Source organism: Battus philenor, unplaced genomic scaffold (assembly GCF_028537555.1).
Source record: "Battus philenor isolate CCGP_79_NKW_IND1 unplaced genomic scaffold, ilBatPhil1.0.hap1 SCAF_7, whole genome shotgun sequence".
NCBI classification, from domain to species: domain Eukaryota; kingdom Metazoa; phylum Arthropoda; class Insecta; order Lepidoptera; family Papilionidae; genus Battus; species Battus philenor.
Window position 1 is genome coordinate 16,050,461 of NW_027181737.1, and position 144,179 is coordinate 16,194,639.

Here is a 144,179-nt window from a genome sequence, read left to right on the forward strand (position 1 = left end):
TGTAGTTAGGCAGTATATTTTATATCAAAGAACTTATGATTCCCAAGGATTGTATTACTATCTTAAAATTTTGTTAATTCTAAATTCTTGTTAACTCAATTTTGAATTTCGAATTATTCGAGCTAAAAAAACTTAAAATTCTCCTCGCAACTAAAGTTGTACAATGCAGAAGTAATATATAAGAGTAATTTTTCGATTAGATTTCTCGAATGAAACTTAGCAATAATAAATACGTAGATGACCTTTTGAAAGCGTTGATTCTTGATTGAATGATGACATTCCTATGTTGAAACTTTGGTATTGACGGCAACGATGTCAGTTTTTTAATAAAATACTTAAAAATAAATAAAATACTTCATAATCATACCTCTTTTCAATAAATTAGCATAAAGTAAAATTTAAAATTTAATTTCACTAGATAAAAACAGCATCGAAAGAAAATAACAAACCGTTACATAGTTAAAAAGGGAAAGTTATAAAAATCATCAAGAAATTTAGTCAATTGACCGTCTGACACAATTGAATTTGATCTGCTGGGATCGACAGAAGCCAAGCGACTTCCGGTCACAGCGACCGCGGCCCGGAAGTGGACAGGTGGCGATTTGCTACCATGTTTTTTTATCTTACCACAGATAGTTGAATATTAATAACTTGTGGTGCAATTTATAAAATTTTAGTTAATAAATTATTAATTACATAGGTACAAATATTGTACACCATACATATATGTATTTTAATATACTTTCTCATCGTGTCTACTGAACAAACTAGATGTACTTTATACAGGATTTATTAGATATAGAAGCTTTTATGTGGGAATATATAGCCTAGAAGTCACCAAAAAGCTTTTTAGCTTTTAAACCAATTTTCAATGATCCTGATTAAAATGATCACTCTGAAAAATGTTACGTTAATTTATTTATATGAACGCGACAGGCCTACAGCTTCTAGCATTACAAAGTCTACAAGAACTGATAATAAAAAAAATTGAATTTAATACATAGTAATCCTTATTTGGTTCTTGGTGTACTGACGACATAGTTAAAGTCATCGTAGCGATCTTCGGGGGGAGGTCTGTACCTTGCAGTGGGCGGCTGAAAAAAAGAATCCTAAATTTGAATAAGCTTTTTCCTATTACGAGTATATCATCATTACGTTATATATTATTTCTATACCAATTGATTTTAGATTAAGTATACCATACATTATTTGACAGTAATTGAGCAACGTGTTCATCCATTTAAAACTTTTACACCTATAAACTATCATCTATATAAATATTTATCTTTATATATTTATCTACATAAATATTTAGCTATACCTAAATTCGCAAAGTTCAGCTCTCTCGAGCACCTACGACTTTGATATCTAACTTACCTGTACCCGGTCATTCTTTTGAGCTCAACTGTGTAACTATTGCTATTTCCTCTGGATAGTCGCCACATAACTATAGTGTTTTTTTTATGACCCCCGCTGTTGGGGGCCTTTCGTACCCCTATTTATGGTGGAACAGGGACTTTATTTGCAATTTAATTTTTCACATGATTTTTTATTTTCTCTGTCTTCTTTCATATTTTACTTTCTCTGTCGGTCTATTATCTATCTTTCATGCTACATTTCTACTTTCTTACCCTTTTGCTCTGTTCATCTATCATTCTTTCCTCTTTTCTTTTTACATTTTTTCATTTTACATTTTTATTTTTAACTGTAGTGTTACAGAAACCGCTAATCGCGCTTTAGTAAAACAAGTCCCGGTGAGAGCCAAAGACATAAAAGTAGGAGCAGTGCTGCCGCGAGCATTGACTGCAGACTGATGGAAAGGAAAGGTCGATACATCTTACGTGTCGCCACGCAAGGCCCAGACGCGGAATGGAAGTTTTGGTAGCAATATAAGAGCCTAATTGGCCTTCCAATCGATTGAGGACCCCTAAGTAGCACACGAGATCAGGGACTGTTTAAAAATATAAGTTAATCGTGTTTAATACTCTTCATTTCAAACTCAGTGGAGTTATAAATACCAATGGACAAACAGAAATTACAATAAAAATTAACAAATTAATTTTAAATCTAAATTAAAGATTAGACTTGTTATTCATATATACATATGTGTACATCATAGTAAGAATGCCCAAATAGCACAATTTGTTGGAAACTATTACCATATTGACCTTCTCAGTAAGGAAGAGAAATTTCTCAGAAGTTATTTACCGATGCCAGTTTCAAACGTGATCTGCTATGAGAGAGCTCACGACTACATCAGACAATTTTCTATTGGTGATTATTTTTGAAAACAACCTTAATACAGTAGAAGATATATTCGCTGACCTTTTTTAAAATATTTTAAATTAATTACAGATAAATTACACATTGCATTGTAAAACCACAATTGGACCGACTGTGTTTTCAATTGAATTAGTATAAGAAATCGTAAATAAAATCAACACGCTTTCTTTCTATGTCTTGCGCCGGCATTCCAGGTCTGTAAGTCCGAACTTTCAATCGCTTTAGGCAACTAAACTCTATTTTTTGCTACGTCGAGTAAAGTGGGTTTAAAATCTTGTCAATTTTTATATAGATAAAATTATCTATCATTTTATGGCTATTTTTACTACCTTTGTACCATGTTTTAGTGTTAAATATGATACAAGATTCCTATTTCTTGACATGGCCTCTGTCATAGATTTTCAAAACAACTGGTGACCAGCGGCCTGCGTTCAGTGTCTTTCAATGACTTCAACAAGATCGTATATCTACCTTGTGCAGTGTAATCCTAATTTATATCATCCTTCTATATAAGACTAATGAAAATATAAGTTAAATTTCTTTATAAAATGTAAATTATTTATTTATTCCACCAAATCAGTTTCATCTCCCTCATAGTACCCATCCGATCTGCACTTTCGCCAATACTTTTTTCATTCCTCTAAACAGTGGGAATAATAATTTTCCGGCATAGCCTCCAAGACCTCAATTGTGTCAAAACAGCATCCCTACATTGGGATTTTGAATTTTCTGAGTAGTCAGAAGCAAAATAGGCGAATGAGGTTGTTGCGGAACGATAGGAGAAGAGTTTTTGGCAGAAACATCGCGATAAGGCTCCCCCTACGTGCATCGACAACACAGTTATAGTCGCAGGAAGTTGCAAGATGCGGGCAGCTTAAGACCGGTCATCGTGGCAATCTTTGGGAGAGACTTGCAGTGAGAGTGACAGAGACAGAGAGACAAAGTAAGAGAGGCAGATTTGCAGTGAGCGTTCGTCGGTTGAGATAAAAAAGAACATGCGATATTTTTTGTTTCATTACATACTAACATAAATCTTTTTACTTTTATTTACGTCAAATGTTTGATATATAAACTTTTGTTATGCGGCTTGTAAAAGAAAATTAGAGTTGTTTTTACTACTCATTTGCAAATAAACCGGGAGCATTCATCATGTTAATATTAAAAAACAAATTAGCTTCATCAAGCCTCTCTCGGCTTCTGTTGTTATTGTGTTAGTAACATTACTCGATTTGTTTTTATTCATTATTGTCAATTTATTATAAACACCTTTGCAGATTTCAATTCGTGTTTAAGTTGCGCAGTAAAGGAAATCTCTCGGTGTCTCATTAGCGAAATTTTTCCGATGCTTTTTAAGAGCACGGAAAACAAAGAGGTACGAAACATTAATGCATGTGTTCACACGCCCGATTCTCTTGGATGCGGCGTCTATTTAGCTGATGACGCACGTGCTCTATTTAGCGGTAGTACCTACTAGCTGCTATTGTTGATACTAAATGAGGATGGGATGGGTAGGCACGTGTTTACGGTTAGCTTTCTGCTACCGGCACCTTCTGTTTCCAACGGCTGGGAAACACGAGGTAACTTTTCTTATTAGCGAGAACATTTCAAAGTTTAATTTACGTGCATAAAGCCTCCTTGCATATATCTGTTTTATTAAACTTCTCATTAATTAGTGTACTGAAATACTGGCTATACACGAATATAATAAAAAATTAGGCGAAATTTTGTATATACGTTTTTCTAAATATTTCAATTATATCGAAGGTATAGTCATAATCATTCCAGCGATAAGACGTCCACCGCTGGACCTGGACCTAGCCTTCACCGTACATTTCTAAAAGAAGCAATTTAAAGCAGTCTACAATCAGCGTCTTCCACGGACATTAGCAGAGTTGTTTGTCAACTTTACTAAATTGAATTCGAATGTACAATAAAAATATAAACCAAAAAAATATTTTGAAAGTAGTGGTAAATAAAATGTTAATTAAAAAAAAAACTTATGACTTTGACCCAAACTCAATAGCAGCGACTATATCACTTACATCCAAATTCAAATTAGCGTTCGAATTTGAATTAAATAAACAATAATTTGGACAGTGATAGCCCTGAGTTAGAGTACTGAGACTTGCGATCGTTGGTCGCCGGGTCGATTCCCTGGGGTACAATCTTATATAATTCACAGCTTGTGCATAATTATACATGAACACCTCTGTTTATAAACAAGTTATCAGATAATGGGCAGCAACATCTTCTGCATACCATAATAACACACTGCAATCGCCAACTCGCCTGCCAAGCATGGCGATTATAGTATATCCCAACATAGATATCTTTAGGGAAAAGCTTCCGCCTTGCAGTAGACGTCAAAATATTTTATACTTCAAGTATATGTTAGGTGTGTGGTGTGTAATCATATCTCTCACTGTCTTAGAACAAAAACTTATCACACTAAGTACTGCTTAACGTGCGCTAGGTGAAAATAGTATCAGGTTATTTTCAGTCTCCTATAAATTGATTCTGATATTACGTATTTAGATAAAATAATCAATAACAAGGAATAATGGCCTCGTAGCGTCAACACTAAGAAATCCCGGCGCTGCTTGGGGATCGAACTTTTAATTACACGCCTTTGATATCCAAGAGATCTTAATAATTTACTTTCATTTGCTTTTCTCTTTACAGCTTGTGTCATGTCGGTGGAATTTTATATTAATGACTTTTCAAAAGAAAATTTCTTCTTGAAGTCTCGATATAATGTTCTACAAGTAAGGATTCCTTTACCCATAAAATTACTTATTTTACTACTATTAAATTTTAATTATGTTATTGTATAGCTGTGATATAATTGATTTTTCTTAATTAAAAGTAAAATAAAAGATTAAAGTCGGATCCGGTTTTTCCATAATAAAAATATCTATATCTTCTATCTCTTTTACGCCCCCCCCCCCCTTTTTGATGCCCCCTGCCACGTTACTCCTTTCATCCTTTACAATCCCTTTTATTACAATTTCCATCTTTCCTTCTATTCGATAATCTTTATCTCTCTTCAAATTTAAATACTGTCTCATACACCACCTACTTCCTATCTCCTATTGTAGTGATCTTGTGTCTCCAATATTAACACCCTAGCTAGAATACAACGAAACATCGTATAATCTTTTAAATACAAGGGATATATTTAGAAGATTATATATTGTCTACACATCATCATCATCATATCAGCCGATAGACGCCTACTCCGAGGCATACGCCTCCCCCAAAGATCTTCACAATGACCGGTGTCGCACTGTCCACATACAGCTACTCCTCCCGATCTCAACTATGTCAACGTTATACTTAGGGGAAGCCTACCGCCTCGTGGTCACTATTCAAGGACCTTCACTCGTTTTTCTCGATCTTTCAAGCCGAGCTCCTCGCAATTTTGAAAGCCTGCTCGTGGGCCAGTTCAACACACCCGAACACATACACAATTATTCACACGGACTCACAATCGGCCATCGCCGCAATACAGTATAGAAGCAACACCCACCCCATCGTCACACAAATTTACACTCTGATACAGGCATTCGCATCAGCTATGTTACACATTACCTGGGTCAAAAGCCACACAGGCGGCGTCGGTAACGAGGCAGCCGACTTGGCAGCAAAGAGCGCTGCCGCAATGCACTCTCCACCGGCTTATGTCTACTTCCCAATGAGTTTCGTGAAGAGCGCATTCCGCGCTGAACACAACCGCATTTGGCAGGCTAGATACGAGAGCTCGGCTCCGGGTCGACGTACCATAGGACTCCTTTTGAAACTCACCGATATAAACAAACTGCGAAAACTCATCAAGACATCTTTCCATCTGACACAACTACTAAGCGGGCAAGGGTACTGCAAGTAGTACCTGCACTGTTTTAAAATAATCGATAATGAGACTTGCCCATGTGACGACTCCACAGTACAGATTTTTCATCACTTACTCGGACACTGCTTCCGATTCGAATCCAAAAGACGTAACCTCGTGACCTTATGTGAAAACCTTAATATTCCTTCGTTCAACTTACCGGAGTTTTTCAAGAAAAAATCTACTGCAGACATTTAATGGTCTGTAGCGCTTGGACAGCGACTTGAAATAAAATAATGTACCAACTAATATATTATTAAGTAAAACTTCCAAATTGTATTGTTAATATGTATAAAATGTAGCTGTATTTACGCATAAGAAAAAATTGTGTGACAAAAATTCTATAAAATCATAAAACACTGTCGTGTCTGACGTATTATATTGGCTAATTGTTAATAACTAATTGGTAAAAACTCCATACTCTAAAGACACACATATATATATACACATTATTACATAAATTTTGCTTTGTTTTTTAAAATTTCAAAGTGCATAATTTGATAGTGTATAAAGTCAGATGGAGCGGGTTACAATCATACCATTATCAAATTAGGCAAAATGTTATGTTTATTTAAATTTAATTGTAAGATTTTTTAACTGTGAGATTATTTCGTTGATCTGAAATGGCCGTTCTCACATATTTAACATAGATGATATTAGCTATATCTAAATATTACTGTATATAACATGTCAAATAACTGTACGAGTAGACGGTATTGATTGGGAGACTGCAGTGGACCGATTTAGCTTGGTAGGTAGACGCTTTACCCTCACTAGAGCTGCATGTTACTTGCCTCCGAACACACGATATCTTAAGCAACGTTCCCATGCGATAAATTTCACACGGATTGATTTCCGAACTCGTGAATTTAGAATATCTTATCTATTTACTGTACATTACGAGACAGGAATAGTAAACGAATAATTTAAAATAGAATAGAATTATTACGAACAAAAGATAAGATAGAATTGTTAAATAAGAAAAATAAATCTTAGTCAAGTGATACAAGTCAGTAGATATCTCTTGTGTGTATGTCTTGTGTGAGATTCTTTAATTGTTCAATCAGAAATATTTATGAAAGAAAAGGACCAATATTTAGCCACTTCCGCACATGCAGTGTTAGTCGTGCAATGAAATGCACCGCCCGCCAGCCCGCTGATAAATGCTAGCTGAAAAACTGATAAGCATTTATCAGTATACAGTACAGTATACCACTGCATGTGCGGAAGTGGCTAAATATTGGTCCTTTTCTTACTTAGGATGGACTTCCGCGAGGTGACACCTGATTCCATTAAATAAAAAAGAAATATTTATAGATGTCTATTTGTAATTTAATCATCGTCGTCATTATTTCAGCCACAGGACATCTGATGGCTGGTATGATAATGCTGGAGATAAGACTTTCTTCTAAATTTCCAATATGACCGGTTCCAAGGTCGTCTGACTGAACACCTTTAGAGCTTCATCTTCGACCAGGCGAGTTGGTGGTCAAAGGTGGACTAAATAAAAAATATAAATCTACATAAGATAATTACGATATAGATATTATATAAAACGATAATTATTGTATAATTTTGTAACTTTTATTTTATTTGTCTAACACATTTATATATCTGTTAAGTTCGCCTTTGAAATTGGAAATCCAATGTACATTTCTAGTAAAATACGGGGTAATTTTAATATACACATCTTATTAACTACTACATACAATATATATATATATATATATATATATATATATATATATATATATATACATGTATGTTTATATTACGATCAACCGTTATTAGTGACCTCACTAATAATTCTCCTTTGTTACAGATACATTGACATGACAGTGCCGGTGAATTCGTTTACCCAGCTGCGAAGGAAAAGCGTTTGATGATAGGATGTAGAGGACTGGTGCCAAGGAGCTGATGTGACCATGAGCTTTCGACGGGGGTCGTACAAGAGCTTCACTATCAGCATCATACAGATTGTTACTATCATCTGTCAAGGTAAGAGCAAGTCATCGATTCCGCCCATAAAAGCCTACTGCGAGGCATATGCCTTTCCCAAAGACGTCTACGGCGGAATATACCATAATCATACATTTGACTAGCCGGTTGGCGATCTCAGTATTTTAATATGGTATGCAGAGAACTCTGCTGCCCATACTCTGAAAACTTGTTTACTTGCAGCAAGAATTTTTTTTAATCAATGCAGTGTTATTTATTTAACATCGAACCGCGACCTATAGTCACAAGACTATGTTCTCTACTGCTTGTTGATCGAAAGTAATGAAAGAAAAAACTATAAAGTCGTAAATTTAACTTGAATAATTCATTGTATCCATGACAGATTTTTAATTTTAATTTAAAGAATTCGCGCTGAAAGTAACATTTTCAAATTAAGAACTCTCTTGGTGTCTAAAATCGCAAGCCAGATGCTTCCTCTTACGTGTGATCACGTTTATCTTCAATCCTTTTTTTTAGAGATTCGATGTGGTCTGATCGTTCTACAATGTTGTATAAAGTAAACTTCTAATGTCGTGTCACCTATGAAGGAACACTAACAGAACCACTATTTCTACGGTTATATTTGAATGTACTTTTAACTTATGTGTGTACTGCTGGTGTATCTAAATAAATAAAACGTACCATATATTTCTTTATTAAATCTTTATGTACGCAATTTAAACTTTGAGGGTAGAAGGAAAATTCGTAAGGGTATTACGTCTATCCGCTGTTCTCGTTACAGACGAAACATTGATTTCTCATCAGGCTACGAAGCGATGAACATCACAAATAAAACTGTTTATGGGCTAACTAACTTTTCGAAATTACAAGAAAACTTTTCAAATAAAACGAGCCTCAAAGGGGAGAAGGCTTAATGAAGACAATATTTTGAAGGTTTTCGAACTTAGCGTAATGAAATTTCGCTTCACACATCTCGCGGCGTTCGAACAACCTCCGTCTGTCGTTCGCGGTGGAAGTCGATTCAAAGTGTAGCTTAAGCAGAGTGCTTTAACTTAAAGTAATTCCATTTTTAAGTTTTGATTACTCTAGATTAATATACAATGAAAACAATTGATTTCTCGTTCAATAGTCTTGAATTACATCGAAGTAAGTCAAAGATCGATTAACAATATAAAAAAATAAACATTCTAAATATTTAAAAAAGTGGCTTTATAAACACCGCAGTAGCATAAAAGGTTAAAGCAAATTAATATAGCCTATAAAGAGAATAAAGTCCACCTAGTGGGAAAAATGTATAGCTTATTTGTTTTCAATTAATGTCAGGTACATCGTAACAAAAAAAAAATTATCGGTACTTATAAATGACATAATAATAATACTTAAATTATTGCTTACTATCTGTGCCTGTAAGGTGGGGGGGGGGTCAGGGTACGATCTTGGTGGGAATGGCTATACGTGTGAATAGCATTACCTATAAAATGCCAAGAAATCATCTGCCTTGTTAGTGGCGGAACACTTAGTTTAAAGCAGAGCCCTGGCCAGTTCGAGTCACCTCAGGTCCTCGTCGTCTTTCCTGGGAACTGCTGCACCACCGCCGCCACCTTGAGGTGCAGCTGAGCTAAGAATGCAGGACAAGAGACGAATCTTCTGCGCCTTAAAACAGAAATAACTCACTAGTGAGGCAACCCGATATAAAACCGAGCATGCCCACAGGCCCCAAGGTGGCATCCCCACCAGCAGACCAGGGTATAGTAGGTTTATCACTCGCTTACCCGAAACCAAACGATTGAAGAAACTGAAATAGTACATAACCAGACCGATCCCTCGAGATGGCGACGTACTGTGGACGCCCTATGCCCTATCTTGGGGACATAGAAATAAATGAATGATATGTTCATCTAGACATTGTACTGCCAGATGTCATTGGCCTGACGACTAGAAAAAAAAATTCAAAAATTTCAGAGAGTTTACTTCATTTACAGTGATTGCAAATAGGTAAAAAGCTTTGAAGCCTGTTACAGGCAAATGAACTTTACATTTAAAAGCTTTTAGACTTGTGAACTATAATGCTTTATATTTACGAGTGTAAATATGTTCATTATATTATTTTATCATCACTTATTTACGTCATTACCGCTTTTGTAGTGTTATTAAAAAAGATTTAACATTTTGATTTAAAAATAATATGAACATGTTTTCGAACTGTTGCAATAACTCATGTAGCAATATGTTTTATTCTTTAAATTCAGTCATTAATAATTTCATTCAGCATCAATAAATAAGCAGAACTAAATGCAATTAGAGCCAAGCGTACGCATGGAATAATATGATGGATACAAAATAAATATCGTATTAATTTCGGCGCAGAATGCCCGCGAGTCGATGTCACAGAAAAGCTCGGTTTCGCAGCGTTTAAATAACCTTCATATTTACTTTTCGCATAAAATTGTTCCGCCACGAAAATGGCTCACTTTTGATCAGCCAGTTTGTAACCGTGCTTAACAATATAAATGTTACTTTGTGTTTTAAAGTAAAAACATGTATTTTTTATATAAATTAATGGAACTGATTTCTCGTTTGTTCTTGATTTACACGTCAATTTGAACATGTGACAACGTCAAGAATTATGACTTTAACAAGGAAAATCGTTCACCTTGTGCTACTTTGTGTTTGCCAATTCAGAAGCTGACGGTTCCAGCAGTCATCTGTTTGGCAATATGTGGCTTGTCCATTGTCACTGCAACTTTTCAATCCGCTGGGTTTTGACTGTTAGTTTCGTCTGTAAAATCTGGAGCATAGCTTTCTCAATAGCTTGTGGTATCCCCTTTAAAATTAGTGTCAAGTTTAGTTTCATCAAGTGGCCGAGGCGCAAGCGGTTTCTGGCGCGAACTAAGAATGACATCACGTCGCCTGACCGCTGCGCTGTGAGTTACATGTCCAGTACTGGACATAGATCTCCCACAGGAACTTCCAATTTCTATTGGAAGTAGTCTGTATAAACCGTGACACGACCAACGCACCAACTTGTAAGTGAATGAGAGGAAGTCATATGTTTCTTTAGTTTGAATCTGATCTTAATGCTGCCGCAAATCGTTAAATTATTTAAAGTTAGTTATTATTTAAAGTGAAAATAAATGGGACAATCTTGAGGGAACGATAGTAAATAAAAAATAAATTACATCATTTATGAATATTGTAATTATTATGTAAAATATCTAATACAAGTTTCTCTTCGGTTGTTTTTTATTTCAATCTTTCATTTCACGGCTCATTAGTCATTAAAAATTGTAAATAGGATCTCAGAACTCCGAAATAACTTTGGGCGATATCAATTCACCGCGAAGCAACAATGGTCGGTGTACTTTGAATGGTTCTTTGGAGAAATTTCTTCGTCGATTTACCGAAAAAAATGAAGTCGGACATTAAAAAATATGAACAACATTTTAATACAAACTTCGCGTTGTAGCCGCGGGCGGCTTTGAAATGAATCACGGAGTAATTAATTCGTTTTCACGTAATTTGTTTGTACATAATAATGATCCGATTTTTATATTTTTGTAGCAAATCACAAAAGCAGTATTAACCAATATATACTGTCCTTGAGATGTTAGCAAAGAAATATTCGTCTATTTTTCCTTCTGCAATCTTTTAAAGGTTATACCATTGATATCAATACAATTTTTGTTGTACAGAAAACTGTTTATTTATGCTTTTTTAAATAATAAAAAAGAAAAAAATTATAAAGAGGTACAAGAGGCGGTCTTATCGCTCGAGGTGATCTCTACCAGACAAAGGAGAGAGCAGTTCAAGGTATACATACATATATTTCTATACATACATATATACAAAAATACTTACATATATATATACATATATACACATAAACATATATATATATTTACGTGGAAAAGACATTACATAAATACGAATAAATAACAAATGCTACACAATATTCTATTTTAGAGACCAAGGAAGTGCTCTTTTACCATTTTTTAAATGCTGGCAGCGATTTAGCGAATCTTATTGGTCTTAATTTATTAAAAAGAACTTTTAACAGGACTTTTTTTGATCGTCAACTTTTTTTACACTATTTTAATTTTGACACTACACTGCTTCGCAATGTTAAGCTTGTGGAGAAGAAACAAGAAGTAACTCCGCAAAAAATATTTTAAAGGTTTAACAACACACGCACATATATACTTTACTAAATATAAATGAAATCAAAATAATCAAGCGACATGATTGCTAAGGAATATTTAACCCTGAACCCAGTGGATGATGAGCGTTTTTAAACCCGCATCTGCCTATATACCGTAACCTTGATTTATGAGAAATTCTTTGGTACAGGGTGCTTCTCTGTTTCGAGATATTCTCCACAGAGTAAGGACGCCTGCTGAGAGTGTGCACCACCTCCTTGGACCAATATTTTTCCTTTAAATACATTCTTGAATTTAATTATTTTTAATATATTACAAATTGGAATAACTTTATTATGAAGTCGACGTAACTCCGGTTAGATAACAATTACCGTCCTGTTATACGTTTCGAAAAAAAAGTTGAAGTCAGACGTCTGGTATCATTAACAAAGGTATCCTTTACAAAGCGGCCCATTACTTAGCGACTTAATCCCGACTTCGCGAACTTGCTTAATAAAGCTCGCCCGCCCGACCGCCCGCCCGCCCAAAGCCGCGAACACTCGCTAACTTTCGATTTGACGCTCGATTTGAGATATTAATCTGCGTCTTGAGCGCGAGACACGACGTCTTTGTCTGAGTCGCGGCGTGCGCTGAGCGCCTGCTCCTTTAGCTCTCCCCCGCTCTGCTCCTCGGAGTAAACACTTTGCGATCGACAGCTTCCAAACCTAGGTGTAATGTGTCTGAGAATTCTATGTACCTCTTAACATAATACATAGGAAAGAGTGACCGCGTTGTGTTCCGACGACATATTTACTGTGATCAAAAAGTAAGACGACTTTCTTTATAAAATGTAAATTCTATATTATTTTTCAATTCCATCCCCTTCAAAATAACCATTCCGATCCGATAAAACATACTTTTTCCAATGCTTTTTACAGTTTTCAAAACAGTATTTTTCCAGTATAGCCTTCGAGACCTTCAAATCGGTCTTTATCTCCTCAACCGAGTCAAAACGGCGTCCCCGTATTAGCCTTTTGAATTTTCTGAACAGCCAGAAGTTGCACGGATCCAAATTAAGCGATACAGCGATTTGCGATACGACATAGCTCGAGCTTTTGAGTGATTTTGTAACTTGACGTATTTGAGACAAAAAACATCTTTAGAAACAGTTGGTCTGAGACAAATGATATTCCAACTTTAGATAAATGAACACTTGGGAAATGTCATAGACACCATACCACACCTACCAACCTGGGTAAAAATACTTTTTTCTAATGCCTAGGATTTTAAATGATAGTTTCACTACTTTTTGGTCATAAAGTAGTCAAGACAACGTAAAACTTGCAATAGTGATTTTTTTTATGGAAGACCTATGCCTTGCAGTGGGAGTCTATGGATGTTGATGACCACATTGTAAAATCGCTTCCTCGTCATCACCTTTTCAGTCGTTGGGAGCAGCCTGAATCCAGCATCTTTCGAAGACGTAATAACATAGTCCCTTATACACGCGCAAATCTGTAGTCTCTACTCTAGAACCTTAAGAGTTAAGCTTACCCAGTATTACTTCCACTTGCCCATCTGGAACTCCGGGTTCGATGTCAAAGTAAAATCCCAAGCACAACCTTCTATATGCCCTGTTGAGCGCCTTCAAGCTGACTTTCAACTGAAAGAAAAACAACAACAATCCAGATTGTCTGTCTAAAAAGAACGAATATTTCGTTGAATAAATAAACCTTTTGCAAGTTGAGGACCTTTTACTGGTATTTTATAACAGACCAATAGGTCTCTCTTCGAATTTCAGTGTATTTAAATAAGAAATGGAAATATCTCGAACAAAAACCTTACTGGCCGGTTCTGTGATAACAATAACTTTATTGAAGAGAAAACGAAAAAAATATACCGCTCTTTAGTTTCAGATGTTTAATGAATAAATGTTAATATTTTAATTAAATCGTTGTTCTTAATTCGAACAATCATTTAATGGTCTTCGGAAAATAATTTATTAACTTTCCTATCTTAAAATTTATTTCCTTATTTTCCTCCCCTATGTATTGTATTCCTCACTACTGAAAATCATGACTATTTTTGGAAAATTTGTCACGTACAATTTTATGTCACCTGGACCAGTCTACAACAGTGCGTTACTTCAGCTTATGTGGTATTGAGGTTGAAGCGTGGTATCATATCATGGTTTAGATCTGATCCGAGCCGTGCATGCGTCTGTGACCATGTGGCCTCGTTCCATGAACTTTTCCTGTGACCAGAAGTTATTCCAATTTATTTCTTTCTTTTTATCAACTATATGAAAAGCGTTTGACTTCTATCGTACCTCGTGTTAAGCGATTTGACGGTTGATGCTTGCCTAGAAGATACCTATTCACTCTTGACTGAAGACTCCCAAGTTATAGCTAGCTTGTTACGTACCTTGGCTGTTGCATTATAAAAGCAGTATCAAAATACTTATTGCACATATTAAGGGATGTCGTAAAGCCAAACACAGAGTCAAACTCTGTGTTTGGCACTAATCGGTATAACATAACTCCTGAAGATGCCCCGTGGAGGGACGAAACACGTCTTTAGTGATTAAACGGTGGTGGTGGTGGGTAATTCGCATTGTTTGCCGCATGCGCAATTATCAGCGGGCTGGCGGGCGGTGCACTTTGTTGCATGACTACCACTGCATGTGCGGAAGTGGCTAAATATTGGTCCTTTTCTTACTCATGTAACGCCGAAGCACACTCTCCAAAATGAAGTTTGTAGAATACCAATAAACTGGCAACTTTTCGCCGATGTTCTAAACTCTGAAGCTTAGCGTTCACCAAACCATCGTTACCAATAAGCCCCTGGGCTCGTCTCTGTATGGAGCCCAAAGACTTAGAGATGGCACTTCACTGATCCGTCCCACAAATAGTTACTGTATTGTTCACATGATCGAACTAGTGCAGCATACATGAGCTATCCTGGTGGAAAATACCGCTCAATCTTCTCCAGAATGCCCATTTTGAAAGCTAATTTTGCTTTGGAGAAAACTATCCAAAAATTCGTACACATCGAAATAATGTTAATGACGTCACAGTGCTGACGTCACTATTTTTAGACTCTCTATCTGACTCTATTTCTATGACATTTAAAATTATTTATTACATCGTAATCTACATCATACAATTTACATGTCGACTACGCGCTACTTGTCTTTCTTCTCTCTCCATACGACGTTTGCCTGTAAGTAATTGCTATGCTATTGCGAATGATAACACCGTCTGTATTTGATTTATGTTATTATAATTGATTTTCTTTCTCATATATTTATATGTGAAATAAATATTATTAAATAGATTTAATAATGTAATACAAAATTAAACCTTAAAATATTACATTAAAACATTACACGAATGTGCTCTGAGATAAGATATACGTTTGAACTAGTTCAACCAGTTGTAAATGCACGAAATGTAGCTTCATCACCAAAATTATTCGAAGCCTACCGTGACTATATTGCTGTCTGAAAAAAAATATTCCACAAAAATTGTTATTTCCACATGAAATCATTATTAACACGTTCCAAGCCACGGAAATTTTTGAAAATTTTTGAAAATATTCCATTCAAGCCGCATAAGGGCGTATACGAATCACACTTTAAAAAATAAAAAGTAATTTAAGACGTTTGCTTTACACTTTATCAATACTGCAAAACTATAATCAGCGAGAAAAAGTAAGTTATAAATTTTAATATTAGTTATCTATATTCGACCCTACAATTCATTTGTTTAAAATCCTTTGTTTTTCAATGACAACTGCAAATGGCCTGAACTGAAAAGTGCAGCGGGGGTTTTATACGCCCCACATGGCAAGGAATGTTTTAAGGAGTTCTGTACTCTAATTATAAATTTAATTTTTAAATTTCATTTTTGAACTGGCCACTTCTAAAAAAAATAATATCGGATTATAAAAAAACAACCTCATTAGATATAAAATAAAATGAAAAAACAGTTGATTTGACATTAGAAATTTTCGATTTATAAATAATGATTTCTGAATTACTTTCAATAAACACTATTTGCCTGTTCGTTGCATTATACCTACTGTGATTCCCCTAGAACTAATTGTAAGAAGCGTATAACTTTTGACCAAGTTAATGGTGTAAGCATATTTTGACAACAACGTCCGCACCGAGCGTTTCTTAAGATATTGTTAAGCTATATTATATTGCGACACCAGTAGAGACCAAAATAACGCAAGTCATGTTGCCAACGATAGCGTCACTCTCCCACTAAGACGGTATGAGCCAATACCTTTATCTTACAATGCTCCATAGTTAATATTCTAAATAATTCGACATAAGACTTGAACAAAGAAATTTGGACTCTCTAGTGGAAAGATTAACGTTGTTTTTTCTTCACCTCTAATTGTTCAATTGTTTTCAGTACTGACGGAAGAGCCACGATTCGCTGAGCCAATACCCAACGTAACGGTGGCGCTGGGCAGAGATGCCAGCCTGCCCTGCGTCGTCGAACACCTGGGCACTTATAAGGTAAGCCAACTTCTGCCAGAGGACTTCGATACGACTTCGAAAGCTAGTTAAGTAAAAAGATAAGGGAGGAACCAATCGCCTCACTAATGGGAGTCTGTAATAGGATAGTGAGGGATGTCACAAAAATAAATAAAACAAAAACAGTTCGGGTGAATGACCAATTAACATGAGGTAGATTAGAATTAAATTGTTATCTCTGCTAAATAGTAATAAATAGCGTATTATAAAGAGGACGAAAATATAAAATATCATAAACAGATGCACTAATATAATAATTCTGTGATATTTGAGGAACGAGGCGAATGAATGAACGGAAATTAGTATGAAAAAGAATGAAACAAAAATTGTGGATATAAATAAGAGGAAAGAATGATCTTGATAGGAATGACAGAAGAGCATAAGAATAAAAAGATGTGAAAAAAAAATAAAAGGTGAATAAAAACTCTGTCCCAAATAAGATAGGAGTACGAGAGGTCTCTAATAGCGTGGACCATTATATAAAAAAGGCAACTTGTGCTGACTGCAAATAAGGCATAGGTCTTCCCCAACCATAACCACGATTAAATGTGTTATGCTGCCTGTATTCAGCAATTACTCTTGACTATGTCGTCGATAATGGGGGGCATGTCTACGCGACCTCTATCGGCGCGTGGTCGCGACAGCTGTCGGTTGGGACAAACGTGTTCTTCCAGCTACGTCTTTGATCCTGATTTCAATAAGGATCTTATCATTTCTGATTAAATCTCGCAATGAGGCTCCGAACACAGCTCTCTTCACTACTCTCTTCACATGTTGATTAAATAAAACTGACCTCTAAGCTAATTTGTTATACATTTGTGACACTGAGAGTCTTATATCAAAGCTAAAATTAAAAATAGCTTACAATTCAAAAAAAGAACTCTGTAATAATCTTTTCTAGTATTCATTTTTCTGTTTTTTTTTTTAATTATTTTCAGAGAATGGCAGCGACTTTAAAATTATGTGTCAACGTCATTACGTCGCGTAAATAAGTTTATTATTAGATTTATTTTCCTATTCAAAAAACTTTCAATGTCACCTCTCTTATAAGCCGTGATATAAAACTAAATTTTAACGGATTATATCCTATGTAGTCCTGTCCTTAGCTATGTGAGATGTAAAACATTGGAAATTTTGAAAACATAAAAATAAAAAATAAACAAGAATTTTTTTTGTGTAAAAGTCACATAATTATTATCTATTTATGCGGTTAGTACATTTCCATCTATTATTAATTTGCCTACAATTGTATTTAGACCCATATGGAATGAATTACCAGAACCAATAAGATGCGCTTAATCGCTGTCAGCATTTAAAAAGATGGTAAAAGAGCATTTCCTTGGCTTCTTAAATAAGATACTGTGTAGCATTTGTTGTTTATTCGTATTTAGATTAAACATTTTTCACGTATATATGTATATATATGTGTGTGTATACTCTCCTTCATATCTCTCGCCTCCATCCAAAGGTTGTCTGGTAGAGATCGCATTGAGCGATAAGATCGCCTCTTGTACCTCTATATAAAATATATACACTGTAATAAAATCGATGACTGCACCGACCGACGATCGAAGGCGGGCAATATCCACGAATGGCGTAGAACCTCAATCTAAAAGAAGAGTATATGAACTTGTTAATGCTTATAATGCTGTCAGAAAGCACTAGGTACAAGCTGCTTCTTTTACAAGCTCTTCTTAGCTTTTTCTTCTTATTTGAAATCCAAAGGAGGGGTCCTAATACCAGCAATGGACATCCGACGACTAAAATAAGTTGATATTAAATGCCGAGAGATGTTGCTCTGCCCTAGCTATGTTGTATTTATGATTTTCGCAACAATCTTCTCCAACTCCACATATCTAATGCATGTATAACTTTTTGTTCTCCTTCTAGTACCATTCAATCCGAATATTCGAGAACAAAAAAGGAATCGGTCGTCAAAAAATATGTGAACACTTCCTTATCCCCGCTCCAAAGCTACGTGTGATATTTTCGGATATTTACGAGTTTTTTTTTCTCCGCTTTTATACGTAGGTCGCAGTGCGAACTATTTATCGTCGATGGATGTGTCGCGACAAATTATATCGCCTTTTACGGTTTCGTTTATGTTATCTTACGTTATTCTCTATATCGGTTATTCGATACGAAAATTTTCGTATTAAATAATACATTTCATTGTTGTAATATTGTAATACTAATATATTAAATATCAGAGTAACAGACTGAGTAATGTATTTTTATATATATAACATCAGTTTATCGATATCACGAATATATTTAATGGAATCAGGCGTTACCTCGCGGAAGTCCATCCTAAGTAAGAAAATGACCAATATTTAGCCACTTCCGCACATGCAGTGGTAGTCGTGCAATAAAATGCACCGCCCTCCAGCCCGCTGATAAATGCGTATGCGGCAAACAATGCGAATCACACAACCGCCACCGCCAAATTACTCAACACGTGTTTCACCCCTCCACGGGGCATCTTCAGGAGATATGTCACACCGATTAGTGCCAAACACAGAGTCAATCTCAGCGCATTTATCAGCGGGCTGGCGAGCAGTGCACTTTGTTGCACGACTACCACTGCATGTGCGGAAGTGGCTAAATATTGGTCCTTTTCTTACTTAATCACGGATATAATTTTGTTAGATAACCTTCCAATACCAGTTTCAATAATAATTTCTCCAAGATCCAAACGAATATTTTCAAAATCTTTTCAATCGCTTCAAAGGTTGTATATAAGAAAGCACGGAATACGATAGGACCGATAATTGTACATCTCTTTCTATTTTATTAGTCAATGCACAACAGTATTGTAGCTGTTACACTTGAAGCTGCATATGTCATCGCCCATACACTAATCCGCTAGCTGTAGGTGCTGCCATCTAGGATATACATACCCTGTGAGACCGAAATACATACTCGATTTTCCGGACAACGCGACGATAGTGACAAGCCACGTGCATTGCACACCGTCGTCGTCGCCATTCGATAATCTAACAGTGAAAGTGATCCCGGCTCATAAATCATAAGAGACGCAAACCCTCGATCATAATAGATAGCATATCAGAAGTAGCTATATATTAGTCCCTTTCATAGTTACGATGATATCTAGGTCACGGACCCTTCCGCTCCGTGAACTCAGTACCGATGAAGCTGTAAAAGCCTTAGGGCTAACAGCATTAACATCTTCAGAAACAATAGAATAGACAATAGTTACGATGGACTTCCGCGAGGTAGCACTTGATTCTATTAGATATACTAGATAGAAGCATAGCTAGAGTTTTTCTGGTTCTTCTCCCAGCGCTAACGCTTTCGGACATGGTGGTACTAATACTAGTAAGCAATAGCAACGGGTCAGCCATTTCAGCCTTATTGGAAATCATCGTGTTATCGACGAGTTATAACCAAAGCCAAGGTCCACTCGTCGTCTTTGGGCCAAGACGGTAAAATAGTACTATCTACCGCAAACGACCCAGTCGAGGTACCCTCGTAAAGGCTCTTGTGTTTAATCACTCTATGTAACATATAAGAGCTCTACGGCCTTTCAATCCGACGAAATTTTAGTAAATCGAGCCAAGGCTCATCTGGAATCCGTCGAATTTCGCTACCTTAAAAGATGTCTTAGCTAGGTACCCTCTGCCTTCTGCCACCTCAAACACACAGAATCTGCAAAATCCATTTCAGCGGCAGTTATAGTTCGATCCAGGAAAGACTGACCCACGAGTCCCGATGATGCAGTTTACACAAAGAAACAATGAACGTCTTGTTGACAGACAAAGTATTTCAAGTAACGCCTAAAGTGCACCACGTTGAAAAACGTCACAGTAAGCTAGATATATGGCGTACACGACTATCGAAATAATTATGGCCATTTAATTCTGGTAATAGACAATTTATGGTGTTCCATATGGAACAGATATGTGGTTAACACCATAACTTCACTTCTTTCATTTCAGTTAGGATAGTAAATCCTCTCTTCTTCTAAAAATCTTTATATCTAAAATTAAAACTGAATATTGATGAATGTTTTTCTTTATCTCTACAGTAGAGTTTACATCGCATCTAGACGAATTAGGAATAGCGATAACAATTCAGCGGCAAGTTCTCGAGTGGGAGATATAATACAATTTTCTTATCTGCGAACACTCCTCTAATTCTCTCAGAACGCGCGAGTTGTTCAAAGCAATAAAAACAATTGTAAGACTAATAGAGTATACCTCCGAATTAACTCGAGATGGCTCTCGTGTTATTATATTCTCACTGAATTGAACGCGCGGAGCGATTTGGGAAAATAATTGTTTCTCCGAAATCCTCTCGACTGGGTCTCGTCTCAAGTGTTTTCTTTGTTCGAAGCGTGCCTTACACAGACAAGTCGACTTCAATGGTTTATACAAAACTATACGCTATATCGTATTACTGCCTCGTGGAAGAATGCGACAGCATTCCAGTAGTGACAGAAATAGTGAATAGTGATAATTTTTTCCATTGATAAATTTTAAAGTTCATAACAAACAGACAAATGCGTTAAAATTCGACAACTTTCAACACGACTTTTATTTTCAAAATATCTTTTTTCATAACTTTAAGTAAAAGAACTAAGCGATCTGGATTGATGACAACAGAACGGCAAACACAACGTAGGAGGTCCACCGAAAAGGTAAAGAAGAAGGTCAAAAGACGCTATATAAGCATTTTCCAGTTGGTCCTTCAGGAAATATATTAGGGAAGCCTATTTGTATTAATTGCTGAAAATACTACTGTACTGGATGCTTTTCGCTTCCGAAAATAATCTACAGGCAGTCCTATGTCCTGTAATGGACATTCTACGTCTAAAATAATGGTGATGATGATTAAATATATACATATAAAAACTTTGTGAACTGTGTAACAAAAATATTCAAATTTTTATTATATTGTAAAGCATTTGAATTGGCAATTATAAAATGAAAATGACATACGACAGATGTCATTTATGACCACGTGGATAAATAATGATTCTTTTATAATAATTGGTAATCACGTTTCATCCGCATGACCGATCTGTTTTGTTAATAACATTACGAATATGTTTTATGGCTGAAATTTATGTCATTTCGAATTAGCTGTGCATTAACATTCTTCTTCGATGGTAGACGTAAGGCATATTCTACCCCCAAAGATCGATGACCGGTCTGCCCGCTTTAAGCGACTTTCGGCGACCTTAACTATGTTGTTAACTTAGATGGGCATTCTCACGCTGCATCTACCGTTTCTTGGTCGTCGACAAGAAACCTTTCAGCCCCAACAGTTGCACGAGCTATGTGGGACGCAAACTGTCATTCAATACGAGCAAGAAAAGGACCAATATTTAGTTACTTCCGCACATACAGTGGTAGTCGTGCAACAAAATGCACCGCCCGCCAGCTGACAAATGCGCATGCGGCAAACAATGCAAATCACACCACCGCCACCGCCAAATTACTCAACACGTGTTTCACCCCTCCACGGGGCATCTTCAGGAGTTATGTTACACTGATTAGTGCCAAACACAGAGTCTCTGTGCATGTGCGGAAGTGGCTAAATATTGGTCCTTTTCTTACTTAGGATGGACTTCCGCGAGGTAACGCCTTATTCCATTAAATTAATACGAGCAATTATTCTCATCCCTAACCTTCTACGGATCTGTTCATTTCTGATCCAATCTCGCAGCTAAACTCCAAACATGGTTCTTTCAGTGCACTTTGGGTGACCTTGAGCCTTTTTATAAAGCCCACTAAAAGCGACCACGTATCGGATCCGCAAGTCATCACCGGCAATATAAACTGATCGAAGACAGTAGACGCCCATTGCAAATCCGAAACTACTAAATAAAAAATAAAGTTAATTATGTAAGATTGTATCTCGGGTAAGAAAAGGACCAATATTTAGCCACTTCCGCACATGCAGTGGTAGTCGTGCAACAAAGTGCACCGCCCGCCAGCCCACTGAGAAATGCGTTTGCGGCAAACAGTGCGAATCACACAACTACCACCGTTAAATCAAATCATGCATGTGCGGAAGTGGATAAATATTGGTCCTTTTCTTACTTAGGTTGGACTTCCGCAAGGTGGCGCCTGATTCCATTGTATCTCGGGAACGGAACCCGCGACATACGATTGCAAATTTCAGTCCTCTACCGCTAGACTACCACTGCTTCACATTTTCTCATAATAATAATATACTCGTATTACACATAACAAAATACTTTTGAATCGAATTTGGTATTCAACTTTATTCTATAAATATCGATCTTTTATTCGAACAAAAAGTATTGAGTTATTACTGGTTAAAAAGATTCCTGCGCCGCCCACGCGCCACGCAAGTAATGGCTCATCAAGAAAAGAGGGTCACCGGGGTCTTCTATACAATATAAAAATAAAAACTATTTTCTATTGTTATTATTAGCTATGATAGTAAAAGAATTTATTTTTACACGTCTATACGTTTTATTGTAGAAACCAATCTGCTATGTGTTGCCGATGATAAATTATGGATTTCATGGTACTTTGCAATGAGCACTGTAAGGAGATTTATGATCACCCAGAGAGCAGTTCAGAAGGCTATGCTCGGAAAACAAACATCCTTGGGGTGTACAACAGTGTCTACCAAGCGGTGGTAGCAATATCACATCACACGAACTCGTGCGTGTATTGCACGGACGAGACTCAAGATGCGATCGCAATGTTCATCGATGTTGCGAATACGGCAACCGCCGCACAGATACTAGCGCACAACCTGAGTATACCAATATGGAGTCGGGATTAGGAAGTGGTCACACTAACCGTATTTTTAAAAACTGAACATTGTTAGGGACTCGTTAAAATAGAGAGGATACCAAAGAAAAAATAGTAGACTTCAATTTCGTTTTAAATAATTCGCGATTTAAGTTAGAATTTAAGTTATTTATGTAAAATCGTGATCCAAAAAAATTTCGAAAACGTTAAATGTGATTTTAAAAACAAAGGCACTGACGCTAATGTCTGTGGAATATAGATTCTTAGAAAAGGCTACGCTCGGAGCGTAGCTGCGAGACCGAATCTAAAATGAAGAGATTCTTAGAAGAATCAAGGCCACCGACGTAGCTAGAACAATTTCTCGAGCAACCAACGGTGTTGGGGCAAAAACATCAAGAGTGGCGACCAAGAGAAGTTAGACTCGGCAAGAGTATACCTAGGAGATTTACCTTAGATAAACAGATTACTTAGTCAACTTTAGATTAAGTCTAAGCCAAGAAGAACTAAGGCGTTTCGGCACTATTGCCGCAATGCTGTACTTATATTAACAACCGAAATCATCTTGAAGTACCTGTCCAGTTACTCCATTGAGCGTCTTCTAATGCAACTTAAAACTTTGGTGGCTTGTAAGTCCTAGAAAAATAAAAGCAAAAGTTCAAGTCAAGGCTTCTAAAAGATACTTTGATATTAGTACCAGTAAAGTGGTTTAAACTAAGTGCATTCAACGCTTTTTACCATAAGCATGGTAAAGCGTCAATGACAAAACTTGATATAAAAACTTAGAGAATTCTTTCCGAATTTCAAGATTTCAGTTAAAATCAGATAAGTATATTGTATTTTCTGACGTCTGGACATAGGTTAGTATTCTGAGATATACTAATAAATCTGACAATTTTGATTTTATTCATATTCATTATTTTTTCTGAATCCTAACTTAGCTCCGAGTATTTAGTTATTATAATTAAAACACATCATTTTTGTTGTATCCACAAAAGTATTGTTAGGAAGAAATATATTTTTATGTATTTAATGGAATCAGGCGTTACCTTGCGGAAGGCCATCCTAAGTAAGAAAAGGACCAATATTTAGCCACTTCCACATGCAGCGGTAGTCGTGCAACAAAGTGCACCGCCCGCCAGCCCGCTGAACAATGCGAATTACACAACTGCCACCGTCAAATCACTTATTTTTAGATTTTTGATATTTTTATTTTAAATTAATTGTCACATAATAATTCATAATAATTTAAGGATATAAATAGAATAACAGGAGCAATGTCAATTTTAGTCTAACAGATATAGAGTTTTGTTCTGCACGTTTGTTTAGCGATCGTTAAAAAAAGCAGATCCGCACCTGGCCGCACACTATTGCAAGTCCGACTCGCCCCACGTACCGCGAACTTTATCTATTCTTAGCTGCTACGAGTCACAGTCTATTTGGTGTTTATTGTAAAACCGATATCTCAATGTATTTCTTCACATCGTCGAGTTTCTTTTAGTTAAAGCAACCGTGAGCAACAACATTTCAACATGTTGAAAACAACATTTCTCAAACTTTGTTCTCTTTCCGTAACTGTTAAAGTTACAATATCAAGGACCTATTTATATGTCCGAAATACTTCAGAATAAATATAAGATAACTTAGAATCATGATCAATTCTCATAGCATTTCTTAAAAGAATCAAGGAAAATGAGTTTATTATTTGTTCTCTTGTATATTTTTTTCTTTCATTTACAATGCTTTCATATATCGCTTCTTTTCCTGCGATGCATTCTTTTAGTATCACAATTTAATTCAATCTTAAAATTTTTAGCGTAATTTCTATTGGGACCTTACATTTAATTTTTTATTTTGTTTTGTTTTTATCTAGTACTTTCTTAATTATTTTTTAAAAATGTTTTAAAAATTGTTACAACTGCTACTTTTTATTCTTACCTCCAGGTCTACTTCACATTTTCATTTTTCCATTTGCAAATACGGACATTTCGTAATAATGTTCACCAAGGTATGGTCCACCACTGGGTCACAGACACAAGAGGGACACTACTAGAGTTTAAACCTATCAGATATTCTATGAAACCTCGTGCCCTGTGAACATTTGGGCCAGAACCGTGTCCAGTGAAGGAAAATGTTACGCACAGCAAAGACAGACTTACTAAGAAGTCTGAAGTAGTAGAAGTTAGTTATTTGGCAATACCTCTTGCAAACAAACGAATAACTTCGTAGAATAAAGACCACGTGAACGATCGCCTACTCTCTGGTCTGATGAAACCAAGTCAATAAGGCTCCAAGGGTAATCTATATTCCACAGACATTAGCGTGCCTTTGTTTTTACTATTCAAATTGAATTCGTCTATTATTATTTAACTCATTGGTATCTTGTACATTCTTTATGATCCCCAACGATGTCCTGTTCTTGGAATTACTGTTCGTGTGATCACTCCGTATCCCTACTCCATATTGCCATCTCCAGGATGTACCAGAATCTGTTTCAAATAAATCATATAATAGGATTTCACTAAAACAGCTCGTCATCATTTTGTTAAGGCCTTTGCAAGAGGGACACAGCGATTTAGTAAGATGCAGTCTTCTATTGTCATATGTTTTATTGCAACATTTTCAATCCATGATGCAATCTTATAAGATACATCACCATTATCACCACCACAATCACCACCACGATCATCATGGTCCTCATTTCAGCCATAGTACTTTCACTATTGGATACAGTTCTCCCCCATAGGCTAGTTGCAATTATGGCGTCCATCTTGTGTCACTCTAAATTGCACTTTATTGCAATATAAATTTTAGTTTCACCTGTGCCAATACTACTAATTCACAGATATAAAGAATGGCTCATATTTTTATGAAGCGAAAATTGCCACATGCCGACCGTTTTCCCGCGTCTTTACCAATTGCTCCGTGACGCTTTCAACCAACAGGACTCCCGGGGGAAATCTGCCCGGGCATCTCGTCTGTTACTAGATCCCCTATTGACGCCGGAATGTGGGCGTATTCGGTTAAAGACAAGTCTATTACGTTTGCACGTAGACTGGATGTCTAGTCAAGAGATTTCATTTTGTAATCAAAAATTGAAAAGAAATTTTCCAATTTTTTTTTTACCTGGTGTATAAAATTTTATATTTTTCTTTATTTTATATTAAAAACAATTATTGCAGAGATAAATTAAAGATAAATTAACCTGGCAGGCATTGTTATTATTTCTTCTTATCATGTAATGTTTTGAATAAATTTAGTTTCTAATGTCTCAAAACTTCTCTCGTTCAGCAGAGTAAGATATTTACTCGACTAATCTGATTTTTGTTTATTCCCGAATATTACTTTTCTATAATTTTTATACATAGACATCTTTAAAGCAGGTCTATGTCTAGCAGTTGGGGTCTATGGGCTGAAAGGACCTTGTATGCGTTTATCAGCATTGTCATCATCATATTCATAGCAGACATTCCTGCACGTCACAGGCCTCCTCCAAGGATCGCCTCGATTGCAACTTTTACGCTACCAGCATCCAAAAAATTCTGAGTAAGAAAAGGACCAATATTTAGCCACTTTCGCACTTGCAGTGGTAGTCGTGCAATAAAGTGCACCGCCCGCCAGCCCGCACTCACAGAGTGCACACAGAGTGCACTTGTCGGTTGGCACTAATCGGTGTAACATAACTCCTGAAGATGCCCCGTGGAGGGATGAAACACGTGTTGAGTAATTTGGCGGTGGCGGTTGTGTGATTCGCATTGTTTGCCGCATACACATTTATCAGCGGGCTGGCGGGCGGTGCACTTTATTGCACGATTACCACTGCATGTGCGAAAGTGGCTAAATATTGGTCCTTTTCTTAGTTAGGATGGACTTCCGCGAGGTAATGCCTGATTCCATTAAATACCAAAGAATTCTCGCGACCTACGTCAACACACACACAATTTACAATAAATTCATTGTTTCATGTTTTCAGTAGCATCACCTTGTATACAATAGTCTTGAAAAACTCTCAGAGGAGTAGGTTTAATTATAATAATGAAAGTCTTTATTAAAACACACATTACAATAGGTGACGAAACTATGTAGTTTCGGATGGCGTCAATAGATGGCGTTAGCTGTTTACCGCACAAATGTACAAAAAGGACACCGCGCGGTAAAATCGACATGAACAAAGACGAATCGACAACGACACAATATATATAATAAAAACAGTTGAAGTCCCTAAATGGTAAATGTAAAGTTATATTTACATGTCTTCAGGTGCGTTATCTAAATAACACAGCTATTTGTATAGCTAGCGTTTAGTTTACTCTAGTTAAAGATGGTAGATCTGCAAGGTGACCTTCGGACTGAGAGATAACAAACTGATTATTCCCGCTGTAACTTTTATTGAGTCGGGATCCCAGTTAAGTTATTCATGAGCGGGGCGTGTGTCGCTTAGAAGATAATTAGAGATCGGGAGATTAGCCCGCCGTTATAACGCCGGATAACTTGCCGCGCCGGCCTTTGTGTCCCGGCGCATTCAACCGCTCCGTCGCAATGTATTAATATCATTTTTGCAACTATACCAACGGGAACGTAAATTCCCTTGTTTATTCGAACAATAGTTCTATATAGAGCTGCGAAATTAACTGCCAGCCCCGGCGCCGTTACTGTAGCAATATGTTTACATTTTATGTTTATCAATTTTTGGGGATTTATTTATAACTAGTGTTACAAGATTTGATATGAATTTTATTATTTAATATATTTCGTAGACTTATTGGCGAAATGTTACACTATTTATTTTTCTACCTCTCTTTATATATCTCCTCTTTTCTCATACTCTTTCTCACCTACTTTCTATTTATTTTCTTTTCTCTGTCAATCAATGTTATACTCTTCCTTCTAAATTTTCTTTTTTTCCGTGGAATTATGATTACTACATGACAACTGGTACATGGTAATGCTTTTTGTGTATCATGTTCATTTTGCTTAATCTAACGCATTATCTAGAGATATTGCAAATTCAAATTGCAGAAAGCAATAAATGGGGCTGTGCCCGGAGTTTAGTTGAAAGATCGAATCAGAAATGAGGACTGCAGAACAACCAACGTCACAGGCGTAGGTAAGAGAACTGCTTGTCGGAGTCACATTTCACGTACAACTGATGGCCGTTGGAGACGAAAGATTTCCAAGGTGAACTGTTCCATTAGATGAACCGGCGGCATAATAGTTAAGATAAATCTGACATTGATAAAAAATGACAGGTCTAGGTCAATGTAGCGATCTTTGGGAGAGGCCTATATTTTGCACTGAGCGTCTATCAGCTGAAACGAACAGAAGAAGAAGATTGCAAACACATGTACGTATTTTTTTTTCAACCATCGATTGATGATAGTTGGACTGCTGAGGTTTTGTGTAGATGTAATTCAAGATTTTGTTGCACGAACACGAGGTCTTCGTTTCAGCTTCTAAGGAATGGAAAAGAGTTTAATAACGACATATGTTTTAATATAAAACAATTAAAAATGATACATTATTTATAATCAAATAAATTGTTCCATTTACTGTGAAGTTAGCGATATATTTTAAAAAGTTTGGAGTAATTTCATCCACGATCAGGCATGTTATGATTAAGCAATTGTGCTTGTAATGTGTTTGGGATACAGTGAGAAACAAAGAATATAAGTTTCGAAGAACTAAACGAAAACTCTTAATCCCAATAACTCGACACTGTTCAAGAAATTTTCCATACGTTGCCACACAGTTACGAATTATACAAGCCCGCTCCACAACGGCTGGTTAACTTAACGATTAAGTTCCGGCGCGCAATGAATAACGTAGTGTCAGAATTCAACCCTCAGTAATTAAACAGAGGCGAAGGCGTGTCGGCCTGCACGGTTAGAAATAACTTATTCATGAATTTACTGGCGCTACTAATTATTTATTTTATTTTACGACACCTATTACCTCGTCACTGGCCTCGTAAATACTTGAGCGGGAACAGAGTGCCTCCGAATTTTAAAGCAATTGGAAGGAAGGGTTGTTAATCTGCCTCATTTGTAATACTTACGCGGATTTTTATATACCTCTCAAGTTATTAAAGTAAGTGCCCAGTCAGGAGTCCAGCTGTGTGATGGACTACATTATTAATGGGCAACAAACGTAATAATGTCTCTAGACGAAACTAAAAAAGTAGTAATGTTAATTTTTTTTTTAATTCTAAGTAAAGACATTTATTTTCGTATTTATTTATTTTATTTACATTAATAATTGCGATTGTTCATAAAAATATTATAATAAAATAACCTATGTAAATGTTTTTAAATTAATATCTATTTACATTGGCCATATTGTCTTTTAAGTTATATCTTAAGAAAGACTAAATGACTTCATCCTCTCATTTTCAAAAGAAATACAAGTTAAAGATAAATATAAAATGTATTTATTCAATATTGGAACTTTTTACAGAACCCTTATTTATCGACAACTTTTTTTAATCTGTTTTATTTTTTAATCTACTTAAGGTTTTTAGTTGTGAAGGAGAATCAGAAGAAACTCCACAACAACACATATTTTAATCAAGTTTAACAATACAGATTTATACATAAATACTTTATGAGATATAGCCTAAACGGATTCAAATTAATCAATTAATATATTCGCCAAGGATTCTTGTAGTTAAAATATCCTTTTATTTAATAATAAGCCTTTTACATCAATATACTTTTAATATGCGTTAATACTAATTTGAAGAATATTATAGTATAAAATTGTGCAGAAACTTGTAAAATTTCAAAAAATATCACAATAAATGAAACATTCGACAATTATTTTACATCTCCCTTTGAACTTTGTCCATTTGTCAGTTCATGCGTTTTATGTAATTTTATATTGTCATTTAACAGCGAGATCGGTCAGTATTCAGTGATAACAATGTGATTTATTTTATCTAAGGTAATTAGCAGTACTTTATTCTATCTTTAATATGGTAAACAGATAGAATAATTGTAAATCATTTTATGTATCCTTAGATAAACACTTACGCTATAAAATAAAAATTTCAAAATAAGTTTAATATAAAAGTTTTTAATTGTTTATAAAGTAGAACTTAAACTAAAAGTTTATCAATTAAGTCAATGGACAAACTATTAATAGATCGAGCAGGAATATGATTTACTGTCCGTTCTCAAGTTTCATTATCACTTAAAAAGAGTTCGTTGTTTCAGCCCATAAATGTCCAATATAAGGCATCGCCTCCCCCTCCTAAGTTATCTCAATTTTAGTTTATATAATGCCGAAGCAAATACAAGTTGATACAAACTTACCTTACGTTTTACTTCTGAAAGGATCGCTTTTAAATGTACAATCCAAAGGAAATTATGTAGAGTAAGTAACTGAACATTCTTCACTAGTTTACACGTACGGCCCGTAGCCATCGCCGCATCCCTTTCGAGTATAAAAAGGATACACTTAAGTCATATAAAATTAAATTTTTACGAGCGTAGCGCACGGAAGGAGGTATTCAATAAGTGAGTTTTATTTCATAGAAATAAAAAAGCTGTTACTTTATTAAAACGATATTAGATAGAATCTCTACCCTAAAAGGGCATCATTGGAAATCGATTTGATAAAAAGAGGCAAATAAAAATGGCGATATGAGCACCCTGAGGGAATGCTTCGGGGGCTGTTGGCGGGTCCCTAATCAAATATACCTTAACTTCCATCGAATCGATTGAGATTTACAATTTCGGGACTGAGTGGGCGTTTTGAATATTATTGTTTAGTTTACGTGAAGGAAATGTAAATATATTCATGTGTACACACTCGGAATTCTCCTCCAGCTACTTTGAGAACCAACGGAACCATTATTAAAATGAGTTACCTATATTTGCCATTCGAGCGAATACAGTTTATTACTTCTTTTTGCATACAGTTGCAAAGATTAAATTAACGAAATTATAGACCCTTTTAACTATAGCGCATTTAATGAAAGTTCTTATGACCTAGGTACATTTTTAATGGAATCAGGCGTTACCTTGCGGAAGTCCATCCTAAGTAAGAAAAGGACCAATATTTAGACACTTCCGGACATGCAGTAGTAGTCGTGTAATGTAATTAGTGCCAAACACAGAGTGAGTGTATTTCTCGCTCACTCACTCTGTGTTTGACACTAATGTCATACACAGAATATATATAATGGTTTAGCATAACTCCTGAAGATGCCCCGTGGAGGGGTGAAACACGTGTTGAGTGATTTGGCGGTGGCAGTTGTGTGATTCGCATTGTTTGCCGCATACGCATTTATCAGCGGGCTGGCGGGCGATGCACTTTGTTGGACGACTACTACTGCATGCGCGGAAGTGGCTAAATATTGGTCCTTTTCTTACCTAGGTACATTGCCCAAAAAAAAAATATGACATTTACAAATCTACACTATTTTAACAGCGCAGTTAAACTGGCAATAGGGGAGTCCAAGGAATGAACAGCCGGTGAGGTCTTAATGGTCAGAAGTAGAGACTACGGTCCAGTAAGCGCAAAGTAAGTCGTTCCGTTAGGTGGACATATATATATACGTTAGGTGGATAAGATTATTAGGCTCGTCGATATATGCTGAATATAGGTCGCTTCAAATAGCATCTACTGAAAATGAACGAGGGGAGAGCTGTTCAGCCGCGTACATGGTACAGTTGAAGCGACGACGATTATGTCAAAATCATAGGATTTTAATGTAATTGTTAAAATCTTTAGTTTGGATGTCTTTTTTATGTAAATGTTTATTTTGTATTTACATTTTTTATATATTACCAAACCGTATATATTTCTAAAAGGTTTTTTAAACTGGTTTTAACAGTATTTTGTAGGGGATTCACGTAGAATGAAAAAAATATATCTTATACATTCTAAATTTAAGTTTTCTATTTAAAAACCAAAAATTTGTCGTTATCAATTTGTTGTTTTCATGAGCAGCAAAATATGATTTTATATATATACCATGTCTCCTAGAGCTACGGTTTTTTTTTTCAAATTAAAGCATAAATTTATAAGAGATGAAGTTTGCACTAGAACTAGCTGGAATTAAAAACAGTGTATAAAAAAATATGTATTGTAAATGTACAAAATATTATCATAAATATATTGTGAGACCACTGTAACAATATTGACCTCTTTAAAGTCGATCTTCAGCTGTAAATATCCCGAAAGAATATTTTTAAAAGTGAGAATAACAAAACAATTTCTGACAAGTTCTTCGATCATGATGCTTTTGGAACTCTATAGTTTCATTGTAAGTTGAAACATGCAATTATATGGAGCTCGATTTGTTACACGCTATTATCAAATTTAGCACTTGACATACACGGGTGTTTACTGTGATTCCAATTGTATTGAATATATTAATAGGTACCATGTTACTCAAAGTGAGTTTGTAAATGATACTACCGTATGTTTTGTATTCCGTCGCTATTATTCTAGCTATCTACTAATCCGGTAGCTTAACATAAAAAGAGATGTATATAAAAGTCGCGGTAACTTGATAAAAAGTCTAAAGAGCGCATCGCCGAAGTTACGGAGGCGCGCGTGGGTAAACATCGCGAGTTAAAGCAATAGGAGAGATAACCGGCCGCGCTACTTTGAATTACCGTTAAGTATGTGGGAGGGAATAAAAAGGAATGGAGGGGACATGGGGGGGAAGGCTTACCGAGGCTTTGAGTCCGCGAGAGGTAAGTTTTGCGGGGACTTCCCGCGCTGTTTGTTCGCGTAACGACTGCGAACTGATTAGGTATGGGATACCGGCGGGGAAGTTTCGATGGCTTCTTTCTGAATTCGAATACAGTTATTTGTCGATGTGTTTCGAAGTGGTTTTGGTGACTTATAACTTTTTATAAACAAGGTGATTTATAGCGGTGAATCTGCAGCACACTTGTTAGCAAAAAGCTTTAAGGATTTCACTTCAAATTCCTATTTAATGTTATTATTCTGAAATACATTACATTGATTTATTATCTCTATTAGAATACGTCAGGCCAATAACGTTTAGTTGAACTAAGTCAGGGACAAATAGTGAATAATAATCAATTTTTGTTTATTGTAATCTGAATTTCTTGTTCTTGTTATATTTTCATAAAGTTTTATATAAGGTGGTATATATACCTTCCCCTATTTAAAACTTTTACTATTTTTCGCTTTTAAACAAAAAATTTAACAACACCTGTTCTTGTTTTATTCTCATAAAGTTATATTTCGGGTGGTGTATATACCTTCACCCATTTAAAACATTTTTCGCTTTTAAACAAAAATCTTCCTAAATTCTTTTGTTTAATAGGATTCTAATAATGTCTGCAATTATGGCGAACAAATATAATATTACATTTTTATAGTAACTGTAACTTACATTTAAATATATTTTCGTTTTTCCAATAGAGTACATGTTCAAATTAAAATAAATGAAAATGTTATTTATGCTATATTTCGTTGGATCCTAAAGTTTCACGAGACCGACAATATACTCAAGGTCGTCTGAAGATGCAGGCTGGGAAAGCTCGGTAATCATGGCGAACTTTAAGTGAAGATTCTGCCTTGCAGTGAACGTTTATCGACTCACATAATAAGAAATAAAACAATTTTAATCATATTATATTTATGTATTAGTAAATAATGTAATGATCTTGATTGCTTAATGTGGAGTATGCGCAAACCAATCATTCGTGCACAGTCGCGAAGCAACAATACACAGTGAATTTGCATACTGCGTTTCGGTCGTTCGGAACTGCGCAAATGTAGATTTGCCTCTTTAACCAAACATTGGAGCCCAAAGCGAGCTTTGAGCGGACCCACCCACAGACGCTTTCGCAGTAATTGCTTTAAGCTCCGCAACTCGAGTGTTGCATACGAAATATTAGTAACGATACGTCGGCAAACATTACCGGCGTCGTGCGGTACGTTTTCCTGTAATTATAGTTTCATTCATTTTAATTAGATTGTCCTACTTGTGAGAGAAAGAGATAAATGCTATTTGCATAGTTTACATTTTTAGTCTTTTACAATAATCACAAGTGTACATATCATCATGAAAGAAAAACACCATTCGACATTCAACCCTGTTTTATATAAACTGCAGTTGAATTGAGCTCTCCCATGTTAACAACTTTCAACTAAAAATAAACATATAAGAGACACAAATAACCTCCAAGAGGAGCATGAAACAAATTTTGTTTGTTATCAATATATATATCAGAGTCACAATAGTTAATTAGTTAATAATTTTAACTACCATTCATCATCGTCATCATCATATGCTGATGACGCCCGTTGAAAAGCATAGGCTTCATCCAAAGGTCACCACGATGTCCAGTCTTGCTCTGCCTGCATCGAGCGACTTTCCACAGTTTTCTCTATGTCAAAGGTCGTCATAATTGAAGGTCTACCCAAGTAACATCTTCCAACTTGTATGTACCAATTAATATCATTTTACCTGCCACTTCAGACGAGTAATTCCTCATCACCTCATTGATGAAGAAAACCTTGGTTCTCCCACAGATCTTATTGGCTACCATTTCCCAGTTATACTTAAATGAAACCTTTCGATAGCGTTTTGTTTAATACATTCACTAACTTAAACGTCTTTCTAGTCGAAACTCTTTTGTTGTTGTAAAAATTAGAAAGACGACAATTGAACGTATCCTTCACACGAGCATTACACAGTATTATAATAGAATACGGATCGATTATATCAATGTTTATAAGCGAGTAATTTATTTGTTGAGACGAACATTAGACTAGGCCAGAGATTCTCAACCTACGTGTAATCTAGGAAGGACGCAAGCTTTTATTGGAATATGTGAAAATTATATTTGTAATAGCAGAAATATGAGGATTTTAATACGATTAGCCTGTTTTTTTAATTTTTAAAACAACAATTTTTTTTGCAATCGTGAAACAAACAACTTTTAAGATTGTAACTTACTTGACATATAGATGAAATTGTTATAATTTGTGTTTGTGGATGGATTTATACTTTAACTTTTGTTAACATCAAAGTTGAATAAAAGTAACAGACATTGCCCAGCGTATTGAAGTTGAACTGGCAGTGAGCACACTTCACAGCGTGCGTGACAGGTGACTATTGGAGACTTAAGGTCCTGAACAGGAGGCCATAGGCCGACATGCACAGGTTTGTGGTCTGATGGCAGAGGGTAGACAGACAGATGAACTCGTCGTCACTAAAAGACACTGGATAGACCTCTTTCAACTAGTCCTAGATGGAATATTTATAGAAGGCGTATGTCTTACAATATACGTCTTTCGGATATTTTAACGGTGTTATGTTTAGCCTTTTGATATCGTATCCATAGGGACTTCTACAGTGACTAGCAAGATAGCATAAATCTCTTAAAACATTAGTTTTAAGGTTAAGAGAAACAGGAATGACTTTAAGATGGAGTTTTGAAATTTAAATAAAACAAATGAAAAGTTTTATTAAGATGTACAAGAACAAAAAAGGTTGGGAACCACTGGAGTTACCCAATGCCGGCACAAATTCGTTGACGGAACGTAAAGAATCACTTTCATAAATTTCGCTAATAAAGAGCAAAATGAAGTCAAGTGATATTAATAGATCGGTAATCGGCGAAGACAATAGTATTAATGGCTTTAGGAAATTCCCGGCGCCATGACTCATCGCCGAGGATCCGGGGGTAATCAACTTACGGGCACCTCCGCGCTGCCCCGGCCGAGATGAATATTCCTCCATTAATTATGTCCGGGCATTTAAAAGCACTGCGAGATGTTATCTTATTAAAAAAGGAATGACTAGGGAATGTTAAAATCTAAAAGCTTTCAGTTTTCTCTATTACACCGGATTAAAATTGCACGTGCAGGATGTACGCTGTTCAAATTTTATCAAACGAAATCTAGTTATAGTTCAAAGTTCTATTATTACGTAAATCGGGCCACTATTTCTTCTAAACTTCTCTTTATCGGGAAATTAAACTACATTTGAAAAATAATCGATAGTCCCTTAGTACATTACCGATCATAATACTTACAGATGACCCTAGCATGTTTTTTTTATTATTTTTTATAAATATAAGCTTTTAACTGACAAGAATTAAAGACTAAACTATGTAATAATTAATATCACTTCTTAGAAAGATAAAAATGATAGCAAATAACATAAAAATATATTTATATTTGTAATGTTATCTAAAAAATATCTTCAAACGGCCAAACTGTAGTCTTTTAGATTCGATAGTGTCGACTTGTCGACAGTCGATTTCCTTCTAGAAGATCGTTACAACTCTAGAGAGTAAGACAGGGATAGTTGAAATATTCTTATCAATACTTCATTTTTAATCTCTCTCCGGACTTTGTAAAATTAGTAAGACTTTTGTAAGCAAATGTACACGCTTTTAAAATAAACTCCCGTGGACGCCTGTGAATTACCAGGCTATAAACTGTATAAGGTTATGCTTTAACAGCTTTCAAATCAATCAGCGTCATGTCAGTGGATAGACGCCTTTTGTTAGATATAGGCCATCGCCAAATTTTACCACGAAGACCGGCTTATGCTGTTTACATCTAAAAACTTTTTGAATTAATAGCTTTAATCATACATATCTGACTTAATATTTTTGTGATTATGATCAAAAATAGTTGGAAAATCATTTAAGTAAATAGTTAACCTCTTCGGTGTAGTGATATGTAAACATATTAAAAAAAATTAAAATTAAGAAAAGAGTTTTGAATTTCGAATCTTTTCTGAGAGTTTCTTGCAATTTTATCTTATTTACATTTATATTTTTAACACTCGATAAATTTCAATTTAACAGACAACCACAGCACAAGCCATGTTATAAAAATATTTAATATAGGTTTCATCTACTAGATAAATAGCATTGTTTTGTCTTTTATGCAACATTGCGATGTGTGATATCAGCACAATAAGCCATTCGTAAGAAAGAATATATGTGCGCTCCCGTCATTTGTTGTCGAATATCGCGGCAAGCGGTAGATCACTTTGCCATTTCAGTCTGGCAAGTGTGATACCTCCTGTGACCTCCAGCTTTGATGTCAGTTCGCTGACGTATGTTAGCATTCTTCTCAAGTAATATCTGCTATGTCTAGTGGTCTTCAGTTTCCTGGTATAGATCTATATGTCTTTATATGTAAAGTTGTTGCTCACGTATCTGAGTATATTAAGGATTACTAAGTGTTCTAGTCTGAAATCTCTAGTATTTCAATATTGTTACGTATATAGTAATGAAGATAAAAATGTAATAACTTAATAATAGTAAATAAATTAGTTGCTCATTAAAACAGATTGAGTGAAGTTAACGGTTAGTGTGACAAAACTTTAGGTCCAATTAATGTTACTTACGATACAGAAACGTGGTCACTTCTGGCATCATCGGCGAGCTTGCAGTAGCTCAACGATCCATGGAGAGAGATATACCCGACATAATATGCTCAGGCTTTCTCTACTTAATTGAATTAGGAATTGAAATGTCAGTAGACTAAGGAAAATAACCAATATGGCCCAGCTGATTGTAAGTTGAAGTAGCAATGGGCACGCTTCATAGCTTACGAAACGGAAAGCCGCTAGAGCCTTAAGGCTTTAGAGTAGAGACCGTGAACCGGCAAGCGCAGCAAAGGTCCAAGGCGAACAGATAAACATTTTTTTTAAACGGTCTCCGTTATTAGAGGCCCCTCGTTCTCCTGTCTTGCGGAAGGACAGGGTCATTATGTTTAATAATTTTATTTAATTTCCGCACTCTACATCCATTCATATTCAGTTCTTACATTTTTTAATCAGATAAACACTGGTAAAATAGTCAGAAAACGCTTTACATTTATGAGGTTCTATGTCAGTGTTCCCAACGTGGGTCTTACCCTCCATAGGGGACATTTAAAAAGAGAACGCTGCACAAATTTAACACTTTCTTCTTCTTCCTTCCCTTTTCCCTTTATTCGGGGTCAGGTCTCCTTATCAATTTGCGCCAGGCCACTCTATCCTGGGTTGTCTCTGCCTCAAGTTGAATGGTTTCCAGTTCCTTTCCGATATTAGACCATCACGTAGCTTTTGGACGCCCTCACTCTCTTGGGAATTCTGGGAGGCTTAAGGCAGTTTTTACCACGTGGTCATTTGGTTTTCGTTTAATTTGGCCATACCATCGCAATCTATTTTCCTGTAAAACACAAACTTAACACTATATATATAAAAATATGGGGGCGATATATAGGGGGCGTAAGAATTTTACAAAGGCAGAGGCGTAGCATATGAAAGGCTGTAAAATACTGACTTATGTCCACAAGTGGATGTCTTACATCTGAAACAATAATAATACGGTAAATGTCAAAATTAATTATTTCCGTCGACGATCGGATTTTGGCCTTATGAACCTAGTGAACTTTATTATTCTACGTTTCACCAATCAAGGTCTTGATATCCAATCTTGTTAAATTCGTAACGTATCAATTATGAATGTAAACGTTTGCCTAGCCGCCTAACGCTAATATTGCTTCCAATTTATGTTATTCAGGGGGAATGAGCTAACCTTCAATATAAATTTGGTTCTAACTCTATCGGAAATTGAATTCCAACCACACACTGCGCTATCCCATTATGTGCCGGTTTACTTTTCCCTTATTGATTTTCTGTTGGAATTGAATTTACAATTCTTTTAACATTATTTACAATTCTTGTCGTGAATTCAGTTTATTGCTTATACTTATTTCGTCTTGAATTATTAAACTCTACGTGTGATTCGATATTTATGAGATCTTTGAGAGTTATTGTAAATCTACGAAATACGCCATTAGAAAAGTCGATTGTTTTTTTTTTTCGATATATCAATTTAACTATTAGGGTGACCGGAAATTAATTTCGCTTTCTTATGTTAAATTCACATGAGAACATTTTTAACAAGTTTTTATTTCTTATAAACAATATATTCACTTTCGTTATCGACAACCTTTTGCCATCTAGCATACAAACTTTCAATATCGAAGCGGTAAAAATTAATCGGTTTGTCTGTAAAATATGTCGACAGAAACGACATTACTATTCAGTCTCTAATATATATAAACTTAACACCATGATTTTATCTATCTGTCGATGTATAAATTGGGTGAAAATATTTAAAATACATATACATCATCTAGTTTTGAGTGATCGTGTATGTTATTACAATACTGCCGGTGCGGTACGGTAATGTAATAAAAAAACTGTTTAAATGTATTCTAAGTTTAGATGATAATTTATAAGATTAGTTCAGCTAGACAATAACAGATGGCGCTACTAGTCTTTTATGTCGCTACAAGGTTTTTTCCTTACAACTAATATAAGCAAATTATAAATATTTTTTTATCAAAATAGTCTTTGAAACTGAAAAGTAGTGCTATTACCACATCCGAAACGACAAGCTTATTAAATAAAAAGTCATAAAATTAGATTAAAAATAAAAGGATTTTTTTAAGTTAAGTAAGCTTGAGAATTACCAAGAGTACGTACTAAGTACTGTTTTAATAATATCCAGTAAGTAAACACTTAAAAAAACGTTTCACTATGTTGTGGGTTCTTCGCACGCCGTGTTTGGAAGCCACGTCGCTGTAAAATTTTATGTATGTTTGTGATATTAAAATAACTGTTTTTACTGCATGTATATGAATATATGTATGTACGGTAAATATCAATATTATATTTTTTTAATTTTGTCTGTCTTTTTTGTTTTTGGAGACCTATCGTTCTCCCCTACCATATGAGTGACAGGGACGTTACAACTCGAATAAACTATTTTATTTATTTTAATTTACTTTCATCCATTACAACCACAGTCTCTCTTTAAATTCAAATCGTCTCTTGTGTATCACCTTCCTTCCCTCATCTTCGTCCCTAGACTATCTTTTGCTACATTATCACAGTTTTGAATGACATTATCAATTTTATTTAGATTTTTTGTGGAGGCTTATATGAGTTACAAATATATGAACATTATCAATAACGGTTGGTGTAAAAGTAATATTATAATGTCAATTTCCTTTATTTTTACGATTAGTGCCATATATCAGTGTTCTTCGCAATTTATTATGTAGATATATATAGAATTAGGTATGTACAAGCGGTGAATCGATAAAAACGTAGAATTGTTGTTACTGCTTATTTTACAATTTAAAAAAAAAAAACAAAAGTTTGTTGTTTTAAGGCAGCGCAAACATCGTCCTTATTTTCCTAGTCGTTTTAGTCCATGTGATCGAACAATTAAACATTTAGCTGTACGTATCGTGAAAATTAACTAAAAACACTAGACATGTAGCCTTCAAAGCTATCATTGAAGAAGATATCGCCAATTAGTAACCATTCAAAATGCCGGAAAACAAACGCAATTTTGCACGAACTTAAGTAAAGGCCACTTTATCGATGACATTTTTACAATTATAATCATGAATTTTATACCTTAAAATAAACATTTTTTATATAATTTTACTCCTTTTTTAATTTAAAAATAAATGGATGATGGTTAAAATTATGATATTGCTTTTGAACCACGTGTTAATAACATCTCCTAATTAACATTCAATATTATTAACATAGAAAACCGCATCAAATCATATTCACGAAACAACATATAAAGCTGAGTTCACACAGCGACACAGTTCGACGATATTAATTCTAATCTTGTGCAAACCGTGTAAGCGTAGCCCGCCGTCTCCCGAAACACAAACAAAGCGTACATAAGCTCCGAAAACTAGCTGAAACACAAGCGAGCCACGCGTCCTTGTTTACTTTGACGAAGTCATAGCCGCGTTAAATTTGCGCCGGCGGCCGCAGATATGCGACCGGGTGCCGCACTGCGTACTCCTCGATTGGCTGCATATTTTATGACTGCTCGACTCAACTCCGCGGCATCTGCTTTCGTATTGTCGGGGGATCATCGTGCCGATCACTGAATATATTCAGATATGAAGCTCTATGTATTGCTGGCCAGTATAGCCACAATAAATGTGTGTTAAATCATTCTTGCGTGTCAGAATTCATGTTTGAATTTGGAAGCCATATTTGATGTAGTCGCCGTAATTGTTTTAAAATCGAAATTATGAATTGTAAATATATACATACCAGCTGATAACGTAAACGTTGTTTTACAAAAAAAATAGTTTTTAAATAACTAATGAAAAATAAAGGTTGATCGTAGAAGGGTGAAAATTTAGGGTTGTATGTACTTTTGTATTCTGTATCATAAAAAAATAAAAACAGGAAAAGTTGTTTAAAAAAATTACGGGCGGACCACCCTTAACATTTAGGGGAATGAAAAATAGATGTTATCCGATTCTCCGCCCTGGCCGATATGCACGCTAAGATTCACGAAAATCACGCACACCGTGACACAAGAATTTTATGTATTAGATATATACACAACGCTTGTGCAACCGAAGACCGATCATCGTGGTTATCTTTGAGGGAGGCCGACCTTGCAGCAGCGACCATCGGGTGAAAGGAAGAAGATCCATGTAAAAAAACCGCCCCCATCGCACCTCCATCGAATTCCTCTCCTTCACATATTTTGGTGGTAACCTCTGCACGCTAATCGAACATATTGATAAGACCTATCTACGCCTTCTATATACTTATATATATATATATATATATATCCTTTCTGGGTGGCTACTCAACTTTACCCACTTATCGAGTATAGATGTTAACAACAACACCTATTGGGGGCTGAATAATTATTCATTTTATTTTTAAATAATTTAATTTATTTATTAAAAAATCAATAACTAACATACACCTTAACAATCAATAGGAATGTATGATAGATATGAAATAATGTTTGGAAATTTACTCTCTTAAGCCTCAGCACGTATATATCTTAGCTTCAAGTACGATTCGGTCACATGTCTACAAATTGTTTGATATACGTAACCACAGAACCAACCTTGGTAATAACACAAGCGTAATAATCAGATTACACAATGGTGTCTAGACATGTAAATATAGATTTATTTAGTGAATATTTTGACGTAATAAATTCAAAATTTCTTTAAAAAGTGCACGCTGGGAAGTGTGATTTGCGAAAGCAGGTCGCGGGTTAAATGAAACAATCTCATATAATGCACACTTGTGCGTTAATTAAATAGGATATCCACTGCTCAAGAACAAGTTTCCAGGAGAAGGGCAGCTGCAACCTATGCTCACCATAATTCCACAACGCGATCGTCAATTCTTTATTATGGTATATCGCGTCATAAATACCTTTGAGAATGTCCCATGCCTTGCAGTGTATGTATATGGACTGAAACAACAACGACAAAGTCTATTATGACGTCAAAATGTAATTTTTAGGTCGCCACCAATTTGTTAAAAATAAATAATATATTGTATGTATGAATTTTAATTTTTTTTTATGTTATTTTGAAACTGACCAGTTCTAAATTCTTTAGAGACACAAATGTGTAACATATACTGTATTCTATAATCTTTCTTAATTTGTAATTAATTCATATATATTTACTTATACTTACTATATTTACATCTACATCTAATTATTTTTTCAAGACTTTTCTTCTTTTAGTACATAGTCCGACATCTTCGATTTAATTAATTCTATATCTATCTTATAAAACGAGCTATTTATAAGTTAAAATCTAGAAATTCTCTGAAAGACTTTTTAAAGAAATTGGTATTCTATTGCTTCTCGATATACATTTAATAATGTTTTATATAGGCGCCTTAATTTTAAATCTTATGTGAATGATAATGACAGACACGTGATAAATACAAGACATAAAAATAAACTCGTAACGCTTGAATTTAATCATAAAAACGGTAACAAATCCTTCCTGGGTCTAGGTGAACGCATAAATAACAATGTTCCACAGAACATCTCAGATCCTTCGTTTCTTCGTTTTATATATAAAATTAAATATATATTACTAAATAAATGTTATTTAGCATTCAAGAACTCAACATGGTGTATATTGTAACGTAGACTTCAAAAATGGTTAAATTTTATTTTATAAAGTAACTGCTGAGCTGTCTGATCGATTTTTCTCAACAGATCAGCGTTCCGAGCTGGTTGTAGCTGCTTATAATGTTAAAATAATAAATGATTCAAAATTGCGAGTAAATTCCTTCTTAAATAATTGTAATTTCGATATTAAATGTTCTTCTTAATAAAACCATGCTGGTCTCTGCAGAGTCTTCGTACAGCCTGACATGTTGTCAACTCCCACTAATACGCTTCAAATATGCGGTATAATCAATAAATTTAAGAAAATTTAAATATCTTTGATTGACGCAGGTGGCGTGGATACACATCGACCGGCAGATGATCTTGACCATCCACCGGCATGTGATCACGCGGCTGGCGAGGTTCAGCGTGTCGCACGACAACGCCATGACCTGGCTCCTGCACGTCAGCCAGGTGCAGCAGGAGGACCGCGGCTACTACATGTGCCAGGTCAACACCAACCCTATGATCAGTCAAGTCGGCTACCTCCAGGTCGTGGGTAAGTTCTTGTCAATTTATCCAATCTATTACACCTCTACTTATGGAAGTATGTAAGATTCTATATACATAAATACATGACGCGGCCTCGGTAGGCTCTCACTATGGGAACCGACTATATAGTGAAGATCTTCAGGGGGGCGTAAGCCTTGCATTGGGCGTTTATCGGCTGATGATGAAGGTGATGATATAATCTAATAATCTCTTTCTTCCCTATATTTTGGATAAAGTTATTACAGATTATTACACCCTGTTTGATAGTTGACGCGCTGTTATTCAAGCAGTTGTAGCCCAGCGGTCGAGACTTGCGATCTTTTGGTTCGATTCCCACGATACAATATTATATACACACTTTGTGCATTAATTATGTGGGATTGCCATTGCTCACAACCATGTTACCAGACGATGATTAGCAGCATCTTCTTCGGACTATAATACCACACCGCGATTTCCAGCCCGAGCGATTTTCAAGCGTGGTGATGATGAGATATTCCTCTATAGATATTTTTGGAAGAGGCTTGTGCCCTGCAGTGGATGTCTAAGAGCAAAAAAGATGACTACGACGGCATTGTCACTCATAAGTTCTCTCCCTCTCACTCTGTGTTTGGCACTAATCTGTGTAACATAACTCCTGAGGATGCCCCGTGGAGGGGTGAAATACGTGTTGAGTGATTTGACGGTGGCAGTTGTGTAATTCGCGTTGTTTGCCGCATACGCATTTATCAGCGGGCTGGCGGGCGGTGCACTTTGTTGCACGACTACCTCTGCATGTGCGGAAGGTGCTAAATATTGGTCCTTTTCTTATTTAGGATGGACTTCCGCAAGGTAATGCCTGACTCCATTAAATACTCATAAGTTCGTTAAACAATTCTACATTTAATTAAAAAAGAAGCAAGCGCTCCAAAAATTGACAGATCAAAAACTTGTGACAGTGCTGAATCTGACGCAATAAATAGGTTCAATGTAAAAATTAAAATATTCTAAATTATTAATACGAACGAATTAATACGAAAAAAATGTATTTCAAAAATATTTGAACTGTAGCGACTTCCTTAAAAATATCTCACTTCAGTTTTTTGAGTTAAAAAAATAAATCGTTGCTCTTCATTTAAAAGCGAATTTCACATATGTTGCTTGGATAACTATTGGAAGATATTTCTATGAAAGTTGTTACAGTCCCTACCCGAATCTAGACTCTTGGTACCTGCCGAAACCAGTACATAACAAACTTCATATTAGCCCAGCTTGTATTTGAGTTAGGAGCATGCCTGAGAATCTTAAAGATATTATAAATTAATTCACGTTTAACTTTCACGGCCTCTTAGACATATAAGTGTATATAACTGGGGCATATAAGTGGGATGATCTTGCAGGCCCGCGGGTAATATAGGAAGCAGAACAGAATGCCGCTTAGGCCTTTAAGTTGTAAAGTGGCGTCCACCGGCCAGCAAACAAAGTGTAGAGCAGGGGATGTGCAACACTTGGCCCGCAAGCCACTTGCAACCCATTAAATATGTTTATGCGACTTTCTCTCATCAATATATTGTTATAAAATTGATTTGATAAAATGGTGGTACATGCTAAACCTAAACAATTAATTAATAATAACCACAGATAACAAAGCTGCTACATATTATATATACGCTTGTATCGGTGCCAATTTTTCGTTGACATTTTCAAGCATTTTTTTTTGCCGTTCATATCTTATTTATTTTTATTTTGCATTGAAATTGACATATCTTCCTTTTGTAACGTTTATTTAAAATATATTTTAAAATGACACGTTGATCAAAAAGTTTGCTCACCCCTGGCGTAGGATATATATAGTTGTATTAGTAAGGCTATAATAAACGGAGAGGCGTCAAAGATATACTTCCAAGACACCGTACACCAACCAAACCATCTGGTGGCCCAGCGGCCAGTTACAAATCAAAAAACCCAAGCGTAAAGCGTAGGCCACGTCACGCAATACCGAACGAGGACGCACCGACGCCGAAAGGAATCAAAAGACGCCCTACAAAAAAACCAAGGGGGCCCTCAAAAAGATCACACATAAAGCGACGAGACACGCCCAAGCAAGAGGGCGCACCGAATAGCAGCTACCAGGAGGTAGAAGAAAGAAGACACACCGACGCCGACACCAACACCAACACCATCAACGGAGAACAGCAGCGGACACAGCAGCAACATATCAAGTCCCACACAGCGCACAGACACGCCGGGAAGCGAATATAGTATGGCCTTAGGAAATTTTCATTAGCTCATGCGGCAAACAATGCGAATTACACAACTACCACTGTTAAATCACTCAACACGTGTTTCACCCCTCCACGGGGCATCTTCAGGAGTTATGTTACACCAATTAATGCTAAACACAGGGTGACTCTCTTTGGCATGCACATTTATCAGCTGGCTGGCGGGCAGTGCACTTTGTTGCACGACTACCACTGCATGTGCGGAAGTGGCAAAATATTGGTCCTTTTCTTACTTAGGATTGTCTTCCGCAACATAACGCCTGACTCCATTAAATATAAAGTTGTAACAGCCCCACAAGGCTTACAACAGATTCAACATCCCGAATACAGACTATAATGAAAGAAAAAAAATTAAGAATTGTAATTGAAATATGGAAACCAAAATAAATATTGCAAAGCCCTGGAGGAAAGTCCTGAAGGAATATCGAAGGAAAAGAATCAATGTATGAAAGGTAAAGAAATGAATGACAATAAGAGAAAATGTAGGGGAAAAAGAAGAATATTAGCCGCTTATTACAGGTCTTATTGGAAATCTATGTAAAAGACCACTGTACAGTAGTAGACAAGTTTTTTTTTTAACTTTTTTATGCTATGTATTCCTCCGACAATACTACTCGGAATCATTGTCCAGTTTAACGAGTTGTTCATTGTTTTTTCAAAACAACTTTAATCTACCGTAGTAGGAGATATACATATATACCCATGTATATCTGCACGCAATTTTGTATAGAAATCCGCTACGAATATTTATTGCGTTTATAACATTTGAATATTTATCATGAACATTTTTTCTACTTGTTTTTTTAATTCATATACAAGAGTAATACGTACTAAACATACTAACTAACCCCATAACATATACTACAATACATGGCATAGGCCTCTAACAAAAATTTCTACAAGGAGATATACCGTAATCGCCACACCCGGCAGGCGAGTTGGCGCTCGTAGTGTTGTATTATGTTACGCAGAGAACACTGCTGTATATCCTTTAGAAACTTAATTATAAGTGTGATAATCTTTTATAATTAATGCACAAAGTGTAAATTACATATAAAACTATTCCGGGAATTGAATTCTTCTCAATTAGAATTTCTATTTGCTTTTACTTCTACACGTACATTCTCTGATATCTTTTATGAAATGATGATGATAATGATGACAAACTCATCACAAATGTAGCCGTTATTACTTCTAGTTTAATTACACTGTCAAAAACATCGTCAATATAACAGTGTTTACAATAAATGTCACTAATAAAACATATCGCATTGCGTATCACAAGATTAACTTCCCAGTTGTTTACACAGTCGTCCGGGGGGCGTCGGAAAGGGAGGGGAGGGGGCAATGAAACTACTTACCCCCTCATTTTCCATCGCTGTACCAACAAATAATAATGTATTCTAAGAAACGTCTTTCTACCGTAAAACGAAAACAATTTTTGCATTAGCTTTCAAAAGTTTATACCAATCGTATTCAAATTCCGCATTTATCTTAGCTAATGTTTTTTCATCTATTAATAAAGATTTCGCGGAAAATCGCACAATAAGAAATTTGTCTGTTTTATCTTGAAAGTGTTTGTATAAATCTGCGTTAAATTTTATTAAAAGAAGTGTTGTGGATTTTTTTCCTGCTTCTCCGCAAATATAACATTGCGATGCAGAGTCGAAAATTAAAAAGATTAAAAAAAGTTGACGTTCATTAACAGTTGAATAAAAATGAATTTTAGGTTTATCTTTAGTCAACAACAAAAATTGTTTATAACTTATCAATTGATAGTGGTACAATAAGGTTGGGCGCAGTATTAAAATTTCAATATTGCTTGTGGTTCTATATACTATATATATATCTTCATTAAGTTACATAACAGGAACTTAAATTGAGAACATGTTAAATATGGAAAGGAAATTCAAGATCAGATTCGAGTTGTCTCGATCGATAGCTAACTAAAACCACCTTTCCCAAATGTATCTATGAAGGGATTTACCATAAAATACAAGCTTGACAGGCGGGTTGGCGATCGCAGTGTAGTGTTCTGGAACGCAGAGAACGTTGCTGTCCATCCTCTGAAAAATATTTTTAATAGCAGTGAAAATTCTGTATAATTAATCCATCAAGTGTGAATTATATAGAACCTCATTCCGGAAATCGATCCCGCGACCTACGACTTGTTGGCTCTTGTGGCGACATAATGGCCATTACAAAACACATCACTCCCATACAGACATTCTGACATTTCTCGTATATAAGTCATTTACAGACATTCACTTTCTTCACTCTCTCTTTTCTCTCATTCTTCATTTTTCATTCATTCTTCTCTCATTCACTTCACTCACTCTTTCTCTGTTAAGACAACGTACGCTTGCGATTGTATTATTTTTATCAAACATTCGAGTCGAGAATAAACGGTAGGTTCTGTATCACCTCCCAAAGTCGCATTTATTAACTACGGTCATAGAATATATACGTTGGGTTTGTAAAATGCAGTACATTCATTAGTACGTCTCCTGTCTAAACGGTATGGTACCGCTTAGTATACTTAAAATTAAAATCTATTATTAATCAATTATATAATTATTGACGATACTTAAAATAATAATAATTATGGTATATCTTGATATTATTATAGAAAGGTCTATTCTGTAAGGGATCAAATCAAAAATCCAATATTATTTATGCGATTTTAGTGCAAAATCTTGTACCGCCAACTATTAACATAATATCTTTATGAACTTTATGTTAAAATAACAAACATATTTAAATTAAAAAGTTCAGTAACTTTGAACATTCAGTTAATCTTTCACAGTTATATTAAGACAAGTATGATCTCAGATTTTAGCCGTATCCAAAAAAAACATCAAGAAACTAGAGGAATGATAATTGAAAACCAAAATAGAGTTTCGTGCGGAAGTTTTGTTCCAAATGTTGACTGAGCTGAATAAATCTTCTTGGCCACAATTGTTTTACCCAGATATCACACTATGATGTTCAGCGAGGTTGAGAATTTACCAAAAAGAAATAGCCTGTATAAATTGTTCTTAATAGAGCCTATTATAAAAGTTATTAACTCAAGTTCGTGCCTTTGAAATTTCTGAGAAAGGGTCCAGCAGTTAAAAGATTATTTATCATGTAGACAAGTGGTTAGACCCCGTGTCGGAATTTTGCTAACGACTCCTATCTTGGCTCTAAAAGGGTTTCTATATGTACTATACTCACTGGAGACCGTTAGCCAATATATCTTTTAACCGGTGTTTCATAAGAAGCATTAACAATTTTTTATAAATTTAAAGATGTGTTTACACGTGGCTTACTTTAAAATACGCGCCATTACGCGCGTGTTTTTTAAACCAAAAATTTGTAGTCATTGTACCAACTATAGTTTCAGTGTCACACATTGTTAATATTATTTTTAAGTTATTACTTCTCTTTTAAAATTGTGATATGAACAAAGGCAACCAAAACAAGAGTTTATATATAGTTAATAAACCCATCCGCTTCGTACAAACGACAAATGTAAACTAAAATTCTGCTTCCATGTAAACGCATCCATAGTTACTTATTAAAATAATTAGAAAATTTGTAATGAAATCAACACCATTTTTAAAATAATGACAATAACCGAACCGGACGTTGTTTTTAAAAGAAAATTCAGGCTTATCAACACAAAATAAAACTCTTTTGACGTAAATATACGACAATAAGGCTTTCACTCGCAGTTAATACTAAGTAAAGGGTTTAGGAAGATTAGATCTACAACCCTACACAATTACTCGCGTAATCCTGCAAAAGCACCTCCGTGGTCGATCCGGTAACCTTGTTGTACATGACGGCCTTCATTACATCATCAGACAAGATAACATCGATTGCCTGATTATTCTTCTATATGATTGTTATAGTTTTCATTGTATCAATTTTTACGTAAAGATTTAAAGGTTAGGAATCAATTCAAAATATAAACGTGAGGTATGACAGCGAAATCTAACCTACTGAAAGATTTAGGTCTGTCAATAACAAACATCAGCTTATTTTGGAAAGGACTTCTTAAACAGTATTGGTAGGGTTATTTAAAATTTTGTTATGTACGTATAAAATGATCGCAGTACCGTTTGATTTCGGAAACAAGTTCGTAAATGCAAGACGTACGAACAGGACGCTAGTTGGTGAAGGTGAACATCAATACATTACGTGTGGTCTCTTTAAACCTGATGGTACCCAGACCCTGTCTTTGTAATGACCTGGCGCCCAATCTGAGAGTCCAAACCATCTGCATCATGTTAGTCAATAAACGCCCACTGCAAGGAATAGACTTCCCCATAGATTCACCATGATGATTGGTCTCACGCTGCCTACATCCAGCGACATCCTATGTCTACTTAGTGAGACTCACGACGCGTCTACCGAAGGCGGTTGTTTCGTCATAATATGTTCTCATATTTAAAAATAGGACTAATTTACCAGAATTGCAGCTTTAACTTGTATTATAATATCACAAATTTATTCGCATAATGCCACTTCAATGTTTGACAGGCTTACATCCGGTTTCAGAGCTAATACTTTAAATTGCGGATAAATCCGGGATCGGAAATATCGTTATCGGTTTTAAACTTAAGCCAAAAGCTTATCGTCCACAAAAGCGACCCGATAGCTGGCATGTGGAAGAAGCTACGTGTGTAATTATAGATGATGTTTTTAGACAGTAATAATAATTAACTTAACCTAAATGCTAAGGACTAAGATGTACGTTACCATGCTCTTAAAGATAAACATAAAGATAAAATTAATTTACTTTACATTAGATCTTCTGTTTTCACTTTACTCTTTTTCGGGAAGTTATTATAGTTGTGGAGAAGAAGTAGGAAGAAACTCCACAACTAATGTTTAAACAAAGTTTAACAATACCATTTCATGTAGATACGCTAAATCAAAATAAATAAAGAAATAAAAATAAAGCAAAACGGTACAAAATGTAAACCTGTATTTTGGTGGGAAGGAGACGAAAGTGATAAATGAAAGAAAGAGATAGTTTGTGAAGAATAAAAGATGAATGAATAAATGACACTAAGAAGAAATATTTTGTAACAATAGTCCACGAGTAACCAAGACAGAAAAGATCGATAGAAGATCTGAAATAGGAGAGGCCTATGTGAATGAATACATACATCCATATTTACTTTCAGCTCCTACACACTGAGATAAGAAGCTTGTGTCATCACAGTGTAAACATTGCAAAGCTCACGTTTACAAATAAATATATAATATCGAAATAATTAGTTTGAACTTTTAATGGTAATTACATTTACCTGCCTGCCAACTGTCGCTTTAATTTGCAAACTAATAACGCTATGTTTATACGATATATCTTAGATATATAATAAACTGTTATTATTAACAATATTTTATTTGACAGTTCAAGATTTATAAAAAAAATGTTCTCCTTTTTGGAGTCCAATCAAAGTTTGAAAATGGCCAACCTGTCTGAACCGGTTTTCAAAACGTTCATTGTACAACCATCCGTCGCACAAGCAATTTCGTTAGGCAACTCATTATGTTTTCTCTACTTCGAAATTCCGTCTAGATTGAAGCAAACGCTGTCACAAACTTGCTCCAATGTTTAGTGTTTGCAGCTTAAATAAACAAAAAATTGAACCTTTAATTTTATAACTTTCTGAGATATAAATATAATATAGAAAGTATAAAGTGCGATTTATTTAGATCTAACAGTGGCCGTTTTGAAAATGTTATAACTGTGGGATCCACTTACGAAACCATGTGTAATGACAGCAATTGACGCAAGCCACCTTTGCATATACCGCGAGGTATCGAACCCACGGTAAGCGTACCCAATAGTGTACGAGCAACATGCAATAGGAGCGAAGGAACAGACTACTCAAACTACAAACAGAATATATATCATATTTTAAAGCAGGACCTTTGAGTCCGTGTCCTTATTAGTCCCTCTAACTCCATGGAAGGACTCGGTAAAATATCTAGAAGTAAACTTTGACTTCAGACTAGTGTTTCATAAATACGTAGTCTTATTCAGGAACAAAGCCGGTCTTATACTAAGCAGTATTTACCCACTCCTATGCTCCTCCAGCAATGTATCCTTTCGACACAAAGTTCGGCTTTACATAACATATGTAGGACCAGTATTATCTTACGCAAGTGTTATCTTTCACCCACGCCCCGACATGCACACATCAAGAGGTCCTAGTGTCTCAGGTTAAATGCAGTCTGACCAAGTTTATCTAAACACATCCACTTCAAACGTTACAAAACCGCTTCACCCGGAACGCAACCGAGGCCCAGTGCTACTAACGCAAAGTTTACCTCCCCAGCGACTCGACCTCTCTGCGGTCCAAGGTCAAAGATTTTCTTTGAGTCACACACTAACCCAATCACATTAAAGTGGCGGTTTAATGTTATAAAATCTGGAGTAAGGTGTAACTAGCTTACACAACACGACTAAAATAACATTGTCTTACTTCTGAAAGTAGCTCTTCTAAATGGTCAATCCAAGGGACATAATATTTTACACCTGGTGAGTAATGAACTGGTCACCTTTCTCACTAGTTTTCACGTACAGTTCGCAGAAATCACTTCTCACCGCAGTTCGTTCATCGCTTTCGGGTATAAAAAGAATACACTTACGTCACATGAAATTAAAATTTTACGAGCGTAACGAAAAGGAGATATACAATAAGTGAATTTTATTTCATAGAAATAAAAAAGCTGTAAAATTATTAAAGTGATATTAGAAATATTCTCTACCCTGAAAGGACTCGCAACTTACAATCTCAGTTCTCTACCGCTGTGAGAGTAAGAGTCAGATTTTTTTATTATAAGTGTTGACGTTGACACTGTACGTGCCGTCGGTGTAGCCCGGCTACAATCGCCCAATTTTGGGCTAGCAGAGAGAAAGTGCGCTGATAAGTAGTTGTGTCTACACCAGCCTATATCGAGTGGTTTGGTTTCGACATCGGAACTCGTAGGGTTCACTGATGTTACTTATTGGGTGGACAATGCTTCTCATACGTTCCTCAGGTTGCCAGTTGTCAATAGCCGTGGCTGCTCGAATAGTGCCGCTCCCACACGATACAGTTGCGGAAAAAAGTCGGAGTTTTCACTTTGATAGTTATATCAAGCTCTGGTGCTATAGAGTTCACGGCTGATCTAGTTTGACTACTTATTACCCACATCACATAAAATGAGCGTGTGGACTGTGTAATGGACTAAATAAATGAGCATATTTTAATTGTAATTTTACAATATTAGGTAACAGTAGACAGAAAAACGAACATGGAAACTACGAAACGACAAACTGTCAATATAAAAAAGCATTAAAAACAAATATAGATATAAATAGATTTTAAATGCCCCAGTAAGCCGCCAACAATAAGTAATCAATCATTTACTATGTAAGTAAGAAAAAGACCAAAATTTAGCCACTTCCGCACATGCAGTGGTAGTCATGCAATGAAATGCACCGCCCGCCAGCCCGCTGATAAATGCGTATGCGGCAAACAATGCGAATCACACAACTGCCACCGCCAATTCACTCAACACGTGTTTCACCCCTCCACGAGGCATCTTCAGGAGTTATGTTACACCGATTAGTCTCTGTGTTTGGCACTAATCGGAAGTGCCTAAATGTGTGTCCTTTTCTTACTTGCTGTAACAACATATGAAACAAATGGTATTGATGCAATTTTCTTTCACTGTTTTAAACTGTAGGCACTTGAAGAGTAAAAAAAAGATGAAAGTGAGAGTAACACTAAGAGGCACTAATCGGTGTAACATAACTCCTGAAGATGCCGACCGGGCGGTGCACTTTGTTGCATGACTACCACTGCATGTGCGGAAGTGGTTAAATATTGGTCTTTTTCTTACTTAGGATGGACTTCTACAAGGTAACGCCTGATTCCATTAAATATTTACTATGTATCTTATCCAAGCTTTCCATAATTTAGCCTGTCTCGGAGTACATTTTGTACTAGAAAAGAGTACTTTGTAATTAATTATATTATTTAACTCCCTAGTGATAACAATCCTGAATATTGATCCGCAGTTACGAATCTAGTTTATAAAGTTCATATGGATCGAATTAATAGAATTTATAGTTAATTCTAGAATCAAATGCGTAACAGATTCGTCAGTGATAATTGTTTAATGGCTTAATTAAATTTTAAGCTCTAAAATCTAAATTACACAAAGGATCATGTATATACATTATTTATATACACTAGGAGTATCTATTCGTGTTGGTGTGCTATGCGTCTAATTAATAATCCGAACAAAGTGCAATATTTACACTTTAAACAAAAAAAAATTAATAACAAATTTTCAATAAACTTTCCCGATGATATATTAATGTAATAATTTTTCACGATGATTGCATGTAAGTTTTTTGAATCTATTGTGTAGAAACAGATAGACGCGCATTAATTTTATATACATAAATTATTACAATTTCCTTCTTTATTAATGTCGTTTTTACAACTCGTGTACAGTCACGAACTAACTAATGGGACAGTAATTTTATTTTTTGAGCTTCAATATTCTATCATATCAGAATCTGAGAGGCTACACACAAATACATACATTTCGTTTAACCCATAATCCCACCTAAAATATATTTTCGGGAAGCCTTGCCTTGCAATGGATGTCTATGGTCTATAACGACACTACACAATTTTACCATAAATTACAATTAAAAAGAACATAGTATTACATTTAAATTTGAAATATTACTATTTTTTTGTGTTTTAATTACGGCGCTAGTCGGTGCACACGCTCACTGAATGCCCTGCTTTAGAGTTCGAGTTGAAGAGACCGGGCAAGATCTTTCTCTGCCAGTAGTAGTAGTGACAGGGGATAATAAAGCATGGGTAGCGCTGGTCGTCTTCTGCGTGAGGGTCATGGCGTAGAAGGAGGCCGCCAAAGAGGATGGCAAGAGGGCCGATCGTAGGCGATTTCGAAGAAGCCGTGGGACCACACGCCTCATAGCGTCAACTCTTTAGCCCGAGTTCACAGGAATACAGCTGAGATGTGCCCAGTCTTTCGTAAGAAGCATTGAGAAAGGCAGCAACGCGAAGTTGTCTCATGTTGCTGTGGCACAGAGAGAATGCCGAGGGAGGTACAGCTTTCCCCCGAGATGTATTTTGGTGTAGTACTAAGGGTCAGCTGCGAGTTCCGTAGAATATCAAGCGGCCCTTCCAAAAGCATAAAGACGACCACTGAGGTGGAGAAGATATATTCGCGATACTACGATAAGGGATTAAATTTCCAGTATCCTCTACATAAAATAGAGTATAGTACTGAGGGTCAGCTGCGAGTTCTGTAGAATATCAAGTGGCCCTTCCAAAAGCATAAAGGCGACCACTGAGGTAGGGCAGATATCTTCGCGATACTACGATTAGGGATTAAAATTCCATTATCCTCTTCATAAAATAGATTTAGTCTTATCATACTTATATTTAAAACAACAGAAATTTAATAAATAAAAAAATATATAGAGTTTATAGTAATGTCTTTTGACACACAATATTGTTTGCACTACTTGATGGTGCATGAATATGTAATGTTGCTTTTCCGATACATGAACATGCGGCGTACTTTTATCCATATGAAAAACGTGAATTTTCAAGATTGGTGGTACAAACAGTCAACAAACGCCCCTGTGATGTATTTTCTAATTGCAAGTCTCATTGAACATTGTCAATTTCGCCAACTAAAGTTCCTAACGTTTATATCGAACTAAAAAAGTTTCCTAACACTCTCATAAAGTATACGGAAGAGATCCGTAAAGCCGCTCTCAAATTATAGCGTGATCAACGGAATTGGAGATTCGTTATAAATGAATCTCCAAAGAATTGTAGATTCATTTATATACACAGGTTAATTGGCTACACATAATTGCAATAGGTATAAAAGGGTTAATAGCATATTCTATTCATAAATGAATGTACCCTGAAATTTGAAAAAAATGCAATGATAATACAATGAGAAACGATATTAAAATTCGGTTTATTTATTTATTTACACTCGTTGTACATAAAAACTATTATAAATGATTAATAAAATGTAACTCAACATAAAATTATTATAGTTATTAACTAAAAAAATAAACAATTTATATAAAGGTACAAAAGACTCTCCAATCGCTCGAGGCAACCAGACAACCTTTAAACGGAGATAAGAGACACAAAGGGGAGGACAGTTTAGGTGATCATAATAAGAAAAAAAAACATTAAGATGTACTAGACATTTCAGAGTATAATAAACTTGCTAAAATTAAAATACTTACACATAAACATACATACTCGTACATTACTATATCTAATATATAAAATTCTCGTGTCACGGTGTTCGAACTTGAACTCCTCCGAAACGGCTTGACTGATTTTTACCAAATTTTACATGCGTATTCAGTATGTCTGAGAATCGGCTACTATCTATTTTCCATACCCCTAAGTGATAAGGGTGGTCTACCCCTAAATTTTATTCTTAATTTTTTAGACGATTTTTTTTGGTTTTTATTTTATTATTATTTTTATTTTACCAGGGCGGAGAATCGGATAACATCTATTTTTCATTCCCCTAAATGTTAAGTGTGGTCCGCCCCTAATTTTTTTTTAGACAACATTTCCTGTTTTTATTTTTTATGATACAGCATACAAAAATACATACAAACCTAAATTTTCACCTCTCTACGATCAACCCTTATCTTACATTTGTTATTTAAAAACTTTAATTTTTTTTGCAAAACAACGTTTGCGGGATTAGCTAGTATATATATATATATATATATATATATATATATATATATATATATATATATATATATATATATATATATATATATATATATATATATATATATATATATATATATATATATATATATATACATATATATACATACAGAAATGTAATCATATATACGTATTTTACAAGGTAACGATATTATATAAATGCGAATAACCAATGACACTATATCCTATTTTAGAGGCAAAGGAAGTACTCTTTTACCATCTTTTTAAATACTGACAGCGATTTAGCGCATCTTATTGGTTCTTTTATTTAATTCCATAACCAGACAGCGACAACAGTAAAAGATTTCTCCATAAATTTAATTTACTAGATAATAAAATGCGTTATTATTAACTATCTATCCCTGCAGAATTTGCACCGCCTAAAATTTATTGACATGCATTCTTATAAAAAAAATAATTAATGTAATTTACTTAAGAGTGATCGCTTTGTACAGAGTAAATGAATATGCGAAAAAGCCTAAAATTTTTGTGACCAACGGGCTATACTTTCACCTCTTTGAAGCTTTTACATATAATTATAGATCAACCTGTATAAAGATGTTAATGGTGTATGGATTGATTTTAATATAGCACAAAGATAAAATATATCAATACCAGGGACTAATGGTCTCGCCGCGTCACCAGTTCGGCATCCCGGCGCGGCTACGGAACAGAACTTTTAATTACACGCCTTTGATATCTAAGAGATCTTAATAATTTACTTTCGTTTGCTCTCCATTAATAGCTTGTGTCGTGTCGGTGGAATTTTTTATTAATGAGTTTTCGAACGTAAATTTTCTTTTGGAAGTCTAAATTGTTACAAAAGCGAAGTTTACAGGAACGGGATTTTGTTAATTTTAAACAAAGACGCGCACAAAGAGACCGCTATTAACTGTTGGCTACATTGATTAATACTTTGTTCAACTTTGACGTTCTCTAGTTATAAGTCACATTTCTTACGGAATAAATATTAATCTCATTAAGCTACCAGAACATTTTCAGTGGTTGTACCGTAAATTTATTAATCTGTTAACTTTCCTCTTTAAATAGATGAGTAGTTGTTAATTTTTTATGCCTAACTTTCTAGAAACTTGGATATTACTAAGTTCTACTAGCATTTAGCATAGTTCGCTCACAAGGTACACAGACGACCTCGTTAAGGTTGTTGCAAGCCTCCTATTTAAAAAATGATGAAAGAGGCTTTCGTCTAACAGTCGACGTGAAGTGACAAATAGATAATAATATTACAGAAATAATAATAGATATAGATATAATTATAAAAGCATTAAACAAAATAAGAATGTAGTGAAATGTTATCGTTAACAAATTGTTAATACAAAGATAAATAAGATAAAAATTGTATAATAGCAGTATTCAAAAGGAATAGCGAAGAATGTGGGCGATGTATGAAAGGTAATAAAGTATGGAAGAAAATGTGATTGAAAAAAGAAGAACTTGTGTAAGATATTGAGACAGGAATAGAAAAAAGGAAAAATAAAAATCTCTGATTAAATTATTAAGAAAATATTGTCTCTGTCCAACCATGACAGGAGAGGTACGAAAGCCAACGGCGACAATGATGGTAATAGAAAATTATCTTTTAAGTCGAAGCTACGAGACTTCTAGAGGTACTGTGAAAAATATACAACAGATTCGACGGGATTTTTGTGAATACTTGGACAAATTCATTCCCAAGCTTTACTCTCACTTATGGGATTTTAGTGTCTGTTAGTAGCAGATTATCCAAGCTAAGATGGCTACCGATGTAAACGATAAGAGGATCTAATCAGTTTATATCTTTACTAGCCACAAGAACTACCGGAACCGGAACACCGGCCTATGATGGAAGCAGTTGAGCTATTTAAATATATTTTTATATAGATATCTTCAAAGTAATTACTGTTACACGTCTTCTCACTGGGGAATTATGCAATTTGTTTAAGAAGTAATATTTGGAGGACCTTCACTTGCATCTTCCATAGTTGGGTGATCTCTGGATCTCATGCCATTTAGCTTACCCTGGATTTAGCCTTTCTATTGCATTGTCTTTCTTTTATATAACCTCGTTGTAATATTACAAATTTTGTAACTATAGAACATATGTAATTTTACTATCATATATTAAGTCTGTTATTTGATAAAAAATCATTGGTCTTAGTGCAATTATGGTGGGCGTGAACCATATAGATGTTAACTAGGACTACATTTGCCCTTACAAAGCAGAAAAAAAGAAAAAGGAAGCAAGAAAAGCTTTTACTGTACTTGTACTCGCACTTCTAAAACACTCACTTGATCCGTAAAATATAAAGCCATTTACTAATAAGTGTTTTTAACTTTAGAAGTGAACGATGGTCAAGGCGATGGTTGAGTTGAATTCTTAGAGAATGGAGAGGGCAGACATCTAGAGGATGTGTGCAGCGTTGAGCAACTGGTATATATAACGATTGTATGTAGTCTGAAAAAAATAAACTCGAGTTACAGCAACAAGCCAAGTCAGGATAACGAGGGTATCTCGCAGAGTGACGGCGCGTGTTGGGTCCCGAGGCTGCGATTTGGGACCGCACTTAGAACCCCAGCACAAAGTTTTAAGTGGAAATAAAATGAACCGTTTCCCACGACGGCTTTGAGCCTTCGATGCAGATGTTTTTATCTCCGTTTGATTGCTTGAGTCAAGTGGCGACCTTTCGCGCTTTAGCTCGACGCCGGTTCATTTCGTATATTCATTTTTATTTCAATCAAACGCCGCGCGTTCTGTGATGACGTGTAGGGTGCGTTCTTGCATCGCTTATTTAAAAATCGTTTATATTTTTAATTGTTTTCGTTTGTGCGTTCATTTTCAATCTTTCGCCCCAATAAAACACTGATAATTAAATTGTTTTGAACAATATTTTTATGTTAGTTTGTAGATTGAATTGTAAATATGACTAGATTCGTGTAATAAAACCATTTATCATCATTTCAACGTACGTTCGTCGTTTTAGCGCCCTCTGCATGGCATAGGCTCTCTCTTAAGATTTCGTTGGGTGATATGGCACAATCTCCAAGTTGGCGATCGCTGTGTAGTATTGTGGTACGCAGAGGACGCTGCTGCCCTTCCCCTTAAAACTTGTGTGTTGTATAATTAACGAACAAAGTGTGAATTATATAAAATTATATCCCAGGAATTGAACCCGCGACCTACGATCATAAGTAAGTTTGGTTTGTCACGGCTTAATGAGTGTATTTTTCTTGGAGTTAGTACGTTTGATTCTTTAATGTTAAACAAGATACCAACAAAATCGAAAACATTGTGGCAACAAAAAGTAATTTATCTATATTGAACTAATATTACGTTTATTACTCATTAATTTGTGTTTCTAAATAATAATGTATTTGTATTTTTTTATTTTAGGCTTAACATTTTTAATGTTATCAATGCTAGCTTATGATTAAAAGAAATAAATAAAATAATTTATTTCTTATCGCGTCACTAATATAATTTCATTTGTTTCAACATTTGATAGCTGCAACATTTACAATATATGTCGGAAAGACCATTTCTCCCACAGTGTTTGGTGTACTTGATACTGAAAATTCTCCTTTAAGATTATTTGCCCAATACATAGAAGTTACTTATAAAACTTAATGACAAATTTAATTTCAAAGTGAATTTGTATACGGTGGAGGTATATTAAATTTTGCCTGTTAGAGAAGGGAGTGATGGTAATAAATGACTAGTAAATAAAGGTGAACGCCAATGAATTGCAAGTATCCCTCCATAAACTTGCAACGAAGATCGAAAGCCTCAAGGACCTTCCCTTGACTTCACGACAGAGTTGGCACTTGCATGGTCAGTGGTGTACCTAGAACTTTTGCCGCCCGGGGCGATCTCCAGTTTGCCGCCCTTTCTATTATATGTCAATCAAATAGTAATAGGTTTTTGAGTATAATATAAAATATTAGACTTATTAGATATTAAAGTTATAATAATCATTTATTATTCAAGAAAGAAAATAAATTTGAAATGAAAAAGTTGCTTTTTGCAACTATAAGTAAATATAAAAAGTGCCGCCCGGTGCGGACCGCACCCACCGCCCCCCCTTAGGTACGCCACTGTGCATGGTAATTCAATGAAATGCTGCGAATTTACCAATATTATATTTACCATCCTTTTTCCCCACCGGGAAGATATATGCCATAATGATTCCTTATGTATTCTTTATTATATATTATATATTTTGGTTGCAGTGCCGCCGAACATTTTGGACGATGAGAGCACCCAATCAGCAGTTGCAGTCCGGGAGAACCAGAACATAAGCCTGGTCTGCAAAGCAGACGGGTTTCCAACTCCGAAGATCATGTGGCGTCGGGAGGATGGACAGCCAATATCTGTAGATAGAAGGAAGAAAGGTAAAAATCTTTAGTCATAGCCAAAAGTTTACCAAACAAATCTAAGCCAAAAATAGCACGCACGGCTTAAATATAATAGAATACCATGACATCTAAGTTTCAAGTTTGTTCACTTCACAGATCAGGATGCGATTTGAACCTTTGTAGTTTTTTTTCATTCTAATTTGTATGGCTAGAGTGTTTTGTTTATTTAGTGTATTTTTCGTGTTTACTGACTACAGACAGTTGGGAGAGGGATTGCCGCTATTTGAGACGAATCTTTCTACTTTCAGCGAGTCATGACTGCCTATTATTATAATTTACAATTTTTCTCGTAAATAAATACAGCAAAAATGTACATTTATATAAACAATATAATTTAAGTCTTTTACTCAATTATGCATTCATTTAATATTCCGTTCCATTCCTTTGCCTACAGGGCCTAGTATAAAAGAGATACTATAGGACCTTTGCTTAGATGGCCAATTAAAAGAAATATACATTAGAAGTCTTTTTTTCTTTTGTTTCTATTCCACCAGAGATCTTATAACAATAGAGGACCTTTGCTCATATCATCGAGAGATGAGAGAAGTTAGATGATATCTAATAGATGGTTGGATTTCTTCAGCATCCTTCAAGCTTCTACCCAGTAATTATCTCACATCAAAGATGCAATAGTTTCCTTAATGTTTACTTAATAATACTACTAGGAGGGCAGTGTTTTTAAGCCAGTCTTATAAATAAAACGAGCTTCGTAAGTTTTAAATATTCACATTTTTGCAAACAAATAAATTCTCACCGCAGCTAAAGAGAATGCAATTAAAGTCATAATAAAACATTGTTAAGTGAAACCCTAGTTTAGCCTCACAATCGCCTCGAGTGTTACGCGCTAATGTTATAAGTTAAACCACCCGAGCTGCAAGTGTGTATAAAGTCGACGGTTGAACTCACCGTTGAACCGCGGGTTAAAGCTGCGGTTATATACAGCTGGAGATTTAATCTTGCAGTAAGAGAAGAGGGACTAGAGATAATTATTACAGGAGAGTGGGTCACTCAGTTTTGCAGACAATGGAGGTACAAATTGAGTTGAATTTTAAGTGATTTCGGGATTAACGTGTGCGAATGGCTCTCCGCGCTAATTGTGTATGACCCTGTCATTCGCGGCGCCACTCATTGGGGTGTCCATCAATTTTTTTTAATTACTCGAGACATGTCCTCGTTTTCAATTCAGCTAGTCCTTTGTTTGAGTGTACGCGGGTTCTGATTTGTAGATTAAATGAGTGCTTTTGTGCGTCGGAAATTTGAACTGGACTCACATGGTTACTGCGTTAATTAACAAACATAAAATATTTCTACTTCAGTTCTTTTATTTAGATCTAATTTAATTTTCAGTCTTTTCCTCACACTTTTATAAATCTTCATATATATGTACCTTCAAACATAAATATCTTTGAAATATTTGCTATACATATATTTATTATAAACATTATCATTTTACCCGTAGGTCTAAAAGGCCCCATTATTACGACCAGTTGTAGCATTCTATAAAGATTATAATAAATTAAATATTTTAACTTTTTAATTGACATTGCCATTGCCATTGCCTAGACCAAAGATCTGCTTTAGTGGGAGGAAAATATATTTTTAATTTGTTTTTTATATTTAAATAATTTAAATGATAGGATTACTACGCTTATTATAAACTAAAGATTACCATGGTAAAATTGAATAATACACTACATAGTATTCTTTAAATGTTGTTTGCATCTAGTAAGCATCTTTTCGTCATCACGTGTGAGAAATATGATGATGGACGAGTGAAGGTGATGTATGAACAGAACATAAATATAAGTAATAGAGTTAAAGATATCTTGAAGGAAGGAAGAAGAGAGAAGAATAAAAATTGGGAAAGAAATGCTGAAGAGAGTATTTCGTAAGCCAAGTCTCTTTCATAGATTAAGATAGGGGAACGAGAGGCTTTAAAAATAGGAATTTCCTATTCTAGACAGTGAAGTAGTGAGCAGTAAGTAGGGGTCCATGCTCTTACAGTGGTATTGCATGTCATGCAGCCATGGGACAGGCTTCATCATGAGACATGTGCAATGCAGAGCTTGAAGAATGATCTCTGTAGCAAAAGGAAATCTGAAGAGATATGCCGTATTATGATGCAAGGATTCATTGTAAAACCGAAATTGAATGTTTTGTCAACTTATATTTCTAAAAGAAATTTTTAAAATCAAAACAAATGTATCAAACAAAGAATATTAGTATATAACACGTAAATTTAACGTAACAAAGTCAGCAAATAATACTCGCGTGTTGAAAAATAACACGTATTTGTTATAATTTAAACCGCGTGCACCGAGCCGAGCTATCCGGTTGCAGAGAAATGCTGTTAGCAAACAAACCCACCCGCCGAATGTAATTTCGCGCAAGTCCGTCGGACTCCGCGCGGCGTGGACACACGAGCGGTTTTTTCCTGCAATTAGTGCAGCGCTAAGCGCCGCCGGCGGCCGTTACCCGGGAACTGCCGAATATATTCAACCGAGGCACCCTCATTACCTCCGCGGCGCGCCCTCGCGGCGGGAGGACCCGTAATTGTAAACACGGGCAAACTCATTTGGGCACTGGATGGCGCCCGGCCGACGTGGCTGGAATTTATACTTTTTACGACTCTCAAGTTAAATTGTACGACATGAGACTCGAATACTAATAAATCTGCGAGTTACAGCGGTCGCACAGGCGAAGGGTAAACGCACCATTAGTAGTCATTTTAAACGTTTTTTGTCTATTTTATTGACAACAGTACTAAATCTCCCGACAGAGCTACTGCCAGAAGTTATTACTCTGTCTTATTCCAATAGGAAAATTTAATCATGTAACATATTTCATGAATAAAATAATATTATAATTAAATAAAGTAATATATTCATTTATTGATTAAACATGTGAAATTAATTAGTAACTTTTGTGATCGATGTATACAAAACGCTTCATCTATTAAATAATAATATATAAATACGCAGCACGTAAATTGTAGTTTACAGCGAACTCTCAAACACGCAAAGTTCATAGTGAACTATCAAATGCACAAGGTTTATATTTAACTATTAACTAAACAAAGTTCATTTGTACTATCGAATAGTTCATATTAAAATATTAAATGCACCAAGATCATTTAAACTATCAAATGCACAAAGTTCAGATTAAACTTTCAAATGCACAAAGTACATAATAAACTATCAAATGCACAAAGTTCATATTAAACATTCAGATGCACAAAATACATTTCAAATGCACACGTACTTATTAAACTATTATATCTACAAAGTTTCAATAGTCATTATGTTTTTTTTTAATCTGCCTAATTTTTTCGATCGCAGATTAAAAAGGAAAAAAATATTTTCGAACTAGGTTTTAAATTTATAGTTATCAGCATTAAGAATCGATAATTTGATTAGTAATGACATATTATAAGCACGTAATTATTTTTTAGGATCCGTCGCATTGAAATAAGTAGGGCTGGTTCATTGGTACTCCTACTACTTCCTGTAATTCATTGGTGTTAACTTTCACAGATCAAATTTCTTACCTTACCAATTCTTAAATGGTCTTCCAATGCTATTTTAGAAGCCTAAACCATAAATGATCTGATATTCACTCTTGATCTAAATCCTTCAAAACATTATAGAAATATTTTGCAGTTCGATCTCAGTGATATACAAACTCTCTATGAATTTATTTGAAGTTATTAACTTGAATCTTTCATAATACTTCTTCTACTTAGGTATTCAATCTTTGGGTATATTAGTTTCTCGAGAGTCCGATCCAGAAGACGTCACCACTATAATAATTATAACTTACATAACATGTTTAACTTAGTCGCGTATGTTTGTATATATAAACAGTTTCCCAAACAGGGAGTCGATTGCTACCATTAACCCAATTACAACTTAAATGGACAATTCTCCCCGCTAATGACATCCAAAGACACTGTTACTGTAAATCAAAGTATCAATCAATATATCTACAAGGTATTTTCAAGAACAATAAAAAATAAATACGTTAATAGATATTCATAAAGATATTTTTATTGTCCCATTTTTGGGTCTCCCGTTTCCTTATCGTAGATAAAACAGTGGACTTTTATTTCAATGATTTTTTTACAGTAATTTTTAAAAAATTACCTCATCAAAAATATCAGTTTGTTAGTTCAATACAACGTGAGTGATCTTCCAACTTAAAAATTCATATTTTATGTAAATTGGGATCCGATTTCTCGTGTAACTATAATATGTGCTCTTTTTAATGCAAATGTATTTAACGAATAACGTATTTAAACGTAAAATGCTTTATTATCATTAATAGTAAATATTACTTATATTATTACGTAAATAATTAAATTTGTAGCAAATATGTTATGAGTTACAATAATTACAGAGTATATAAATGTAGCATACATTGCTTATGGATTATTATTTTTCTTTTTCAGATACCATAGTAAACAAATTAATCTATCTATATAAGGTAACCACATTTGTAATTAAAATTATCAGGTGAAAACAGACTGAAAGAAAAGGAATTGAAAAAATGGGAAAAAAAGATTACAGTTAATTATCAATGTCATTAAATAAATAAATATAAGGGTACAAACAGAAATCTTAAACAATAATTGTAAATACATGCTACGCAAGGTCTAATTGTAACCAGGAATGTAGGTGAGAAAAGTAACTAGAAGTATGGAAGAATATTAGAAAGCGAAGAATAAAAGATATTAGTGTTTTAGTTTAAAATCTGTGTAGTATTTCAATATTGCAGTTGCAATATGTACCCTAAAGCTGGTAACCGTAGACCCAGATTGGTTTAAATATAGTTTTTTTTTATGGCTCCCGCTATTGGGGGCCTCTCGTACCCCTATCTTAGGAGGGACAGGGTCTTTATTGGCAATTTAATTTTTTTCACATAATTTTTTATTTTCATTCTTCACATATCTTTCATTCTATCCTTTTATGCAACAATTCTGCTAAATATAGTTTTAGAGATGCACATATTCTCAAAAATTTATTTTTAATCTTGGTTGTATTTTTACATTTTGTAACACATAGTACTTTTACTGTATCGTGTAATGTACTATGTGTTATTGTATATTTACCTTAGTTATCTAATAAAATAACAGCTTGGTCTGTTCTATAAAGATTTTGAAACACGGAAAAAATGAAACAAAATTTCGTTGATAATAACAATTTGGTAAATACAATTTCAATGCGGATGAACATTAAATATAATCAAAACGGATTGCCAAAGTTACATCGGCTGTTATGAGAGCATACTGTAGCGAGTATGCTATTTAGAAATTTAACCGAAAATTCACCTGATAAATACAAATGTTTGCACCATTTATTTTCATTGTGCCATAATTTAACAATATACGGTGGCGCGTAATCGGGAATTCGACGAACTTTGCTAAATCTGAATCAACGATAACATTTATTATTTGATACGAAGAAAATGTATTTGACACACTTTAACATGAAATGAACTGGTTCATAATAAACCAATAGTGTTAACATGTATTATAACAATAGTCACATATAACATTATTACAAAATTTATTACATAGTTAAAACGTAGAGACAGTGATTTAAATTATTAGTTACAGTATACACAATTGCTATTTCATATAAATATCTCGTGTGCATCCTGTCAATTTAGCCCTGTCATATTGATATATGGTGATGGTGATCCATCCACAAGCCTCAGGCGGCGTCTACCCGGTGTCTCCTCCCCTAAAGAATGTAAACAGCACGACAGAGGAGATAGACAAAAGTCACGCTGTCTATTCTTAAATACCTTGTGTGCGTGCTTTTTTAAATCACCTCCTTCTACGTTTAACTTTCCGCATATCTCAGGCGGTATCTTTCATGTGTAGTAGTCAGACCTAAAGAACGTAAGCAGCACAACAGAGGAGACGGACAAAAGTAATGTTCAAGTTCTTATATATCACGTGTGCGTCCTGTCAAGCGCACCTTCCCTCGTCTGGTCGCTCATTTATCATTAATATGTAACTATAGTACGGAAGTAATATCAATAATAGTGTGCTGCAGAATGGACAGGATTGTTAAGCGTCTAGCCGCGTGTTCTTAAATATCTCGTGTGCGTCTAGTAAATTGTACTCTCTCCATCAAAACTGCATAAACTACAATGAATGTCTCGTAGGTCCTTAAAGGCCCTTATCTATTGTTATACCTAGCTGTAGTAACGCGGAATCAATATCCCAGATGACGTATATTGTTTCTTATTTAGATGAGGGAATAGACGTGTTGTACGCATATATCATGACGTCCACTGCTATATATAGGCCTACCACGTAGATTTCCAATAGGTCCAGTTGAATATTAGCTGAAGCATTACTTGATTAAGTGAACCCACGCCGTAATCACAAGCTAGCACTAGCCTGATGTCATTTGTTTTTATTTATTTAATGGAATCAGGCGTTACCTCGCGGATGTCCATGCTAAGTAAGAAAAGGACCAATATTTAGCCACTTCGCCACCGATTAGTGCCAAACACTTTCTAGGACTCTCTCTCGGTGTAACATAACTCCTGAAGATGCCCCATGGAGGGGTGAAACACGTGTTGAGTAATTTGGTGGTGGCGGTTGTGTGATTCGCATTGTTAGCCGCATACGCATTTATCAGCGGGCTGGCGGGCGGTGCATTTCATTGCACGACTACCACTGCATGTGCGGAAGTGGCTAAATATTGGTCCTTTTCTTAATGATGTCATTTGATCAAAATGTGTGTGTTTGTGTGTGCAGTGACGGTTTACGAGGGCGACAGCCTGAGCCTGCAGCGCATCAGCCGCACGGAGATGGGCGCCTACCTCTGCATCGCAACCAACGCGGTGCCGCCCTCCGTCTCCAAGCGCATCATCGTCGATGTTGAATGTGAGGTTCTAGTTTGATTTAATTTTTATCTTACTTTAATGTCTGGGCGTCATGGTCACAGTAGTCTTAGAGAGAAATTTCTGGAAATTATAAAAATTTAACCTATTAAAATGTGTTGTAAAAGTAAGTCGAATAATAACTTAAGATGTCCGCTACTGGACATAAGTCACATAAGTATTCAATAGGACCGTTTACCGCGGTCTGCTTTCAGCATATTCCGATAACCTCATTAAAGAAGAGGATCTTCTCAGTCCACCTTATGTGCAGCATCAGTCACCTGTTCTGCGCGCTAGATAGCTTATTGCCTGTTCACTCATTAGTATAACTAATACATCAATCTAAAATACTTCTACTGTACGAGTGAGAAGTATAATCTCTGTAAACAGCATTAAATTGATTATTTTTCTAACACCATTCATTCTGCAGGAAGATGTTTAACACTTAATTTTTAGTCGATATTTATAAAGTGACAGTGGCAATATTTGTAACTTAATTTAATATTATTAAAGAAGAATTTGGTAGGGATCATCGCTATGAAAAGCGGTCGCTATTGGAGCCGGAAGGTTCTCAAGTGGCGCCCACGTGTAGGTAGACGCAGCGTGGGCAGGCCCCACACTAGACGGACCAAGGACATAGAGGCGCGGAAAGTCGCAGGATACGGACAGCACAAGACTAGCCATGATGCCATCCTTTGGGCGAGGACTATATTTTGCAGTGGCGGTCTATCGCCTGAAAGGAAGAAAAAAAATCTAAATACATTTAGAAATATTTTGTTTCTTATTTCTGTATAAATAAATAGATAAAAATTCCTTTAGATGTAACCTAACATCATGGTCACTATAGTCTACGTATCGGACTTTTTATACACTGTGCCAACTCTATGGTTAAAATGTAATGTGACCATAATATGTGTCTAAATTATTATTTTAGAAATTAATTATCTTTCTTTAATATGATAGCTTGTTATTGTGCGCATAATTATTTAAATCAAAGTGTATATTTTTAAACCAGCCGTAAGCTTCTAGAACACTTCAAAAACGAGTAGACATTTGAGGCGGTCTACGGTAAATTAAGCCAATTAGAGATTAATAAAGAGGAATAAAAAAATTACCTCCGCAAAGAGCAGTAACAAAGAGCTCCAGTACCCAAAAGATGCGAAAAAATTCTACTAACTAAATAATTTACAGAATCCACGAGGAATTATAGAGACAGTGAGTCTATCAAAAATGTACAGGCGGCCTTTGAGCAGCAACAAAATGAAGTCTGACAAAAAAACGGACTTTAATTTCCCCTTTTATTTTCAATTCTTTCTCCGCGGCGTCTAAATAGAAAGGAAGATGGCCGGGCGGTGATAATTGAAAGATAATATTTTCGCAAGGTGCACGCCTCGGAGAGATTGCGCCCTCGGACCGTCATACTGATTGCTTCTCGTTGTCATATTTCTTTGTTAAGTTTAAATTAAATTTTATTTACAGTACAGTTATTATCATAACATTAACACTGCTTCTATGTCGTTGGTCCATCTAAGGAGCTACCTACCCACGCGGCATGGTTTATATTATATTTGTTCATATTCCCGAAATCAAACAAAAAATATAAATAATACATACAAATGCATCATAATTTTCCATTAAAGAAAATTTTACAATAATAAGTCTTATGCATTAGTAATATTAAAAATATTAGAAGCTCTCTTAAAATGACTATGGCTTTAATGAAAATGATTAACTTGTAATTTAAGGTCACTTGTCACTTCTTATGGCCTCCGTTTTGGAAATCTCTCGTGCTCCCATGCTATATGTAAGAACCATTATTCACAATAGATTTATCATAAAAATTGTTATTTCCTCGCTCCTCTTTTGTCCTTTTTAAGATACTTCATGCATTCCACTGTTCTCTTTCTTATTCTTTATATGTCGTGTTACCTTTTATACATCTCCTCTCTTTCTTCGCCTTCCCTCCAGAATACAGGAACAATTATAGATTTATTATATGTTATACCCATTATATCATATATATATATATATATATATATATATATATATATGTACCATAATGCCACAGTGTAATAGCCAACCCTATAGATATATTTGGGAAAGGCCTATAGTGAACGTCTAAGGGTTGAACCGACTACGACGATATATCATCATCGTTTTAGCCGGAGTATGTCCATTAGTAGACATAGCTCTGTCTCATAGCTTTCCAATAAGACCAGATGAAAGCGGTACATCACACACCTCATTTAAATTGTCTAAAAGACCAGGCCTCAGATCCTGGCAGCTCTGCTGTGCTAAGCAGGGAGTATATAGGAAGTATATAGGAATATCTACCAAACGTCCTATTTACGTACAGGATAATCCGTTATGAGTTATTTGCCAGTCGCATTCAAATATAAAAAAGTTAATAATCAAATATTTCAGCGTGATCATATCAAGATTGGAACAATATGTAAAAGCTTATACAGTTTCAGCTGACAAATCATATACATTCGTTTCTTTCCAGCTTTTACATATAAAAATCATCCTGTAGCGTTATACAGTTGACATTTGAAGTATTGTCGATACTTAAAATATTGGCAAGTGTTTTTGTGTTTTTATTGAGAGTTTTTCATTACACATTCTTTAGTCTTCATAATATAGATAGATAGATTGACAATTTATATATAGTAATCAAAGTCAGTCCTAAGTATATGAGGTGTCGTTCCCGCTATGTAACTCCCGATTTTCTCCCGTATATAACAAAATCTCATCTGAGCAGAAATCAGCGCAATCGACAATTCCGTCCACCCCCGAATACCGTGCAGCGCCCAACTAGGTCGCATTTGCATTTTAATCTCGTAGCTATGCACAAAGCGCACATTATCGGTTTTTGGTCTAATTCTATCATCACAGCCCCTAATCCCGTCGTGATGAGGTTCCATAAACATTGTGTTTATGTTTTAAAAGCTTCACTTTAATCGTTTGGTGAACCGACAGTGTAGTCAACGTTGCTAGAAATCGCAGGATGCTGGAAGCGTAAGACGGGTTATAGTTCTTTTGGAAAAGTCTTTACCTTGCAGTGTGTATCTTTCGGCTGATGATGACAATCATATCATTCAATTATCATTCATTCTGTTAACTTGTCATAACTTTTTAATGACATTTTTAATGCGATTGGCTTTGTTATTTATTCATCGACAATGCCTATACAAGCTAATTATGAACACAGCTGATGGAACACATCTTAATACAGAATAATACGCAAGCTAAGCAGGAGGTCATATCTATTTCTTAGACTTCTCATTGATGAGTAAGTTGTCTGCAAGACTGTAAACATGCGGCGTCCTCTCGAAGAAAGCCAACTGAACAAGGCGAGGAACGTCGGATGGTAATAAAGGCAGTTGTGAGTTAAGCTGCGGGGGAATCGCTGCTCACCAGAGCACTAGTTCAGACACACAGAGACGCCATATCGACACAATTCATATAAATAATTCAATAAGAAATAAAAAAATAAAATAAATAACAATCAAAAGCTATACACGCAGGTGCCGTTTCGATATTTACTGTAAGATAAATTAAAATTTCACAGTTGATTACGGTATTAAGTCAATAATGGCCATTCAGAGACGGTATAATGTTTCACCATAAACGCGGGCATAAACAACTTAAAATTGAACGTTATAATTTAATAATCTCCATTGAAACGAGTCCACGGGCCGTCTCGGAGACGTCCTGAGACGGGCGCGCAGTGGATCGGAGCTCGGCGGCAACGACGCGGGCTCGTTACGGAGGAGTTGGCGATAAGGCGAATAAAAAGCGAGGAAGTTTATAAATATTTTAAAGCGCCGTAGAATATGAACGCGTATCGCGGCCCGGGTAATATCCTTCGCGAGAATTGCCGCCGTAAACTCGGGGAATGTGAATTACGTCCTCAAAGCGTGGATTTTATTATCGGGGTGTCGTGTGAAAAATTGTCGGCGCCGCTCGGGTGGGCTCGGCCAACTTCGGCACAATCCATCATAATTGAAAGTTTATAAATTGCTTCCAGTTCGCCGTAGTTCGTTGCCGGGCTGCCCGACCCGCTGCCGTAGATTGATATGAGAATAATCGCTGCACCGTACTTTAAATGAGAAACTTTGGCCGGCGAGCTCCAAACTATTACTCGCACAGAGTTTTTGGATACTAAAACTGCAATCTAAACAACCTCATTCTTATAAAGATTGATAGCCTTAAATAGCGTCATACTTATAATTCCCTCACTGCCTCTATGAGGTACCAGTGATGACCTACAGCGCTCAAACGTGGCCTCTCGCTCAATGAGGCTTGAAAAGAAATATATTCTAAATTTCCTTACAAGATACGAACTAATAATTAAGAGATTTGTAGACGAAAGAAAGTAACAGACATGTCCCAGCAACGTGTTGAAGTTGCAGTAGACAGGTCACAAAGCACGCACGTTTAAAGACCGATAACCACAGGGTTGTACGGTACCATGTAACGTGGGGACAACCTTGCTATAGTCGTCGGAAGACGCTGGATGCAGGACCTTCCTACCGGTCCTATTTGAAGTTTCTGAGGGAGCGTTATGTCCAGCTGTGGACGACCTAATTGAGGAATTATGATGATGTAGAAGCGTTGTAAATACTCTCGATTTCAATTAACAAAGATAACAATTCAGACAACAATGACGCTTTGGCTTGTTTTTCTATGTTACGTTCGTGATATGCTGGTCACGTCGAATTGACGATCGTCCGAGTGCGGTATGACATTTGTCATTAGTACAATAGTGTCTGATGTTTGGTAATGTGGTAACATCTGGTATTCATAAGAATGGCATTCTTCCTATATCATGATGAGGAATCTACCGTGTCTGCAATATGACGTCATGTTTATCAGTAATTATTTTAAATGGTAACTAGTATGAGCAGTGGTAACCTAACGGCTGGAGATAGAGATTTGCGATCATAGGTCGCGCATTCGATTCCCGCGACTCAATTGATACTGTTAACTAGCGCCATCTAATGTCGCTAACCCAAGTTATAGCATCCTGAACGGTATGTTATATTGCTACATCTAATACAATATCGTAAACAACAATTTACATTTCATGAATGATCTTATTTATATTGCTGATATATTTTACTCGTATAATATATTGTTATAGATGGACTAAAGAACTGTCATGGCTTACAAAAAGCTTCTATTAAAAAATTAAACAAATTAGAAATAAGGTTATAATGAACCAGAAATTTCATGTTCTAATTTTAAAAATGTAGTTCATAAAACTTTAAGCTTGTAGGCTCTCTAACACATGAGATGACGTCATAGTCATGGTCGCGGTCTCTGTATGCGGTCAGCGTAGGATTGGCCATCGTTGTGATCTTTGGCGGAGGTCTATGCCTTGCAGTGGTCATTTCTTGGCTGACATGACAGCAATTTTGATGATGCTTATATCAGAACTTAATATAACATCAATAATACGATTTGTTCTAATCAATAAGTCTGTTCCAGTCTCACCTATGATCTGGGTCCCGAACCAATTGGTGGGGGCGCCGGCTGGCACTGACGTCACCGTGGACTGCCACACTGAGGCCCACCCCCGGGCCATCTCCTACTGGGTCTACGACAACGTCATGGTGCTCCCGACCAAGAAGTACGCGGTTACCACAGAAGAGAACTCTTACAGGTTCGTAAATTACTGTAGATATTCTTCTTACATATATAATTACATAGTATGATACTACTGAAGTACCGCGCCATAAATATGCGCGGAGCAAAACTGGAGGGGTACAAAACTGCATTGTTTTCCGTACCTCTACCTATGTAGTACACTATATTACTCTAAGTTTTTGACTTTGTTATTCTTATTATTGTATATGTGTTTCAGGATATCCATTGAAGAAGAGTTCTTAAGAGATATTTTTGTCTCATTGTTTTGTGATTTTTTTTTTAGTAATAAACGTAATTTACTTATGGAGAATGTTTCGAGAAAAATGAGAATTTAATAAATGCCGAGGAAATACCACTCACAGTGACTTTATAAAGGCGCTATTTTTTAGCTTTATTATGGTCATAATAGTTATTATAATTACTGCTCTAGGATGTCCACAGCTTTACATAGGCCACGCTCATAAATTTATTATTACTCCTGTTCGAAACTACCTGTATCCTTCCTCTTCTACGTTGTGAATGGACACCCACGCAAAAGTAGTCAAATGCGCATGCGCATCTGCATCTAGTTTACGCAGTATGTCGTCTGCCACTTTAATTTGTCAATCAACTGTATGTCGATTACATCCTTCTTAATTATTTAAACGCAGAAAAATCCCGAGAAAAGAAAGAAGGTTTAAAGTTAAAGACCATGTTTAATGGAATCAGGCGTTACCTTGCGGAAGTCCATCCTGAGTAAGAAAAGGGCCAATATTTAGCCACGGTTTGACGGTGGCGGTTGTGTAATTCGCATTGTATGCCGCATACGTATTTATACGCATACGGGCTGGCGGGCGGTGCACTTTGTTGCACGACTACCACTGCATGCGCGGAAGTGGCTAAATATTGGTCCTTTTCTTACTTAGAGACCATGTTTCACTACCGAAAGCTATCATTGATGTCGTCAATTTTTAGACAGTTATGATTCTATTTCATACAGCATAACACGGGCTCTCATAAGACAAAATTCTACACCGAGTAAATACTAAACAATTACCCGAAACATCACTATAAGGTTTATATAAAATTAAATCTCTCAGCCAATGTAAATCAGCCCTGGCGAAATTAAATGAGGTAGCTGCTTGAAAATTCACCGATCTATAAATCTAAATAAGGAAGAGGTTTTGTGTAGTGGCAAAAAGTTCCTTGCGACCGATTTATAGCCAAATTGAACAATTTCTATCTAGAGAACTGAAAATTCCTTAACAATGGCTTAATGAAACCGGTAAGATCTTACAAAAACATTAATTAAAATATACATGTTCGTTATTTAGTGTTCACCGTCATCCAAAATGAAATTAGAGTAACTGTCTTTAAACCAATTTAGTTCACGCCAAAGCAAATTCTAATACATACTCGTAAATAACTAGGTTCAACGTGATTGTGGCCCGAGATTGCAATGTTAAGCGAAAATTGAAAATTCCAATTGAGCTTGAAATAGCGAAAATAACGAAATTTAAGCTAATACACTATCCCATAACAAATTGTTGCCCGAAGTGATGCAGGAATCTGTTCTATAAGCACCGAAATTGAATTCAGCCAACATTGTGTTTAAAAATTAATTAATCTTTGTGATAAAACTAACTGTAAAAATATATTTATTTTCATTTTAACAATTTGTTTGTTTGTAAATAAATCAAATTTATGCATGATTTGAATAAACATATATATCGAAGCTGATCGAAGATTACTGACTAATTCTTTTATAAAGACTTAATCTTGCTTAATGAAGATATGGAATATGCTAACGTGATATCGTTGTCTTAGTCAATTAAAAGAGTCGTGAGAAAACCGTCTGTCTTAAGGACGCCACACACTTTTCTCTATAATAAAAACATTAAGCGTAGATGAAATTTATTCCAAAATTGTCAAAGGTAAAATTACTAAGACATTTTAATGTTTTAGAGCTCACATGAAGTTGACTGTACGGAACCTCCAGAGCGGCGACTTCGGAAACTACCGCTGCATTTCAAAGAACTCCCTCGGCGAAACTGAAGGCTCCATTAGATTATATGGTGAGCTCCTTTACAGCGTTTGTGATGCTAATGACAATAGCATTAGAAGTTTTATAGCAGACTTTGTACAATCATTCTCAGAGCGTCCGATTTAAATAAGAAAACATTTGATATTTACATTTATTAATGTAGTAAATTAGCTAAATGCAACTGTTGGACTGCCTAAATGTAGACGAATTGAAGCAAAGAACAAATTAAAATTTATAACCAAGCAGTTGATAATGTTTATTATTATAAACCTTTAACCGGATCTCATTAATGAGAGAAAATATAAAAGAAAATACTCAAGACATATTTTTTACCGTCACGCAAATTGGCTTAGTAAAAAATTGAATTAACCAAATGTATAGTGTACTTATGTAATTATACATTTTATTGAGTACTGCTGGTTGATTTCTCTAACTAAAAATTGTCTAAGAAAATGTGTTATCGTCGACGGTGCCACTGTATTTGATTACTTCTTATCTTATTCATTACTCATCGAGCTTACACCTAACATACTTAACCTATACAGCCTGTAACTAAACTGCAATTTGTGTTCTGAGATGTGCCATATGTGTAAATGTAAGAGGACATACGTATTGTATAATATCCATCATTTAAGTAAGATATACACTGCTAAACATAGGCCTTCCGAACAGATTTCCAAAAAGACCGAATGGAATAGGCGAGCATCGAAAGTTTTCCGATGACCTTAACAAAGTCGTCTGTCCAGCTTGTGGATGAACACACTACGTTACTAATCTTCTGGTATTGTTGCACAAATTGTATTACAAAATCTATTTATAAACACACTGTTATAGTCGTAAGAATTATTGACTGCTCTGTGAATTATATAGGTGTTACAGAAACATTAAAAGATGTTTTTTGGCCAAAAATGTATTTCAACGTATTAAAGATATCTAATTTTAAATGCTTAATGTTATTTTTTTAAAATAAACAACATGCAAAGAAAAAAATGCGAGAATGTTAAATTACAAAACACGTAATGTTCTGTTCAGAAATCCCGATGCCGTCGACGTCCCCGAAGGCGACAGAAATGAAAAGTACCGCCAACAAAGAGAGTAAGTGCCTAACGACGAACGCCCTCTAGCTCGCCTCTAACCGCTGCATCATTGCTAACATTTTCTCCTCAGTTTTTCTCGTTGCCCTTTCGAAATAACATTGTGCTTGTTTAACCTTTTTTTTTAATTAACCCGTTGCATTTGTTTTACTCGTATTTTATACATACAAAGTAAAAAATGATAACAATTTTGTCTGTTAAAAGCATATTCGTGAGTTACAAACTTCTTAAAACTACTACAAATGATCAAAACTTAAATCTTTTAACAATGTAACGTTGAGAGAGAAATGAATTAATTTCTCCGCGACTAAACGGAAGACATTTTAATTCGAATTACAAATTTACATTTGAATCTTCGTGAATTTAAAGAAACAAAGACGTTTTCAGGTGTCGTATTAACTGCTTTAGAATCAATTTGGGTGCTATAAAATCTTTGATAATATTTTAACTACGACTTTGATTTTTTGGGTTTTGACAATCATGTTTATTTATTATAGTTTCTGGTCTTTAATAACAACTAGGTAGCCTGATTACGGTAATTCCTTATGTTTTGTAAGAGAATTGCTGCACATATAATAAATAGAAGTAAAAGTTACAAGAAAGAAAACTGTGAATAAAATAAAAATAAGTGTCAGCAATAAAAATATGTATATAAATTAAATAAAGTAAATTAAATAAAAACCAAAATTGTAAAAATTAAGGAACGAGGTGATGGATGAAAGGTATTGGAAAAGAGAAAAATGGAATGGAAAGGTAAGACAGACGAAATATAGAAAGCAAGGAAAAGAATGAAAGATCTTGAGTTGCATGGGAGAAGAGTGCAAAAATATAATAATTGGTGAAAAAATGAATGAAGAGAAAATAAAAGTCATTGACTCATAAATCAGTTAGGGGTACGAGATGTCCCTAATAGCGGAGATCATTATTAAAAAAAAATCTGAATACATTTAGTTTCCAAGGCGGACATCAAATATCACACGGCGATTTGCAGTTTTGTAAGTCTAGTTCCGGATTTTCATCCGTGTTAATTGAATTCGAAATAAAGTCAATTTAATTACAATAATTGTAATTTATAACAGAGTCATGTTTCTCGCATTTAACTATTACAAATTGACCTACTTGTTCTGTTTTCTATTGGTCCCCCGATAACTTCTATTGTCCAATAACTACATCTTTTTATGATTTGTTCTCATGTGTCTCTTGTTTTCTGATGGCTTCGTAAAAGTTTTGCCTAGAGCAATAAGATTGATCATCGACCATTTCGGTATATCCTCGTGTTGTAGTTGGTCTTCTTACTTTCTTTTTATTAGATTCTTCTTCTGTTAAACCACTATCTTTTTTTTATGTGTTGTATTATGAACTTCTGTTCTTCTGATAACTTCGGTAACAAACAGATTTAGAACAACAAGATCCAAACCCGTCCATCGTTTAGGTGAAAATCCTCCTGAAAAATTAACCTTCTTCTCTTCTTTTCATTAGGTCCTTCACAAGAGAGTATTTTATTCCTTCTGTCTAATGACTCTATCTTTCTACTTGTGAATTATTCGAAGTTATCACGGACTCCATCTCTTTCCGAGGTGTCTAAAAAGACTTATTGGCAAGAAGTTGGCCCATCCATAGTTTGTGTACGCGTCCTAATGGACAAATTGATCTTCTTTTGCTATCACGTGACTATTTTCTAACTTTTAAAATTGTTTACATGGGTCAAAGACTTCTTTTCTTTGACCCATTCTTCTACTGTCTTCGCAAAATGACACGTTTAGAGCAACTAGACCGTCTACCGTCTAGATGTGCAAGGTTGTAGGTAGCAGCCTGATCTATGATGGTGTATCATTATCACCTATCTTTATTTCTATTCAAGTTCGTTTATCTACTCTTTGCCTAAACATTCTATAAATGTAACCGGTATCATTTCTCTATGTATAGAGTTCCACGGTACCTTCACAAGAAGATTTAACTAGTTAAAGTTGTTTCTAATTACCGAGCAATGAGTCAGCGTTCGTTGCGGAGGGACCTATTCAGTCGAGGTTTCGCGGTTTCCGACACCACTCAGATAAAATCTATTCATGTTATCTTTAAACATGTGAGTATTGACTGTTAAAAAATAGGTTTGTTATTTCTTTATGAAATAATGTATGCATTAAATTTTAATTACTTGATTTTTTTAAATTCTTATTATTTTTGACTGTTAGGTATCGCATGTATTGTATGTGAGTCTATCTTCGAGAAAGAGATCACTCGCCCAAACCAACTTGGATGGGCAGCGTTCGGGAAGCTTCGAAACTTCTTCTCGTCCAGAACACCGCAATGTTTGATGACGAAGGTCTTTTATCAATGTGTGTTGCCGGTGATGACATACGAATCCGAGACGTGGCCGCTTATAACAGACCTCAAGGTCACCCAGAAAGCAATAGAATTTTGGCTTTGCTTGAAGTTTCGCTGCGAGATCGAATCGTTTAATGAGGAGATCTACAAAAGAAACAAAATCACCGACATAGCTCGAAGAATTGCTCGTCTGAAATGGCTATGGTCCTGGCATATTGTTCGTGCAATTGATGGCCATTGGGGCAGAAACATTCTCGAATGGCGACTTGACGTGCGTCAAAACAGATGCTTGGCAAAAGTTACATACAGTACTACCAACCCAGGCAAAAAATATACTTGCCTTCCTAATGCCCGAGAGTTTAAAATGAAAATTTCAACTTACTTTTTGATCACAGTATTACATAAGGCGATAGAGGAAAATATATCATTTAAGGCGCCGAGATTGTGGTTTATGGTATCTATTTCTATACCGTCATTAGTAATAACGTAAATGTAAAGCCTACAGTTTCTTGTAATGGAGTTGTAAATAGATGTACTATTTTTACTTTAGGTTTACATACAGTCTCTGTTATTGATTTTAAGTAGCGGTATTAATTACAATATATCTATGGAAGAGATTAGGTCCTATTGTTGAAGTCTCTCGGGAACTGAGCTTATACCGAAGGGGTTGTTCGTGTGTATTAACGAATAGGACAATAACATTTTAAGAATGTTTCAGTACTGCACGTTATGGAAGTTCATAAACATTAAACTTTTAAAAAATATTTACTGCTTACTTATTTATATTCGCAGACTTTATACTTATAGAAATAATGGGCCTGTCGTTTTCCGATAAAAATATAAATTAATGTAATATACTTCAGAGTGATCTCTTTACCCGTATAAATTGATTTTTGTTAATGATTGCAATAAGTGCAAGATATGTATTTTTTTCTTGACAATCAGCTATTCATTCACCCCTTTAAAGATTTTACATCAATAAATAATCATTTCGTATAAATTTACTTTAATGTATTTCATACAAATAACAAAGCATAGTCACACCTTAAACACAATGTAGGTTCAACTTAAGGAATAAAGTTAGGCAAGAGATGTGGCGTTCGTTCGTGTATCGCAGAGGCGTGTGTGTAGAGTGATCGCAATGGATTTGCAATGTGTGTAGCGATCAGTGACTGGCAGCGCGTTGCAGGCGCGAGGCGGGTGAACGCGAGCCGGGCCGGCGCACGCGACGCGACCGAGCGGCCGAGCGTGGTGCGCGCGCAGCTGGACCGCGCGCCCGACCGCGACGCCGCGCACCACGTATACCGCGCCCCGCATCCGCAACACGCCTCAGGTACGCCACTCTCATTTCTTCTCGATACGCACCCAGCTAACTCGACTACCCTGAGAAAATCGCTAGAGGACCACTCCTCGCACCGCAAAGTTCTTCCTATAACAAAGCGACGCCACATCAATCCTCCATCCGACGCGATCGATCTAAAGTGATCAAAAATCGCAAGAGCAGGAAGCCCGCTGTCAGAAGTTATAGCTCAGACCAGACACGCTAATGCATGAGGACCAAGAAAGAAGACATCAACACCAAGGACTGATCCTCCAACAATACCCAGTGGGACAATTATACTACATACTTACGCAGATGCGCCACATAACATCCAAGTGGCGAAAAAGGGGTAGAACAATAGTGGCAGGAGAATTTTAATTTATGACCTTGAGATTGACGAAGCTGTAATAGCATCACAAAGCTAACAGCAACGACAACAATCAGAAACACGATCTTCCACATAGAAAATGTGTTTTACGAACTTAGTGAAGTCAAAAGCACTAACATAGTCTAACAAAAAATTGATGACTTCAAAAATGCCCGTGTACGACAAGTGCGATTTGAGGAGGGTGCGGAGCCCGAGTAGACCTCGCTACCGCAACTTGCATTACACGCATAAAACGCTACACTAAACATGTACACGAATTTAATTATCAATACTTATTAGTTTGCAGACAATTTTTGTTCCGCGAACTAAGTACCAATGAAGATTTACCAAGACGTATAGGCTAACAACACAGACATCATCACAAACAGAACAGAAAAGAATCCAAAGAATTAAAAGCGCGGTAACCTTTAGTATCCAATAAAATGTTCTAACTCTAAAGTCACAACTGAGACCTAGAGATTTTTCATTGCAAAAATATCAGGGTTTAGTGCCTTCAGGGCTGTCTATTCAAACCTAGAGAAACAAAATATTGATCTACAAACATCAAAAACAAATGAAAAAATCTCTAAGTACTCTAACTGCACCTTCAGGATCTAGAATCAAATGCAATATAGGTTGTATTCCGTCTTCCATCGTACAAAAATTAACCTAACAGGACAGCCGAAATTTTCTCAAAATTCCTAGAGTATATTCTAAAATATCTCTATCTTAGGTGAAGATCAGAGGCTGCCTATCTAAATTCTCAATTAGTCATTTGAGGATTCCAAACCTGCGTGCCGTACAGCTTATACATTGACACTAATAATACGTCATATGATAAAAATTTTAAATTGATTAACAAAGGGAAGAAATGTAATAGATATCAAGACTATATTGCAGAGATAGAAGTATGCTTAACAACTGTTACATTTGAAATTCCTAACCATTCCAGACATCTCCTAAAGATTTAATAAACAACCTATTTCTAGAATAATTTGCCAAATTAAAATAAATCTAAAAAAAATCGAAAAGATTGGTAATTATGTAACAAATTTGTTATATGTATAGTCTCTATTTAAAGGTTTAATCTCATCTCTAACTACTGCAACTGTAGTTACTGTTAAACTAATTATGCTATCTTCATTAACTAAGTTAATGTCATCGTGTTAAATGCTAGAAGCTCTAGAGCACTTAAGGGTCCTTAAGAATTTCAAGTTATTATTATTTTTGGTCCACTTTGTGTCGCAATCCAGAACCACGTAACATGTTTAGACTCCTTTGACGTAACGAAGTAATTATTGCGCAAAATTTCTTCTCTTTTGTTTTTATTTATATATTCTGTACACTTAAAACTGTACCCTCCTTCATGTCCTCACTTCCATCCAAAGGTTGTCTGGTAAAGATAGCCTCAAGCGATAAGACCGACAGTTGAACCTATACATTTTTTTTCTTTTTTAAGTTATTTTCAAGTTTCATTTATTTTTATAGTTTCAGTGTACAATAAAGTGTAAATTAATAAAATAAAATAACATATTTAATATATCATTGTTTCAATATGCACCGATCAATGTGTTGATCAATTTATGATATAATAACCAATATCACGTCGGAATTTTGTCAATAATTTGTAATTAACTCTTACTTGATTGTCGATTAAAATTTTGTTTCCCATTATAGCGTAGGCTGAATAAAAGTTGAAAGTAATTTAAGTTATCTTAAAATTACTATCATTGTCAGCATAATTTCAGTCGAAGGTTACCTGCTGCTGGACATTTGACTACTTCTTTATTTCCAAAAGGACCGGGTGAAAGCGGCCTGAAAATAGCGTCTTCTGAAATTTATATGAGAATCCGTCGTCGTTTCAGCCCACTAAGCATAGACCTCCCCAAAAGATATCTATAGGGGGATATACCATAATCGCCACACTTGGGCGCGGGTTGCCAATTGCACAGTGGTATTATGGTGAGCAAAGAACACTGCTGCCAATACTCCGGAAACTAGTTTGTGAGCTGTGGCAATCCCATATAATTAATTCACCAAGTGTGAAGAATTACATTTTTATATTTTACTTACATAGAAGCAAGAGGAATATGTACGTTAATATGGAAAACACTTTTGCATGGAAAAATCACGGGTAGTGCTGGTTGAAGCCGCATCCATAAATTTAAACCAATAAATTAAAATTCGTAATTATATTTTATTATTGTGTCATGTGTAATTTTCTTTTTCGGAAGACACTGGATCCAACATCTGTCCGTTCCTATTGGAAACATGATGTCCAACCGTGGACGTTCTTCGGCTTATATTAGGGGAACCGGAAAGTAAAGACGGTTTCTTTAGTTAAAATCACACGACTACATTTTTAATAAGTGTTTATTTTTTATCAACTTATATATATATAGCATCTTTATCAACAACCTTTTGCAATTTAGTATACAAATTTTCAATACCGGAGCGGTAAAAATCAATCGGTTTTTCTGTAATATATGTCGACAGAAACGACATTACTTTCCGGTCCCTCTAATATTATAACTTAATAATATACATAAAACAATATGTTTATTATTAATATTGAACTCTACTAGCTATATTACTATTTTTAATGTAATAAGTACCTAAACATAAGTACGTAGCATAAAAAATTGTGATCCAGAAAATTCTATGACGTGATTGTAATGAGATACGCAAAGAGAACAAACAAACGCTCGTATGGTAAATAAATCAAAAGCCACAGAAACTTAGCGTTGCGTTCGCAACAATACCATTAATTATTAACAAGGTCTTCCTCCCTCACGTGTTTAAAAATATATGAAAGCCGATGTCGCATGAAAACAAAACACTGGAAGAGCCAGTATAGTTTCACGTAAATATTTTTAGTAATCACATATTTTTGATCTCTCAAAGTAGGTTCCTTGATTTATTTATTTATAATTAAAGAGATTACTTACTTTATTCGCTAGTTAAAATAAAGTTAAAAGCGTCCAGTTTGATTGAAACTATTATCAAACTGAAATCCAATACAGCGATCCAACCGCATCCCGATTTAAAAGGAGCCCATAAAATACTGAAATATTTAAGTACTTAGATTATTTTTACGAGTGTTTATTATTAGGTATTACATTTATAAATTAGCAACGCTAGCTCAGCGGTAGAGACAGAGACTTGCGGTCGCAGTTCGCGGGTTCTATTCTCGGGATACAATGTTGTGCAATAAACACTGTGCATTAATTATATGGAATTGCCACTGCTCGCAAACAAGTTTTCAGAGAATGGTCAGCAGCGTCCACTATGTACAATAATACCACACTGCGACGTGTCATCCTGTTGATATCTTTCATGAAGGCTTATGCCTTACAGTAGGACTCTTTGGGATGAGACATCAAGTTATGCAATATATGGTTTGTATTGTATTGTATTATGCTTATGATATTTTTTTTTGTTTTTTGTTTATGCATTCTATTGGAACTCTCATAGTTTTGGTGTAGAGCTCGATGTCGTTGTAGTTTATATCCAAATTGAATCTTACTAATTCTTCTCATGAGGTACATAAGAGATCACTGTAAATAATGAATATGTATACATATGTATATATATATATATAGATAATTGTGTGTGTGTGTGTGTGTCCATATCATTTTATTTATTTACGTGGCCTATTATTAAAGAATACAATATGAAATATTAATTAGTTCACGTGAACACGTAATCGTTGCATTTGATTGCATTTCCAATTACAAATTAAAAACCTCCTAATTTTGGTAGTTCGTATATTATTCGTTTCAATTGCTTTCGACATCTAAATAAGCATCTATTTAAGTTAAATCTTAACGTATTTGATCAAATTATAATAAATATGTACTTTATATAACTGCAAGCAATGAGCGGTAACTCCGCGAAAGTATTCCCGGGCTGTGAATGCACAAGCATCGGCTGCTACATTAGGAAGTTCCATTTTTTCACGAACTCGTGTCGCCGAGATCGGATCGCTTCCCGCGCACCAAATAGAGATTAAACATTCAAGGAGTTCGCATACACACTTAGCCCTCATAAATATTCAGGGCGGACCGCGTACAATCAATTCTTACAGTTGCCGAGTGCGGCGGCGAAATATTTGAATTTACGAATAATTTAATACCGAATCGCGAAAACAGTGCGCACCGTAAGCCGATAACACTCGCCTTTTCAAAATGGACAATCAAAACGATTTCATTGTTAATTAAATCCAACATCTCACTTCGTATCGTAAAAATTATTGTCACCTCGTAGCGCGGTTGCTAAACAAACAAAAACAAATTTCAGAGTTACTGCTTTATTTATTTATATAATTTATTTATTTTATATTATTTATTATACACGATAAGATACATTTAAATAGTTTCAATATAATATACAAAAAAGTACAAAGGGACCGCCCTTTACCCCAAGGGAATCTCTTACAGACAACCATAGTATGAAAAAGATAAAAGTACTTATAATGAGTAGACGTCTACAAAAAAAAATATAAAATCTTTTAATAATACACAACAATTACTTACACGACTTAGTATTTAATACAGGTTTCTTGCCGTCTTGAATGAATGGTTTATCCGCTCTTGATATAAATTCGTTTATTATTCGTGTTACAATGTTATCTAGTAACGTCTAACACAATTTGCCAGAACGGCTTGAGAACTACGAATGATGTATATAATATTACATTATATTCGCTAGATGGCGCTAAATTATAAAAGTGGTATCGATTAAACTGCATACTGTTGCAAGTGACGCTACTAGATGGCGTTGTTTTTAACACTTCGTTTTCTTTTTGTATTATGCAAAACTAAAATTGTGATTATCTTTTTTACGTAAAAATTCCAAACATGTGAGTTCTAATACGCATTTACATGCGCTTTCGAATAGTCGATTATTTTTATATTATAAGCATTAAGCTACCACCGACACCGGCACTTAAATTATATATAACAATTTTTCATGAGTTCTTTAAAATATCAACCATATAAGTGAGTCAACAAACCAAGCTCCACACGTTTCGATCAACTAAAATCTCTTGAATGCTAATAAAAGATTTATATAATGAAATACTTTTAACTTTAGATTTAAAACTACAAGACGGAAGGTCTGGGATATCTTGTGGAAACTTATTATATTTAAGTACACTCAGACGAAATATAGACGATACGAGTATATTTTTACTTACATTATATTTATAGTTAAACTTGATGTACGACCATAAAAATTAAAACATAATATTCTTTATTTTAACATGCTTTTATCAGCATTTTCAAATTCTCTATCAAAATAAGATATCTGCTGAGAAGAGCTGGCGAGGAATTCAACAGTTTGTCATTATAATAATATAGTTAAATATATATATAGTTTTACAATGAATTCACCATAATAATTAGCTTCCTGAGTGAAAACCAACAACGTATAATTTCACACATGCCACAATACGTTACAATGAAATGATCACATATATTTTGCTTTTATCATATACTCAAAAGATTTTATTGGATTCATAACCATCATCGTTCCTTCAGTCGTAAGATGTCCTCAGCTGGACACAGGCCTTTACCAGAGATTTCTAAAAGGACCTGTTGGAATCCTGCATTCATCCGGCGAACTTAAATTGTTGTATTAGAGTGAAGTCAAATATTTGATATCTTTAGACGGTTGCTTTATATTTACCCAGAAAACAAGTGGCAAGAGGGATGATTTGTATAAATTATCATAATCGCCTCGTTCGGCAGGCGGGTTGTCGATCGCAATGTGGTATTACTGTACGCAGAGGACGCTGCTGCTCATTCTATGGAAACTTGTTTGTGAGCAGTGCCAATCTTTTATAAATAAAGTACAACGTGTGAAAGATTCTTCTTCTTCTTCTTCTTCCTTCCCTTTTCCTTTTATTTGGGGTCGGGTCTCCTTATCAATTTGCGCCGGGCCACTCTATCCTGGGTTGTCCCTGCATCAAGTTGAAGGGTTTCCAGTTCCTTTCTGATATTAGACCACCACGTAGCTTTTGGACGCCCTCTCCCTCTAGGGAATTCTGGGAGGCTTAAGGCAGTTTTTACCACGTGGTCATCTGGTTTTCGTTGAATGTGGCCATACCATCGCAATCTATTTTCCTGTAATTTTCTGGGTATCGAAGCTACCTTAAACGAACCTCTGATATATTTGTTCCGTATTCTGTCCATTCTAGTGACGCCACCCGACCATCTAAACATCTTCATCTCATTGACATAAAGTGTTTGCTAGTGTCTCTGACTTACAGTCCAGCATTCCGAGCCGTAGAGCATAGCTGGTCTCACAACGGCTTTGTAGACTTTACCCTTGGTCTTAATGGGCATACGACTACCACATAGAACTGATTGTAATCAGAAAAATCAAACCCGCGACATACGATCGCAAGTCCGCGATATTCAACCGCTAGGCTACCAATGCTCAAGTTGCTTTGTTAGTACTATGTTATTTGCATTATGAATAATGCAAAACCCACCCCTATTTCCCTCAAGGGCGGGCGTTAATAATAAAAGAATAGAAACAATATTTACTATGCAATTATAAAATACTGTGTGCGTTATTATATCACAGATAAAATTGTATTTTTTCCTCTTTTACTTTTTTATTTTATTTTCCAGTACTAATCTTGTATTATTAAATCGCTTTAATTACGTCACTAGTGACGTAAGGGGTCATTAGCTGTAGTGCTTTGCAGGAGAATAAAAATTAAATAACAACTGTAACAACTAATGCAAATATATATGACAGTAGTTGTTACCTTAGTAGTGTTTTTAAAAGCGTGACGTCAGCGTTTATGCCATTACTGACATTATTTACATGAACAGTTTTTCTCCAATAAAACATAATTTCGCATCAATGTCCTATATTCGAGTAATTGCGTAAAAATATTTCGAGACATTCGAATGATTCGTCGATTCGAACGATAAACGTGTGGTCACTCCAAAATAGAAACAGGGATGTTGGAGGGTTGTTGAAAATACTTTTAATATATAGTTTATTTCATTTATTTAAATACTTAAGTTCATTTTTGTTTCATGTATACAATTTTTTACAGTACAAACATTATTCAACCCGTTTTTTTAATTGAATTTTATTTTTACGTAATTTTTTTATTAGTAATATATTTTATTTCTGATACCTTTTTATACAACTTACATCTATGACTCTTTTTATGTCAGTTTTAAATACGAAATAAATAAAGCTTTGTTGTATGAAACACGAGAAATATTACTTCTCTGACTATCCACTTCAGTGCATGTATACCTTTAATATAGTTCCACTCTACAGGATGGTTGCCATATGAATAATGATCGTTGTATTGTTCCAGGGACCTCGCACCGGCGGTGCTGGCAGCAGTCGTACATTGTGGTCATCCTTCTGGTACAAATGGATTTTTTAGTCTGATTCCCTTAAGATAAATTGTATTTAGTTAGTTTAACTAATTCAAAATGTTTATGTAAAGAATCACCTTCGTTAAAAATAGAATTTAGTACATTTTTTAGTTCTTACCAAACGTATAGTTCATTGGACACAAAGAACATATCATCCGAAATCTTCTATCATATCTTTAATGTTATAAATGAGAAGTTTATATGAGAGGATGTAAAGGTTTTGAAAATAATGTTTTTCCACATTTCGGCTTTTATAGTGTGAAGTAAAAATCATTCCAGCTAGCGTACACTTCATGTTTTAATGTAGTCAGTGTCACAAATAATTGTATGAGGCTTACAAATTGTTCAATACAACAAAACAGGGGTGTCAAACTCATGACCCGCGGTACGCATGCCTTTTGAGACGAACATGTTTTTAGCCCTGTCAATATATTCGTTGGGTCAATTTTGATAATAGCCTCGGTCAATAAAATTTATTCAGAAATAGAAAAGATGGTATCATAATACGATATTTGTTTCTTATCAATATTGTTTTTTTTTTGTGGACCACCTAAAAGTGAGCATCTTATTCGGTCCAAGCTTTTGAGTTTGACACCCCTGCAATAAAACATTTAAAATTGTATGGGTTTATATGTAGGTATTTACAATAGCTGAGTTCGATATACTTAACGCGAACTTCACTCTCATCCATTTCCTAAGTCTCTTGCTTTCTTTTCCTATGTACTATAGGTGTCATAATACCTGATAGTGTAATGTTTACCAATGCATTGCCGTGCCACATTGCGGTGCCGCACTTATTATAACTACGCAATGTATGTGCCAAAATTTTATAACGTCTGCTACGTCGGATGTACGCATTAGCGACTTCACAGTTTTATTTACGTTTACGTGAATAAGGGCAGAACCACAATCGTGTAATTCGATGTATTTAAAGCTTGCTACACACGCTTGTTGAATGAAATGTAAATATTATTGTAAACTAAATGCACGGCGAGACCATTGCCACGTGTTACGTGCTACGTTACATTTACATCGTTTGTTACATGATCTTATAAAGTAACATGTTAGTTGTAACAATACATATCTTTTATTGAGGTAAGAGATATAACTAAGCTATTTATGTTTACATAACTTTATAAATGTACAGATTATTGTGCGACCTCGACAATGTAAATAAAGATTAAATAAATTAGTATAAAATTATGGCAACCGACAGTTTCTTTTTCCGCACCTATTTCTCCCTAGACACAAGAAAGATGAAGATATAATATACATACAACATTGGAACTTTTAACAGAATTTTTATTGACATCTGTGAAGAAGAAGCAGAAAGAAACTCTCAAACAACACATCTTTTAATAAAGTTTAACACAGGTTTATACATATACACTTTATCAGATATATCCTAAATGAAATCAAAATAATTAGGCGTCATCACTGCCAAGGATTCTTGTCATTTAAATATTCGTCTATTGAATAATATGCTTTTTCCTTCAATTTATCTTTAATAACTGTTTTAAATATGTATGTAAAATTAATATTTATCCATTCTTACCATCTAATCCCTAATAAATTCACAGTTCAAATGCAAAAATTATGACGACATACGAGATAATATTTTTACCTGCAAAGTTTAAGGAAAATTGGAAGGTAAAGGTCCTCCAAGTGGGATCGCTATTAACAAAATGATTTGAAGTGAACATCTCTTTATGTATTTGCTAAAAAAATCCTCGGTCGACAGCCGATATAAGGTATTATAAAAACTGCCTGTACAAAAGCAATTAAGTTGGAGTGGCCGCCCCGACGACAAGAGTTGTTACGTTCCAATTTTATTATTACGATAAGTATTCAACGATAATACTTTCATATATTTATTAATACATTTAATATTCTTTTATAATGAAACAGTATATTTTTTATAAATACATTATATTTACAGCTTTATTTTTTTTAAATCATGAGAATTCATATAATTTTTTCATCAAGGCTTATTCACATCCGCCTTAAATGAGTATAAACATGTTTTTTTTTAATAATAGTGTTTTTAAAACAGTGCTCAAAGATCTTATTCTAGATCTTAGCTAAGGAAGATTGCGTATCCTCTTTTTTATACTAATAATCTTCTTCTCTCGTCTTAGTCGTATCCTCATGAATGGGTCGTGAAAAAACATATCGCACAAATTTTGTTCACGCATTAGTCCAGTGATTCCCAAAGTGGTCTATATCGACCCCTATGGGTCTATGACAACCTGCAAGGGGTCTACATCAGCGAAAAAATTTGGGGGTCCATGAAATTAAAATGGGGGTCCACGATAGTGGATCTCAACACATACATTGATAGTACCTATTTACTTACATCATACTATCTTGTAATATCAAAACATTTACATTATATAAAAGTACCTATGAAGTAAAAAAAATATTATATTTATGTTTATAAAATTGTGTAAGTCGTAGAATATTGGTATTCGCTTTGTGGTCGCAATACATTTTGAACTTGTAAAAACCTGAGAGTCGCAGTCTCGTGTTTATTTAATGTTACGTATATTTTACATAACAGATACAAAATTTTATTTTGAGTAGTTTTAATTAAAATTCAATTAATAAATGTTTAAATTAACACGTGTTTTAACTTTAAGTTTTTAACACTATACTTAAGTACAGTTAGAAATTTACAGGAAATCAATATCAGGTAAGTCTACCCAACACGGAAAAATATGACAAGAGGGTCTACGACACAAAAAAGTTTGGGGAGCTCTGCATTAGTCCAACGATCATCAACCGTCCTCTACCCCTTTCACCCGCCACATTGCCGATAACAATTGGCTGTCGTGACGTATGCGCTAAAGGAGATGTAAGAGGGAATGTATTCGTCCAAGGAGGTAATGCACTCACTGAAAAAACATTCTTTATTTGCACCTAACTTGCACCTACGCTGATAAACTATTTTCATTAGCCAAGGCTACGGTACGGAGGCAGGTTAAAGCGCGCTCACTTTCTACGATGCTCAGGAGCTAAAGAGCGAAATGGTCATCATTGTTCGTCGAACAACAGACATGCTCGGGCTGTACAACAGCCTTCATCACGCGGTGGGAGCAATGAGAATCAAGGTCCGATCGCAATATTCATCGATGTGGCGAATACGGCAACCGCCGCACAGATACTGGCGCACAAGACAAATAGCTTATTCAGATTATCCGAGCTCCTTCTTGCAATGTGGCCACAGTAATTGTTATTTACAACTTCAATAAGCAGGTGTGTCTGATTTACAATTGATTTGATCTTAATACAGCGTGAGTCCAGCGTGTGCCCATAATCAGGTGAATCCATGAGTATGGAAATTTTTAGTTTTTTTCTAAAGCAAACATGACCGCCGTGTTACTTTGGCATATCGTTATTTTGATATTACATTCTATTACACACGCTATAAAAGCCATTGCTTTTTTGTTCAATCTATCGCATTGTCATCGACGTGTAGTATACAGCCGATAGTATTGCGGGAAATAGCAACTACGGTATAATGGATGGTGTTATGCAACAAACCTCTTTGCTTCTTTATTCTTGTATAAATTATACAGATTCCAAATAGGCTGCCATGATCACTTGTCTACAAAACTATAGCTGCTGCGCTTGAAGGCACATGTGTTATCGCCCAAGTATTAACCCGCGAGGATCGACCGATCATTATCTTTATCTTTGTCTTTAAGCGAAAATAATTCAATTGTCTATTTGATTGACAACGGATTTCCAATAACACCTACGATGTAAGTGGAGGGGGTATTCATGTGTGCTAAAAATCGTTTATTATACTTAACCACCTATAACCAATATTGGTCATAACTCCCCAGTAATCGGAATGGCTTTATGAATGATATTATGCAAGATGTGATAGATAATACCGGAGATAATTTTTTAAAATTTAAAATAAAAAATATAATTATATAAAATATAATTATATTTATTTTATATATATTAAATTATTATTATGTCTATTCTAAATTTAAAATTTACTTTACTCTTACGTCCTTTAAATCAATATAACTTATTGCTATTTTCAAAAACTTTGAAATGTGTAATGTTAATAGAACTTACTAGTAACTGGAAAACAAACATACACGAAGACCACATAACTAGGGCAAACAAGTACTATGAACTAGTTAACGAAATAACAAGAAATAAATTTATTATAAACGTGCAATCGTAGGTCGCGGATTTGATTCCTGGGATTAACAACGTTAATTAATTCACACTTTGTGTATTAATTATGTGGCATAGCCACCGCTTGAAAGAAAGTTTTGCAAGGATGAGCAGCATCTTACTCTGTGTACTATAGAACCATACTTCGATCGCCATCCCACCTGTTAAGTGTGGCGATTTTAGTATATCTCTTCATAGATATATTTTGGGGAAGAGCTATGACTTGCAGTGGTCATCTATGGGCTTAAACGACGACGACGGTGGAGATAGAATCTCGACCAGCTCTAGATGAGGCTCTCCACAATATGCAACCAAGGAGTTGTAAATAATTTTAGTCGCATCGCCCGCATACAATCAGATAACTTTAATGAACTACTATTTGTGTGGAAAGTAAAACGTTCAAGAGTACTTGGGTGATCACCTACACGCTGGTCTGATCAAGTCAAATCAATAACTAAACTCCTAAATACTACTGCCTTGAAAGTAGAGGATGGAATAGTATGGAAAGGGCGTGTAATCCTACAGAGATAGCTAATAAGATAAAAGGGAAATATCTCTATACACTGTTTAAGAAATGATGCCTGTGAAGAACAAACTTGACTTGACTTCTAAAGCAGCATTAAAAGGATTATTTAAAACTTGGTTACGTAAAGTTTGGTTGATTAGGCTTCGGCGACTCTAAGGCGGACGATGGTTCGACGTGGTCTCGAACCATCGTGATAGCACCACGAGGGTTTCGGGGGTAGCGTATCCACGCATACCCCGGGACGGGCTATCGAAAAATAGCACGGCGCGAGGGAAGACCGCGTGGCGATCCCTGATCGGGAGATACCGCGGTCCCCCGTTTAGCGCAGAGGGCGACCACCGGGGGGGGTTTTAGTGGGTAGGAATCCCACATACCCCTGTCCTCCTAGAGGCAGGGCATCTTGAATACCGGAAGATTTCCCTCACCGAAACAAAAAAAAAGTTTGGTTGGTTAAGTTGAACGACAATGCATTGCAAGAAGGGATACTTCAACCTGATACGCGGGTCGTCAACCTAAAGCATTTGAGGACTTGGCACAGTGGAACCATGGGATGCTGGGAATTTAGGAGTCATTGGACGTCTGATTCACAGTAGCTTATAAACACTCATAGTAAAATTTGTTTCTGGTGATCAGTAGTTTATTATGTCGTACGTTTTAAAAGATTTAGAGATCGTTAATGATTACTGCATTACGGCAGCATTAACGTATCGAAGACACAAAGAACGGAAATAATGAAAGGCGCGCGCGGGGCGGCCGCGTCCGGCTAACGGACGTTATCGCCTAACGAGAATCGATGGCTCTTTTTAATTGGTTCGCACTCCCAGCGCCGGACTCGGAGATCGCCTCTTTGTCTTTTGCTAATCGAAATTCGGGCCAAGCGCGAGCGCGCGATAGCGAATTTTTCTCTAAAGAATGCCGAACTATAAAACAAATATCGATCCCTACGACTCGCTAGATACACTTGATACTTACGTATCGCAGATCAAGAAACACAAGGCTGGCTAGTCTGCTGAATGAAGAAGCCCTCGTCTGAACTGATTCGAAGTTTTTCGATTTGTTTACAATCGTTAGTAAACGTAACTCAATCGTATTTTACTACTGTCTTTCTTGACTAACAAAAACGGCGCTTTCAAAAGAAACTCCAATGCAAATAAAATATATTTCAAAACACATAAACACACAAAATTATAGTATACCTTCAATATCAAATCGTTTTACTCATTGCTAAGGACCGTTTCCCCCTGAACATAGTACATATCTTAATTCTAAATCATCTTCTTTATTATAATGCGTCACTTATTCATCTTTGGCACATTGAAAAGCAGCTTGAAGATTATTGACAAGAAGACGAGCAGGTTTGGACTGACCAGCTAATAAGACTACGAAATTTGGCGCGTCAAAGGTAACTAAGACTTTTCTAGACACCGTCACATGTTACAGAAAATACTCCTGTACTCTGAGCACGCAGATTCTCGTAAAGGTTGGTAATGGACATAAAGCCTAATTTCGACTTTGAGATCGCGCGAAATGTAGTCTTAACTGCGTAATTCACTTCACAGTACATTCAATCGCCTGTCAGTTTGTATAAAAAAATAACGCTCAAATTAAAATTACAATTTCACATCGAACAATTAACGCGTTCTGTGGTGACATCAGTAAAATGTTTCGTACAATGTTAAGCGTAAATTAATAGCAGCGCGAGTGAAAAGTTTCGTTGTGGCCTCAAAAGCTTTAAAATTAATTAATATTTAAAAAATAATTTCCGGCGTTGGCGTTGCAGAATACACTTATAATCGATACAAGCTTTTAATGAGAAAATTATAATCTATGACTAAAATTCATTCATACAGGGTGATTGGCAACGGAGGTAATACCTTTAAAGAGGTGAATGCATAATTCATTTTTTTAATAGACTCTCATTGCTGCCCAAATAGCATCTGCAGATTCAGATACGAGGTGGCAGGACGCAGAATCCGCCTAGCCTGAGACGAGGGCTCCCGCTATATCAATTTTACTGGATTAAGAGGCCGCCTGGCCCTTATATCACTTCGGTGAACACTTCGTGGAGTGACCAAGGTCAAGGGTCCCCACAAAGGGACCTCAGTTTAGGTTGTCACTAGTCGATAATAACAATAGTTCCTTTGCTGCCAATTAATGCATGAAACTGATCCAAAACTCGACGGTTTTAGAAATAATAGATAACGTATTGCTAATACAGTAAGAAGATCCAATCTCAAATTAGGATTATTACATATTAAAATTAATTGCAGACTTTTTACTACCAGTAAGTCAATGCCTGTTCCATTTAAGTAGCAAAAATATATTAATATAATATATTTCAAAGTAATCGCTTTTCATGGAGTGATCGGAAAGGGGGGTAAAAACAATAAAGCGTTTTGCTGACAACTGCTCTTCTTTCACCCCTTTACAGCTTTTACACCAATAACTAATCAGCCTGTATAAACATGCCTATATAAGTGATCTACAGGGAAATGTTTTTTTCTTGGTTTCGTCTGTAGGTCCTCTTGTACCATCTTTATTTATGACCACCATTTCTCTCAAAATATTTTATTTAATAATTTGTTTAATTAGCATTCTCTACCTCTTGTCTATCACAATTTCTTCTATTCTCTCTTCTCTTATTAATTACATTAGTTATCACTTACACGGCATTCACTACACATATATAAAATTTTATTTCTAATTTTCATTTTACATTTTCCGTCATTATTTAATATTTTAATAAACATAGGTTTTTATTTCAATTAAAAATTTATCTCATTTTATCATCATAATTGATTTTCTCCTTACTCGATCTAAGTTATCTTTTGTTTAACTAAATCTTTAATTTTTTAAAACCTTTTTACATATCGCAGGAAGATGCGACGAGTCCCATCATCACTCATGAGGGAAGCGCTGCTGTTGGTGATTTTTTTCTAGCAGTTCTCTCTCACAATTCTCTCTCTGCCCTCCGTATACGGGAAAGCAAGTGAACATAATCACAGGCAAGTGTTACCGGAGTTCCTTGTAATGAAACTAACAAATATGCCTATGTAAATAAAAAAAATGGTGATTAATCAAGTCATCGATTTCTGTTTCATTTCATATCGTGGTAAAACTCAGTGAGGATTTCCAGAAGTTTCACTTCCAAAATTTATTTATATTGTTATTAGGGATACGCCAATGACTTTTGACGGTACGAAATTTGACAGGACAGGTTATATCATCATCATCATCATCACATCAATCACAGGCCTCCCTCAAAGATCGCAACGATGACCGATCTTACACTGCCCTGCACGCAGCGATCTCCTGCGACATCAACTATGTCGTCAGTCCAACTAGTGGGGTGTCTATTCACACCTTCATGCCTTTTCCAGCTGGTGATGGCCACGCGAGACCTTTTTAGCCTCTTCGGCTGATAAACTAATGTGTCTTATACATTCAAATATATTTATTTTATATGTATATATAACAAATATAAATATAGTATAACATATCCAGTAAACCAAAGTACTTTTTATTACACATATGTAGACATAGATATAGCGTACCAAGTTAGGATGCTTCCCGCGAGCGCGCCTGGCAAGGCCCCAGTCGAACGAAACCGCATTTTAGCCTGCAACAACTTTAATTGACAGCAGAAACCGCAGGCCGGCGCGAGTTAAGCTTTGCCACTCCAAATAATTCAACACTTCTCTGAAACGGCGCGCTGTTCAAGTTTATTTTGGGATTGTATCGTTAATGGCAATTGATGTTTTTTTTTAAATCGTAATCATTGCTATCTATAATATACAGTACTTACGATAGGCTTTATAGGAAGGCAGCAATGGAGAGAGTTATTGCTGAGAGATCGAATGAGAAACGAGGAGATCGGTTGCACGAAAAATTGCTCGTCTGCAACATTGGGTGGGGCATATATCTCGTGCAACGTATGATGTTTTAAATGTTTGATTTACTTGAAAGTTGTATGATATAGTATAACAAGTAAGTATATTGTTGACTATAAGGGCGTTAACAATTTCATCGAGCCGAAACCTACAACGCTAACTCTTTAGGTACTATATCAGCCACAAAATGTATGTAGATAATAGATGGCAGTGTTGTCAATATATGTATTTCATAAGCTCAAGTGTTTGCCGATTCGACTTCGCCGGAATGCCGACATCTTTTCCCTTCTCTATAGTATTTTGTTTAACACTCTTACTCTATTTCTTTTCCTACGTGACTCACATGATAAGTTGCTGAAATAGTCACTCTACTATTTTTATGGGGAAATCTTTTACTATTGTCATTGTCAGGTTTTGGAATGAATTGCCAGAAGCAATAAGATACGCTAAATCAATGTCAGCGTTTAAAAAGATGGTAAAAGAGCACTTCCTTGGCTTTTTAAACAAGATTCTGTGTAGCGTTTATAAGTATATGTCTTTATATGTATATTTAAATAATTTTATACATGCATGTATGTATAGTAATGTATGTATTTGTATATATGTACACCCTTAGCTACCTTATCCTGCATATCTCTCATCTCCATCCAAAAATTGCCTAGTAGAGATCGCTTCTAGCGATAAGACCGCCTCTTGTACCTGTATATAAATTGTTTCTTTTTTAGATATTACCTGTGTACAATAAAGTGTAAAATAGATAATTAATAATACTTCACAGATAATAAATACGATTATTTTAATGCAATACAATTATACAATAGAGGAGATTTGGCTAAGTGTCCTCCGTTATCTGTAATAAAAAAACCCGCTAAGGTATTCAGTAGTAACAAGCAATAAAAGGGTGAGCTATAATATTTGTGTATAAAAGTGATTCTAGTCGGTGGTATAATAAACACAGTTTCACGAAGTAGTCGCCAGTTAAGTTTAATTAACCGGAGAGAGACCGCCGGCACAATGACGCAGACTCCGTCTGATCTGGCCGGCAGATATTCGCGGATTTCCCCGGACTGCAAACGAGCAAGTATATCTACGCAGACTTATTTACTGCACAAGACTCTTCATCTGTTAATATCTGACTTGCTACTTTCAAAAGTTACTGGCCTGTTACAGTCCAGAAGAAATATAAATCAAACGTGTTTCGAAGTGTACAATTTATACTAAAAGTTTTTTTATTTTTTATAATAAACAACAATTTCTTTCAAAAATAAGTTTCTATGTTTTATTTGACGTCATATATTTGACAGCGGACTAGTGTATATATTTAATCTGTGGTTTTTATTGGAAAATTCAAGTAATGTTTTTACTATTTTCATATGAATTTGACCTTTTTTTCACAAGAATTAATACGAAAATAGTAAGTTATTTAAAAATGAAGTATAATATCACATAGTATATTAATTTGATGCCAGTTTCTACCAAAATTTGACTTTTCAGGTGTAAAATGGTCTCCGTTTTACATAAACATTTATAAGAAAAGGACCAATATTTAGCCACTTCTGCACATGCAGTGGTAGTCGTGCAATAAAGTGCACCGCCCGCCAGCCCGCTGATAAATGCGCATGCGGCAAACAATGCAAATTACACAACCGCCACCGTCAAATCACTCAACACGTGTTTCACTCCTCCACGGGGCATCTTCAGGAGTTATGTTACACCGATTAGTGCCAAACACAGAATTTGGCTGAAGGCTGCGAAAGTGGCTATATATTGGTCCTTTTCTTACTTAGGATGGACTTCCGCGAGGTAACGGCTGATTCCATTAAATGTATAAACATTTGTAATAAGGCCGATAGTAAGCCGGCTATATATAATGTCTTCAGACTGTCTAAACAATGGTGTTTGACATTCGTAAGTTATACTATATAATAAACAAATCAGTTTTTTTCTCCTTATTACACAAATAACTGAGAGAGACAGGCGACAGAACTTGTGCAAGCCGGGACGGGTGTTCCGAGTAGCACTGGTTTCCAGCCTTTACTATCTTTAAAAGGTATCATGTGGAAAGTTTATTGCGTTAAACTACAAAGCGACAAGTAATATTCCACATCTAACACCTAATAGATTCAAAATAAATAAAAATAATGAGAACAATAGTTACGTAATAAATAAATAAATAAAAAGAAGTTTTACTGCCAAAAAGTAAGGTGATATTCTCATTTAAAACTCCCGGACATTAAGAAGGCAGGTAATTTAATTTCCTAGGTTGGTAGGATTGTGTATAACATGTGCTAAGCGTCTGCTTGTTAAAAGTTGGATTATCATTCGGCTTAGCTCAAACAAATTTGTAGAATGTCTCATATCTCAAACGCAACCAGTCTTGTCTTGTCAATTGGTGCTGAAATCGCCAAAAACTCGACTCATATCGTCGCGCAACCATCGTATTCATCACGTAGCTTTCGTCATCTAGCTGTTCATCAAACTCAAAAGACCTATGCGGCGACCTGCCGTTTTGAAAAGGTTGAGGAAATAAAAACCGAATCGAAGAAGTTCTTGGAGGCTATACAGGAAAGAAACTATTGCAACTGTTCTGAGCATCCGCTTTGACAAAAGTACATTTTATAGGACGGGGATTACTTTAAAGAGGATGAAATTGATTTAGAATAATAAATAAAGTATTTACATTTTTAAACAAATTCACATTACTTTTTGAACAAGTAATATCTTACCTCCTGTATATACATTGTGTAATGGCGGACTGAATGTATGCATTCCTATGTAACTCAAAATGGTGCAGAGATAACAAGTAGATAGGTGTTTAAATGCTGTAGAAGGGTTACTTTATTATATAGTACTTTAACGCTGTTATAAAAATATCGATACAAATGAAACATTTATTATAATTTCTCAGAGAAATCGTAGTCGTATCGTAAGTTGTAAAAGCAATGTCGTCAGGTTCAGATAGTTGGGGCCTGTTAGGAGCTATTAAACGCTGCTCTAAATTTATCGCGGCCCTCACTTACCGAGCAGTTGCTTACAACTAAAATTAATGTTGATTTATCACGGACATGTTTTTCAGATTAGCCACACCGAACAGAAATATATTACATAAAAGAAATATTCGAAAGACTTTCAGTCTTTAAAAGTTACTTCATTTAAATATTACCAGAGATTATTTAAGTAATTACGGTAATAATTATACTTATTATATAATATCTCAAGGTAATAACACAAAGTTTCTCGAGTGGCGAACAAGAGCCGCTAGACGTGATGCGGTTAGGCCCGCCACTAGATGGACCCACGACATATTTAAGGTCGCAGGAAGTACCTGGGTGCGGGCAGCGCAGGACCTGTCGTCGTGGCAATTTTCGGGGGAGGGCCTATGCCATGAAATAGGCGTCCGTCGACTGAAAAGAAGAAGATGATATATAAAGTTTTTTTACAGGTTATTGTCATAGCAGAAGATATGAGATCTCATAGTTTTATTTTACTTAGAAAGATGTTTCAAGGATCTACAGTTCGAATTTAATATCAATTAAATTTGACTCTTGTTGCATTCTTCTATTGACGTACATTAGTAACCGCTGTGAATGATTGATTAATTAAATAATAAATTCCAAATGTCACGTCAATTCTAATGCAATATTACGTCGGTTTAAAATGAGGGAGTTAGGCGGTGATGTCAAAAATGTAATCCGGCTCACATAAATGTCACGGCTCTGTAACCTTTACAATTTAATTACGTTGAATATGCATGTAATGATAAACACAATTTTAGATTAAAGCAAATATTTGTTAAAAACTTGAATTTGGTTTTGTCATGTCGTGTTAAGCGCCATCTATTATCAATTCAAAAAAGAGCAAACATCACATGAATTACATTTTTAATCTGTATGTAAACTTATCACAGATCGTTCGATATCAACACATTTGGGGCAACCAACGAAATAATATAGAATGGGTTGCAGCGCTGTAGAACCCACTGAAACAACGGAAATCTTACCTCCAGCTATTACGCTCGACCAAAGTAGCTGAAACGGAAGAACAATCCAGTGATGGGATGCCAACTGCACAGAACAGCTTGCGGATGCAACACCGCAAGAGATAAATCCTTTTTAATAGTGATTACACCGTTTTCACACGGTCTAGATAGTTGACATGGCGCACAAGCCTCGATAAATATGTAAGTTGATGTATTTGATAGTTTTTCCATGAATAGCCTTTTGCAACCTTCACATCAAGTTTTTTTAAGTTGTACTAGCTCGCACCACGAACGTACGAACGTCAAAAATGTCTTTCAGCTATTGGCCAGAATTTATCCAATTTGAGTGGGAACAATAACGCTGCCTGATCAGTGAATGGGAAATTGACATGGTTACGGAACAATTCTATTTCGCAAGAGATAATTACTGAGTAAAACTAAAAAAATTCTGAAAATTTCAAGTGTATTCAAATTCGCTTTGAACTGCATATACACAGATATATTGTCGTCTAACAGATGCATCTGTCGGTTTTTATAGATCACATAATGATTTATTTATTTAGATACACCAGCAGTACACAGAAAATAAAAGTACATTCAAACATTACCGTAGATATAGTGGGTTTGTTAGTGTTCCTTCATAGGTGATACGACACTAGAAGTTAGCTTTATACAAAATTATAGAGAGATCAGACCACATCGAATCAAAAAAAATTGAAAAAAAAAGATTGTACGTAAGAAGAAACATCTGGCTTGCAAGTTTGGACAACAAAAGAGTTCTTAATTTAAAAATTTTGTTTCCTCCGGCGCACACTCTTCAAGGTTGTTTGCATAAAAATACTAATTAAAATTATAAATCAGCTATTGAACCAGTGAATTATTAAGATGATTTCTAAAGATTCTATAAGAGACGAAAGATATGGATGGCAGGTAATCGTAATATTCAATTTAATAAATAAATAGATTACTTTGAAGAATATTACATTTGTTTGTATTGGAATACCATAAGCCAATAGTCTCTGGCATTATGAAGTCTGTCGAAACAACTAGTAGACAAGAATTTTATGACGAATGCCACGCTAGACATAAATATGCATGATTTCGAAACCAAAGCAGACAATTCCGATTTGAAGCATGAGTATGCATAAATTCACTTTCGTCTTGTTCACGGGAAATATTTTCAAATAGAAATTTGGGACAGTCACAAATATTAATCATAATATTTGTACACGAGATAATTGAAACGAAAATCTTTTATTTTTATTTCTGTATATCAAAAGTAAAATATATAGAATTATTTCAGTTGGTGTGATAATATTTATTTTTACGTTTTTGTTTTTGCAACACGATTATTTGTTTACAATCGATTCTTACACAGATTGAGTTTATTTGTTCATTTATTTACGTCACTTTCCATTTTGAATAACTTATCTTTTTAATGTCAACGGAAGAATGGGTGACGTTGGACATCTAACTTAAGGTGGTGAAAGAAATGTAGCCTTTATGTTTCTACTCCGGTGTACTACTTCCCACAGTTTGTGATCTGAAACTGGGTCAAGTGGTACACGGAGTCTTGAAGATGGTACTGGGAAAACGTGTGATGAAGAACGGCACGTAGAAATACGTCTTCCAGGCCGTACTTTGGAGTCCAATGGGGTATTAAATACTTATTAAAAAAGAGAAGAAGCAGAGAGAATGACACAGATATGTCGCGGAAAAGTTCCAGACGGAACTCCCGATGGCCGTCGGACGAGTTAACGTCTTAATGGTTGGAACGTTGACCATACTCCGTCGAGTATGGTCAACGTTCCAACCATATACACACTGCAAGCATAAACCTTTCACCAATGTACTATTGTAATTACATAATTATAAAGTTACAAGTCTCATAGCGCGTAATATGACAGAGATCTAGAAAGAAATCACTTTTTAAGATTATTTTACATGATTTTACTTACAATAACACCTATCAACTTAAAATAAAGTGATGAAATTTTGAACGTCCTGATCAGAGAAGATCCAAAAATAAAACATACTTAATATTTTTGTGAATATGTGAATACGCGTTCAGTATATTTGTGATTTTTTTCATAAATATACTGAACGCTGTAATAAAAGCAATTCATTCATAAAGTAAATGAATTTTCTTAAAAAATATTTCATGATTATTTAGAATTCACAAGGGAATTAATTATTTTTTTTAGGCTTATCTCATATTTGGTACGGAGCGGTGGCAGCCCAGCGGTAGAGGAGAACCGAAACTTGCGATTGCAGGTCACAGGTTTGATTCCCGGGATACTTTCACTTTGTTAATTCATTATAAAGGATTACCACAGCTCACATACAAGTTCCCAGAGAATAGACGCAGTCCTCTGCGCACCATAATACCACAATGTGATCCGCTCATAGATATCTTTGGCATCCATTCCTTATAGTAGGCATCTATGGGATGAAACTACGAATATTATTGTTACAAAGCACGAGTTACAGAACCCTCTAAACAATAAACACGGAACCCTAGGATCAAGAAGTGCCGTGAACACGCATGACCTTAAAGTTATTTATAAATTTTTGTGTATGATTCTCGGAAATTCTAACCGAGTACTATCTCGAACTTACTAGAACTTTATCTATAGTATAAAAAATTGTACTCTCCATGTCGACAGTTCAGTGTTATTTTTCGAGTTATAAGATTAAGATACGATCAGTGTTATAAAGTGACTATTTAGTAAGTTATTTGGACAGTGATTTCTTAAGCGATTTGGAAGCGTAGTTTAGACTAAGCGAAAGTATACTTTGTGTCAAAAAAGGGGACTATATGATTTGTGAATAAAGGACCTCTTGTGAACCAGTGGTGTTTCATTTCGAATCAGAACCCACAGTACGTAACAATAAGTATAACAAGCTGGTTTATAAAACATAGAATTGCTTGTACAATTATTATATGCAATTAGTACAATTTTTCTAAAATGAAAGTTACTTACAATTGAGTATATTAACTTGTTAAATTATTTACGTTGCCGCATCGCGCGGGAAATAAAAAAAAATGCGTGGAGGCTAATACGCGTGGCGGCGACCCTTGTTTCTCGTTTCTGCGATGAAGACGGCCAAACCCGTAACGCTAAGCGTGACATGGGTAAACCCTTTTTCTTCATAACAGTACACTTTCGGCGCAATATTTCATATTTAAAAGCAATATCGTATTTTTCCTGCGGGACGCGGGGGAGGGGAGCACCTCGCTTGAGCTTCGCTTACATTTTCTAAGAATTCTTGTCACGATTTTTCAATATTTCTCTTTGACCGCCGTCCGCCGAGTGTCGGTCGCTAGGTTTAGAAATAGTCAACATGCAATTCAGGCTAATCTACGAGATATTACTAGCTTCGAGTGCAATACAAGTGCAATTTGGTTCTTAAAAACACCTTTGATATCTCTTTAAAAGAAAGAGCCTCTAAGGAAGTGTTTTTATTTTCCGATTTTTAATGTCTCTTGTTTTCCCTACATTCGGAAAGAGGCTTTATTGACGGTATAATTTATTTTTTGCATTACTTTTACTTTTAATTTTGTTTCATTTTCAATACTTCACATGTACATGACGTTTCTTTCGTCACAATATCTGTCATTCTTAGCATTCTTTATATTTTTTTAAGGAATCACCTTTCATTCTTCACTATTAATTCCAAGATATATACTTATTACACCTTACCTTTTTTTACCTTCAATACTTCACATCTATATCATGTTTCTTTCGTCACAATGTCTGTTATTCTTAGCATTCTTTATATTCTTTTAAGGCATCACCTTTCATTCTTCACTATTAATTCCAAGATATATACTTATTACATACTTACTTCTTAGGAGGTTGATCACTATAAACCTAATAATGTTCAAATTCAAAGACGTAGTAAGCGTCCTATATATTACGTTTCTTAATCCATCATGCCGGGAAAGCCTAGTTTGGATATTATTAATACTAGAATTTACGATTTACCTCCGATGTTTTGTTACCTACCTTTTTTATCTGTATAAATAACTTCTCCTATAGTTAAATGCAACTTTTTAAAAAAAATAATCGCTTTATTAGTTATAATTTAAAAAGCAAACACAAATAAATATGTCAGAACAAATTACAAAAAGAAAACTTAGTTATTCATTATATAAAATTTTTTGTTTTTCGTAACTTACTCGCAGGTTTTCCATGTTTTCTTCCATTAAGAACCTTTCTCGTATCTTAACGTAAATATATAAAATGTCGTTGATACATTGTAAGTTCTGTCTCCCCTTTTTAAGCATAAAACGACATCAAATGGTGTCAATAGGAGGACAGATGTTTTAATTGACCTTGATTGAAATGAATATGTTTTTCTGTTCCGAGTGATTTCATGTGTATTGTTTAGTGAAATACTATTTATTTGTATTGCGTTATACCACTGTTTTAGATTAACATGTAATACTAGATACAAAAGGGTTAAAAGAGTAAAAGTATTTTGTGGTTCACAAGAGAGTTAAAAAAATTACCATTTTCTTTTAAAAGAAAATAATAAATCTATATAGGACTTACTGGATACTCCTAGTTAGAAAAACTGCTTTTACCTAAAGAGAGATTGACTCAAAAAATAACAAACGACGAATATATTTTTGATTTATAAAATAATTTTAAAGGTGAAACAGAAATGTTTAATATGATTATTACGCCCACGTATTGTACAAGCCTGACGCGTCGAACCGCAGAGCGTGTGGTTCGAAAGGTCAAATATCATTTATATTCGTTTATGTTTCGTAACTACACGTAACAGTTATGTCTATATCGTCGACGTTTCAGTCCATTGACGCCCACTGCACAGAATAACAAGGATCGCAGTGTCATATTTTGGTACGCAAAGTACGCTACTGTCCTTTCTAAAAACTTATATATGCTATGGCATTTCCATATAATTAATACAGAAAATATGAAATATTTAAAATTGTACATCGGGATTCGAACCTACGTGCTACGATCGCGAGTCTCACTCCTTTACCGCAAGGCATATTGAGAATTCTTATCTGTCACGTAATTAACCCATTTTAGTCCTTAGATCTTGGATAACACTACACAATTTTATTCTTCGTTTGTGAATTGCAGCAATGCTATAGAAGGGGTATCAAATTCGCGGCCCGCGAGACTCTTGTGGCCTGAGGTAAATATTTTTGCGACCCAGTCAATATATCGATTGGGTCAATTTTGAAAGTATCCTAGTCAATAAATTTTCAACCGAAAGCATAAAGGTACCTGAGAATATATGTCTAGTCAGGACGTAAACAATATTTTAACTTTTTATATGTTTATTAAAATGTATTAGTCAAAATATTTTTCTTCTGTCAACATTAAAAAAAATCATTCATTCAACATTGGATCTTTTAACAGAACTCTTATCGATAGTCAAATCATTACATATTTATTTTTTGACTCTACTCTGCTTCGCAAGGTGTTATAGTTGTGGAGAAGAAGCAGGAAGAAACTTCACAACTACACATCTTTTTAATAAAGTTTAAAAATATAGATTTATACTTATACACTTTAGATATAGCCTAAATGAAATCAAAATAATCAGGCGACATCACTGCCTAGGAATTTTGTCATTTAAATATTCGTTCATTGAATAACAAACTTTTTCCGTCATTCCTGCGTTTTAAATTTTGTTAATGTTAGTCCAATAATATTTCGCGGCATTTTATTAAATAATCTGATTTCATTGATTTTTTTGGGGCCCACCAAAACATTAGCATTTTGCTTTTGAGTTTGACACCCCTGCCGTACATATAATAAGCGTAAATAGATCTCGCTCTCCTGCCTAATATTTATACGTTTTAACTGTCGCCAATTCAAGTAAAATAACTGTTTTTAATATGTAGTGTTATACTCGATTTGATTCAAGGAATTTCTTTATCATCCCAAATTAATTTTGATATATAGCAGATTAAACATAGCTACAGAGTTGCAGTCGAACAATGGAAATTGCCATTTTTAATAAGACTATAAGACTTTGAGAAGGTAAAAAAGGAAATAAATACATTACAAAACTTTTAAGTTAAACGGTTTTTTGATACCCATATCGTGGTGGTTGTGGAAAAATATGTACCTAGTCCGCCATATTGGAACGGCGTCCATCTTAAATTTTAAATTTTGACATAATCGTCGTGTTTTACTAGTGTAGCCCTTTCATTTGATACCCATATTGAGGTGGTTAAGGAAAAATATGTAACCCGCCATTTTGTATCGGCGACCATCTTAGATTTATAATGTTATTGATTTTATTATATAGTATTGTCATATTAAATGTGTGTACCAAATTTCATATCAATCTGACAACGGGAAGGTGTTTAAATTTCAATTTCTAATTTTGACCCAAATAAATAAACAAATAAATTCCGTACGGGTCGAACTAAATAAAACCGTTTAAAAATACAAATAAGACATAGGCAAATTCAATAACTAATGTAGCTTGTCTGAAATGACAGTGAGCGGAGCACATCGCTCGTGCAAACGATTGCCGTTGGAGCCGAAGGATTGTCTAGTGACTACTTTGAGACGGTAGACGCAGCTTTAATAGATCCTTCACCAGGTAGACTGGCGACATCATCAAGGTTGTTTCAAGCTGCTGAATGCGAGCAGCGCAACACCAATCGATCTTTAACCCTTTCCACTCCAAGGCTGTTATGTAGCATCGATAAAATTTAATTGAATTATAGTATCTTGCGATTCTAGAATATGTTTCATTCATTCGTGATTCAAACATTTTAGTAACAAAAATCTTTCCTGTTTCAAAATTTTCCGCAAAAAGAAGTATTACACCATGTCGAGTATCACTCGACAGTGGAGCTTGTGGAACAAAATCAGTGTCGAGTGACATTCGACATTGGAGTGGAAAGGGTTAAAAGAAGCCTATGCATTTATGGGCGTCCGTCAATATTAATAAATACAATGTTGGGTTTTTATAAAAGAAAAGCAGGTGACGAAATTAGTCTAAAAGAGGAAGTTCATTACGTAAAATGAAAAAATATCAACAAACATTTAATGTTAATGTGTAAGCGATATGTTTGCGGGCGGTGAACGCCACGCATGCGAACAAATACCTAATATCCGGTATTACACGAACGTTGAATATTTCTGCGAAATTGAACTAACTAATGAATTGAGTACCGATAGCCTTTTAAGTTACGCATTTATTTATTCAATCATTTAATTAGTATTCAATTAAAGTAATTACAACCTTACACTGGTAAATATGAAAATATAAATTTAATTTCCATATTTCTTGTTGAAGACTTGATTTAATATTTGCTAACAGTGTATTATCAGTGATGACCTAAGAATCCGACACGTGATTACTTCTTGATCACCCAGAAAACAATGAATATGTTGAGAGCTTTGCTGAGAGATTGTAACAGTAATGAGGAATATTTAATGGAATCACGCGTTACCTTGCGGAAGCCAAGTGACTCTGTGTTTGGCACTAATCGGTGTAAAAAAACTCCTGAAGATGCCCCGTGGAGGGGTGAAACACGTGTTGAGTAATTTGGCGGTGGCAGTTGTGTGATTCGCATTGTTTGCCGCATACGCATTTATTAGCGGGCTGGCGGGCGGTGCATTTGTTGCACGACTACCACTGCATGTGCGGAAGTGGTTAAATATTGGTCCTTTTCTTAATTAGTAATGAGGAATTTGAGATAACCAAGGTCATAGCTCGAAAAGTTGCTCGTTTGAAGGGGCAGTGGAAATTGCTCGTGCAACTGCTGGCTGTTGGAGCCAAAAGATTCTTTGGTGATGACCACGGGCCGGTAGACGCGGCGTGGATAGGCTTCCCACAGGTGGGCCAAAGACCTAGTTAATATTGCGAGAAGTCGATGGTTGCGAGCAACGCTAGGCTGATTATCGTAGCGATTTTTGGAACCTCCTGTGTCTTGTAATGTACGTCTATCAGCTGACATTATGATGACGATAAGGCCGAACAAATTTCAATGTTATTTGTAATTTCTCGTCATTTTTTATATTGTTATATCTTTTAATAATAATTATAGAGAGTAATATTAATAATAATTATAGTTAGATCAATAAAAACCTTTTTAACATGATCTTCAACGCAATATCAATTTTCAAAATTATAACTTTGTCTGTAGACTATGAAATCATAGTATCTTTATATAAAGTATATAAAGATTTATTGTTATGTGGTGGCAAGAAATTTAAATACTATTTATTTAAGGAACAACTTATCAAAATTTAACTGCTTTAAGATTATTATTACAAAAAGTATAGAAAAACAATACAACAATAATGTTCAACTAATTTTAGATATTGCAACATTTAACCCTTTTACAATAGGGAGACTCGTCATCAATGATTGAACAAAATAATACTGTGGTATAAAAGCACTCATAAAATATGCACAAGAATCTTTACTCATAAACTGCAAATCAAAAACTAAATTATTTATTTTATAACCTCCATTTTTGGAAGCCCAGGGGCTCACATTCTACTGTTTTGGATACACTGAGACAATTACGGCTTTATAATTTTTTCAAGTTCTTTTTTATTTGTTTACTCTTCTTATATTCATTTTAATATCTCACTGATTCTTCTTTTTTCTCTCATATTAACCTTTCATACATTGCCTCTTGTCCTCCTCAATTGTTTCTAGCCTGCTCTTTCATCATATTTATTTTATTTTCTGTATTTAACATTTTACAATATTGTAATTTCTTGTTTTTCTTTCATTACTTACCTCTTTTATCTAGATCACAATTTTCATATATTATCTCTTGGTCATAATTCACAATGCATCTTCTTTTTTTTCCGGCGACCCTTACAAGGTCCTTTCTTTGCTTGCTGGTCTTCCCAGTGCCACTCCAACTACACAAAAACAAATTTGTATAATACCTACTGCAATAAGACATCGTAGATAAATTTCATGCCAACACCGATTTATTTTAATATAACTTAGCTAATTGCAAATTTATGCTTAGCTAATTATTTACATAAATGTTTGTACCAACCACGTCTATTTTTTAATATGGTGAAATATTTAAAAAGAAAAATTCTGTTTATGATAGATAAAGAAAAAATCAATTACTATTAAATAAACAGTACTTAGTCAAGATTCAATTTGATTACTATACGTCATAGAGTATTGTAAAATTTGTAATATGTACACTGCAAGTTGATCGCAATGTTAATTTAAAATGCTGCTCCGCTAACTGCTAATCAATGAAAGGCTACACGGCCTGCAGTTTCTCGCAGCGCGTGAACATAAACAAGCAACTAATCATCACGAGCTCTGTACAAGAGCACGCGATCCACAACACAATGCCAGTAAATACTGCAACGAAACTAGAGCTTCTAATAATCACAGTGTTACTGCAAACGACCAGCAATCAAGCAAGATCTTTGAACCAGGCGCTTCGACCACTTAAAACAATCACCGCATCCCGGCATAGCTACATGGACCGAATAAAGGACCAGATCAGCTGGGGATCCCCCGGCACCGTCAGACAAAGAGAGGTAACTGCAACCAATAACAAACTGTATCAATGCAAGGCGCTATTGCGAAACAACATGGTATACGGGACCACGTGCATACCGATAATGGTACCTCTGGATCCGGTAGTACTGAAGGACGAGTCCACAACGAGTACCGTTGCACCTGGACGCTACACCACCACCACCACCTCCACGACGACAGAAGATGCTGTCAACAAAGAGTGCGCTCACCTGGCGAAATGTCGGAATTATAAATGGGATTAAATTTATTCTCACAAAAAAAAGTTCTTATAGGGAAATCCCTTTTAAGTATACAAATACAAACATCTACTATCGTACTTAGATCATAATTAAATTTTCAATCATCTGGCTTTATCTGGAAGGTAAAGAAAATAGCGCATCTTGATACCGACCTTCTTCTGCCTCCACCACCCGATCCCTGTAACGGTAGACGTTTCTTCCCTTACTCCGCGGGTTAATCAAGCCTGATCAGACTAGTTCTGGAGCAATCCAGTATCTCAGACCAATCATATAGGTTCCTTTTAGCTTCACGAAGGTGATCCGGCTACTCCTGCTGAGCCTGCCTTACCTCTACCATTTCATCACGACAAGGTGGAATTAATTCGAGGAGGTACCTAATCAAAGTAACTAATTACCTACTTCGTACAACTTAGTGCAGTGATACAGTGTGACAAAAGTTTATAACTAATAAATCTGAAGATTGGTAGCTGTGATACTTGAAAAAAGAGCTCTCTATGACGTGTTTAAATTGTTAAATAAAATACTAAAAATTTCTTTAAACACCCTATAGCTTTCGGCTTACTAAATATCGTAACTGCGTTTTATATTCAGAATTTATGTCTGACGAAATTAATTGTCCATTTCATCTAAAACCTGATGTGAAGTGATAAAGTTTAATCCAGCTCTCTCTCTCTAATTGTAAACAAAATTCTTACATGATATGACACGATGTAAAAGCGAAGCATTTGATCTCTGTCTACGATGCTACATGCTTTCCTAAAAGAAATCTATTCACTCTTGTGTTGAAGATTCTTAGGTTATAATTGTTCGGATATAGTGACGCCGGTAGGTTATAGCACTGCTAGGCTGTTTGCATTAGCAAAACGCTTACTGCGGGCAGAAGGAATTTTAACCGTGTACGGACGTGGTGAATCCTTGCGAAGCACACTCTCCAAAATGCATAATTTTAAATTTAGTGATTGGTAAATGTAGTTTTAGTTCAATACTCGATAATCCAACGCTCGGAATTCGAGTCGATGAAATTCATTGGAAATGTTTGTTTCTCGTTAAAACTGAACGTCTCTATCTACCCGTTCTTTATTAACATAAACCCCTGTGCGAATATTAGCTGTGCGGTTCTTAGATTTGTTTGCGCGATTGGCGAGCGCGGTGGGAGCCGCGCGATGGCTGCAGCTGAGCAAACAGGCGCCGGAAACAATTACGCCCGGAGTGTTACGTCTGCTCACAATTCAATTATACTCAGCGCCGCCGACTGCGCCGCGCCTGTGCGCCTCAATAATGTTTTCTTTCAAATGAAATCGATTACCTCTGTCAATTAACATTTATCGATTGACAGGCGAATTATGGTTTCATCATTTTGAGTTTTCTTACCAATCCAACAACGATATGGTAATATACTACACACTGTGGAGTCTCCTTAGAGGCATCAAAGCCTTTCAACTCAACTTTTCTGACACAGCCCGAGTATAGAACGATCTGTCGGCTTCCTTATGTCCCGAGAATTATGTATCCGAGATTTATTACAACTTAACAGAGATAAGTTTTGTAATTACACGCACACAAAAAAGGAAACACATATTTTTTATGCATTTTACATTGTTGATGTGGGAATGGTGGGCTACATAGCACTCAGATCAGATCGCCACTGGAGCTTGAAGTTTTTGGGATAGAAATTACGAAGGTGCAATGGTAGACTTTAACAAGATGGTGAGACGCCCATGTAGATCATCCTCATCACCCATCATCACCCATAAGATCATCTAAATAGACAAGATGCAGGTCACTTTCAACTGATCTTAACTCTTATACAAGCCTCTGAAGATCGTCTATGTAAAGAGTAGACTTCTTACAGCTTAAGTGATGATGATGGCTATATATTTTTACAAGTTTGCTAGTTACACAATGAATATATAGATAAAGAGTGTACACTTTAGTTACTAAATAGTAAAACAGAGAATAACACAACATGCGTTATCTCCCTTTAAAAAAAATCTTATACACGATCATGTGTATCAAATGACTATCGCTAGATTTAGAAATGACGAACTTTTATATCACATAAAGATATATATTTTATTGAGACAGCGAGCTAATTCATTTCGGACAAACAAAAAATTTTTTTTGTCACTCGGCCTCCGCCCGGCCCGTATTCGACATGTCTCGCTTCATACATTCGCGCGGGTAGACATAAAAACTGACGGGCCCTGGGAACGTGCAGGGGGATATGAAGAAAGGGGATTTACCCTCGTCAAGTCGACGACGGCCCCCGTAATAACTGCGAGCGGCCGAGATAAAAGCAACTCAGTGCTTGCGATGAACTCTAAACACAATGATAAGGCGATGAAAGCCCGGGGTGAACGGCTTTTTATACGCACTAATTCACACTTCGCTAAATGGCGCGCGGCGTCGGCTTTTAGCCCAACCGAGCCGGCCACCGTCGCACACAAAGCACGTAAAACTTAGCTTTTTATGTTCCGTATTAGTTTAAGTTTTTATGATATTATCACTGCTGGAACACACTTCGCTTATAAGCACATGGAATTTCACTTTTTGACGTAGGCTTTTAGCACAGTCGAGCCGTCCACGGGCACAAACAAAATACTTAAATCTTTTAATTTCTTGTACTACTTATGAGTGTCAGTTTTTGAAATATCTCCAATGCTGGAACGCACTTTGTTAGTCAACAAATGGTGTTTCACTTTTTGACGTCAGCTTTCAGCTTCACATAAACCAAGTGTCTCTTAGCTTGGAACATGTAGTCCGTTATCAGACACGTCAATTAACTTTAATAATATTTCTATGTCACGGAAAGAATGCAAAAAAGTATTATTACATAGAAACAAGAATCAAATTGAGTTCCCCAATAAAAACATCCTGTCAATAAGACATACAAAGGCTCTAAAACAAAACAATATTCTTGAATTGTATCATTAATTCTTTAGTTTATATGGCATATCTTTCGTTTGATATATGGGTAAAAGGTATACTATATTTTTGTACCTGATTTCTGTACTGTTTACATAATGCCATTCACAAAGACGCGCCACAATTCCTGTATTAATAACTCGCAACACAAGCGTGCCTGCCGTATTTCAGTACTATCGATAAACACTAATCACGGCTTTGCTCCGTGATGAATGGACCAATCATGAGGGAGCAATCGCACCGCTGATGGCTCGGGTACACTGCAATTACCTTGCCTTAGTTAAACAATGGTGGGACACGTCTTCGTATATATGTAACTAAAATATAAAACTTGTTATGAAAATCAACACATGAAATGTGGCGTTTACTATTCCAAAGTTTTTTTTTACCGCATTTTATTAGTCACATTTATTAGAATGTGAAAAAATAAATTTCAAATTTTGTTAAAACTTTTATGACTAATAAAACATGCTCTATTGAAAAATTCCCTACGAACTATGCGCGTATCACATTTGATGCGTCTGCAAAATTATTTAAAAAAAAAACTGTGATACGATGTTAATAAAAGGAATGAAAATAAGATGATTACTAGTTCTAGTTTATCTTCAAAATTTAAAAAAATCATTTATGGCACAAGATATACACATGTATAAAAATTTTAAATCAATTTCAGATCTGCCATTGGAGGGATTTAAAATCTACATAAAGAATATTATTGATAAAAGTATATTATTTTATCCAAAAATACAATACTGATGTTGATTCGGAAAGCTAATTATTGTGATGAATCTTTATAAAACTATATTTGTAAAGGGCAACTGTTGAGTTTCGTGCCGACTCTTCTCAGCTGAACTGCCTTCCGAGCACCTTGCCTGCCGATATTATATGTTAATTGATGACTTGAAAATGCTTGTAACAGCCTATTCTAATATTTTTTTATGAATTGTGAAACGCTAACAACTTCTGGCTGTACAAAGTATTTCGGGAAAACCAACTGTATAATTATAAACATTTCAATTGAAACGTCTTCACATCATTTATACATGATGCTTGGTTAGTAAAGGGGATGCATGTATAGCTTGTTTCTCAGAAAAAAAAACTTTAAAGGTTTTGCACCCACTCCCAATCTTGTTGTATAAGGCAATAGGTCAATAAATTCAGGCAGTATAAAGTCATTTATAAGGACACTTAGACGTATATTTATAAACATTGGAGTTAAAATGTCTACGCATTGACCCTATTCAGATGTTTCTCTGCTGTCAAACATTTGGGAGGCAGTGAATTCGCCGACAAATGGTAGTTAATAAATAAGAGTGCGTGCGGCGGCCACCAGCTGGAGCGGATCAACCCGCGTCAGCCGCGACGGACGGACACGCGGATTATAATATCGCGTAACACTGCTTCTCTGTCATTTTTTTTTATCCCGGACAAAAATATCATAAATTGTATCCCGGATACGGGTGAGAGCCGTCCCTTCGCGACGTAATCACAGACGAAGCGATATCAGTACAATTATTTATTGCATTGGACTTGATACTTATGTTATACATGGAAAACTCATCACTAGATACTATAATCAAGAACTCTAGATTTTATTAATTGGTTTAGATATTTTACTTAAGTTCTGATATTAGAATTGAACAAGGCCGTCAAAAAAGACAATAAAATTCTTGCATAAGTGTTTAAAATATTTTTTACCATAGCGCAATATATCAGATGAGCATCAAGACCCTCCCAACCGTATACAATTACCATCGACACGGCAATACATGTTCCATTTACATTCTTTTTTATTTGATGGCTGGTATTTGTGAACGACGCTCTTAAAACAGAATCTGATTCTGCTTTTAGCAATTGCAAATAAGCGTCATTCAAGCGCAAAACAGAACTTTAAAACACGTAATAAAACATACAACAATTTCTATAAGATCAGTAAATTAATAAACCTTATACTTAAATCTCGAACCGTCTGCAAGTCCTGCGTAGGATGTACACCCACAAAGTGGACATACGATTTTGTCAAGATCGTCGGAAGACAATGAATACCAGATACTTACCACCGATCTTATTGGAGATGTGTCTCCCACACGTCCAGCAATGGACGTCTTGCGACTGAAATATTAACGATGACCGACATTTAAAAGTTTTGCAAAATTCCGTTACGTTTTTTTGAACACTGGACATGTTGACAAAATGTCATTGGATACATTGATTTACGAATATTCTATTAATGGCACATAAAACTTCCTAACAAGAAACGCAAACTAACAATATTCGTCTAAAATCAAAGTTGCAGCCGAAATTTGCATCTAACAGACACCTTGCACGTACGTTAAGGACGTTTCCACACAAACATCTTCACGCGTGGTAACTAGACGAAAACTTTATAACCTGACTTGCAATCGTAGCTCATACAGTGAAACGTTGGTAGGTTATTACTGAATGCTGTGAATATGATCATCAGCGCTTTGCAATCTTGTAAAAATGTTTAAATATATATATAATATACTCAAAATACATATATACATATAAAAACGTTGCTATTTAAATGACTGAACGAACGAAAAGCGTTTTTAATATCATTTAGTTTTTTTTTTTAATTCTTTATTGGTGAAGTATTTGACCTTTGTCTCGCCTAATGGTAAGCGATGGCAAGTTACATGCACACGATGGTATATGTTTGCCCAGAAAAAACCTATTCACTCATGATATGTTATAATTATCTGGAAACAATGAAGGCGGTAGGTTGTTTCACTCTTTGGCATGCACTATAAAAACAATTCGCGTGAGTGGAAGGGATTTTAATCGTTTATGGATGTCGTGAATTCGTGCGTCTTATTGTCTGGTGGAAGAAAGGAGATGAGGTAATTATTTGGTGTAATTCCCACTTGAAATAAAAATACTCTGAATGAAAAGAACTCTTTCAGCGGTCGTTTTGACTACATATTTAATGACCGAATTTCCCTTAATGAAACTTCCGCGGTATCTTCGCTGCGCCAGAGCAACATTTTATGTAGACTTTTCAAAATCTAACTCTGTTGGTAACAAACCAGCTATTTTAATCAAAAACATAGTTGATTAATAAGTTACCCCTACGTTAATAGTTAATAGTTATAATTAATAGAATTAGTGTTCATTCAGAAGTTGCTAACAGTTATACGTGCTTTGAAAAGTACGCTCGCGAACGCACGTGTGAAAATGCTCTAAACGTCAGCCATAGTTGTACAGTGATCGATACACATACGAAGCTCACTAAGTGTTCTTACAAAGTTGGCAAACGCACACTCTGGCAGTACCTTGGTCGCGGGCGAACTTACCCTGTAAACTAAGACTTTATAATTGACTGTCAAATATTTTTAATGTTATATTTTACTCTGCAAAATGTACATGGCCTTTATTGGTTTGAAAATATGTTAACCTTTTGAGTAACAAACAAGATATCAATATTTAATGGAATCAGGCGTTACCTCGCGGAAGTCCATCCTAAGCAAGAAAAGGACCAATATTTAGCCACTTTTGCACATGCAGTGGTAGTCGTGCAATAAAGTGCACCGCCCGCCAGCCCGCTGGTGGTGGTAGTGGCAAAATATTGGACCTTTTCTTACTTAAGATATCAATACTCTATTGTTAGTACTGGTAAGAGAGTTGCCCAATGAATAAGTTGGATGGGAAATTGTTCTCAGTTTTTTGATTTCTGGAAATCATAACGACCGCAAAGAATACTAGAACTAAAGTCATTGATTAAAATAAAAAATGTTATAAAAATCTAAAATTTTCCATAATTCGTCATTTTGGCGGAGCCTGATTGGCGAATCCTCGAAGTCTGGGAATAAAAAAATGTAGTAACTTACTGTACCGCATAGTCATCTAACGATTGTTTTAACGGTCGTTTAGGCAGCACTGCACCTCGCCACCGATCATCAGTTAGATTTGGTCCGCGTTACGTGTGCGAGTATAATTTTAACCGCCATGAATCCTTTATAACTTTATATTTATTGTAAAACATCTATCTAAAAATATAGGTTTATTTTACTTTGTCTTCTCGTTGTTTTATTTGTTAAATTAATTATATACTCCCGTATGACTTGTTGAATGTCTATATTTAGTTTTTGTATTAGAAATGATTGTTAGTATATGTGAGCGTTGGTGTGTGTGGGTGTCTATGTGTATATAGGTATTTTATGAAAGTTATATGTCTTTTTTACTGTTTTCACACGACACTATCGTGTGTATGGTATCTATTTCAAAAAAAACATGGTATAGATTGCATGTGGTATATGAAATGAACAAATATCAACTTTAAACATCTTAAATCTACAGCCGCTTTTTACTATATTCGCCGTTTATTCTGTCAAAGCCGTAGTTAAGCACTCAGGCCACGTTCCGTCGGCAGTGCCCGTGTTCTTCGAATTTCTTTGTATAAGTTTAGCCTTATTTATTGTCTTTTTCATTCATATTTACGGCTGCGTCGCTCGTGTCGCTTTCCGCGATGGACTTTTGTAAGGAAAGACTCGACAATAGAGGCGGTGACATGGTGGGGGATGCCCCCTCTCTTATATCATAACAGTATCTATTCAGTTTTCCGAGTAGAGTTGACGGTTGAGTAATAAATTGTATTCGCATCGAAGTGTTTCCTTGCAATTTCGAATTTAATATTTTCTTATTAGATCGTACGAATTTTTAATGCTACTGTATATAAATTTTTAATTTTAGTAGTTGCCGAACTAGGTAATCTAAGAAGCAAAATAAATAAAAACAAAATTTTGATCAATTCGAAAAGACTTTTTTGAAATCGTAAATTATAAATTCGAATTAAAAAATATTAATTTACATCTGTCTCTTGCTGTAAAACATTAGACGTAGCACATATTTTTTTACGTGTAAGGATATCGTCATCGTTTCAGCTCATATACGTTCACTGCAAGGAAGTGGCCTCCACCAAAAACATCTAGGAGGAGATATAGCATAACCGCCACACTAGGCGGACAGCTTACTATCGCAGAGTGGTATTATACGATCTTCATAAAATATTATAATACTAAATAAGTGCTAATAGAAGAAAAGTATAGCGAAAACATAGATTCGAACTTTTTCTTTTTTATCAAACATCTTAATAAGGCATCGCCTTATTAATACAACTCGTAGACACCCATAGACTAGGCCTCCCCCAAAGATGTCTATGGGGTGATATACCATAATCGCCACACTTGGCAGGTTAGCGGTCAGTATTGTATTATGGTACGCAGAGGACGCTGCTGCCCATCCTCTGGAAACTTAATTTTAAGCAGTATCAATCCTATAAAGTGAATGCACAAAGTGTTAATTATATAAGATTGTATCCCGGGAACACCTATAATCTCAGGTCTCTAAGAAAAAATTAATAATTAATTTAAGTAAGATATAGGTGTGTACATACCGCTCCTACTATTTATTTTGCTTAAATGGTACTGTAAGCTGTGGAAATAGTTGCGGATAACAAACACTAAGCAAACTAAAAAAATACTGAATCCAGTTTAAAGCGCGCCGTTACGTGTGAAATAACTGGAATAACGAGATGCGCCATCTTGTCGAGCACTCAAACAGGAAACGGAAATGCGCCGTAACATATACTCTTTTAATATTATAATAAATGGCCTGTTTTTTACTTTAGTATATAAAATTCTCAGTAGAATAAACATTCCGAGTAGAACGTATGAATATTATTATTTAAATTTATATTACATGATAGCGAAACATCAGTTTCGAAAGCGTTTAGCATTGTTTTATTGTTATGAACATATAGTCGCATTATGAGGCAAACGACAAATATTTCGCTAAATGTTAAAAAATTTACACAGTCAATTTCAAAACGACTGGCTTAGTAATAAACAACAGAAGAAATAGTGAAGCGAAAATATATTTATAGTGAAAGATCGTCGAGGCATCACCAACGTAGCTTTGCCAACCCCGTTTCTGTACTCATGTCTATTTATATAGATCACTTATGCACTTATAGAAAACGTCAAAAGAATCCAATTTGATACAACCAAAATAAAAAACATGTTTATTAGAACTTTTCTTTTTTCAACTGATGGACTCCAACTGCAAGGCATATGACTCTCTCAAGGTCGTCACGATGACTGATCCTCCGCTATCCACATCCAGCGACTTCTCGTGACTTTAACTATATCATCAGTCCACTTAGTGGGGGGTCACCCACGCCGCGATAACCAGCTTGTGGTCGCGACTCGAGGACCTTTCGGCCTCAACTGCCATAGGTTGAACGAGCGATGTGCCCTATCCCACTGCCACTACACACGAGCATTTCTTCGAATTACATCGGTGATCTTTTTCTTCTGCGAATCTTATTTCTCGTTCGATCTTTTTTTTATTTACTATATGATAATCTAAATAACTAGTGAGTGTATTGAAGTACAGAGTGTTCTTCGAAAAAAGGTACTGATGTTACGGAGCCGAGAGAAAGGTTATATTTGTGATTGGTGGTTGTAAATGTTTTAAAGAGTCAATGTATAATAAACAATGAATAGAAATAATTATTAACGTAATGATAATATAGCGAGAGAAATCGTTTTCGAAATTCAAATTACTACATATTACTGCAAGTAATAATATCAAAGTGATCGCTTTGCGATTGTCAATAGGTGTGAAAGCTTTTGCTAACAAAGATATTTACCCCTTTTAAGCTTTTAAAGAATCGGCCTGTATAAAAATACCTTTATAATTGGTGCAAAAACAAATGATACCAGAGTTTCTAGTTATGCCTGGTTTGTCACAATCCAATGTAAAAAAGTAACATTTTTAGATTGATTTCTTTATGCAAGGTGATTCCAAATAGATATAAAAGCTGTAAAGTTTTTTTACTCGAAATTAAGTTTGCCCTTGACATATGATATATATTAAACAAAAGTTGTGCGACCTGTGAGAATCGCACCCGCCACCAACTATCGTAAATGAACCCCATTAACCACTGCCCTATCACGTATTGAAAGAATTCTGGATATCATAAAGACCGTTAAAGAAAGTGTAGTAGGCAGAAACAAACAAGCGCAGTGCAGAGCGACACGAGCTGCAGGTGCCTAGTACGTGAGCCGACTACGTTAGCACGCGCGGCTTGTAAAGGGGTTATTTAAGAGACGATCAAAAGATGTATTTATATATATATATGTGTATATATATATATAAATACATACATTACAGGGACTTCTTTTTAGAGAAATACGGGAAGTTCTTCACAAATAATTCTTTTTTGACATTTATATAAAACTAAGAATTTAAATCGAAAAATTAATATATCTATTCTTTTAAAAATTGTAAGATTTGGCAATTTTAAACAAGGATACTTCTCGAAAAAAATAACTCCGAATATGATACACCGAGGTTATTTCCATCGAATCAAACCATTTTGACAAAAATCTGCTATATTTCGTTAGTTAACGAAATAGTTAATGTATAAAGATAAGCTTATTATATATTTATCTAGGGTATATATTGGTGATTTTTTAAGATAAATGTATAGTTTTACAATACACACACGAGTGATAACTGTAAAATAATATGTAACAAGTCGTACAGTGTAGATTTATTGAATTATATAGCATAGTAATAAATTGCTTAAACTATATCTTAAAGACATCTATTAAATTGATCAGAAAAAAGCAATCCATTCTAATTGTGGGCTCATATATTCAAGCATCCATCTCGCTTGAATGGCCTATAGTGACGACATATGTACAAGAAAAGAATAGAGAAAAGATCACCTTGATAGAAGTTGAAATCGAATTGAGCAACATTGTACTGGCGCTATCATTACAGCTATAGAACGGTCACTGCTAGATATACTTCAGCCTCATGGATTTTCAATACGGCCGTTTGGAAGGGACATGCATCCAGAGTTTTCCGACGTCCTGGATATCAGTCTACCTGGTGGTCGGACATTCTACGCTCACTTTTGAACCTTATCACCCCAGTCATCACCTATGGTTACGTGGCATTCTCACTGCCACTTCAACCTGATCCGCTGTGTTATGCCGGTTAATTTGGTTCGTTTACAGTTCTCTCATATTTGATCTCGTACACAACCCTTAATCATAGCCTATTGATATTGTTTCTGTGCTACAGGTTGGGGTTACAACACCCCAGTGGTCACCTATGGCTATGTGGCATTCTCACTGCCACTTCAACCGTTGTGTTATCTCGGTTAATTTGGTTCGTTTACAATTCTCTCACATTTGACCTTGTATAGAACCCTTAATCAAAGCCTATTGCCATGTTTCTGTGCTACAAGTTGAGGTTACACAGATTGGTCGACGTCGTTCATCTTAAAACACTGAGGGATATTGGACGAGAAAATGTTTCGTAGTTTACCGAACTATGTCTAATTGAGTTAGATTCTAAGACTATTTTTGGAGAAAGTAGTAATGGCATTTTTTGATTTGTAATATTACTACAAAACGTCTCATTCATAGCCCCTAACCATCAGGAGTTATTGCGATTTTTTTTATTTTCGCGAATTTCACAATTGTCTTTAATAAAGAATTCAAGCGAAGCATTTCAAAGTTACGTCACTTTCGCAATGTTTCGCTCAGCGTTTTGTGAGTAGCAGCGATATTATATGACTTACACAACGTGTCTGTCTGTCAGAAATTCGCCCCGTGACGTTCAATCATAATTTATACACCTTAGCAATAAACCTAACAGTTATAGGTTATACTTATCTAAAGGTAAAATTTGTGAGTTGCCCGGCATTTGATTTGGCACGTGGTGTAGAAAAGTAAGGCTTGCGACAAACACGCCAATAACGCTATGATTTTGTATACCGTTTTATTTATCAATAACCAATACCGTAACGCAAAATTAGCCGAATGTATTAGTCTTTTTTCTGAAGTGCCAAATCAAATGCCGGGTATTGTATTAACTATCCTTTATCTTTTTAAAATGAATAGTAGAAAAAGAATGCGACAATTTTAAAATTTCAAAACGTTGCTTTCAAAAAATACTCCCCGCGCGTATTCCTATTAAATTTGTATACCTAATATATATTTATGAGAGACTGCGGCTTCATATGCAACGTTGTATGTAAATTTCATCGCGATCGCTGTAATATTTTCGCCGTTTCGATTTCGAACAAACGAATTATTTACATTTCTCGTTGTGTAGAATTCTCGTATAGAAGCCTGTTGATCATTTAGATATTCTTTCGTTTCTCGATTTTATTACATTGCCTCACAGAAAAGAACAATCTTTGAACTTTTGTATATATCCATAAAGACAAGCAATTACCCAAAATAGGAATATGATAGTCGTAAGTCTTTGACCAATGGTTGGTGCCGGTGATGACATACATATATGAGACAAGTCACGCAGAGATCAATGGGGGTGCTATGTTTGGAGTTTCATTGCGAGTTCAAATCAGTAATGATTAAATTTGAGATCGCTTATCTAAAGTGGCAGCGGATAGGCCACATCGCTCGTTCCATGGCCGTTGGGGTCGAAAGGTTCTCGAGGATCGACCGCGAGGTAGATGCAGCGTTGGTAGACCTGCTTTAGTAGAAACCTATGCTTTGCAGTAAGCGTCTATCGGAACGAAAAGTAGAACGAATGTGATCTTAAAAAACTAAAACATACGTATTCCCATAGTGCCAAATAGTAAAATAACATAAGAAATGTAGATAAATAAAATAATTATAAAGTGTCTGATAAAAAATATTCATAATAAACTATAATATAGATTATAGAAGGATAGAAGGAGGTGCAGGTCGTTTTGTAAATATCAGTGCGAGACCTAAGTCCAGCTGTGGATGTCTAATGACTAAGTTATAATGATGTTGCGCTGTATCGATATTTTTGATTATATTTTATTTATTTATTTATTTAATATTCTTTATTGTACACGATAAGATACATAATATACAGATACAATAATATACAGAAAAGTACAATGGGCGGTCTTATCACTCAAGGCAATCTCTTACAGACAACCATAGTAAGGAAAAGATAATAGTACTTATAAAGGGTAGTTCACGTGTAGAAAAAAAAATACATATTTATTCATATACGTTCACAAATTAGTTGCATGAATTGAACATACATAATAGGAAGTCAGAAATATGTACCAAATAAAGCGACATGATCGATATGAACACAACTTGTATTACATTTATAAAATATTTATTTATGACAACTAAAAGATATTTAGAATTTAAATGTGCAACAATAAAGTCAGTAAGAGTTGGAAAAGAAAGTTTAACCGCATAATTTGTACTAATAACATTTTTGACTAAAGATATTTACTTCGTTTTCAATGTTGTTGTACGAAAGGGAACAGTAGACTAGCGTATGGTATGACATAAGGGAAGGTTAAACGTTCGTCATGTTATGAACTAGTATCATGCGAGACTAAAAAGTGCTCCAGTAAAAAAATTATGAATACAGTAAAAGATCCTTATTCGCGCTTCCATGATGCGCATTTTCGCGGATCTAATAAGTACATAAATAATAATAAAAATTTCCTTTGTAAATGCCGTCTAATGGACTAATAAAAAAGTAAAATAGATCTTATAAACCCGTCTAAGGAACTAAGTCTTATTTTTAAGAGGCAAATTGCTAATGAGACTGCTACGTATCAGTTTTAATCGTAGTAGCTATTAAAAACTGCCAAGCATGAGAACATTGCAAAATTCTTCAAGCGATTTTTTTAGCCTAAAATTAATCTAAATAGTTAAAAACTTCAGTTGAATTATTTTGTCACCTTGGATTCTATTCCCTATTATTCCATATAAATCGCCGTATTCATGGTTTTTGTGATCTTTAGGAAGATATTTTACTGTATAAGAAACAATTTAAAAATAATAAAATTCAAACTAGTGTTGTGACCCTTATCAGTATATACGCAGACACTGTGCCGCTCCTGCGAGCGGGTTATCGCGGAACTCCACGGACGCGTTAGTTCTGTTTAAAAAGCGCCGGTGAGAACAAACATTTATGTAGCGGTAATAACGGAGGGGAGACGCCCGGTTTGCTCTGCACTCCGGCTGCGATGCAACTTTTATTGCAAAACTTGGTCCGAATTTACATGGCCCTCGCATTATTAAAGGCATTCACGGAGCATTCGACCTGCTAACTGGCTTGCACGCGTCGTTTGTACTTCATTTGTTTATATTGTCTTACACTTTACTCGGATTTTAGTTGTCACTTGTGCGCGACATACCTTCTAAATTCAAACTAAAGTCAACTAGTCAAGGTCATCGGAAGATTCTGGATGCAGGCCGCTTCCAACAAGCAAGTGTTCAGCGGTGGAGGTCTTCCGACAGAAATGATGATAAAAGTTAATCTAAGCTGCTCTTCAACGTCCTACAACACAAAAAGTAACGAAGGTTTGAAATGATGATCAGTGAAATACCCACAGCAAACTATGTCGGTTTTTATTCTGTGACCACATTCATTGATAAATGTGTACGAATTTGATGGAAAATAGAATCAAATTGGGCTCGCCTGTAATCTGTCTCAAAGCTTATAAAATATAACAACGAGGGTTTTGAACCTTGATCTGAAATAGACCCGCAGTAAACTAAGTCAATTAAGCAACCGATGGACATCGGGGCCGAATACTTCTTGAGTGGAAGCCACGAGTCGGTAGACGCGGTATGAGAAGGCCCCTAAGATGGACCGACGCCATAGACAAGGTCATGGGAAGTCGGTAAATACGGGCAGCGCAGGATCGGTCAACATATTTTGGGAGAGCTCTATGCCTTGCAGTGGTCGTCTATTAGCTGTCAGTTTTTTGTTACTTATTTATGTCATTAGAAACGTGAATAAATTTTGTATGTCTCATATACGCCTATTTCAATTTACAAGAAAATAAAAAACCTTCTAAACTCATCCTGGTTTAAGATAATCCAACAGCAATCGCAGACGGATATTTTTATAATCACTTTATAATATATCTTTAATACAATAGTTGGAGTTATTTAATCACAAGCCATATTATCACTAATATATCCTTTATATTGTAGTTAGAATTTTTTAATTTGTTTTATTCGATGAACATTTCATATTTACTTCTCGATAGTTCTGAGTCATTGCAAAAATGTTTATCGTAAAAGATAAGACTTTATTTTCAAGCTTCACGTAACGCCATCTATTGATTTTTTAACATTTCTTCTGTATCGGACATAGTAAATTAAAGTAGCTGAGTAAAAGTTTTAAATCATCGAGAATTTATACATTATATTAAATAAATCGCTCTAACAGCCAAGACAAGACTTATAGACACATTAAACTATTTTAAAGTTAAAAAGATAAACGTTGGTCGAAGGAAGCGTAAAGAAATTGGTGCGTCTTTAGAACTGAGTCAATTAGGGAGGTGTGGCCTGCACCCTCCCGCTTCCCCCCCTGCAGCCCCGAGCCGCGCTGACGCCTTTCTGCGAAGTTAATCTGCTCTCTGCTTATTTTAGATTCAGCTGTCGAGCGGTGCAAGTGACAGTCTTTCTCTTTTTCATCTAATTTTTTTTTTAAAAAGTCGTCTATTTTCAAGAAAATACCAAAAAACAAATAATTATCGTCAATTTAAACATAAAAGATTATGTAGGCAACTAATTTTAAAATCGTGATATGGAAGTATCATAATAATTAAAAGGCATTATAATCACGTATTAGTTATGGTCTTGGTTGCTAAAAGATTAAAAAAGTACGTAGCCATGAAGTCATCAAAGGATGGCGGTCTGTTGACGGAAACACAATTCCAATATTAATAGTGTTGTGTACAAATAAACTAGCTGTCAACTAATTTATTTGTGCAATCAAACCTCTTCTCACCTGATCGCAATACTTAATGATTTCTTTAAAAAATTATAAAATTATTTAAGAAGGTAAAAGTTCATTCGACAAAAGTCACGCGGTGAAGTAACTCTTCTATTCTCTGCTATCACGAATCAGCGACAGGTGTTAATGCCTGAATAAAGACGGGATAAAGAACTACTTCTTAAGAAATGGAATTCTGAGATATCTCCTACGTCGGCAATATTTTTAATTATAATGATTTTAATGTAAATTCCGTAACATTAAAAAATAAAAGAATGATATAAACAGACTCAATAATCCTAAAAGAATTTATCACTTGATACTAACTTTTTTTTGTATTCTAAACTTTTATAGAAGAATATCAGCTCTATCTGTATATAGTCTGATTTTGTAGTATAATTCTAAAGATTTTTCAGCAGTGACTTTGTTTTTCAAGTTAATATAAATAAAGTTATTAATAACATTTTTTTTCTTATTTCAATTTTATTTGATAAATAAGACTTGACAAACACTAAGACGAAGATTGTAAAATAATAAGAGATAAATGTCTACACGAACAACGATAGATAATCAAAAATGATATCACATTTCGTCAAAATATGGTTTTGTTAATAAAATATTATTTTAATTTACTTCACAAATTTTAACATTTTAAAGTTGCAACAATTTCATTGGACTTTGCAACTAAAATATCCAATCATATTAAACGCCATGATTGGAAAATTAGCAGCTGAATTTTGTGGAATAATTGTCTATGCGGTTTGAAAGTTTTAATTGGTGTAACGCGTGCTGTTGAAGCTGCGTGTCAGCGATCCATATGTGTTTGAAAACAAATTTCTCAATAAAATATTATAATTTATTTATTTTTAGCAGAAAATATTGTACAGTAGTGATAAATAAAAGAAAATTACGAAAAACACAGTTTCGAACCTTTTTCTTCTATGTTATACTTTCCGCTTTAAAAAGTATTTGTTGTCTTTGTTCAGTCTGTGGACGCCGCGGTATAGGCCAAAAATATTTATGGGGAGATATACCATTGGCAGGCGAATTTGGCGATCACAGCGCGGTATTATGGTTCGCACTGGACGCTACTCCCGTCCTCTGGAATCAGGTTTTTGAGTGGCAATCAAAAAAAGAACTGTATTCCGGGAATCGAATACGCAACCTGCTATCGTAAGTGACAGTCCTCTACTGCTCGGCTACCGCTGATCGGAGTTTAAAAATTTACCAGAACTTATGCGATAATGTTACTAATTACTTACTATGCTTAGCTTATTTCATTGTATCTTCTCCAAAAATTACCACGGAGCCTTATTCAACCATGATCAAACATTCAAACTTTCAATTGTTTTTAATTGTAAAACTTTTTTTTTAAATATTAGGTATTATGAATGAATATTAGAAAAATAACGGTAGAGCAAGAACACACGATAATTAACTTGTAGATTAATCATATAAAAATGTAAACGAAACTCTGGGAGAAACCCATGCGTGGACGTGGGCGTTTGTCTCTGTCATGATCATGATGAAACAATACAAATATTACATTTATTAAACCGAAATGATTTTAATGTCTAGCATAAGTTCGCTTGTAACTTGGGCCACACGCCACAGCTACCTCCGTCGAACGCGGAAAGTTTTATTGTAACTAGCAGGAAGTAGCGCCTCGCTCTTCCTGTAACGCATCACGTATTAATGGCCCGGTCCCGCACTCCGCCCGAACCCTGGCTGCTCATACGAGTGTACGGTTAAAGCTCTCGACTGTTTCGTTTTACTAGATGTCGATCCGCTTTATCTCTCTAAAGTTTACATTTTTTATTATTACATTTAACATTTTGAACGTATATAAATAAGAAAAGGACCAATATTTAGCCACTTCCGCACACACAGAGTGTTTTTTTTTAAATGACCCCCGCTTATGGGGGCCTCTCGTTCCCCTATCTTATGGTGGGGCAGGGGCTTATTTTACAATTATATTTTCACATTCCTTACACACAGAGTGTTTGGCACTAATCGGTGTAACATAACTCCTGAAGATGCCTCGTGGAGGGGTGAAACACGTGTTGAGTAATTTGGTGGTGACGGTTGTGTGATTCGCATTGTTTGCCGCATACGCATTTATCAGCGGGCTGGCGGGCGGTGCACTTTGTTGCACGACTACCACTGCATGTGCGGAAGTGGCTAAATATTGGTCCTTTTCTTAGTTAGGATGAACTTCCGCGAAGTAACGCCTGATTCCATTAAATATTTTGAACGTATATATCTAACTATCGTATTAAGAATGTCTGTGTAAAATGATCATAGCAAACAACTTAACAATTTTTTTTAGTCGAGTCAGATTAGGATTCGTTTTGATCCCCTGTGTATTTCTTAGACCATCGTGCGTGGTTCGAACCTATCGGCACAACGCATTCGGCTGCGACCTTGTGGTCACTATCTATACATTTTTAGGTCACTATCAAAAATTTTTCAAAATCATCACTAACGTTTCTGGCTATGTAAGGAAAAACTAAAAATTCTGCTTTGCATAGTGAAAAGATAGACACTCCAAGTTTCATCAATGTCGATGCGAATACAATACACACCGCCAGACGTAGGAGTGAGGAGCTTTCTCAGGTTTATTGCAAGTAAACGAATGTAATGACATCCTTCCAAAATCGCATGGGAGTTCAACTTCAAAACTTAAATTTAAACTGTAACAAAATACGCAGAAATTAACATGTTGTCGCTAAACATTTCGATGAAAAACAAGGAATTTTATTTAGTTATAAATCATTATTCCAAAGATACTGCTTACATAAACGATTCATGTTTTATAAAAAAATTACATTTTTGAAATAAAATTGATAGAAAGTTATAATCCTATAAATAAAAAAGTATTTCGCTTGAAATTTATTAGAATCGAGGCAGGAAATAAGAGTTTTCGATTATCTCTTTAAATAAGTCATTCACGTATTGAAACATAATATTTAGATATAATTTTCTCGTTATATACTATGTTCAAAAAGAAATTACGTACTTATTGTGGCATTTACTTGTTATATATTGCTCTGATATAACTGTCTTATCTTTAAGATCCTTAAAAACAATGCTTAATATATACGAATTGTACTTCGTAGTTATGTATGTCTCGACAATAAAACGGACCAAAAGGGATAGACAAAGTAGACTAAAGAAATTATAATAAGGAAACATTGTAACTGCGGTACTATAGAAATTGTGGAAAATAGATTGAGTTGATGTATGAAAGTAGCAAAAGTTTAAAAAAAGTACGAAAGTAATTCAGAAGAAAACAGACGAAAAGAGCGAAAGAAAATGTGATGCGTGGAAGAGGATAGAGATGAACGAGAGGTCTCTTCTAACAGGGAGCATTTTAAATTAAAAAAACTGATTATGCCAAAATTGTTTAAACGTATTGTCGTATTCATTAATTTACATTATTTACGTCACAATAGAGTCCCTTTTAGATATCATATAGAACATCTAAATAGAAATTAGAAACAGATTAAGCGTTACTATAAAAGCATCCTCCAACTTGAAGCTAAAACAACGAACAACAAACTCAGACGTGTTTTTGTTACCCTTTTCACAACATGCACTCTACAGTAGTAGCGGAAATCGTTTCCATGCTTCATTACCACATAAAAAAATTTCACACTCTAACAGGATTTTTTTACAAGTTTTATTTAATAAGCCTTTTTATATTTCGTCTTCGATTTAACCCATAGACGCCTACTGAAAGGCATAGACAACAAAGATATCTATGAGATATACGGGTATTACAGTGTGGTATTATGGTATGCAAAGGAAGCTGTCCATGCTCTGGAAACTGGTTTGTGAGTTGTGGCAATCCTATATAAATGATGCACAGCTTGTGAATTACATAAAGTCATATCTCGGGAATCAAACTCGAGACCTAATAGCATAGCAAGTCTCAATTCTAACCGCTGGCTACCGCTGCTTTTAAATCTATTGCTTGATAATTCAAAAACATTGCACGGGATTGTATTATAATACCGCACAAGTAATCCATAAAATAGGTACTTTTTATTAGAATAGGCTATTACAAACACTTTAGAATGATCAATAAACATAAAATATCGGCATTGTTGTCCCCGCAGAAAGCTACCACAGGCTCGGCAGATAGTTCTGCTAAGAGCTGACGAGAAACTCAACAGTATAGTTTTCTTGGAGAGTATAGTACACTTTTTTCAATATATATTTTCTAATATTGGTTTTAAATCTCTCCAGTGGCGGATCTGAAATTGATTTCGGAATTTGAAAGTAAATACGAAAAGTATAACAAAATTATTTCTATTTCTAAAACTTTAACAATAATATTAATGTTTACTAATGACAAATTTATTATATACTCACGCGATATTGTACATTCGAATGATTCTTGTTAAACTATGAATATATATGAATGTATTTAACTTTGCAATGTGTAACTTTACTTTAGCAATTAGTTTTCGGAACACAAGGTTTGAGTTACAATTATGATTCAGCAGTGTTTTTGCAAGCCCTCACTAGGTAGAACAAGAAAGTTATGCTCGCAGAAAGTTGTATTAAATAATCATAGCTGTTGTGGGCCACCGATATAGTTTGAAGAATTGCTCGTAATAAGTGATTGCGAGCGGGGCACGACGCTTGTGCGACCGATGGCCGTTGAGGCTGAAAGATTCTCGAGTAGTGACCACGATAGACGGTAGAAAGAAATAAAATCAAAGTCTTATTTTTCACTCTCCACAAGTTTTTACTTTTTATTACACAATAAACACTAATATTAACTCAGCCAATATAGAAATTATAGTACAAGTAGTAGTTTAAAGGATCTATGGTATGAAAACAAAGACATTTTTCTTTTTTACAATTTATACGTCTTATTATAATAAAACATTATGCAGTAAATGTCGATCAATTTTTAATATAATTGCGTATCTCACTCAACACTTCCTAAGAATCTCAAATCGTTGTCAGAATTGGCGGATTTGGGCACATCTATCACTGTTTCGCTGACGTCATTACAACTTAAAGCGACTTCGGTTTTGGGCGGATTTTTGTAAGGAATTAATACGACAAGTACACCATGCTCGAAGTACCAGTTCGCATTCGCCACGTTTAAGAAATCTGGTAAAATCCTCAAGTCCTTGTAAGTTTCCTGGCCGGCCGCGTCCGCTGTGACGTATATGACCCGGTGCTTAATCTTCACCATGATGCCCTCTTCAGAATATTCGGCGAGGTTGTATTTTAAGGAGAAGAAGTCGACACCAATGAACATCCTGGTCCGGCTGAACGGGCTCTGTCGGCAGGTGTTTAACAGTAGTTTGTCAGCGGATATCACGCATCTGGCCAGTCTGTCGAAGTCATTTTCCTGGTGGTGATTGTGCCACCAGCGTCTATGTCCGCCCGAACTGCCGTGGTCATGTCCACTGCAATCGCCGTGGTCGTGTCCACCCCAACTGCCGTCGTCTTGCCCACTCCATCTGCCATGATCGTGTCCATCCCCATTGCTAAAGTCGAATCCACCCCAACCCCAACCCCCACCGTCTTGCCCACCCCAACCGCCACCGCCATGTTCACCCCAACCGCCGTGATGGTGTCCAAAACCTTGGTGGTCATGCCAAAAGTGACCAGAAGCGAAATTGAAGAGAAGTAAAACAGCAATGAAACTGTACATTTTGACACTGCCTATAGCTCACAAAAAATAATACGCACTGGTACGGAGTGGTTCTACAAATGACGCTATCGAGACGGCCAATGTATTTATAGAGTAATGTAATCTCTCGTGACTTTTAACACGTGAACTCACAATCAACAGCACTTGGGTTTTTCGTAGCAAAACATGCGAAACTGAATAGGGAACGAATACCCGTTCATCAAAACAACGGATTTATTGCAAAAAACCGCGCGATATTTACAAATTAATTTCTGTTAAAAATAACATGTGTGCAAATTTATAGGCGTGCAGTTTAAAAACTCAAAACTCGTTATAAAATTTAAGCGTAACGTACATATAAAAAACATTTAGATAAATTGCCAAATAGTTTTATATGTTATAAAGAATTTTAATAATTCATGTAGTAATTAAATTATTCGTTTTATTTTCAATTAAAAAAAAAGTTACTATTGTAATATTCTTGCAAATAGGCTTCTTGCAAAGCATCTTTATTAAATGAATACAGTAATCAGAGGTAGTCGCACAACAATAAAGATTTACTATATTTTATTCCACACAACTTTTTTATTTTGCATAAAAATTAGTATTATTTATAAGCACACAATTGCAGTAGCATTCTTTGCTACAAGCAGTCCGGTCTTCCAGCGCGTCTATGAATCTCTCAAACACCAGCGTGAGAGATGTGGCTGGTCACCAAGAGTTTGACACATATTTTCAAAAGAATGTTTTGTATAACAAGACACACCTCGGAATGGATATAGACGTACTTACCAGGAGATTCATTTTTAGTGATATATACTTACGAAAACTTTAATTAAAGTTCTTTTTAAAGAAATTGGCATTCTAGCGGTTGCTTCGCAATACATTTTTAATGACATATTATTTATACGCCATAATTAAATATCTTACATGAAATATACTGACAGGCGCGTGAAAAATACAAGAAATAAAAATAAATACATAACGACTAAATTTTGTCTTAAAAGAGATAACAAATACTTCTTTGGTCTGTGCGTACGCATATAAAGGTAAAATAAAGTTTAACAATATATCTTAGATAGTTCTATTCTTAGTTTTAAATCTAATATTAAAACTATACTATTACATAAGTCTTAATATATCATTCAATAGTTTTAGTTGATCGAGATGTGTGGTCCGTTGACTTATTTACATGGTTGACATTATTATGTACACATGAAAAAATAAAAGAGCAACTGTTTTTCTGGCAAGCTCTTCTCAACAAATCAGCGTTTCGAGCCGGTAGTAACTGCTTATGCTTTAAAAAAATCGTCGATAAAAAATGCATGTAAACGCCTACTTGAATAAAGATATTTGAAATTTGAATAAGAATTCCCCTTACTGGTTTAGACAAATTATTATTCAAATTCAATTAAAATAAGTAGGTGTTTGAGTATTCTAAAATATAACAAAATGACACAAAATCGAATATTGAGGTTAATAGAATCTCTTTCCTTTGTAAGAATCGATTTTAAATGGAATATCATAAAATTGAAAATGTGGATCTTACAGATTCAAGGGCAGCACTCTCTTACTAACATATAATATTGCCGGCATCGAAGTGATAAACGATACAGAATATCTATATACACTTAAGATACAATGTACTTATATTTATATATGATGTTTCTTTAGCAGATTACAGCGACCTTTGTGGATGCGAGACGCACGGAAGCGTGACGGATGGAAGGGTTTAGGAGAGGCCTACGTCAAAGAGGCGACTACTACTTAATAGTAGAAGTAGAGGCTATTTTTAATTTATTTTTATTAATATCAATAAAAGCTTAAAAGCTTATCAAAACTACAAACAAAATATTTATAGGTTTTCTTTCTCTTAACACTTTGTAAGGAAATCGGCGCGATCGCATTATGTAATAAATTGGAACGAGAAGGATAAATATCATGAAGGTGACCACCATTACACAACAAAAGGAAAATTGAAAAGAAATGTAGAAGCCCTACGCTTAGTTTATTATTGAGAAAGGTTAGGAAAAAAAAAGAAAAATACACTGACATGGCTACCATCTTTTAATTGTAAAAATGTTCCACGAGCCTTCGCTCTAACATATATATTTATAGTACTGCCATACGCTGGGAAAAATTAGTTTTACTTGCCCAGCACGCGAAAGCTCCTTTAGCAACAGGTGGCGAGTGCACCATTGCGTTGCAGATTGTTGTCGCTAGATGGCGCTAGTCGTACAGACGACATTCAAAGTATTTAAACAACAATGAATGTAGTTTTTTTAAGGTATAAAAAGATATCTAAAGTTTAAATTTTAGTTATGTTAATTTATCAGATATTCTGATAAAATAAATAGTGTAAATTCGTCTTAAAAAAACGAATATTTTTTTCCATATGTAAATAATGTAAGGTAAATTTATACAGAAGTTATATGTAGAAAGTCCTTTGATAGAAACTGATAAGGACAAGATCGTCCAATTATTAACTATTTACTTTTGATACGTTAGCTTTCAGTGATACAAAGTTTTTTTTTTTCAATTCTTTGAAGATGACTGATGTTGAGCGATGACGAGGTCTACGATGGTACATGCTTGCCTAGAAGAAACCATTTCACTCTTGTCTCGAAGACTTCTCAGTTATAATTGTCTAGAAACAATGACGTCAGTAGGTTGTTTCACTCCTTGACTGTTCGCACTATAAAAGTATTAGCAAAACGCTTAGTGCGGGTGGAAGGGATTTCAACCGTGTACGAATGTGTCTTTTTAAGATATGGAAGAAAGGAGATGGGGAATTATTTGGTGTTATTTCGACGCACATCCTAAAAGCAATAAATAATGTACATGGCAACTGGCAACTTTTCGCCAATGCTCTGAGCTCAGGAACATAGCGCTCAGCAGTGTCGTTACCAATCAGCCTCTTGGCTTGTCTCTGTGTGCAGTCCGAAGCGTCGAGCTGGTACTTTGCTGATCTATCCCACAGATTCCTACAGTATTCTACACATCTTATTAATCTAATAGTATATTAATCTAATAGTAATCATCACTAACTATAGTACAGTGTAAAAGATATTTTGTTAATAATTTATCTGGGGAATGACATTTGTAAAAATTATTTGAAAACCAAAATAGTCCGAAATTTCAGCTTTCGTTCTAAGCACGATAGAGCTAAGGCATCAAGAATAATCAACACACTTTTAAACATAACCGCGAAGGATGTCCACCCACAAACTTAAACAGATAACCACTTGTAATCGGTCTCATTGTCTAAGTGTGACAGAAGTGTATAGACGTTATATATCTGAAATGATACGTAATGAATTGCTATCTTTTAACTTTCTCATAGTTACAATGTGCAGAATGTGCAATATTCTTAACGCTAAGACGCCACCCATGGCAGTGTACGAGAAAAAATTAAAAAAAAGCTTAGACGTCTGATCTCGACATTTTTGATACGTCGCTATACAAGTTTCGAGAAACTTTGACAAATTTACTAGATAAAATAGAATAATGATTTAATTATTGTTTTGTTGAGCAATATGTGATGTTTGTGTATATATTATATATACATATGTGTGCAAATAAGTATATATGCATCAAAAATTATACATAAATAAACGTAAGTATAAAATAAATAATAAACGATGTTTGAAAATGTTGGATAGTCGTTCCCATACCGCAGTCCCGCTGGGCGCTTGTATCTCGCGCCGCCCCGCGGTCAGCTTCGTAACGGAAAACTTTCTACGTAACTTTTAAGAAAGTAATTTGCTCTTTGGCCTCATAATAGTATGTGACACGAGTTGGAGCTTTATGCTTCCTTCGCGCACTCGGCGGAAAGGAAGTTCAACAAAGCTATGGCTTTCATGCTTTGAGAAATATTTTTAAAACGTTGGACGTGCTATGTGGACAATTTATAAGTGCTATAACATGATTTATTATGACGATATAGTTAAAGTCACGTGAAGCCGCTGGAAGCGGGCAGTGTAAGGCCGGTCGTCGTGTTGATCTTCAGGGAAGGCTTACGCCCTGTAGTGAGCGTCTATTTAAATTAATTATGAGAGAAAAATTTCAAAGGTTGTAAATTCGCCTATGAAATTATCGATAGAATCATTAATCTATGTCGTAATATAAAATTGGATATTCTAACAATGATTCAACTAGCACTCGAGTTGATTAGCACCTGTCAGAACTAGCATCGTCCCCGAGGCTGAACTGCCTACTCTTTATGTCCTTTTTAGATAACAACCTACCTGTGTTGATTGACATTTCACAAACATAGATCAAATTCATGTATTAGACAACAGTGTTAGATTTTGTTACATCAATCTCCTCAAAAATTTTGCATTAAAAAATATTGAACAATACTGTGTTATTATCATGTAAATAATATAAATATAATTAAACTGTGAAATTAAAATAAAAAAAAAATAAAATCGTTCTTACGTTTTATTATAAAAAAACAGTAAAATCAAAGAGATTTTACTGCAACTTTTTACCTATAAAATACAAATATAACTTCCTCACCAACTTTATACTTCCAGGTGACAAAGCCGTCAGTAAGATTTTGGTTTTTACTGTTTTTTCTACCGTTTTTCCATATTATCGCAGTATACAGCCTCCGTGGTGGCCGACAAAGGACATCGCCCTATTCCTAAGGTCCTAAAAAACAATAGGAGATAGTGCAATTTGTAGCAATAAGACTCAGTAACATAAGACAGGGTCGGGTCCTCCAGGTCGGGTCCAGACCACAATTCCGTGATTCATAAATAGAAACTGAGATAAAATTTGTTAACAAATCTTGGGAATGTAGGAGGGGCATGAAAGAGGAAGTCTGAACGAAATGCAAAGAACGTAAACGGTGACAGATATTATGAAAGGAGAAAAAATATTAAAATGAACTGAAAAAATCATGAACATCATCAAACGTCTCTATGACCAAGAAGTTCTCAAAAAGGGGAAAAAAGTATAAGACACTCATAAACTTTGGACGTGTTTTATTTGACGAAATCAGTGAAGACGAAGCGACCCGGTTGGAAGAAATAAGAACCAAATATTTCAATGTACCTGAATCTATAAGTGTACAATGAAATAGTGAATATAGTTAACGTCAGAGATCCAACATGCACTGTTCGTGTGAGATTAGAGAGGTCAGTTCAATAGCTCCAATCCCTGAGTATTCAGCAGATTAACCCTCCACCGTCCGCGGGGCTTAATTCGCGCCCGAGCATAAGGACCGCTGCGGCCCGCTGGCGTGAATTCTCGCCCTGGTGACATGTCTATTATTCTTTCCTTTTTTTCTAAATAAGGTAATAAAGCCTAAGATTACACGTACTTATTCTATATATCTATTTAAATAATAGTCTCATTTTTATTTTTATCTGTTATACGCAGAAGTTTCCAATGCAAGACCAAACAGCCGCGGACATTGGGCGATAATGAACTTTTTCCGAGGGGCCGTCAAGGGTTAAGTATGCCTCGATAAAATGAGCTTGTCCCAATCACAAAACTTAAGACTTCATCAACATCACTGACATACTTTAATTATTTTTTTTATCTCATATTATGAATTAAATTATTAAAATTCAACCAAAGCATTATTAAATAATAAATCACGCATCACGATACAAAGCAAAACACTCATGATCACCAATACAAACATTTCTAGAGTTTCTCGATGAAACCGAAGTACTGGTTTCATCTATTGTTTCAAAATTACTCTTGTTAACTGAATTTAATGCAACATAGTTGAAATTGGACGATTCGTTAAAGATACAGCTGCTAATCTAACAAGTAAATAAATATGTAGTATAACTGTCCGACAATTTTTTTTTCGGAATTGTCACTTACCTGAGTCACTTGCGGAGGGTTTTATAAGAAGCCTCAAGGTCACTTAGAGAACAATAGAGATAGCTATTTTCTGCTTCGCAGCCAGATCGAATCAAAAATGAGATCTGCAGAACAAGGGGACTGGACTTGGCACATCAGTAAATGGCCGTTTGGGTCGAGAGGTTCTCCAGTGGCGACCACGAACCAGCAGTCGCTGTGTGAGAGGGCCCCCACTAGGTGGACCAATGACATAGTTAAGGTTATGGGAAGTTGCTGGGTGCAGGCAGCGCAATGCCCTGCAGTGGGCGTCTGCCCAGTGAAAAGAAGAAGAAGGTTCTACGGCTCTATTTAAGGCTATTAGTTCTGTCGATTTCCAGTAGAGCATGAACAACGCGTGCATTAATGGACGAGGAACAACTGTGCACTACATTTAACACGATTACTGCTGCCCGAGGTCATGTTGAACTGCGCATACCTTGCATCGTGTGCATAGAGATAATTAGCACTTCACTCCCTACTGCAGCAGCAATATCTCAGTGGTTACTTTGAACTAAAAAGAGATGACTATTGCGTTCATTAATGTTTATGCATTCAAGGAATGATACTTCGATGCCTAATTGTTTGACGGTTAATTTAATCCGACAGTGTCTAGACAAATGTGACACCACGTTGAAGTGAAAAAGAGTTCTCTTAGGGTCTGTATGACCTCACGGGCTAGCTGAAACTCGCGTGCAAACGATGCCGCAGTTACCGTGTTAATGTTGCACTTCAATAATTGCAATTTAACTAATAATAATTCTTTCAGATATAATCATCACTTGCAATGGTTTCTCAAGCGTGTCAGAAAGGCAATCCTGTCCTAGCCCTCCGTACTGCCTTAATTACCAAATTTTATTGGTCACCGTCTTGATGAATTTCGAAAAGTGTTGCTATATATTTTTCCGAAGTGCATGAATATACATAAAAAAGATATAAAAAATCAATAAAAAACGGTGACCACATCGCCGCAACCACCGAATAATGATAATAATCGACGTTACAATTTTTATCGGATTTTTAAATGTTTACAATTTACTTGTTCCAATATATCTTGTCAATTTTTTAATAATTTTATGGCAAAAAATGACAGAGACATGCAAAGTTATCTTTTTAGTCTGAATAAACAAGGTAAAGTACAAGCAAAAATGTAAATATTAATTGCAAAACGTTTTAATACAAATATTTAAAGATTATTCGGTATAAAATTAGCTTTCGAACTATACAAAAATTATAATTTTAAATGTATCAATTTTTTCATAAATCCAATATTGAGTTTTTCGTCTCTCCTGATGTTGGCAATAGTACCAAGAAAAAATGTTTTAATTAAGATTTTATCTATGGTTTGGCGAATCTGTAAAATATGTTTTGATCTGTGCTCTCTCTTTGCTCCCTACCGCTGCCGAGGTGTGCTCGGTGTTTTCGCTTCCTTGTAAAATTAATTCTTAATAAATTAATTCATTCTCTGAACCAAGGCCTTTTAATTAAATACAGTTCACTAAAGTCAATCCCATCTTATACACCTGAAATGTTGAATTATCGGATTTATTTATTCGGTGATGGCAGCGATATAAACAGTTCCTGTATTCGTACCTGCTACACGTTATCGCATACAAACCGCTCCGATGTCAATGCACCTGTGTAAAAAAACTGCATTAAATCCCGGGCCCGCCGCCGCGTTCATCGTTTTGCAGAAATTACAGAAAGTTTCCCTCGCAGAGAGCGGGCTTCTCAACTGCACCGCGGCTCACGAGCCTCTCGAAGAACATTTCAACTGTTATTAAAAACGTTTTGCAACATTTTTTATACATAAATTAATATTACACAGGATTACCGCTATTTTCAAGTTATTCATATCATTTAAAGGACTCGAAAGGAATGTTAAACACACTGTCTGTGTTATATATTACCACTACAATAGATTACCAAAAATTAAAACTAATTATTGTTTACTCTTAGAACCAAAGACTTTCTACTGCTGGAATTCATTGAGCTGTCGCACGAAAATATAAATATTTCATTTTACGAGAGAGCAAATTTATACGGGGTGATTTTAAATTGATGTAAAAGTTTTAAATATTTTTGCTAACAAATGAATTATACATTCACCCCTTTTACAGCTTTTAAAACTATAACCAATAGCCTTGTTTACTTCTTATAATGATGCTCAGAGAATACGGTACAGTTCTTCTTCTTCTCATTGCTCTCGTCAGAGTGGTCGTAGTCGTGTCCCGGTCGGTTCTGGTGTCCCTGCTGTTCACGCTAAGCGTCACCATGTAACTTAGTGTTTGTCGAAGTGAGAGCATTCATTTACTAACTTATTAGTAACAGTTTTGATGTTGTCTTACCATCTCGCTGCAGCTAGTATAAGAGATAGCTTGCGTAGCACTATTCCTTGCACCAAACGTTCCATTGAGTCCTCACTACGAGTGACATGTTCAAAGAACTGGTGGATTCGCACAGGCGACATTAACCTCTCTTTTGAGTTCATCAAGAATTGAAACGTCGGTCCGGTGGGCCGTTCTCGGAATTCTGAGCATCTGACAACCAGTCTTTCCATCGCATCACTTTCCTTTTGCATAATGTGATCAAGATATAAAAATATTGAGTAAACAATTGCTACGGTCTGTTAGAAACTGTTTTGGTACGTATATGTAAATTCAGAATTTCACGATAAGCTCAATTGGTTACCTATAGGGTTTCAATATACAAACGTCCTTTATCTACTCCATAATATTCTTACCACGATTCCCATAAGAATTCTTTGAGATCAGAAGACAATCTAGAGTTAAAAATGCTTGCACTTCCTCATTTATTGCCAAATATTTTAGCACACTTTTTTTTTCTTTTCTGGAATGAGCTACCGCTGAATATAAGACGTGCTAAGTCACTACCTATTTTTTTTTTAAAAAAATAGAAAAGTAATATTTACTAGACCATTGGTTATTCATCCTTTGATTATTTTTTTTTCTTTCTCTCTTTATTGTTTTCCAGGCAAGTGCGATCCAAGTGAAATTAATAATTTTAATTATGATTTAAAGTTTACTTTAAGCTGTATACATATGTATTTATATGTATATTTTGTCTATGTGTACACGTTTACTACTAGTTACTTATCCACCTACTTTTTCCATATGATGATTGTCTGGAAGAAATTGCCTCGTGTGATAAGACCGCCCATTGTACTTTTTCTTTACCATCATGCAACGATATATTTATATATCGTGTACAATAAAGAGTATTAAATTAAATGTGACTTGAATTACAAAACAGCATCCTAAACTTTGTTCAGAAATGTATATGCAGCAGTCCGACCGAGATGATCCCCCGTAACGAAAGCAGTAAAGTCGAAAAGCAATAAATTGTTCGCAGAAAAATAACATTTGTCGGTGCGCTCTCCGGACTAGACGAAAATAATATTTTTAATCCAAACAACATCAGACTGGAGGAGAGCTAGTAATATGAAATAAAACAAATACAACAGAACCGCAATGCGAAGAAATATTCACGGATATAAAAACGAAAATACGGCGAACAATATCATTATGTCAGACGAGCACTTTATTCCACGAGGTGCCGTCATGTTGGCATGACGTCATGCCGTCATTCCTACACGCCTTCATGCCAACATGACGTCGCGCCGTCATTCCCGCGGCTAGCGGCAAGTTAACACGGGTACGCGGGCCGCTACCCACTTTACGCAGGAATTATTCCTGCTCCGGCGAAGCGGGAATTGCGCACGCAACATATTCCGCGTTACGAAAAGAACGGTTCGTACAAAGGATTACGTTTAGACAAATCTATTATTCTTTTAAAAAGGGTTGATGCGTGTTGCAGAGTATATGATGTAAGGAATCAGAAAAGGCGCACTGTATTATACGGTAGTAAACTTTTATGCCTAATATTATACTAATAGGCAAAAAGGAAGTGTAAATTATTGATTATGTACACCAATTGTATTCAATTTATGAGCCAGTTAACTAGCTTCTGTGTGTGATCCTCCAAAAAATTTCGAATAGCTTCACATTTTGTCACTTCACGTAGACCTCTTGTAGGAGGCGTCCAACTCGATTTATGTCTTATGTATTTTTATAACATAAAAAACTATAATTATAATGTAACTATTGGTCGTAAAAAATTGCAAAGGCTTTTTAAATAGGTCAAAAATATACAGCACATTTGCAGACTAATATCACAATCAAAAAATCAGGGATACTAGAAATTATGAATAAAGTAATAATAATATAGTAAGAAAAAACGGATTTCTTATCGCATTACGTATTTAAATAAATTATTGTTTACTGTCTGTCCCTGCAGACTGTACTGAATTTATTGGCCTTTCGTATTCCTAAAGAAAAAATAAATTAATGTAACATATTTCAGAGCGATCACTTAACACATGTGATTGAAAATAGGTGTAAAAGCGTTTAAAGCATTTTGCTGACGATCACGTCGGGACACTTTTTCAGTGAACTTTTGCCAGTGATTATTAATCTCGGAGAAAATGGCACTATACCTTAGTACTGCTATCGTAGTCAATATCGTGGCGACACAGTGGGAGAGACATTGCATGGCTAACTAGTGCTGTTAGAACATGCTATTGTTTATAAAAGCTATATATCGAGTTTATTTAAAAAAAAAATAAGTGACTAAATAATTAAAATCTTACACATCTATATTTACCAATAACTTTGTATTAAGTATTTTACACGTATTTAGTAGTTCAATATCATCAAGAATGCGTAGTTATAAACCCAGCAATCTTCATTAGGAGATTCATGAAGATAAAGGGCTCTCTATTCCTAAACAGTTTGGTTTTCGCGCCACAAACTTCTGCAGTCATCAAGTGCGCCGTATCACAGAGCACGTACTTGCCAAGCGAATGAAAGGGTCGAACGCAACAGCCATCTTTTTTTTATCTAAAGCGTTCAACAAAAACTGGCATAATGGACTCGTATACAAGGTATACTTCACCGGTATTCCCGACTATCGATTCAGCTTTCTCTGGTGTCCGTGTCGGAATGCTAAGCGAGTATTATCGACCAGTCCAAGCCGAAGTCAACCCGTGAAGACCATTGGGTTTAGTCACTCCATGGACGGTTCCCGAAGCGATCTAAGAACTTGGCGGTCTCCCATTCCGGTGAAAGAACTCCGCTACTTTAAAAGAGGTCATAAGCCATTCATCGCCCCTCTACATCATATCCACAGAATCTGCAAACGCAATATTGGCAGAAGTATGACTCCATTAAAAAATGTCTTCACAGAACCAAATTAGTTTTAACCTTTACAATTAGACATTGTTCTTTGATTAAAGTAAAGTTGTATTGCAATAGTAGCGCGTCGAACATTTAGTAGTCGATACACAAAGTGTAATACCTCGCCGCGCTCTGTTCCCGCGCTGCGCTAAATTTTATTTGAAGCCAGTTACAGAACAAGGTTAGGTGCTACGAACACTTCTGCGGTCTGGAGCGCTCCGCGGCGCCCCGACCGCGCGACTAACTTTTATATGAAAACTTAGTCTGAATTACCATATTTTACGACGCATTAAAAGAGATCGTAAAAGTTTAAACACGCTCAGTGCTTGCAGCGCTAACGAATTCGGTTGCTACGCGTGGGTTCTGGATGTATGATTATAGGCATAAAAACATTTCTTTTAATTAAACATTAGCACCTTTTTTCAATAATTATCATCTTTCTGATAGCTGAAAGATCTTCAATGCAAAGTATAGACTCATTGGGGAGAACAACAACCTTTGGAGGTTCCAGTGACTTCCTGTGACCTTAACTATATCGTCAGTCCACTTAGTTCTATTTCAACCTGTGAACAAACTGATCACTCTCAAATATGTTACATTAAATTATTTTCTCCATTGAAATACAAAGCCTAGAAAAACATACAGTTAACAATAATTATTTTTTGCATATACTAATCCGTAGAAT

The 144,179-nt window shown here is 35.4% G+C and overlaps 2 protein-coding genes across 2 annotated transcripts; one reads left to right on the plus strand and one right to left on the minus strand.

Annotated features, from left to right (window-relative positions):
• Positions 1 to 5,860: 5,860 nt before the first annotated feature.
• On the plus strand, positions 5,861 to 96,762 carry LOC137931223 (neurotrimin-like). The gene is made up of 12 exons (XM_068774633.1): positions 5,861 to 6,156; positions 7,995 to 8,016; positions 8,062 to 8,170; positions 16,692 to 16,798; positions 43,851 to 44,058; positions 61,354 to 61,515; positions 68,312 to 68,440; positions 73,930 to 74,104; positions 76,033 to 76,142; positions 77,144 to 77,206; positions 80,720 to 80,863; positions 96,566 to 96,762. Exons 1-12 carry the CDS (start codon positions 5,861 to 5,863, stop codon positions 96,760 to 96,762), a joined length of 1,722 nt encoding a protein of 573 aa, XP_068630734.1.
• A 34,341-nt stretch (positions 96,763 to 131,103) lies between these two features.
• Positions 131,104 to 132,445, minus strand: LOC137931098 (uncharacterized). Its single transcript, XM_068774497.1, has one exon. It carries the CDS (start codon positions 132,399 to 132,401, stop codon positions 131,664 to 131,666), a length of 738 nt encoding a protein of 245 aa, XP_068630598.1. The 5' UTR covers positions 132,402 to 132,445; the 3' UTR covers positions 131,104 to 131,663.
• Positions 132,446 to 144,179: the final 11,734 nt, after the last annotated feature.

Bases quoted from the DNA above. Each gene is read 5' to 3' on its own strand.
- LOC137931223 (XM_068774633.1), top strand. From the start codon at position 5,861: ATGTTACACATTACCTGGGTCAAAAGCCACACAGGCGGCGTCGGTAAC. The intron at 68,441-73,929 runs GTGAGGTTCTAG...AGTCTGTTCCAG, and splicing joins CATCATCGTCGATGTTGAAT to TCTCACCTATGATCTGGGTC. The intron at 76,143-77,143 runs GTGAGCTCCTTT...TGTTCTGTTCAG, and splicing joins AGGCTCCATTAGATTATATG to AAATCCCGATGCCGTCGACG.
- LOC137931098 (XM_068774497.1), bottom strand. From the start codon at position 132,401: ATGTACAGTTTCATTGCTGTTTTACTTCTCTTCAATTTCGCTTCTGGT.